The sequence below is a fragment of the Puma concolor genome, chromosome F2, assembly GCF_028749965.1.
Source record: "Puma concolor isolate L17-30 chromosome F2, mPumCon1.1.hap2, whole genome shotgun sequence".
Lineage (NCBI taxonomy): Eukaryota > Metazoa > Chordata > Mammalia > Carnivora > Felidae > Puma > Puma concolor.
In genome coordinates, this window is record NC_141684.1 from 78,639,514 (window position 1) to 78,783,692 (window position 144,179).

The window sequence follows — 144,179 nt, forward strand, 5'->3', positions numbered from 1 at the left end:
TGTTCTTGGCATTTTGTCCCAGTCCATTGATAGATGTTCCCAAGTTCAATGGGAAATGGGGGTTCAAAACTCTGCACCACTGTGAAGACATATATAAAAACGGGAGCACTGCGTCAATGGAGAAATGAAACCAAACTGTCAACCAGTTGTCTTTTATCTTTTATAGAAAATTTGCCTTTTAGCCAATTATGCAGCAAAAATGTTCTTGGCAAAAACGAAAAAAAAATGTTTGTGGGAAAGATGTCTGTGGCAAAGAGGCTTACAGAGAAAGTACATGGAACATAAAGTACGTAAAGGTATTGAAAGAAATTCAATAAAATCTGCCTAGTGATGTATGTGTGTATGCATGCATATACATACTTCGAAAAACATCTGTAAGGAGATGGATATATATGTGACCTCTACCATCCCCCAGGTGATGTCTGACCACCCTGACCTGCCTTCAGCAAGAATTCTGCTAGATCACTGTCAGTGTGTGCGTTTGTGTGTGTTTATAGATCTATAAAATGGGAAAGGAGACAAGTTCCCAGATAACTTCAGAAAGGCAGAGTAAAAAGCACCCTAGAAGGTTTGTAGTTCCATGAAGTTTCGGAGGACCAAGAAATGACATTCAGTTGGGCAGACCCAGAAAAAAGAATTTTGAAAACCTGGTAGCCTATTGACAGGTGGCCAGAGAAAGTTCCAGGAAAAGTGGTGGCCTGAGCAAAGGCACAAACTAAAACAGGAAAGATTATATCTAGGGTGAATAACAGACAGAATTAATTGAGCACTTACCACAGGGTAGGTATCATCTCCAACTCTTTATAAGTGTTATTTACACTATCCTGACAAAGAAGTGCTATGGTTTTCATTTTACACAATCTTTTTTTTTTTTAACTTTTTTTTAACGTTTATTCATTTTTGAGAGACAGAGAGAGACAGAGCATGAGCGGGGAAGGGGCAGAGAGAGAGGGAGACACAGAATCTGAAGCAGGCTCCAGGCTGAGCTGTCAGCACAGAGCCACTCACGGACCACAAGATCAAGACCTGAGCCAAAGTTGGATGCTCAACCGACTGAGCCAACCAGGTGTCCCCCTTTTTTTTTTTTTTTTTTTTTTTTAAGAGAGAGAGTGCATGAGTCTGGGAGGCCAGGGAGAGGGGCACAGGGAGAGAGAGAGAGAGAGAGAGAGAGAGAGAGAGAGAGAATCTTAAGCAGACGCCATGCTCAGCACAGAGCCTATCACGGGGCTGCGTCCCACGACCCTGGGATCATGATATGGTTTTCATTTTAGATTTGAAGAAACAGAGTCACAGAGACATAAGGTACTTGCTTAAGATCATCCAGCCAGTAGGAAGCATTTGTAGGCTCCAAAGCCAGCTTGAGTCCTTAGTCCGCCCACAATTCTCCCTCATGTAGGTCAGGATCTTCATTGGAAGGACCTAAAAGGCCACCTAAGGACACTTTAAAATAGAGTAGGCAGTAAGGCATTACTTGGGCCAGATGAGAAATCATGAGATTAAAAAGGAAAGGCCAGTTTCCTCATCTGCTGTCCAGTGCTGCGAGGTAAAGTTCATATAAAGTTCGGCACTGTAGGAAATTACAACTCTTCATGCCTCTCCCCACCACAGACAAGGCGAGCTAAACTCCAGGTGAGGGGAGGTGAGGGGAGGGGGGGTGGTGAGGTGACGTACCCTGCTCTCCTATCCACTGGGTAGCCTGTTGAATAATATTCTTATGCCTCTTAATCAGGATTAAATCTCTAAAAGGGAGGAACCGTTTCTTCCTTATTTTTATGATCCCTGGTAATGCCAACAAATAAACATTCAATATGAATATATGTGAACACATATTCATATGTCCTGGAGACCTGATCACAACTTTCCCTTTAAAAACAGGAACTATCTCAAGCAAACACAGAAGTATAGATACCAAGGTAATGAATACCCAAGCTATCCATTACCCACCTTTAACACATCTTAACTTATGACTGTACGTCTTTCAGATTTTTTTTTATGTTTATTTATTTTGAGAGAGAGAAAGCATGCACAGCGTGTGTGCAAGCAGGGGAGGGGCAGAGAGAGGGGGAGAGAGAGAATTCCAAGCAGGCTCCATACTGTCAGCGCAGAGCCCCACTCGGGGCTGGATCTCATGACTGTGAGATCATGACCTGAGACAGTATCAAGACTCTCACCCTTAACTGACTGAGCCACCTGGGAATCTTGCATTTCAGAATTTTTAAAAAATAAATAATACATATATAACTAAAGCTCCCCGGGTCACCCTATCTTATTTCAATTCTCTCCTTGCCCTCCTGATTGTGGTATATTTCATTCCAGTGTGTGTGTCTGGATTTTGATTACCTGCATATTATTTTTTGTTTTACCTTTTGCCCCCACTCAACATTACCTTTAAAAACTTTCTTTTTTATCTGTTATTTTTTTGAAAAAAATTTAAATGTTTATTTTTGAGAGAGAGCATGAGGAGGGGAGGGGCAGCAAGAGAGAGAGGGAGACCCAGAATCCGAAGCAGGCTCCAGGCTCTGAGCCATCAGCACAGAGCCCGATGCAGGGCTGGAACTCACGAACCTCGAGATCATGACCTGAGCCGAAGTCAGACGCTCAACCGACAGAGCCAGCCAGGTGTCCCTATCTTTAAAAACTTTCAATCTTCCTTTCCTTTTAGGAATAGATATCGTTCAAAAGGAGTATACAGTGAAAAGTTTCTTTCCCACAAAGTGCTGGAACATCCAGTTCCATTTCCTAGAAGCAACCAGCATTTCCTGTTTCCTCTGTATTCTCTCAGAGATGTTCTATGCATATTAAGCAAATATATATATATATATATGTGTCCCCCCCTTTTTTTTTTTAATTTTTTTTTCAACATTTATTTATTTTTGGGACAGAGAGAGACAGAGCATGAACGGGGGAGGGGCAGAGAGAGAGGGAGACACAGAATCGGAAACAGGCTCCAGGCTCTGAGCCATCAGCCCAGAGCCCTACGCGGGGCTCGAACTCCCGGAACGCAAGATCGTGACCTGGCTGAAGTCGGACGCTTAACCGACTGCGCCACCCAGGCGCCCCTGTGCCCCCCTTTTTTTACTTAAGTGCTAGCACACCGTTAAGCTCCTGTTTTTTTTTCATGCAGCATTGCATGTTACAAATAATTACATAAAATGTATAAAGAGATTCCTCACTCTTTTGTCCCAGAGGCACTGGATGTATAAACCATCATTTACTTACCCTGTCCTCTATTAATGAACAATCCATTTTTTACTACAGCAACTAATATTGTAGTGACTATTCTTGTTCACATGTCAGTTCCCACACACGAAGTAGGTCTATGGAATAGAGCTGACACTTTCATGGTGATACTAATCATAATGGGTTGTCATTATTCTTCCTTAAAGAAGAAATAAGTGTCCATTTTCTCACACCCTTTCCAATACTGCATATTATCAAATGTCTTTATTTTTTACTTAAATATTACGTTTTTGAGGTATCACAGTGGAACACATGGCCATGGTTCATGCCATTGTATCTACTGAGTAGTATGCAGTTGTATACATTGAATATACTGCAAGTTACATGTCCACACACCCACTGATGGACAATTACATTTTTCCCATGCAATTCCCATTTTTCATCCTTGTTAGAGTGCCTGGTTCACGATATTGCTTGAGTGAATGAATGAACTAATAAATCCATGAATAATAAGAAACTGATTGCAAAGCATACTAAACAAGTTGGTATGAACTGAGGGACTATAGCTTATATTCCCCACTATGAATCACAATGTTGAAGGGAAGACGTAGACAAAGTTGAATACCCAGGAAAATCCAGACCTGGTCCTCTTGTCATTTTAAGACCTTGGAGGTAAATGAGAGGGGTTGGGGAAGAATAGCCTTCTATTGCTTTTAAACTCTGGACTTTTTCAGTTTTCATAATTGGCATTAATAGCCTCAATCCCTGGTTAGTCAAGGAAACAACACATAGCGAGGATAATTTTTCTAGTTTTAAATGTAAACAGTACCTCATTAGTCATCTTTTGAATTGCAGAGATACACCCAGCTGGTTAAGGGCCACCACACCCTGTCTATATTTACTGAGTCAAGAATAAATCTGGCTAGGTTGCTTTGTTAAAAGGACAAACCAATTATTTAAAGCTCAAGTCCATACATTCTGATTCCCCAGCTGATTTTCATATCACAACAAGGGCAGCTTCTGTGTGAGAACTTTATAACACTGATTAACCACAGGTGGCAAGTTTCGGCATAGGACATTATTTAATATTTGGATATGTTGCATTTTGTGGCTGGGGCAAAGGAGTACTTACTGTGCTTAATTTTACTGAGGCCACGCTAGGAAATTTGTGAGCCCAAGGCAAAAATGCCACACATACTTCCTCCTCATATTTAGCTTTCTGCCCTAGGGACAGAATTCACTTAAAAGAGGCCAGTCTAGGGGCGCCTGCGGGGCTTAGTCGTTGAGCGTCTGACTTGGGCTCAGGTCATGATCTCACGATTTGTGAGTTCGAGCCCCATGTCGGGCCCTGTGCTGACAGCTCAGACCCTGGAACCTGCTTCGGACTCTGTGTCTCCCTCTCACTCTGCCCTCCCCTGCTCGTGCTCTGTCTCTCAAAAATAAATAAACATTTTTGGGGCGCCTGGGTGGCTCAGTCGGTTAAGCGGCCGACTTCGGCTCAGGTCATGATCTCACGGTCCGTGGGTTTGAGCCCCGCGTCGGGCTCTGGGCTGACAGCTCAGAGCCTGGAGCCTGTTTCAGATTCTGTGTCTCCCTCTCTCTGACCCTCCCCTGTTCATGCTCTGTCTCTCTCTGTCTCAAAAATAAATAAATGTAAAAAAAAAAAAATTTAAAAAAAAATGTTAAAAAAAAATAAACATTTTTAAAAAGTTACTAATTATATTATACAAGTGGTACGCCATTATATCGTTTGGTTTTGGGAGAGCAATAACCAGACCAAGACTGAGACTGTAGAAAAATCTGCCAATACACGTTTAAATAGAATTTGAGAAAAAGTTAAGCCTGAGCTTCAATTTCCTGCTATGTAAATGGCAGTTTTGTTGTGTTAGACTAAATAAGGTATATAGAAAGCACCTAGCCATGACACCTCACACATACTCTCTCAATTTCCTTCGCTACTTTCTCTTTCTCCTAAATCAACGGTGTATTTAGCACATTTAACACCTGGTATACATCATTCTTAGCACCTTCTTCCTCTGAATGAGAAAATTACTTGTATTAATTGCAAAATGAAAGATAATATGGGCCAGGTAAAAATGTAGACATTGAAAAATACGCCATTAAAATTTTTTAAATGAGGGGCTGGTTGGTTCAGTCGGTTGAGCGTCCGACTCTTGATTTTGGCTCAGGTCATAATCTCATGATTCGTGAGAACGAGCTCCACACTGGGCTCTGTGCTGAGAGTGTGGAGCTGGCTTGGGATTCTCTCTGCCTCTCTCTGCCCCTCCCCAACTTGTGCATGCTCTTTCTCTCTCTCTCTCAAATAAACTTAAAAAAATTTTAAATGAAATGTTAAAATAATTAGGATACAGAAAAGGAAAAAATGTAATAAATACTTTTCCTTATAAATTTTTTAAAAAGGAAAAAGATATAGAAATGCTTCAAAAAAAGGTTTTCAAGGTTTTAAGAATGATCTGCACACAGAATGACAGAATTTAAGTTACTCAACTTGTGTTTAGGCATCTTTACAGTCATGGTGCTATCATTGTATATTTTGAGTCTACTGTTTATAGATAGGGTTTATATAGTACCATAGGAGTTGGAGACATGAATTAACTTCCCCACAGAATATCATGTTTATTAAAAGATAAGTAATAGGGGTACCTCGGTGGCTCAGTTAGTTAAGCAACCAACTCTTGATTTCGGCTCAGGTCACGATCTCGCGGTTCATGAGTTCGAGCCCCGTGTTGGGCTCTGTGCTGACCGCTCAGAACCTGAGCCTGCTTCATATTCTGTGTATCCTTCTCTCTCTGCCCCTCCCCAGCTCTCACTCTGACTTTCTCTGCCTCAAAATAAATAAACATCAAAAAAAAAAAAAAAAAGATAAGTAATAAAATGTACTTACTTTTGAGGCTTACATATGTGGGTTATTAAACGTTAATAGAAACCACAGCATTTATTTAGAATTTACATTAGTGGTTCTCTGTCTTGGTGATTTTGTCTCTTGGGACATTTGGCAATGACCGGAGGCACTCTGGGTTATTACAACTGTGGGTAGGAGACTACTAACTGAAATCAGGTGGGTAGACACCAGGGATGCAGCTAAACATGGTAAGATGAACAGGACAGCCGTTCGGCCCCAAATGACAACAGACCGGGAAACCCTGACTTGGAGTAACAGTAGTTTTTAGAGAGCATTTTTTCACTGGCACCGTTTAAGATTAATGGTACCTGGTGATGATAAAAGCAGACTGAATTGTTTGACGATTGTAGACAATGCACCACCTTATCACTGCCTGCACCCAGGGCTATCGATTACATTTCCATTAGATTTTCCTTCTAAAGGACTGCCACCTCAAGTGAGGGTTAAATCAGACTTCCAATTTTAAAGTAATTTTAGGGCACCTGGGTGGCTCAGTGGGTTAAGCATCTGACTTCTGCTCAGGTCATGATCTCAAGGTTCGGGAGTTCAAGCCATGCTTCGGGTGAACCCCATTTCTCTCTACCCTCGCTCACTTGTGCCCTCTATAAATACATACGTACATACATACATAAAGTACTTTTAAATCACTTCAATGATGGTTAAATGAACCAAGCTTAGCAACAGGTGATTTATGGGGCTATTCTCTCTCTGCTATTTATCTCATTATATTTTTTTAAATATCATTTTAAAATGCTAAGAAACAGTTACACTGAAATAGAATTCACATACCAAAGACTGACCATTTTAAAGTGTGCAATGTGGGGGCTTTTAGTATATTCATGTGATTGTATAACCACCACTATGTGATTTCAGAATATTTTCAACATTCCCAAAAGAAGCCTCATGCCCACCGGCAGCCATACCCTCTTCATCCCTTTCCAGGGCCCCTGACAACCACTCACGTACTTTCTGTCTAGGAACTGCCTATTCTGAACATTTTGTACAAGCAGAATCAGAGTACGTGGCTTTTTCTGACTAGATCCTTTGCTTAGTGTATTTCCAGGGCTCACCCATGTTGTACCACGATTCAGTGCTTCTTTCCTTTTGTTGCCAGATAATACTCCACTGCATGCACGGGCCATTTGGTGTATCCATTCATCAGTGGATATTTGGGATGCTTACATTCTTTTTTGGCCGTCAAGACTGCTGCTGTGAACATTTGTGACATTTTACTGGGAAAACAGGTTTTCAGCCGTCTTGGGTATACACCGAGGAGCAGAAATACTGGGTCGTATGGTGATTCTATTTACTCTAAGGAATTGAAACTCTTGCATCATATATATTCTATCGTATGAACACGCCTTTTGGTTATCCATCTCTCAGTTGATAGACATTAGAGTGGTTTCCAACTGTTGTTATGAGTAATGTTTGAACATTTATGTGCAAGTTTCTGTGGAGACACATTTTTATTCCCCTAAGAGTGGAATTGGTGGGCTATGTGGTGTTCTGTTAACTCTTTTGAGGGACCATTAATCTGTGTTCAAAAGTGACTGCACTATTTTAGAATCCCACCAGTAATATATTAGTTCCAATTTCTCCACATCCTTGTTATTATGTCTTTGATTTCAGCCATCCTGAGGATGTGAAGTGGTATCTCATTGCAATTTTAATTTGCATTTCCATAATGACCAAGATTGAGCATCTTGCCATGTGCTTATTGGCTATTTGTGTATCTTTAGAGATGCCTGTTCAGATCTTAAGCCCATTTGAAAAAAATGGGTCTTCTTCTTATTGAGTTGTGAGAGTTCATTATATATTCCGGATACTTGTTCTTTATGTGAGAGGTAATTCACAAACACTTTCTCGCATTCTGTATCGTCTTTTCAATTTTTGGATGGTGTCCTTTGAAGCACAAGTTTTTAAAACTTTGAGAAGTCCAATTTATCTAACATGCATGTGCATGTATAGACTGTGTTTTTGGTGTCATATCTAAGAAACTATTACCAAATCCAAGTTCACAAACATTTACTCCTATTGCTTTCTACTAAGAGTTTTATAGTTTTAGCTATTACATAGGTTTTCCGTCCAGTTTAATTTTTGTACATGGTATGAAATGGGGGCCCCACTTTATTTTTTTTACATGTGGGTATCCAGTTGCCCCGATGCCATTTGTTGAGAAAGCTATTCTTCCTCCATTGAAATGTCTTGGTACTCTCTTTGGAAACCAATTAACTTTAAATTTATAGCAGTTGATTTCTCGTGTTGAATCTGTGTTATCAGTTGGAAAAGTATCACCATCTCCGTAAGTCTTGTGATTCACAAACATGGGATGTTTAATTTCTTTCAACATTTCAAAAAATGTTTTACAATTTTCGGTGTACACATCTTGAACTTCTTTGGCTAAATTCATTCCTACTATATTTTTAAATGGATGCTATTTAAATGAAATTTTCTCAGGGCACCTGGGTGGCTCAGTCAGTTAAGCATTCGACTTTGGCTCGGGTCACGATCTCACAGCTTGTGAGTTCGAGCCCCGCGTCAGGCTCTGTGCTCACAGCTCAGAGCCTGGAGCCTGTTTCAGATTCTGTGTCTCCCTCTCTCTCTCTGCCCCTCCCCCGCTCAGTGCTTGGTCTCTGTCTCTGTCTCTCTCAAAAATAAGCATTAACAAATTAAAAAAAAAATAAATGAAAATTTCTCAGTTTCATGTTTTCAAATGTTTATTGCCAGTACACAGAAATATAATAAAAATGTTTTCATGTAAAGAGTTAATCTACTGAGTTTCATGAAATAGGAAAACAACGTATGTCTTTAATCACTTAATACAGATTTTTTGCTTCTTTTGAATCTGTACTATCCACTGTGTTGAAGACATCCATACCGTAACTTCTTTTCAAAGGCTGGATGCTCAGCTTATTGTTTGGCGGTGTTGGATATTTTCAACCTTCTTGAAACAGGAACGTCAAGTAGTTCCCTGGAGCCTTAAATACGGACAGGAAAAGACAGGCATTTAACATAACCCACTCTCTTTCATCAGTTTCCAGTACCTCGGGGGTACAAAGGCACGAAAGGGAGAAGGAAAGGAGACAAAAACCCTACAATATGAACGTAAATAACAAGCAAGGTATAAAATTAAGAAATATTTTGAAGTCATTCTTTTATTGTTAAATATAACTAGATGTTTGTGCGAAAATGCACGAAAACACTTCATTAGTTTTAAGAACTGATGGGGTTGTAGTTTTCAAAAGGTGTGAGCAGCCACTGTTAGCATTATTCTGCGACTGTACAAAATGTCCAAAGTGCAGTAAATTTTATATGCAGTTTTCATTCTAACCTGTAGAGTAGTGTGGGGAAGCTAAAACAGGTATTGTGAACACGGGGGAAATCGAAATCATAAGTATTAAGTGATCTTCTAAATCCAAATAAGATCTCAGGCTTTCCAATTTCTAAATGCAAACAAGCTTATGCTTCAGTTGTATAGAAACAATGTGCGCAATTCAAAAAAAAATTAAGGAACATTTAAGAATGACAAGTTCAAATCAATCCCTTGATAAGGGTACAAAGATTCAGAAAGTGTTGTGAATAGATTAGGATGTTTCTGATGAATTCATTGTCAGAGAGGGTGGTACCAATGGATTTAAAGCAGGAGGGAGATTTAGTAGGATCAAAGGGATCTTTACAGATTTACTCTTCTGTTTCCCAAGGCTAAGTTTGCGTTAGAATTCCCTCTAGAGCTTAGTGAAAAAAGTAAGTCCTGGGCCTTGTCACTGTATAATGTATTTGACACTTAGAGTAGATAATTTATTTTTAACACTCTACTCTTCTATGCAATAAAATTAGTTTCAGTAACAATAATAATGGCCAGAAGAGACAGTGACAGTTTTTATTGAAATTTCATATGAATTCTATACCTGAAACTAATATTACACTGTATGTTAACTAGTTGGGATTTAAATATAAACTTGGGTAGAAAAAGAGATTTCATATGATCAAGGCAGTCAAACATTAAAAGTTAAAAAAATAGAGGACGCCTGGTTGGCTCAGTCGGTTGAGAGTCCGACTCTTGATTTCAGCACAAATCATGATCCCGGGATGGAGACCCGTGTTGGGCTCTGCACTGATAGTGCGGAGCCCGCTTGGGATTCTCTCTCTCTCCCACAATAAATAAAAAGGGAAATGTAAGTAAAATAAATTTATTTTTTCCATAGAATTCATCTTTTCACCAGTGAAAGCACTGGCAACAGGTGTTTCCTGAAAATCCATCATGGAGTCAAGTCATGGTGCTAAGTCTCCTATGCTGGCTTTGTAATTCTTAGAGCAGGCTTTGGATTGCTTTTTGGTATGCTGTCCACCACGTCTGATTCATTATGTCTCCCATCCCCTCTCCACAAACTTTTGACACCTTGTGTTCAAAAGAATGTTCCATCATTGTTTTTAGGATTTTTTTTTCTAAGCTAGTGTTTTTGATATCTTGCATAAACAGGTAATGAAGGGCAGTTGGGTAACAATGTGGTTTTGGAGCGGTGGTATGGGTCCAGAGCTGACAGCCAAGAATGAATTCTTGATACGTCTTTGGTGCAAAAATGTGATTTTATTAAAGCACAGGGACAGGACCTATGGGCAAAAAGAGCTACACTGGGGTTGTCACAGGTGACTGGTTATAGACCTTCAGGTTGGGAAAGGGTTAGGGATAGCATAAGTCTCTAAGGAACTTTGGAAGAAAGGTTTCCAGGACCTTGAGGGGGGTATTGTTTAGGAAAAGGTCACTTATTACTGTCCAGTAAAACCTCAGTCATGGGACCCTTCAGATGTCTATTATCAGTGGGCCATAAGCTTGGAGTATGATTGCCAACATAGAGCTCGTGGGGGTAGAGATAAAAGAAGTTTCCAAAGGAATTTTTATATGTTCAAGTAGACTTACAGGATCCTGGGGGATGGGAAAATGTTAAGCTAAGATTGCCTTTTGCCCTTAGCAAAGTGTCATGACTGAGGCAGCTGAGTCCCCAGAGAAAGGTCACTCTGCCTGTTTCGAGGGCTTGTCAATGGGCTGTAGGCAGTAAGGAAACTTTTCATTTGCCTTGGTTTCCGGTATCAAGAAGCTTGCAGGACCCTATTCATTGTTAAATGCATCCAGATTTCAGAGATGTGAACATACCAAAAGGAGTGCACCTTGAAAAACAGTACAGTAGTTCTGTATTTTAACTTATTTTCCTTTGTCATTAAATATTTCCCTAAAATATAAAGCCTACAATGCATTTCATTGTATGGATGTACCATGCTTTAGTCTGTGGTTCTGGGAAGAAAGTGATTTGGTCACTCTGGGAACATTACAAACATCCAGAGACATTTTTGGTTGGCATAACTGAGGGGGCCACTGGCATCTAGTGGGTAGAAGTTAAGAATGTTGTTAAATATCCTAAAATGTAGAAGACAGCCCTCTTATAACAAAAAATTACCTGGCCCAAAATGTGACTAGTGCTGAGATTCTGTGGCCTACTGCTAGACTTAAAATTTTAATTTTTCCCCCCTCTAGGAATGCAGGAAATTAAGGGACAGCATAATGTGGTGCTTAAGGCTACAGCCTGTCAAATTGGCTGGGCTCCTATACTGGCCGTAACAGTTTCGAGCTGAAGGACATTACCTAGAAGGAATTAGTAACTTAACCCCTCATTTCCTCATCTGTAAAAATGGAGAAAATGAATAGAAACTGGATAAGGCTATTAAGACAAATAGGTCTGCAACTAAAGCCCACATTTGTCATCTAAGATACACTCACTAGTGTTGCACCAGCTTCAGTTAGGTTATTTATTTTTTTTGTAATAAACATAATCACAAACTTTACTATCCAGGGGTATAGTCTACATAGGAAGCGCTGATGGAAAAATCAGGGGCAAAATATCTCAAGGTTTGAGGCCTGTTGCCAACTCTAAGATCTTCCAAGCCATTGAAGGGTGGTAAAATCAATTTAGTGGGTCAAGATTAGCATTGGAACAAAAATAGAATAGAAAATATTGGAGTGAGTCGCAAGTATTATTTTCATAAAACATGGTTTCAGTGACAGAGGCCTGCATGTATGCACCAAGTCACAATGTTAAAATGTATTTCTTTAAGTTTATTTTGAGAAAGAAAGAGAGAGAGAGAGAGGGAGGAAGAGAGAGGGAGAATCCCAAGCAGGTCCTGCACTGTCAGCACAGAGCCTACCACAGGGTTGAACTCAAGAACCCGTGAGATCATGACCTGAGCAGAAATCAAGAGTTGGATGCCCAACCAACTGAGCCATCCAGGCACCCGTATAATGTTTTAATTTTTTAAATTTGATTTTATTTCTTATTTTTTAAAATTTACATCCAAATTAGCAGATAGTGCCACAATGATTTCAGGAGTAGATTCCTTAATGCCCCTTACCCATTTAGCCCATCCCCCCTGCCACAACCCCTCTAGTAACCCTCAGTTTATTCTCCACATTTATGAGTCTCTTCTGTTTTGTCCCCCTCCGTTTCTGTATTATTTTTTCCCCTTCCCTTGTGTTCATCTGTTCTGTCTCTTAAAGTCCTCGTATGAATGAAGTCATATTTTTGTCTTTCTCTAATTTCACTTAGCATGATACCCTCTGGTTCCACCCACGTAGTTGGAAATGGCAAGATTTCATTCTTTTTGATTGCCGAGTAATACTCCATTGTGTATATATACCACATCTTCTTTATCCGTTCATCCATTGATGGACATTTGGGCTCTTTCCATACTTTGGCTATTGTTGATAGTGCAGCTATAAATGTGGGGGGTGCATGTGTCCCTTCGAAACAGCACACCTGTATCCCGTGGATAAATGCCTAGCAGTGCAATTGCTGGGTCGTAGGGTAGTTCTGTTTTTAGTTTTTTGAGGAACCTTCATACTGTTTTCCAGAGTGGCTGCACCAGCTTGCATTCCCATCTTTAAACATTTTTTTAATGTTTATTTATTTTTGAGAGAGACACAGAGTGTGAGCAGAGGTGGGGTAAAGAGAGAGGGAGACACAGAATCTGAAGCAGGCTCCAGGCTCTGAGCTGTCAGCCCAGAGCCCGACATGGGGCTCGAACTCACGAACTGCGAGATCATGACCTAGCCAAAGTCGGAGGTTGAATGGACGGGGCCACCGAGCCGCCCCTAAAAACGTAATTTTTAATGTGAGTCACAATAAAGAAGTTTGAAAGGCACCACCTGAAGTCCAACTACCACTTGATGTTTGTCTCTCTCTGTCTCTGTATCTGTAGGACTGATGAGCTTCTGCTTTAGGACATTTCAGCTGTGTATTTGGACACTTGGTTGAAAAACTCTTCAAAATAATGAAAGACAAGAACTTAATGTGAAAAATGACTACAAATAGTTTGTGCCAATCTATTGGTTTAAATCTGTTGGGGGGCGCCTGGGTGGTTCAGTCGGTTAAGCGGCCCACTTCGGCTCAGGTCATGATCTCGCGGTCCGTGAGTTCGAGCCCCGCATCGGGCTCTGTGCTGACGGCTCAGAGCCTGGAGCCTGTATCGGATTCTGTGTCTCCCTCTCTCTGACCCTCCCCCGTTCATGCTCTGTCTCTCTCTGTCTCAAAAAAATAAATAAATAAACGTTAAAAAAAAAAAATTTAAATCTGTTGGGCAATGAAGCAGGCTGGAAGTGTTGTATGTGTTGCAGTGTTAGACACAGTGTTGTTCACTGGCCCATTACACTCATCACTAGCTTTGAAGACACACACTCATAAGTTAACTAGCATCATTATCATTAATAATACGTGAGTACCAACAAACCAGCTGAGTAGGGCAGCTTCAACATCTGTAAACACTACTAAGAATATTAACTTGACAATCATAGTGCCAGAGCCTCTAAGTAGTGCATGACCGCGTTTTATACATCATTAGCTATGATCTTAAAAACGAAAGCCAAAACTTTTTTAAATTTTTTTTTTCAACGTTTATTTATTTTTGGGACAGAGAGAGACAGAGCATGAACGGGGGAGGGGCAGAGAGAGAGAGAGACACAGAATCGGAAACAGGCTCCAGGCTCTGAGCCATCAGCCCAGAGCCTGACGCGGGGCTCGAACTCACGGACCGCGAGATCGTGACCTGGCTGAAGTCGGACGCTTAACCGACTGCGCCACCCAGGCGCCCCTCCAAAACTTTTTTAAAAGGAGCTAAACTTTAAAAATGGTTAGCTCTAACCCATTCTTTGAAAAAAGCCAAATTATGTTAATTGCAGTTGCTGGCTATTTGAACATAACCTAAGAGAAAATGAGGGCAATTATGCTAGGTTGAGAATTCGTAATTCCTGCAGAATAAAATCCCCAATCAGGCAGAGTTAACAAAATTCAGCAGTAAACTGCAATCTCCCCAATATCCTGATGTATTCTGGGTAAGGAAATAGTGTCATTTAAACTTGTGACCACAGTGATGTTTGAATGGTCCCCTGCACAGGCTTTTGAGATATTTGAGGGCAGCAATTTTCCACAGTAACTTCTTAGTCAACCTTCAATACAAGTATTTTATTAATTGCTAATTACGTGCCAATCTTTCTAGAAAGTTCTAGCAACTTAAAAATTAATAATTCATAGTTCCTAAACCTCAGGGTTTCATAGACTTAGAGGGGAGACAAGAATTTATAGTTGTGTGGTATGGAGCAGAGGCAGTAGACCGAGTGGATCACTATATTGCCCAGAAGTTAGAAGCGGGCTGGTGTCCAAGCTGTCTGAAAAAATGAGTGAGAAATGAACAAGGAGGGAGGAACATTTCCTGGATGAGGAAACTCACATGTGTAAAGGGGAAAAGGGCCAGGAGGTAAGCTGGAGAGATGGGTTGCTACAAAATGAAGAGGCTCTGTTGCGGTTAAAGAGTTTAAATTGTATCCAATTTACAAAACAAAACCGGTGAGGCCGGCTAGGAAAGACAACTGACCAACTTGGTCCTGGGGAGTAAATAACAAGAGACTAGTTGAGGGGTGAGTCTAAGTATAAACTGAAGGCCCGAAAAAAAAGCGTAGGGCACCATCAACAAATGTTTGTGTGTATACCACATATTGGGGAAATAGTTCCCTCTATTAAAAAAGGACTTACATTTCAGCATGTTAGACAGATAGTGAAAGAATAATCCAGAAGAACTGCAGACATGTTAGGGAAGGATTCCCTGAGAAAGTGACCCTGAAATGGAGACCTGAAGGAAAAACAGGATTTTAAAGATTTGAACTGATTTGAAGTACTTAACGGTGTTTCTCTATAGACTCTGTGTAACCCCTACATACTCCTAAAGACAACCACTCTCTTTTGCCCTCACTATAAATCTATTAAAAGCCCCAGATGTTTATTAAATTAACAGATAATCATGTAATGAGGACAAGATTAAGCCTCTCACCTCTTTTCCCACTGGGAATATTTGCATCATTTACATCGTTTTATAATTACTTGATAATCTGGAAGAGGACCAAATGAAAGGACAGAGATTTAAGAGCGAAGAGGGAGACACTGCAAAAGGGAAGCAAATTAGAGTGAATAATTAAAAAGAAGCGAGCGCTTGAGAAAGCTCAAAGAAAAGTATCAGCACTGTCCATTTAATGCAATAATTTGGAGGCCCCTATTAATCTGTTTGCATTTCGGCGAGAAAAGAGCAGCAGGTGGAAATGAGGCTACAGAGTGTGGACTTATCAGTCAAGCAGCTTGGTAGAGAAGTGATGCTGCATGAGGGAGTTTTGTTGTTTTAATTTACTAAGGAATGGAAAATACAGAGGGTTTTCAATGCCCTCCTCCGGAGGAAAGAAGATGTAACCCGTTGAAACTTACTACTATGGACATAAGCATCGGTAATTTGTAAGAGTATTTACTCCAGATGCCTGCGTATACATAACGAGGCTAATGTTAGCACACTTATTATCACTAAGAAACACCACTAACGCATATAAACTTTTAACCTTTATATTCTGGAGCGGATGTAAAACCTTTAAGGTATAAACCAATCACTTCTGGTCCTTTCTTCCAAACTAGGACTAGGAGAAGGTGAGGACTGAATTGTTTGCTTTCCAAAGAAAGAAGTCAGACAAATAACATTTAAAAACACTTTATTATTTAAGAGATTATCACTGGCATAGTTCAGTGATGTTTTCACATTCCAGGCTGTAGTGTGCGGTATTTGGAGTGACGAGTGTCAGTGACAGCTAAGAGAAGTTCAAGCACCGGTATATTCTTTAGGGGCCTAATGTGTTTTGCTTAACCAATTTTTGGCCAAATCTTCCTCACCACCTAGTTTCTGTGTGCCCGTTACTATGCGGTGACTAATAAAATCAGCGTCTTTCTTGGGTCCTGCCAGTTCGTACCTCCTCCCGAGGCATAAGAACAATTTAACCTCTTAATTTTCACTTCTCAGCTCTATCTTGCTGGGTGTATAAAAATAAATCCAGCTTAAAAAAAAAAAAAATAAAAACGAAACAAAATAATTTGCCAGACAAGATTCTCTCGGGAATGTACAGCAATGTAAAATAAAACACAAAGTGGTAAAAAAAAAAAAAAAAAAAAAGTAAGAAAACAAGAAAAGCTCTTCTCAAATAAAACTTTCAGAGACCGGGTAAGTGTGATGGAAACTAAAAATCCCTCATGCTTGCCAGTCGTCCAGTCCAATGTTTTGTTTTGTTTCAAATCAGTTTCCACCGTGAAAAACGAAGGGTTGCAAACTTTGCTTCCTAACAGTATTTGCTCCGTTTCGGTGCTCCTGAAAACGGCGGTAATGCTCATTTTTACGTAAACCCAACTCAAGGGCGCTCCGATAGCGACAGCACCTCTCAGCTTTCACTTGTACCAGACATGCCTCGATAGAACAGGAATTTAAAGAGTGTTACATAATCATTCCACGAGTAACTTCTGCTCACCACATTTTAATACCCAAAGCCTTGTAGTTTCGAGCCCTTGCTTGTGGCCGATCTTCCGCACACACTCAGGATCCCCCGGAAACCGTGTCCCCTCGGGAACTCACGCTAACCCACCTGAGAACCAACTCCGTTTACAAAGCTGAAAACTGGGGGTCGTGCCGCTTACACCTTCACCCCAATCGACCAAGCCTTAACTCCTTCTGGTCTCTTGGACATTTTCTTTGGCTTACCTGGTCCGAGAAAAATCGTGCCGCCCCACACTCGAAGTTACCCGAGCCACTTATCAGCTGTTTCAAGTCCCGGCGGTGGGGGTGCGGTGGTGGCAATCTAGCCTGGCCGGGCCACAGCCAGGTACGTCATCCTCTTACAGATCTTGCCCGGTATGCGGACGGGCGACGAGGGCACACAACCTCCGTGGGCCCCGCTCCTCCGCGACAGGTGGAAAGAGATAAGCTGTTTGACCTGGGGCTAATCCAAAATTCGGCGGGGTCCGCCTCAGGCCAACTCGCGGTGGCGAGAAAGGTCAAAATCACCTTGGGGCAGTCCGCGGCCGGACCGCGGCTCGCACCGCCAAAGGGCGCCCCAGCTGTGTCCCCGGGTCAGAAGAGGACAGCAAAGTCGCAGGCCGGCCGACCGCGACTGAGGGCGGAGCCGCCCCCCTTTTCCCGGCGGCCTGCCGACTTCCGGACCTGCGCGCGCCTCTCTGCGCCGCCCCGGCCGCCCGGCGCGCCCCACCCCCCGCCCACCGTTTCCCGGCGTGCTCCGCGGAGGAAGGGACGGAGTCGACAATAACAAACCCAACCGCGGCTGTGTCCGCGGCCCTGCAGAGCCCTCGGCGCTGCCTTGGGGGGTCTCCGTATCGCCCCGGCCCCTCGGCTCTGACCGGCCGCGGCCCCCTGCCCCCCGGCCCCTGACCCAGAGCCGAGGGGCCTGACAGCGTCCCCTCTCCGCCCCGACCCCTCCCTCCCGCCCGGAGCTCGGGGCCGCGACCGGCACCTGGGACGCCGGCGGTTGTGACGGTTGGCGGTGCCCGATGGGCGGTTGGTAGCCGCCGCCGCGGACGAGGCGGCGGCGGAAGATGGTGCCAGGGGCTGCCGGCTCTGCTGCTGCCGCCGGTGGAGGAGGAGGTGCTGCCAGGTAAGTGCTGTCGCCGCCCGGGTCCCCTTCCCCCATCTGGCGCCGCGGCCGCGCGGCGAGCCCGGACACAGTGGGCCGGGGACGCCGGGGTCCCCGCCGGGTCGAGCGCCGCCCGCGCGCAGGTGTGTGCGCCCGCGGGCCCGGCGCATCCGGCCGCGGCAGGTGTTGCCCTGCGGCTGCCTCCCCGGCGCGACAGCCCCGGTGGAGACACGCGGTCTGAGTCGAAGCCCCGCTGGGCTGCGGGAGGTGTGGGGCCGACTCGCCCGGTGCGGGCCTGCGTGCGGCTTCCTCGGCCGGGGCCGCCCGGGTCCCTCCCTGTGAACGCGTCCCCGGCCGGCCGCGGGCCGAGTTTTCGGGAGTGGCGGAGGGCGAGGGACGCCGACCCCACCGGGAAGCATCCTCGCTTGTGGTCACGGCTGGACTTAGCCCTAAGGCTGTCTGTGACTTGAGAACCCGGGGAGAGGAATTGGGCCGAGGCCGAACGCAGCACACAGCGGGAGGAACGCAGAGATACCTTTGTCCCGACCCCGGAGTGCGAGATCGGTATAAAGTTACTCTTAGGAATGACTCAGCCTCCGCCCGCCCCACTGATAGATTTGGGATGGGGTGTGTTTGCGGATTTCACAACTTCCTTAGTCGAAGCTGGAGAACAACAGGAGAAATGGCAGCTTCTGGGGGGGAATGAATAGTTTCTTCCACCGCCTGGTGGATGTACTATGTTTATTGTTTATGGTTTCGTAATCTAGTCTTTTCCATCAGGAACTCTTTAAAGTGCGGTCATACCACGAAGTGCTGTGTGCCTGGATGTCAAGGAAGACTAATGTGCTCACTGTTGATAGAGTCTTGTTACTACAAGTCATTAAGCTAGATAACAATGTTTGCCTCGAGTTCACTGTACGTAGAGCGATGATTTGGGCCCTATGAAAATATGCCTATTATTTTATTGTATAGTTTCTAGGTTTTTGGGTGCTGATGCTGCTTGTTGATGTGTCCGATGGGTCAGAAGGTAAGCGACTTAGGAGGAGACGATTCTTAATTTACATCAACAAATCCGCTTAGTGAAGAGTCACAGAATTATATTTCGATATTTGATACGAATTGGGTCTTTACCATTCCGAGATGATACTACTATGGGAAGCAAAAGTACCTTGAGGATTTTATTTGGGGGGTTTTTTGCTTTGTAAACAGACAATTGTTAGGGGTGGGAAGATGTTTTTACTTTTTCTGTATTTAGTGTTTTGTAGCAGAGTGTGGCCTTAATGAACACATTTTCTCAGTGACATTCCTGTCTTTTTTTTTTTTTTTAATTTTAGTGTTTACATTGTGTTTAAAATCTAGAGTTTTACGAAAGAGATGCTTTATGTTGGTGTTTATGTTGATAAATGTCTGTTGATGGACATTAGATATGGACTCAGACTACTTTTGGCGCATAATTTTCTTTAGTCCATTTTGAATGTTTCATGATAGTCAAATTTAGGATTAATAATTGGCCTAGTTCTGATGGTGTTGGATGACAGGGAAGGCAGTGGAGCAGTACTCTTGTCTCAGAAAATTTTTCTGGCCCTTGCTAACATACAAATTCAGAATGCATGACACATTGACTTTTAGCAAGTCAGATTCATAAGGTCGTAAAGGGCAGAGGACACAAGACCTTTGTTTTTGAAAAGCCACACTTCTGAACCTAAGTTTTTATCATGTAAGATTAAGAGGAGCTTTTCTTTGGCTTCTGATTTTGAGACTGTCTTTAAATTTTCATGCCTTCAGCAAATGTTTGAGCACCTGCTATATGCTGTCCTTTGCAGATGTGTGTAACTTACGTTTTTTTAAAAGGGGTATCTAGTAAAATGTTCTTATTTGGATAATACTATTCTCTAACCCCAATTAAGCCTTTTCTTTTGTAGTACAGATAATAGTGACTCAAGAAACTGAAGTGAAAATCTAGCAGTGCCTTTCTACACACATTCATTCATGCAGTTATTTACTTACTACAGGTAGACCATTGGACCAGTAATTACAAGGAATATAGGAATGTGTAAGAAATTGTTCTTGCCTTATAATAGAAAATCGGAGTCATGTATAAAACTGATTGCAATATTGTAGCATTATTGGAAATTTGAAAGAAAAGTACTGAAGGAGATTTGGGTTTTTATGGGGTGTAGCGATATTTTTAGAATCATGATCTGACATGGATAAGTCACTTCCCTTTTCTTTAAAAAGATGTCCTATCCACCTCAACAAATTTTGGCTTGGGACTGATCATGTACCTACTGTGTGCCAGGCACACTGGTGTAAAAGTACTGGGGATTTGGCAGTGAACAAACCAAACCAAATTCTTGTACTCATTCAAGAAAAATATGGAGTAAGAGACGCATGCTGGGAAGGAAAACAAACAGGAGGAGAGGAGTGTCAGGATTGAGGGGTTGAAACTTTGGATAAAGTGGCCAAGGAGGTCCTCACTGATTGTTAACTTTGAAATAAAGACCCAGGAGAAGCAAGGAAGCTAGCTGTGTGACTATCTGATCTGAGGCAAGAGCATTCTTGGCAGAAGGAATAGTAAATGCAAAGGCTGTGAGTGAGATATTTGGCATACAAAGAAAAAGTGAAAAGGTTACTGAGGGTGGACTGATAGGAATGAGGGGAGGGTGACTCATGACTAGGAGAATGATGGTAGAGAGGGCTCTGTAGATACTCAGGTTTTTTTGGGTAACAGTAAGGAAGCTGTAAAGTGCCGTAATCTTGCATGTGCAAAGGCACGGAGGTTTGTTCCAGTAAACTCAGCAAGGCTAGAAGGCAACTTGTACCTAAATGCACGTATGTTTTCAGGAAATGTTAAACCCCTGCAACACAGTTTTAGGTACTGTAACATGAACAATGAATTAGAAGAACTTTATATGTAAGCTTTGTGTATAAGATTATAGGAAATGGTGAACTTTGAGAAATGTTAAAGAAGATAAATTGCAAATGCAGCCTGCTTTAAGATGCTGGAATAGATATAATGCTAGAGAAACAGATTGTAGGGTGCTGCATTAAAGACGTACTTAACTGTTGTTGATAAAAGTATGTGAATTTTAATTATCACGTTTCTGGTTTGCTTATTATTGTGGCCCTAATAAACCTAATTTGCCTGTAAGTGGACCTCTGTTGTCTGTCTCCTGAGAGGATGGCATTTCTTTCCATCCCTCAATAAAGATGAGGTCCTTTTAAATTACCTTTTCCAAGTAGAGTACTTGAGTACTTTCATGCACCCTTTCTTTCATTGGTCAGTTTCGTCTTCCACAGCTGTTTAGTGAGTACCCTGAGGATTATGGAGGACACCCCACCCTCCCAATCACCCCCCATGACTTTGCCCTCTTTTGAATTCTCGTATTTTATTAGCTTGTAATCGTGTTAAAGGATGAAAATAATTATGACTCATTTCCATTTTCTTTTTGTTGTTGTTACTGGTTCGGGACTAAACACATCATTTTTTCCTTCATACTCTACACGTAATAATTGATCAGTAACTATCCAGACTATCTGTTGAAATGTTACTCGAATCAGTACCGTACTGCTAATATATCTATTGTTTTTTTAGGTGCTATTTTGCAAATTCCAGATGTGCACATCCTTTTCTTGAGATTGCTGTGTTTTTACATAGGCTTCCTAGAACAAAGCTAATTCAGTATTTACTGTATATAATTTTGGTTGCATTTTCAAACTAAGTATTCTAAAACGAAGCATAGAATTATAACACTTTTGCTATAGACACAATTCTGCGCATATTAAGAGTTTAGAAAACCTGAATTCACATGTACAGGGAGGGTCCCCACTTGGTACTGCCAGCCCTCAGAAATTAGACCAGGCGCAGCCCTGGATGTCATAGCTCAGCTGGTGACACTAATGCAGAAGCAACGGATGTGGCTTCCGTTCTTGGTATGATTTGGAGGCAAGACGGCTATTTTCTAGTAAACTTGACTTAAATTCATTTTAACAGTTTTTTTGAATTCCTGTTAAGCAGAAGCTGTCAAATGACATAGTATGTATAAGAAAACATGTTCGAACACAATAATACAAAATGAATTTACTTTTTGTGAGTAAGACTAATTCAAAATGACAAAACTAATGATATTTTCTATAGGGACTTTTTTAAGACTAATAAGGTTTTCAAATTCAGATTATCAGTAAATCATGCATTTTACATAATTTTTTATGAGTGGCAGGAGAGCGACGTGTTGAATACATTTATGCGTATTGAGGGAAAGATTCCCACATATGTTATTCAGTTCAAATAAGTTGTATAGCATTATGAAACACATACATTTTTTTCTCAACACAGAAAAATCTGAAGGAATATGCCAGACTATTAAAAGTAGTCCTGTTGTCTTCATTCTGTTGGAGCTGTCTGAATTTGAAGTTGCGTATTTACTTGTAGATAAGGCATTCATTTAGGAGGCCTTGAACTTTTATGGAAAAGGTTCTTTTGGGGGGAACGTGAGGAAAATGGCTGACCTACTCTTCTTTTTCTCTTTTTCTTTTCGTCTTGGCAGAGAAAGGGTAGGATCAGATGGAAATAATCTGATTTGGAGGGTTTGAAGTCCAGCTTTCAGTCCCTGGGTAACCCAGACATTCCGTTTGTGGTGAACGTTATTTTCACTGATGCAGCGCCTAGTGGTCCCTCCTTCAGGTCAAATTGCAACCTGCAGAATTACAAGTCCGACAAAATTATTTCCGATTCTTGTTCTTTCTCTATGAAACTTTTGGGCCAGTGTGTATAGTTCATCCAAATTTTGTGAATTCTACCAGACCTGAAAGCAGTTTGTGGGTACTTGTAATCCCAGCACCTGGCACAGTCTTGGCTTATGTTGAGTGTTCAACAAATGCAGTGTGAATAATGATTGAATGTGTTCAGTTTGGGATGTCAGAAATTGAGGTTTTTTTCCCCCCTTTGTTTTCCCCATAAGGAAGCTAATCCTAAATTTTGAAAAGTTGACAATAAACTGTAATGACTGACCTAATCATTATCGGTACTCTCTCAAAAGAGGAAATTGTAAATTAATCTCCAATCGATAAATTGGATAGGTGGTGGTTTTCACGGGTATTGGAGATGCTTTTTTTTTTTTTTTTCTTTCTTCTGGACTTGAAAGTCTAGTTGTAACTCCTATGTATCTGGGAGTGAATTGAATGGAAGCATTTTTTAAGAAAAAGAACTATATCTCAAAGCAAAAAAAAAAGAAAAATATATCACCCCTTTAAGTCCTCTCATTTATAGCTGACTGTATCCCAGAAGGATCCAGGAAGAACAAATGTCCTTTTGTGATATGAGATTTTTTTTTTTTTCCAGTATAATTCTACTACCTTACGTAGGTCTGTAAATTCAGAGAGAAAAGAGTTCTTGTGGACCACCTGTGATTAGGGAATACGTCCCAGAAGTGCTAATAGAACCGTGTTTTGGGACCATACTTGGATGAGTAAAATTCAGATGAGCAGAAATTGGGGGAGTTTTATCTGGCAGGGTTATATAAAGTGAGAGAATAGAAGTTTCTTGTCGAGGAGTAGTTAGAGATATTTCTAGAAAGGTAAACTAAGGGCTTAATTATGACGTCTGTGAATACTGGAGTTATAATCGCCACCGTTTTTGCACTGTAATGGAGTCTGAGGTACACTCTGTAGAAGGTATCATTTCAGCCCACGGATGGTAAACTGATCATATGGATTATCTGAGCCTCATTGAGAGAGATGGGATTCACATAGAGGTAAATCTGGCATCAAAGTCTGACAGTTTAATATTAATTTAGCTTTAAGCCAGAGGTGGCAAATTCACACCCTTAAAGGGGCAGACAGATAATGAAATTCAGTGAAACCATACTGGGGGTACTGTACTGTGGTCACAGGAGAGAGAGCTGCAAAGAAACAAGCTACAGAGCGAGGTATGCCATTGATCTGTGACCTGTGACCTGTGACCTGTGACCTGTAGGCAGCTGTGAGGTTCTAGGGAAGGTACTTGAAGGTACAGGAGGCATGCAGCCTGATGGCAGTGGTTGTGACTGGTGGGAGTGCTCAGGGAGGCTTGGGGTGGGAAGGCAGTGGGAAGAGTTTCTAGGCTCTAAAATAAGGGGTGTGTCCTTGGAAAATGAAGGGTTGGATTCTGAAGGAAAAACGGATAGGATTTAGATAGAAATCCCCTGTTCTGAGCAGCAGGGGAAAGATAAGGGTTTTTTTTGACAAAAGAAGTTAGGGAGTAAATAGTTGTAAAGGAAAAGCACTGAATTGAAATGTGGGTATGTCGGGTTTGCAGCAAACAATATGATTGCTAACGGCTGATATTTAGCATCAGCTGAGGGTTAGTCCTGTGCCCCGAGGCAGAGATCTGGGTTAAACAGTAACTGATGATGTTTGTATTGCACTCCAGTTTGCATAACTCTTCCGTTTATGTGTAGATTCTTTACATTTTCACAACAACCCTGTGAGATAGGGAGTTTTTTTGTAATCAAACTAATTTAAGTTTGGGGGTGCCTGGCTGGCCCAGTTGGTGGAGCATGTAACTCTTGATCTTCGCGTTATGAGTTCGAGCCTCATATTGGGGGTAGAGCTTACTTAACACTAGAAACTCTAAAAAAACCAGTTTGTTTGATGAGGTTAGTCAGGGTCACACACAGTCGATCGAGGGAATAAGACTTAAAAATAGGCTTCTGAGGGCCACCTGGGTGGCTCAGTTGGTTAAGTGTCCGACTTCGGCTCAGGTTCGTGATCTCGCGGTTTGTGGGTTCAAGCCCCGCATCGGGCTCTGTGCTGTCAGCTCAGAGCCTGGAGCCTGCTTTGGATTCTCTGTCTCCCTCTGTCTCTCTGCTCCTGTCCCACTTGTACTCTGTCTCTCTATCTCTCTCAAAAATAAATAATAAAAACATTTAAAAACTTTTAAAAATAGCTTTTCTGGTTCCAGATCTCATGTTCTTTTCACAGTTCTGTTCTCCCTCTTACATGGACGTAAAGATAGCAGTTGGAGAACTAAATATGAATGACCACGTAGGGAAGATTGTGGAGTGGAGAGGCATATCTACACTGGGATGGCAAATTGGGGGCTAGAATGGGGACAGCAGATGGGGGTCATTGACTTGCTCTTTCAGTTGGACCAGCTCTTCTAGTGCAGCATACTCAAGTTTTTTATTTTTTTGTGGTGCATAAAATGTTGTCTTTTTTTCTTTTTCAAAATGGAAGTATTTTTACGCCTGGTTATAAATGTGATTTTTAAGGACACCAAAGAAAGTGAAAGGCCCGCATCCAGAAATAGCCATTGTAAAAAGATCGATGTTAGGTTGTTCCAGAGTTGTTTTTTTTTTTTTTAAGTTTTTATTTTAATTTCAGTTAGCATACAGTGTTACTAGTTTTAGGGGTCCACTGTAGTGATTCAACACTTCATGTATCATCCAGTGTTCATTACCGCAAGTGCACCCCTTAATCCCCATTTGGCCCCCCCCCCCAACTCTCTCCCCTCTGGTAACCATCAGTTTATTCTCTAAAGTTGAGTCAGTTTCTTGGTTTGCTTCTTTTTTCCCCTTTGCTCATTTGTTTTGTTTCTTAAATTCCACATATGAGTGAAATCATACAGTATTTGTCTTTCTCTGACTTATTTTCTCAGCATTGTACTCTCTAGCTCCATCCATGTCATTGCAAATGGCAGGATTTCATTCTTTTTCATGGCTGAATAATATTCTTGTGTGTGTGTGTGTGTGTGTGTGTGTGTGTACCACATCGTCTTTATCCATTCATCATTGGACATTTACTTATGCTGTTTCCATAATTTGCCTATTGTAAATAATGCTGCTGTAAACATAGGGATGCTTGTGTCCCTTGTGTTTTTATATTTTGGGGATAAATACCCAGTAGCGCAATTGCTGAATCATAGGATAGTTTTATTTTTAACTTTTTGAGGAACCGCTATGCTGTTTTCCATTGTGGCCACACCAGTTTGCATCCCTACCGACAGTGCAAGAGTGCTCCTTTTTCCCCACGTGCTTGTCCACATTTGTTGTTCCTGAGTTTAGCCATTCTGACAGGTGCGAGGTAGTATCTCATTGTAGTCTTGATTTGCGTTTCCCTGATGGTAAGTGGTGATGAGTATCATTTCACGAGTCTCTTGGCCATCTATATGTCTTTGGAGAAATGTCTCTTCATGTCTTCTGCCCACTTTTTAATTGGTGTTGAATTTTATAGTTCTTTATGTATTATAGTTCTTTATGAATTTATAGTTATGTATATTGGATTTATCAGATATGTCATTTGCAAATATCTTCTATTCCGCAGGTTGCCTTTTAGTTCTGTTGGTTGTTACCTTCACCGTGCAGAAGCTTTTTATTTTGATATAGCCCCAATAGTTTATTTTTGGTTTGGTTTTCTTTGCTTCAGGAGACATATCTAGAAAAAAAGTTGCTGTAGGCCACACTTTTTCAATGTTTGTGTATACACGTACTCCGTCAGCAGTAGATAATACAATAAAAATAAAATCTGCCTACTGACTCACGATATGTACTGTAACTAACTTTTCTTACTGGATAATAAATATATCAGTAATCAGTATGTATAGAGCTAACGTTTTTAAATATCTAAATGATGTCACATAATATAGCTGCACCGTAATTTATTTGATCAATCATGATTGATAGTTTTCTGAATTTTCATTGTTAAAAATAAAGATTTCATTGGATATATACCTTTGTACACTTGTCTTTTTGCTTTCAATATATTTCCAGCGGTAGAATTACTGGTTTGTACATCTTAATACATAATTTATATTTTCGTATTGCCAGATTAAATCTTATAAGTTGTACCCATTTTCATTCTTGTCAAAACTGCCAGTGTGCTCGTTATAACAAGAGTCCACACTCTTCATTTTAGTCATTAGAAGTAACCTGAAAGGTAAAAACTGGTGGCATTTCAGATAGACTTTATTTTTCGGTATGTGTGGATAGCCGTTTGTCATAGTACTGTTGCTTACACAATGCTTCCTTTCCCCCAATTTGAAATTATAAATTTTTTTTTTTAATTTTTTTAACGTTTATTTATTTTTGAGACAGAGAGAGACAGAGCATGAATGGGGGAGGGACAGAGAGAGAGGGAGACACAGAATCGGAAACAGGCTCCAGGCTCTGAGCCATCAGCACAGAGCCCGACGCGGGGCTGGAACTCACGGACCATGAGATCATGACCTGAGCCGAAGTCGGATGCTCAACCGACTGAGCCACCCAGGCGCCCCTGAAATTATAATGTTTATCTCTGTGTGTGTATATGAAGATGCATTTGAATCTGTTCTGTTCCATATGTTATCTATTAATGGGCCAGGCTCCTCGTTTTAATTACTGTTAGAGTATGTTTGACATGTTTTGATAAATGCTCTTTCCTTCAGGGTCTCTCTCTCCCCTCACCCCCCCAATATATATATGTGTATGTATGTAAGTATATATAATAGGCACTTAGTAGTTATTTTCTCAATGGACAGAAACTAAAGACGTTGTTTAGGGAAAAGACCACATAATAACTTTAAGAAAATCTTGTGTCAATTACTGAGTTACTAGCCTGTTGCTTTTAGTTTAAAATTGCTTTGGGTTAGCTTTTGTCATACAAAGTATGACTTCATTTTATAAAAATTAAGTTTATACAGAAAACGAGCATTGTGCCAAATTTTAGAAAATCTTGACTATTTGGTGAAAAGTAGTACTGTGTTATGTACTGGGCTTAAATTTTATGTCATATAAAGTTAATTTCCTTTTTTTTAAAGTTTATTTTGAGAGAGAGAGCACGACGTGCACGTGAGCGCACACAGGGGAGGGGCAAAGAGAGGGAGAGAGAGAATCCCAAGCAGGCTCCTCACTGTCAGTGCAGAGCCTGACATGGGGCTCGAACCCACAAATTGTGACATCGTGACCGGAACCTAAGTCAGGAGTCAGATGCTTAACCAACTGAGCCCCTCAGGTGCCCGCTCCTAAAGTAAAATTCTAACTGTTTCAGCGACAGTTGACTTATATACTAGCACTTTACCATTGCTTGTAAGAGTTTAGTTCTGGATCGTTTAGATGTAATCCACTTAGAAATTTGGTAGATTTTATATGAGTTAAGGGAAAATGTGCTTATGAGCAATCCCAACTTTGTAAGTTGATAAAAGGGTTAGCTCTTTTTTATTTTAAATGTTTGTTTTTTATTTAGAGAATGAGCAAGGGAGGGGCAGAGAGAGAGAGGGAGAGAGAGAATCCCAAGCAGGCTCCTCTCTGTCAGCACAGAGCCTGATGCAGGGCTTGAGCTCATGAACCCATGAGATCATGACCTGAGCCGAAATGAAGAGTCAGTTACGACTGAGCTGTCCAGGCCGCCCCAGCGTTAGCTGTTCTTAATGATTGATTTCTTCAAGGAAGTTAGTGAGTTGCTAAGCTTATCCTCTTTAACATTTTAGTAGATGTGGTCAAGGAGGCTAAATCATTGGTCAATTTCACATACCCTTTTTTGGGTATTTTTTGGAATGGCATCACCTTTATGTGGACTCTCGCCTATCTCATTCTTTTCTAGAACTTTTGCCTGCCTCTCTGTAGTGTTAACATATTGCATTGCTCTGTCACGTTCACTTTATGTAACTCAGCTCCTTGAAAGGAGAGTTGATGCTTCTTTTTTTTAATCTTTAGAGACTGGCTCACTAAGTTAGAAACGAGTTTAATGTACATTTGACTATCTGGCATTTTATAAAAACATGGAGGAATTAGCCAGTATACCCTTTTCAGTTTTTAGGTGAGGAAACAGATCTGGTGAAGGTTCTTAAGGTCACAGAAGGAAAAATGTGAATCTAGTATAAAACCCAGATCTTTTTAACTTCTGTACCAGTATTGTTTTGGGATGAATTCTGTTCATTTTCAAGATGACCAAAGATGTGCTTGATTACTAATGCCCCTTTTTGCTGAATGTGTTAACAATTACATACCAAGGAGCAAATTCAGCTTTGGATATCTTATTTTGATTGCAAGAAAATAAGAATATGTACATTAGACACTCTTATAAATAAAATACTCCAGTGGATTCTCTTTGAGCCATTTTGTATTTCTGATTTCACGGTTTTGGTTCTTGCTCTAGTCCTTCTCCAGAGCCTTGGCCTCATTTATTGACTGTCCAGTGTCTAGTAGTTTAGGTAGTGAGTGTGTGGTTTTTTTAAAATTTTTTATTTTTAAACATTTATTTATTTTCGAGAGCCACGGAGCACGAGCGGGGGAGGGGCAGAGAGAGAGGGAGACACAGAATCCGAAGCAGCTCCGGGCTCTGAGCTGTCAGCACAGAGCCCGACGCGGGGCTCGAACTCACAGACCGCGAGATCATGACCTGAGCCGAAGTCGGCCGCTTCACCGACTGAGCCACCCAGGCGCCCCTGAGTGTGTTATCTTGAAGAGCGATTTAAGGCATGGCCAACTTTTCTCCAGCCATTTACAATACGGTTTTGGGAATGTAAGACATTTGGCACGTGGGGAAGAATGTAGAGCAAGATGTTTATTTATGTTCTGGATACCAACACTATTATTTGATTAGTTAAAATTTTTTTTTTTTTTCCCAACTTTTATTTATTTTTTGGGACAGAGAGAGACAGAGCATGAACGGGGGAGGGGCAGAGAGAGAGGGAGACACGGAATAGGAAACAGGCTCCAGGCTCTGAGCCATCAGCCCAGAGCCCGACGCGGGGCTCGAACTCACGGACCGCGAGATCGCGACCTGGCTGAAGTCGGACGCTTAACCGACTGCGCCACCCAGGCGCCCCTGATTAGTTAAAATTTCAAGTGTGGGTCTGGGGCGCCTGGGTGGCTCAGTCGGTCGAGTGTGCGACTTCGGCTCAGGTCATGATCTCGTGGTTTGTGAGTTCGAGCCCCGTGTCGGGCTCTGTGCTGACAGCTCAGAGCCTGGAGCCTGCTTCGGACTCTGTGTCCCACCCCCCACCCCACCCCCGCCGCCCCTCCCCTCCTCGCACTCTCTCTCTCTCTCCCTGCCTCTCAAAAATGAATAAACGTTAAAAAAATTTCAAGTGTGGGTTTTAAGTGCCTAAGGAAGATTGTTGGCAGCCAGTAGATTGGTGGAGAATTTGTGACACAGGATGCTTGTGACTTCATGGTTACAAAATGGATGCAGTGAGATGACATGAAGGACCAAGGCTTATTCATCTCTCATCAGGAGATGGGTTTCCGTGGTGTGGAGCTTCATGTCACGAGGCACAGAAAGGCAGTCTTGGGTTGTTTACTCCAAGGAGTGTGGAGAGTTGAGTAGATGTTAGGAAGCATTTTTAGTTGGGGAGAAGTAAAGTGACATTAAACTAAGACCTAAGATTATTTAGTTGGTTGTGTCCTCCAGGATGGATTTGAGATGAAATCTACCGGTAGAAGGAGCTCGGTTAGGTTATTGTCGAAGCTCGGGCACGTAGGAGGAAGCGCTGGATGGCAATACGGGGAAGAAGGAAGTACACAGACCCAGCAGTCTGGTCACACAGATGGCATCTTAATTATCTTGTGAACCCAAAGAGGTCAGTAGGAGCGACACTTCAGTAGAGGAAGTTCTGTTTAAGGTAGGGTTGATTATTATTATATTGTGTTTGGTTTTTAATTAAAGAGCCTTGGGATACCTTGGCTCTAAGGAAACGACCAAAAGCTAGTTGGTTGAGGTCTTTCTCAGTTAACTGTTTGATCTCTGTTTTGTTGGGTACTTGCTGCAAGGGGTACGCTAAGGGTACTTTTCCTCACGAGAGCTTATTCACTCAGTAGATGCCCTTGAGTACTCTCTGTTGTGTTTCAAGAGTGACTTCCTGTTCCTAGGTAACACTTTGGAGTATGTAATGTGCACTTGGCATTGTGCTAAATATTAAGCTCATTGCGTAGATAATTTTACTTGTTTTCCACAAAGCTTTACGAGACAGGTATTGTTAGCATTCCCATTTTACGCATTAGCAGATGGAAATCCAGCTGTGTGGTGACAGGGGGCCCCTGGGTGGCTCAGTCGGTTAAGCGTCTGACTCTTGGTTTCAGCTCAGGTCACGGTCTGTGGTTTGTGGGATCGAGTTCTGTGTCAGGCTCTGTGCTGACAGTGCAGAGCCTGCTTGGGATTCTCTCTCCTCCCACTCCCCCCCCCCCCCCCCCCCGCCGCGCCCCCCTTTGCTCTTCCCCTGCACTCGCATGGACACGTGCTCTCTCTCAAAATAAAGATAAAAAAAAGAGAGAGAGATTCAATTTTGTCTGTTTCTCTAAATAGATAGTTTCAACCCTGTACATAAACTGTATCTTACAGACTCTTGCATAGGTGGGCACCTTGGGTATCATCAAGGTCAGATTTTTTCTCATTGCAATGTTAGGTCCAGGGAAACTGTTAACTCAAAAGTAAATTTTATTTTTCATGTCTGTGGTGATTTTTGCTGAAGAATTAAGGCTGAGAGTAAGAAAGCTCTGCATATCCTTTATATTGTATATTGATTAGATGTTGGTATAAAACAGAAGTTTGATTTTTATATTTTTGTATATACACGCTTATTTATAGGAAGTTGTGATTTTCATTGACTGAAATTATTGTTCACAAAATCCATACATGTATACACGATTCGCATATCCTCGTGTTCACGCACTAGCTGCAGATATGATCTGCTGAGATTTGATATGCTGGGTCCAGACTTATTTAACAAGTTGACAAGTCTCTTTGAGAAATTATGGGAAAGAAAATTTCTCAGCTCTGTTTTACCACAGTGAAAAGCTGCTTTTAGAAAGTGTTTCAACAACTCACTATCAACATGAGAAAATATGACCAATAGATGTGGGGGGGAGTTAAATTTTTGTCCAGCATGGATGGTGGGAAGTGTAGGACACAGAGTTTCTCACATGCATGTAGCCCTTTGTTAGGCACTGTTAGGGGTTAGGTTTCAGAGCAGACAAGGTTCTTTACAGCAGCCTTTTATAGGGTGTGCTTGCTTTAGTGAATAAGTCCTAGCATTGCTCAAAAAAGCAAAAATGAAGCCATCCAACCAAAATACAGAAAAAACAGATTATTGAGCCACACTTTTAGCTGTATCATTTTTCTTCTTTTGTAGGGATGAGGAACATCTGAACTGCTCTGTAAATTTTATTCTTGTATATTTATATTTACTTATTACCGAAATTAACACAAAAAGGCAGAGTATTGAGCCACACGTAAACATCATTTTGCGTCCATCATTTTGTGTCTGTAGTTATCTCATGGCCAGTCTTGTTTCAGTTACGGGCCATACAGGCCCTCCCCTCTCCCCGCCATTTCCCCTTCTCTTACAATTTTAGTCTTATTAATTTTGAAGAACAGATACGCCCACAATAGCCCAGCAAGGAAAATGTTTTCTGTCCTTTTGAGATGAGAAAACTGAATCTTAGGGCGTGTACGTTACTTAACTCGCTCAGCTTGTAAATGGCAGAATAAGAATTTAAATCAGGTGCGTTAAACTCTTCCTACATAAAAGTCCATTATTTTTCCCTCACTTTAGGTCACATGATAACCGGGAAGGTGAGGTATTCTGGCAGCAGCTAATTGTTTAACTAGATTTTTACTAATTCCAATACAGAGGTACTTATTTTTACTGTCTTGGTGTATTTTCTCTGTCATCATTTTTCCTTTATTCTTTTTGCGCCTTGTAATTCTGTTGCGTGTACTGTATTCGTTCAACATCGTAACCTTGTTAAATATTATTGTATATCCTATTTTACGGTGTGAATAGTTGAGTAGGCAAGTATTTTTAAAAGTATTCACAAGTAATGAAGGTTTTGTATATACTTCACCTATACTTCAGATTATTTCTGTAAGATGATTTTTACGATACAGTTACTAGGTGAAGAGAAATGTGTGTTTATAAAACTTACCTACCTACTCCATGAACACGAATTGCTTTTCCAGCAAGGTCGTAATTATAGTAGATTCCCAACTATAATGAGAACGTTGAATATGATTGTCAAAATGCTTGTGGTATTTTTTGTAGTGTCTTATGGAAATCTGCAAACATACACAAAAGTAGCGAGAATATATGTTTGTTAAGTTTTTATTTTAATTCCAGTTGGCTACCGTACAGTCTTAGTGTGCAATATAGTGATCCAACACGTCCATCCATCACCGGGCGCTCGTCATCACAGGTGCACTCCTTCATCCCCATCACCTATTTCACCCATCCCCCCACCTCTTCCCCCCCTGGTAACCATCTGTTTGTTCTACATAGAGAGAATATTACAGGGAATTTCTGAGCTGTCCCGTCCCATTTGCTTTAATAGTTACCGGCATTTTGCTGATCTTATCTGTCCTTCTGCCCAACTGACTTTTCCCTCTCTCTCCCGCTTCCTGACTTTGTTTTTGCTAGACTGTTTTAAAGCATCTCAAATACTGTTTTACGTATTAAGTTTTCAGAATTCGTTATTTCATAACTGAAATGCCATTATCATCCTGCAAAGGAATGGGAATTCTCCATCTTTAGATTTCTACACTTCAAAAATGTTTTTTTATAATAGTTTGATTCAGAATCCAAACACATCCACACGTTACATTTGATTATTATGCCTTTTACGTCTCTTTTAATAAGTAGAATTCCTCCTCTCTTTTTGAAGCCATTTGTTAATCTAGCTCATTGTTCTGTGGAATGTTTATTTCTCCGAATTTAGCTGATTGTTTTTCTTACAGTATTTTTCTTTTCTCTCTGTACCCCATGTTACCTGTAAATTGGTAACCGTAGGTAGAGGTAGAGTCTAATAAATTTGGGTTTGTGTTTTTCGGGGGAGGTGGGTGAGAATATTTTCTAGGTATACTTCCGGTTGAAACACCTAGAGACACGAGTCTAGCGGTGTGACAAGTGATGGGTGTGTTCGTGTTTGTCGCCTTAGTTTATCTGCCAGATTTCTTCTCCTTATTTTAATTTTTTTTTTTTCAACGTTTATTTATTTTTGGGACAGAGAGAGACAGAGCATGAACGGGGGAGGGGCAGAGAGAGAGGGAGACACAGAATCGGAAACAGGCTCCAGGCTCTGAGCCATCAGCCCAGAGCCTGATGCGGGGCTCGAACTCACGGACTGCGAGATCGTGACCTGGCTGAAGTCGGACGCTTAACCGACTGCGCCACCCAGGCGCCCCTCTTCTCCTTATTTTAGCGTCTCTTGATGTCTAGATCCATCATTTCATTGTCAAATTGTTATTTTCCACACTCCGTCTGTAGTAATAGCTTTTCTATAAAAAGGTGTTTCTTTATCATTGGTTACCCTGAAGTATAATTTATGTAGGAAAGAGAGGATAAATGCTTAAATCCTTTCCGTTTTTAGTTTCAGAATGAGTTGCTACTGTAAGTCACTGAGGATTTGTCCTTCCTTTTCTGTATCATTGTGAACGTGAACATTTATGGGCTTTATGCTAAGTGTTTATTCTTTTGAGGCGCAAACTGCCCCATCTTAGTCATGGAAGCCCCTTCAGGCTGATTTCTTTGCCCTTTTGACATGGTCTTTCTTGTTAGTGTTTGATAGCTTCTTTGCTGTATGGCACACGTCCGTGTTCTAGGCTTAGGAGTTAGTACATTTTCTGCTTTAGACCTTTGGAATCAGTCACTTCGCCAGAGGTTCCTTTTAGAAACCACAACGTGGGCGTACGATGATTCTAGTCGACTCTCGAGTTAGAAGGTCCACCTCCGCAAGACTGCTCTCACTTTGGATGCCGGCCACCGGTTGGGTGGTGTCCAGGCCCGCCCTCACGTCAGGTCAGCTGACTACAAATCCGGGGTCCCCACAACCACCTTCTGGCTCGAGAATTCCCTAGAGTGCATCACAGACTTTGGGGAAAATGCTATACTACTTATGGTTTCGGGTAGTGAAAGGGTACAAATTAAAATGAAAGGCAGGCAAGGGAAGGTGTCCATAGAGCAGCGTGTGGAAGAGAGCGGAGCTCTGGTTGCCCTGCCCCATGGTCGGGGACAGCATTCCTTTCTCTTAGCCAGAGGGGGTGACACTACCTAGAGTCATGCCCACCCCGAAAGCTTACCTGGGCCTTTGGTGTCCAGAGTTTTTATTGGGGCCCTATCACCTTTACAAGGCGGCTGACTTCACTCTCTGGCTCCTCCTGGAGGTCCAGCTAATGTCCTTTGGTCTCCATTTTGTTCTGGAGACGGGAGCCGAAACCGGGTGTCCTCCCACCCCTGTCATAAATCCCGTCGTTAGACTGTTCTCAAACCCGCGGACAAAGACACTCCTATCAAGCAGGACATTCCAGAGACCTGCAGTTCCCCTCCTTGTAGCCAAGGTTCAAGGCCAGACCTCTCTTTGGACAAGATTGATTCTTTACTACACAAGACAGTGTGGGCACTTAGTGCTCTAGGGTTGTCACTGCCTCTGTTTCAGGGGGCTGTGCAGTGTGTGTTTTGTGCAAAGAGACATTTTTGGGCCGAACGTTTCTAAAGTCCTTTCTTTTTGTGTTGTATTTCTTCCCTTAGATTAAAAATCTAGGGATCTTAGGCTGGAACTCTTGTTTGTTTGGTGGGTGAAGATCTCTTTTTGAGATTTGTATTTCTTTGATTACTGAAGAGGTTTCATGTATTTTCCTCACCGGTTAACTGTTTCAATAACTTCCTCTTGCACTATTTATTGTGGATTTTTGCGATTTTCTTACTAATTAATAGGAACTCCTTTAAAAAAAAAAAACAAACAAAGCCATTAACCCTTAAGCACTCGTTGTAACACTGTCCCACGCGCCAGTTTTGAGGAGAAAGATCACGTCCTTTGATACTCAAATGGTGAAGCAGGTGACGGAAAGATTCATCCTTTTTTTTGGACTTCACGCTTCCCCAAAGTCAGAAAATGAATGATTACTGTGACCTGCCCAGAGTCCTGTCATCTGGTAGAAAGAAAGCCAGGAAATTGGGCCTGTCTCCTGGAGGGCTTCCTGTTTGCTCTTGGTGCTGTCATTTCCAGGCGGTGCTACCGTTGCACCCAGCGTGTCTCCCGCGAGGCTTCAGCTCTTGGCTGTTTGGTGCCTGGTGATAAGCCGGGGTGTGCGGGCTCTCGCTGAGCTGGCCGCAGTTGCTCAAGGCTTAGAGCAGAAGCCGCCAAACTTTTTCTATAAAGGATCAGATAAGGATTTAGGCCTTGCTGGTTAAGAGGCAAGATCAAGGCTATTAAGTAGGTGTTTACATCACGAGAGAAAAAACTCCTGCCTTGCCCTGTCCCGTGTGTCCAGAATGGGCCATCCAGGGTGCTGGGCACGCTTTGTGTGCAGTTGCCATCGGTTGAAGCTTTTTTTTCTGGACACACGGGGGCCACCTGAGGGATAGGGGCCTGGCAGGCTGGGGGTAGAGGCCAGTCAGTAAGTTTTACTCTCTGTCCAGAGGCTCCCAGACCCTGAGGTGCCCTTCTTCCTGAAGGTGCGGCAGGAGGCCAGGTGACCTGGGGCTCCCATTCCAGGACTGGTTTCGCTCCTTGCCGCCAGCGGAAGCTGCAGAGTCCCTGACATGGCGGTGGCCCCAGTGTGTACCCTGAGTAGCGAACACAGCACTGGGAGTGGAGGTGGGTCTTTGCAACTCCACCTGTCCCTTGGAACGGTGCCCCCACCGCCTGTGTGGGCTGCAGAGCAAAGGAGGCCACTGGCAGCATTTTCACTCGCCCGTGTTCTTCTTGGCTACCACGGGCAAGTTCTTCTGTGTACATCCCTTTATCTGTGAAGTTTTCGGAGAAGCCCACCGTGCAAAGATGACCCACAGTATGGAAGAATTTCCAGTCTTTGCGGCGTGCAGGGAACCGTGTCATCTGTGTACCCAAGGGAATCTTGTTCTCCCATAACCTGGGTGCACACCAGTTCTTGGATGGTGACTTTTCATTTGAAAACGTTACCGTGTTAAATTTTGAAGTGTTCTGCCATCCCACCCCCCTTACTTAATTTTAGAATTTTTTTCTATTATATTTAGGAAAATGAAGACTTTTTTTAACGTTTATTTATTTATTTTTTTTTATTTTAAAAAAAAATTTTTTTTTTCAACGTTTATTTATTTTTGGGACAGAGAGAGACAGAGCATGAACGGGGGAGGGGCAGAGAGAGAGGGAGACACAGCATCGGAAGCAGGCTCCAGGTCTGAGCCATCAGCCCAGAGCCTGATGCAGGGCTCAAACTCACGGACCGCGAGATCGTGACCTGGCTGAAGTCGGACGCTTAACCGACTGCGCCACCCAGGCGCCCCGACGTTTATTTATTTTTGAGAGAGAGAGAATGTGAGCAGGGGTAGAGGCAGAGAGAGAGGGAGACACAGAATCCGAAGCAGGCTCCTGGCTCTGAGCTGTCCGCACAGAGCCCAACGTGGGCCTCAGACCCACTGACTGAGATCATGACCTGAGCCGAAGTCGGACACATAACCTCCTGAGCCACCCAGGCACCCTTAGGAAAATGAAGACAAAACTGGTTGTAGAAAGTGATAGAATTGTTGAGTGTGTGTGTGGGGGGGTGAGTATTGGGATTTGTAAAGAAACAATAAAATAGCAAGTCATGGGATGTGCTTCCTAGATGTTTTAGCAGCACGTTCATGTTCTCCTTTCCTTCTTGATCCGGCCATCGATTTGAACTCTGGTTGTTTTTGTTATGTGACTTTGAGAGATAAGTGAACTTTTTTTAGAATCCACAGTTTTGTTATTGAGTTGATGGGGATAACACCAACCCTTCTCACAGTAGAAATTGTGAGGATATGTAGCTGGTATAGGTCTTCAGTTCATGTTCCCAATCAGTGGTAGTTATTGCTAAGTCAACAATATCCGTATCATTAAAGAATAAAACATAGAAGAGTGCAAGGATATGTTTTGGAATTGTTTTTAAATATAAATAATTGCATTTTTGTAGCTATTCTTTTTGAAAGTAGATGGAGTTTGTGTAGATATAAAATTTTCATGTTGCCCAGTAGGACGTAGGCTTCATGAGAGTAGGCAATTTTATCGTATTGTTTGCTCTTTAACATCTGAAGCGAAGAAAATGCCTAGGGTATACTATATTCTCAGGTGAAATTTTTATTGAATTAATGTTGTAAACTGAGGTGGGTTCAGACTCTTGGATCTCATATTTATTAAGTTTCTACCTTTAGGCAAGTCGAGTAATCTCTGAATCTGTTTCCTCACCTTCAAAAGAAAACAGTAATAATATGGATATCTTCTGTTACGAAAAATAAGGGAAACGTTGCATATAAAACTACTGAGCATAATGGCTGGCATATAACGAACCACTCAGTAAGTGTTAGTGATGATTATTTTATGTGCCGTGTACTTAGGACGTATGAAGTGAATAAAGAAGATTTTGTGGTCATGGAAGCTATTAGCCTGGGTTGTTTTGTTTTGCTGTTCCCTTTTTTATTTTATGTTTCTGGTTTTGTTTTCTTTTTAATTTCAATTTTAGTTTACTTGACACAGAGTGTTTTTATTAGTTTCAGGTGTATCATGTAGTAATTCAACAATTCTACACATTACTCAGTGCTCATCATAAGGGAACTCTTAATCCTTTACCTGTTTATTTCACCCATCCCTCCGCCCTCTTCCCCTCTGGTAACCATCAGTTTCTTCTCATAAAAAGTCTGTTTTTTTGTTTGTTTATTTTTTTCCTTGTTCACTTGTTTCTTACATTCTATATATGAGCGAGATCATATGGTATTTGTCTTTCTCTGAATGACTTATTTCACTTATAAAGATACCCTCTAGAGCTATCTGTGTTGTTGCCTAGATCTATCTGTGTTGTTGCAAATGGCAGGATTTCACTCTTTTTTGTGACTCTGTGTGTGTGTGTGTGTGTGTGTGTGTGTATGTGTGTACATCATCTTTATCCATTCATCTATGAGTGGGCACTCAGGCTGCTTTCATAACTTGGCTATTGTAAATAATGCTGCAGTAAACATAGGGGTGCACATATCTTTTCAAATTAGTGTTTTTGTATTCTTTGGGTAAATACCCAGTAGTGCAGTTACTGGATCATATGGTAGTTCTATTTTTACTTTTTTGAGGAGCCTCCATGCTGTTTTCCACAGTGTCTGTGCTAGTTTGCATTCCCACCAACTGCAGGAGGATTCCTTTTACTCCACATCCTCACCAGCACTTGTTGTTTCTTGTGTTGTTGATTTTAGCCATTCTGACAGGTATGAGGTAATATCTCATTGCGGTTTTGATTTGTGTTTCCCTGATGATGAGTGATGTGGAGCATCTTTTCATGTATCTGTTGGCCATCTTGTAGGTCTGGAGAAATACCTGTTCATGTCTTTTTTTTTTTTTTTTTTTTTTTTAATTGGATCATTTGGGTTTTTTTGGTGTTGAGTTATAGAAGTTCTTTATGTATTTTGGATATTTACCACTTGTCACACATGTCATTCACAAATATCTTCCCCTGTTCAGTAGCTTGTCTTAGTTTTCTTGACTATTTCTGTTGCCGTGCAGACACTGTTTATTTTGATGTAGTCCCAATAGTTTATTTTTGCTTTTGTTTCCCTTGCCTCAGGAGACATACCTAGAAATAAGTTGCTATAGTTGATGTCAGACAAATGGGTGCCTGTGCTCTCTTCTAGGATTTTTAAGGTTTCAGGTCTCACATTTAGGTCTTAATCCAGTTTGAGTTTATGTTTGTGTATGGTGTGAAGAAAGTGGTCCAAGTCATTGTTTTGCATGTAGCTGTCCAGTTTCCCCAACACCGTTTGTTGAGGAGACTGTCTTTCCCACTGCATATTCTTGCCTCCTTTGTTGAAGATTAATTGACCATATAATTGTGGGTTTATTTCTGAGCTCTCTGTTCGGTTCTGTTGATCTGTGTGTCTCTTTTTGTGCCAGGACCATACTGTTTAGGTTACTATAGCTTTGTAGCATATCTTGAAATCTGGGATTGTGGTACCTCCAGTTTTGTTCTTTTTTTCAGGATTGCTTTGGCTATTTGGGGTCTTTTGTGGTTCCATACAAATTGTAGAATTACCAGTAGGCTGACATCGATTCAAAGAACACTGGGGTGGTAAGACCATGGAGCAGTTATGATTCATTTTACTACTTAGATTTTTCTCTTATGCTTTCTAGCCGACATCCTGGGTGGTAGTTGGCAATAAATGAGGATTTAGAGAGTGACGCCTTAGAAGGAGGCCTCTCGTCAAAGTCGCCAGTTCAAGGGCTTTAAATAATAGGTAATGGAGGAAGACATTGGGTGTTCTATCAGGTAGGTCAGGAGGTGCTTCTCAAATGATTGTCATTGCCATCACTTAGGACTGTTAGAAATGAGCTAAATGACAAGAGACAAGTAGTGCTATCCAGTCTGCCTGTACAGTGGAGCAAAAGCATAGCCTAGGTCTGGGGCCACAGCAATCAAAACTCTCCTTGAAATCCTTGAAATCGTCTTACGTTATTCATGAATTATGCATATAGACTGATTCTCACATCCGCTTTGTGTAGCTGTTTTTGTAAGCATTGTTAACGATTGTGCTTTTTAGGTTGAGCTGTTACTCAGGGTGAGCACCAGGTGAAGAGATTGGTGTTCCTTCAAAGGCACATAGTAGCTGCTGCATTTATCAGAGTTTCCCTTATTTACTGCAAGGATGATGGAATAGGAGAATGGCACTAGGACATCTTTACAGTAATTTCTAAAGCCTCTGATGAACTATGGGCAGTATTATACCTAGATCATGAAAAGAAAAAGATCGATGAAGTATTCCAGATTGAAGGAGATTAAATAGATTTAACGATTAAATACAGTATATTATCCCGAATTGGATCCTAGATTGAGGGGGAAGACTGGTATCATTGGGGCAATAATTTGAGTATGGACTGTGGATTAGATAAGAATATGGCATCTATGTTAAATTTCATGATTTGATGAATGAACTCTGGTCATGTATGAGAAAATTCTTGCTGTTAGGATGTATGCATCCTGAAATATCTATGAAGAATGAGCCACTCTGTCTGCAGGTTACTCTTAGATAGTTCAGAAAAATACGTCTTGTGCGTATGTATTTATGTGTATATGTTTATTTGTATAAATATACGTGTATATATAGAGAGAGGTGGGGGAGGGAGGGAGGGGGGCAGGCATGGAGCATTAAGTGGCCCAAATGATAAAGCAAATGGAGCACAATGTACCGAGTTGGTAACACTGGGTAAAGGGTGCAAGGGAGTTTCTTGTACTATTTCTGTAACTTTTCACTGAGTGTGAAGTTATACCAAAACAAAAACGGTAAACAATATTTAAAAGGAAACAAAAGTAAAAACTTCGAATACTGTAGTGATTATGACAAAGATTTTATATTTAGGCTCACAAATGTTGTGTCTTCTTGTACTGTTTCACTCCACCTTCGCAGGACAGTCTTAATCTCATCCCCATGACCCCGTTTAAATGTAACCTACATAGAGCTCTACTTTGATTATCCACATCCAAAGTAGGTCCTTCTTGGTACCCACACTCCTCTTTCGTTGCATTTATTGCAACTTATGTTTGCTTTCTTTGCGTTTAATTTCTTTTTCTCCTTCAAGATTGTGATCACCACCAGGGGAAAGATCTTGTCTGTTTTGTTCACAGAATACATAAACTCAATAAGTGTTTGTTCTGTGTAGATGAATTAATGAATTAATGAATCATCTCTGGTACCGATATTCCTTCCATTTTAGTCACCGTACTTTTAGCTACCAAATCCTTCAGAAAACAAGAGAACTTCGTTTAACCTGTAAGATAAAGTGTACTCTTGGATTTGGGCGGTGGGGGGGGGGGGGAGAGGGGGGAGGTCCCACCCAAACCCTGGAGAGTTGGCAGAGGAGAAGGAGCCCAAGCAGGGGTACTAGGGTTGTTTATTGAATTCATACTCCCTGCCGAGTGCTGTGCTAATATGTACTTTTTCTCCCTTAATTCTCATAATATCCCTGTGATGTGGGGTGCTGTGTTTACTATCTTTTGCTGAGTATAAGAAACGTTTCAGTCCACACTTTCCGGGCATAAGTCAGCCGGGTCCTGTGTATGGAGGTCTGTCAGAAGATCGCAGTGAACGCGTCTGCCGGGGCCGGGGTCTCGTCTGAGGCTCAGCCAGCGAGGGTCCCGCTTCCAGGCTCAGTGGTGGTTGTCAGGGTCAGCTCCTCGCAGCCCGTCAGACCCAGAGCCTCAGCCTCTTCCCGAGGCTGACTTCAGTTTCTTGCCACACGGGCCCCTCCGTGGCAGCTCATTGCTTATCGGAGCTGGCAAGGGAGGGAGTCAGCTGGCACCGGGCGAGTTACAATCTCGAACAGCAGTCGTGTGACATCTCGTTAACCTTGCCGTATTTCATCGGCTGGACACAGACCATGGGCCCTGCCCACGCCTCGTAGAAGTGGGGTGTCACCGGGGTGTGGATTCCCGGGGGTGTCACCGGGGTGTGGATACCTGGGGGCGGAGGGGCGATTTTAGAGGCTGCCTGCCACAGGTCCCACTTCTATTCATTTTATAAAACAATAAATCCAGACCGCTAAGAAAGTTGCCCAAGATCCTATACGAGTAACGGGGCCAAAATCACACCAAAATCACACCCCGAGGCGGTCAGACTCCACAGCTGGGCTCTTTTTTACCATTATATTTTAAGAACTAAGAAATGGCTGTAGAATTTGACAGTTTGGGAGAGTTCTTTAGAGACTTGTGTTTTAGGTCTTTTAATGGAGGGCTATGGGTCAAAATTACACTCTTGTGGTTTCAGTGAATGTGCAGGTAGGAAGACAGACAGACTGAGTTTCAGGAGGGAATTTTTAAAGGAAGAGAACAATAACCATATGTTGTCATATACTGAATTATTTCTCTGTGATAATCCAGAAATTCTTCTTTTCCAGTTCACTGAGTTTAACCAGTAATGCCATTCAGTTGCCAATATCAAGCAAAGCAAACATAAGCCAGTTTTAATCTGCTTTTTAAGAAAAGTGGTAGTCCTTTTCATAGTGCCTGACGGTAAGTCGCCGTTCCTAAATTCATAACTTTTTTTTATCTAGCGCATGTAAAATAATGATTTTGCAAACATTATTTTAAGGCTGTCTTCGTTTTTTCCTTCTTCCCTGATGATTTTCCTCCAAAAGAGCATAAAGAAAGATATAGTCTAGCATCTAGGACTTGATTATCTTTCATCACTTTCATTGATTAGGTGGAATTTTACTCTAATTGTTAAAATCAAATGCTAGATCTTGAAATCTGTCCCTTCTTATAAATGAGGAAGTTTATTTTTTCTGTGAGGTTTTGACTTGGACAACTAGTTAATGGCAGAGTTGTTTTGAATATTCTCTTCTCCAGACCTGTGCACTTTCCACTGTCTCAGGAGATGATATAACTGTTAGGGTCACAGTTTCTCGTGGAGCATTTCTAACTCCGTGTGGAGGTGGAATTTAGATTAAGAGACAGCTGGTGGAAGGACTTGGAACTAACTCATTTCCCCTAACTTGCAAGTAGTGGCCACTCTTATTTGCTCTTAGTAAGTTTAACCTTAAGACAGTTTTTTTATTGTTATAAGGAGCCAGCTGGGGAGGAACTTTTTGAATTAGGAAGATCTTTGATCAAATGTTTAATTTTAATTCTTAATATAGAAAGGTACACGAGAACAGTGTGAAATGTACGCATAATTTTTGTTCTAATTGCTGACCTCTTCCTTAAAGCGAATTTTTAAAATGTTGAACAATTATGCATTTTATTAGTCTCACTACTGTTGATTTTTTTAAGCAATGGGTTTGCCGAATTGTCTGGTTAACCATCTTAGACCTCAAAAACTTTGTCGTCGTCGTCGTTGTTTTTGTGTGGTACAACTATACCATGTCTTATGGGAGGATATTTGTATTTGTTGTTGTGTTTGTAAAACTGACCGTTCTTCTTATCTGTTTCTGTTAGTAACCAGATCAGAGTGTGAGGTATAAGCTCACAGAATCCAGAGAAATCATCATGAAGTTATATGTATTTCTGGTTAACACTGGAACTACCCTGACATTTGACACTGAACTTACAGTGCAAACGTAAGCTGTATTTCATTCAATGTCATCAGTTTCGCATTTTGTATATGCAAAAAGTTAAAGTATTGATCTGGAGAAAACTTTTTTTGTTAAATAAGGGTAGCGATATCTGAATCGGTCTCCGCATATTACGTGTGTAATTGCCCTCCCTCCTAAAATGCTGAAGTTAAATTCATAAAATTATGCTTTGTTCCGTTTGTGTGAATATATTATTCATGATAAACAGACTTACCCTCAAACGAACCGATTTCTATCAAATAGAAGAAGTTTTCATAGTTGATTGCTCGCCTTAAGTTTCCCAGGACACCACTAAGGAAATTACTGCTAGCTACATAAAGCAATATTGTCGGTCCCATGTATTTTGGTGGTTGATTTTTATTCCTTTGTATGAGTAAAGTCAGTGGTATTTGTTTTGTTTGTTGTTGCGAGAATAAAATCAGTTTAATATTTTTAACCAATTTAGGAAGACTCATACATCTTAATAACTCTCCGACTTTATGGGGAATTCAAATATTTGACTAATGAATGCCCTCCTATATTTGTGAAAGGTGGGGAGAGGTGTCAGGGGCAGCGAGGCTACGTTTTGGGGCCAAACAGCAAGAGAGGAAATAGTAACAACTATTCCTGCTTATATTTTGGCCCTAACAGCAAAGACTGGATAGCAGTACAGAATAAATAAATCTGACACGGAAGATATTATGAATAATTTGTGGAATTAATATTCTTAGTTTCAAAAGTGGAATTTGAACTTATTTTCTTTCTTAAAGTTCTAGTTTTTATAAAATACAATTTTACCTGTAAAGCAATGATTTTCTGAAAGATAGGGAAAGGAAGCAGTTTCTTGATTTATACTTCATGTAGTTTGTGTAATGTGATGTGGGGATTTTAACAGACATCTGTGTTCTGAGAATTTTAACAGACCTGATGCTAATTTGAGCATATTCCTTTGCTATGTTATATAAAGAGCACAGAAATAAATATGTCTACTGCCTGTATTTTATAGACTTACTTTTAGATGTACCACATGGTTGATTTATTCACCTAAGAGATCAGCCAGCTTATGGAGTCTAATTCCAGAAACAAGAAGGTTATATTTTCTACTACTGTTTTGGGGAAGGTTTTGAGAGTGAAATTAATTCGTATCTATCAGGTATTTTCACACAGTGCCACTTCGATAGTGAGGACTTTGTCCCTGGGTAATGTAAATAACTAGTATTTTTTGTGCCTCCCCCCGAAAGTGTGGCAGACCTCAAGCATGCCATTCACAGCAAATACAAGATTGCTATTCAGCATCAGGTGCTGGTGGTCAACGGAGGAGAATGCATGGCTGCGGACCGAAGAGTGTGCACCTACAGTGCTGGGACGGTACGTGTCGCGAGCCCTTGCACACAGACGCACGCGCTCCGGCTCCCCGCCCGGGGAGTTGGGAACTCGGCGTCCGGGAGTAAGGGGTGTCTGCCTCCTATGTTGAGGGCAGTGCGCGCGGTCGGTATTTCACAGCATTTCACCAGAGTTTCTTTGGCTGTCTTATTGCCACAGGACACAAATCCGATTTTTCTTTTTAACAAAGAGATGATCTTATGTGATCGTCCACCCGCTATTCCGAAAACGACCTTTTCGACAGAAAATGACATGGAAATAAAAGTTGAAGAATCTCTTATGATGCCTGCAGTTTTTCACACCGTTGCGTCAAGGACACAACTTGCAGTGGTAAGATAAAAATCATCATAGTTATTTTTTGTGATTATTGTCCTTCTTTACATCTAGTGTGGTTTAAAATTAAAGGTGGGTTACTTAACAAAACGATGTCTTATTCGAATACTTGGTAATGTTTTCACGAGGTTTCAGCTTATTTTAGGCATCGATGAATGTTCTAACAAATGGATAGTTCCTAAAAGCATTCCAATCTAAACAACACAGAGAACAAATGGGTGGTTGCCAGAGGGGACGGGTGTTGGGGGATGGGTGAGGAAGCCGGGGAGATGCAGCTTCCAGTTATGGAATGAATTAGTGGGAATATAAGGTACAGCATAAGGAACATGGTGATATTACAGTAGAAGTGGATGGTGACAGATGGTGGCTGTGCTTGCAGGGAGCACAGCCCAACGCAGAGAGTTGTACACCTGAAACGAATGGAACCTCGTGTGTCAGCTATCTCGCGTAGCTAGCAAAAACACATTGTTAGGCAAAACACAAAAATAACAACGTGAGGAGATGTTTTGCTGGTCGATATGTCTGGTTTTCAGATTCCTACATTGGTAGTCATTCGACATTTGCAAACAGTTACAAGATTTTAGAGTGGAAGAGCTGTTTTAACCATGATTTCTTCACTTCTTTCCTAAATGATGGTATGCAGGTGATGGTTTCTGAACACTGCTGTGATGAGTAAAGTTACCCGTGTTAGAGTAGACAGAAGCAAAGGGAGAGCTTACACATTTCTTAAAAATGTGGTTCTTTCTTCCATATCCGCATTTAGGTCCTGGAGGAGAACAAAGTCTCTTTACAATACATGCCTCTTACGTTGCTTCTGTAATTTCCGTGGGCCGTTGCACAGGCCTCTTTCGTTTTTCTTTTTGAATTGCCAGTACTTCACTGTGATCCTGGCCCTAAACTGTCATCAGCAAGACACGTTTACTTTACTTTCCGACACGGAAAGAGGATTTATCATTTATAAAAATAAACAGATTAACAAAATATCAAGTCTTTAGTGTTAACGTTTGCTTTTGTAAGTAAATCTCAGCCGTTTGTTTTAGTGTAGCATATACATTTGTGAAAAACTACCCCATTTTTCACATAGGATACAACATAAAAAGAGAATAACTTCCGATTTCTGGGACATACTTGATAAGCATCAGTCTAGAAATGTTTTTGAGAAGGCAGAGTTGCTTTAAAAAAACAAATTGTGTAAACTGAATTTCTATGAGTCCTTTAGATTTGTTTTATGATTAACTCAAAAGAGCAAGAATATTGGTGTACAAATAAACTAATACAACTTTAGCCTACATATTTAAAAAGTAATATTTTTTGATTTGGATGAAAAATATAATACTAAGAAACAAAGGATCATCAAATAGGACATGTAACTTTTAAGTGAGAGACAAGTCAAAAAGAATAAGTAAAACTAGATTTGAACGGAGGCATGATATTAAAATGCATTATATTAAAAAGAATAAATAGAAGATGAAGTGAGGATTAATCTAGAAATAAACAGTCCTAGCAGTATCTAGTGATGCAAGTTGACATGTTAAAAACTACTGAAGGTTCTTCCAGGCGAGGATCAACACAGAAATAGGAAGGGGGGGGGGGCATAAAGAGTAGCAGCGATTGAATAATAACTTCATTAATCTAGCAAAAATCTAGAAACGATATAATACAAGCAATACTAAATATAAAGTAATGAGAGTAATACAGTCCAGTATACCGCTTGTTAATTAATTTAGCCAACTTTCTTTTTATAGAAAGATAAATGTACAAGAAAATTTTAATGGCAGTATTTATATATGACAAAGTGGATATCAAAACATTAAACAGAAAAAAGTGAAATTTATAATAAATTATGAGAGGGGTGCCTGGGTGGCTCAGTCAGCTAAACCTCTGACTTCGCTCAGGTCATGATCTCGTGGTTTGTGAGTTTGAGCCCCGTGTTGGGCTCTGTGCTGACAGCTCGGAGCCTGGAGCCTGCTTCTGATTCTGTGTCTTCTTCTCTCTGTCTGCCCCACCCCCGCTCATGCTCGCGTGCGCGCGCGCGCTCGCGCCCTCTCTCTCTCGCTCTCAAAAATAAAGCAACATTAAAAAAAAAAATTTTTTTAATTTATGAGACAGATAAGTCAGATCTGTCTTGGCCTGTCAACACGGCTAAATGCTAATAATTTCAGGAAAACTTAATAAAATATAATGATGTATAAAATGTAATGACATGTTCATACTAGAATTATTTCCTATAGCCAAATGGTAGAAACAACCCAACTGTCCACCAGTGGATGAAGAAACAGAATGTGGTATATCCATACAATGGGATATTATTTAGCTTTGTCTGGAAGGAAATTCTGATATTAACCTTAATACGGAGGAACCTCGAGGGATAGATATGCTAAGTGAAATAAGCCAGACACAAAGGACAGGTATTTATACCATCCCAATTACACAAGGTACCTAGAAGCGTCAGATTCATAGATACATAAAATAGAATAGTTACCCAAGGCTGGGGGGTGAGGGAGGGTTGAGTTAATTGTTTATTGGCTGCAGTTTCATTCTGGGATGATGAAAAAACTTCTGGAGATGGATAGTGGTCATGGTTGCGTGGCAGTGTGAATGACTTAATGCTACTGAATCATTCACTTAAAAATGTGTTAAAACAGTAAGCTTCATGTGTGTTTATAATAATTAAACAGTAAATTAAATATTTTTATGTTGCTCTCAAAATCAGAAAGCTCTTACGGGCTACATTTAGTTTTTATATCCCAAAAATCCGGAATGTATTTATTTTTTCTTACAGATAAAACCAGAAGAGTATCAAAAGAATAATACATTTTAGCAGCAAAGAGGATATATTATTGCAATGCACGGGTGGTTCAGTATTTGGAAATTTATTAATATAATTAATTGCCTCAGTCATTAATACAGGAGAAAGCAGAGAGTCGTGTTAAATTGTCCAGATGAGACATGTTAAAATTCAGCAGCTATTCCTTTTTTTTTTTTTTTTTTTTAATTAAGTAGGCTCCACACCCAATGTAGGGCTTGAACTTATGATCCTGAGATCAAGTTACACGCTCTGCTGACTGAGCCAGCCAGGCACCCCCAGCAGCTATTCCTAACAAGTAAACTAGCTCTAGAAGGAAACAAAATAAATAAAATACAGAATTGGCCAAATATAGAAAATAAGCCGCTTTCAAATCAGCAAAACATTAGAGCCATTTTTGCATAAATCGCCATCCGTCTATTCAGTATTCTTTTGGAACTGAGAAATGTACTGAAATAAGAAAATGAAAATGAAAATGAAGTGGTAAAATTAATGGAAGAAAGTGAAAAACATCCATTGTAGTTGATGATAATGGTTGTCTATTTGGAATGTTCAAGAGGATTTAACAAAACTCTATCAAGAATTTTGATAAGGTGGCTTGGATATGTGATAAATATATAAACATTCACATTTCTCGGTACTGGGCCCTGCTTTGGAATAGAAATGGAAAATACATTGCAGTCTCAGTAGCAAGAAAAAATACATAACATGCTATTTAAGAACATAAATTATAAATCAATGAAAAGACATACTGTTCCTAATATTTCCAATCATAACGTTAATATATTCATGCACTTAATGAATTGCACTCAAAGTTGCCACGATGAAGCATTTTTGCTTTGGAGAGTGAGGAGGAGCTCTTGAGTTTTTTTGTTCAGTTTGTTTTAAATAAAGTGGACTTTAAGTTTATGGGGAACGTTCAGTGTCCAGGAATATCTAGGAAAGTTAAGAGAAATAAGAATGGCAGGTAGAGGAAATAACGTGTCTTTCTCAGATTTTAAAACACACTTCAGAGCTACTGTAACCCAAACCATGAATATGTCCGTGCATTTTAAAAGGAAGTAGAGGTGCTACAACCATGACAGGAGTGTGATCTACTAGATTCACCTTGCCAGAGTTGAAATTTGGTCACCCCAATTGTGGTGTGACCTTGGACTCCCATACCTTCATTAGTAAAATTAATAATAGATTTTTGTTTACTGAGTTATGTACATATTAGAAAATGCACAAATTATGGGGCGGCTGGCTGGCCTAGTCGGCTAAGTGTCCAACTTCAGCTCAGGTCATGATCTCGCGGTCTGTGGGTTTGAGCCCCGCGTCAGGTTCTGTGCTGACAGCTCAGAGCCTGGAGCCTGCTTCCGATTCTGTGTCTCCTTCGCTCTCTCTCTGCCCCTCCCCTGCTCATGCTCTGTCTCACTCTCAAAAATAAACATTAAAAATTAAAAAAAAAATGTACAAATTATCGCACATTCATTTTTAGCACATTTTCACAAAGTGAAATTTTAAAATATGGTGTCACCCCAAGAAGTCCTCCTTCATGCTTTCTCCCAGTCATTATCGCTTTTCCATAAAATCAACCAATATCCTGACTTTAAAACCATAGATTGCTTTGCTTCTTTTAGAACCTTAAATAAATGGAATTATAGTTTGTTTTCTATTGTGTCTGGCCTCCTTCATTCATCTTATGTTCCTGATGAGATTCGTTCACGTAATTGCATGCGTTAATGGTTTATATTCATTGCTGAGCAGTTTTCCATTGTTCAGATATGCCACGGCTTATTTATCTATAGATACTGTTTCAGGTTTTAGACTGTTGGGGCTCAGGCTGCTGTGAATATCTTTGCACATTGTTTGCTAACGTGCTGCTAGCGTTTGAAGTGATTGTACCCACCATCGAATGTTCTACTTGCTCAACAAACTCACTAATACTTGGTTTTCTTGGTGCTTTTAATTTTAGTCATTCTGATGGGTGGGAGGCCATTGTAATTTAATTTGTATTTGTTTGATAATTAATAAGGATGAGCAGGTTTCCATATGTTTATGAGACTCTTCATATCCGTTTTGTGAAGTTATTCTTCTAATTTCTTAATTATTCGTTATTGGGTTGCTAATTTTCATGTAATTAATTTAAATTTTTTTTTTTCAACGTTTATTTATTTTTTTGGGACAGAGAAAGACAGAGCATGAACGGGGGAGGGGCAGAGAGAGAGGGAGACACAGAATCGGAAACAGGCTCCAGGCTCTGAGCCATCAGCCCAGAGCCCGACACGGGGCTCGAACTCGCGGACCGCGAGATCGTGACCTGGCTGAAGTCGGCTGCTTAACCGACTGCGCCACCCAGGCGCCCCTCATGTAATTAATTTAGAGTGGACTTTATATCATCTTTATATAAGCTGTGTATTTAAATGCTGAAAATATCTTCTGCCACTCTGTTGCTTGCCTTTTGCTTTTTCATTCAACTAATGGCGTGTTGTGATGAATTAAAATTCTTCGTTTAATGTCCACTTTATCAATACTTTTGCTCTTGGGTCTTATTTAAGGAACATGTGCTTATCTCAGAGATACGAAGGCAGCAGCCAGGGTAGAGGTGCTGGTGTGCGTCTGCTATGCTGTCTTCCACGAGTGCTCCTTTTTAGAAAAACGTCTGTTAACATTTGGATCTGTAGTCACCCATAATTGATTTTCATATTGTAAAAATGGAAAATTCACTTTATGAATCAAGCACTGTACCTTTTAAATTTTAATAATGTGTATTGACCTCCTCATACCTTTATGAGATGTGAAGATACTACTATTCACACCTATATGAGTATATAAAGATACTTCATCTTATTGAATGCTAAATGGATTGCGTTGTATAGACGCACATAGTTTCTTGGTAGACAGTGAGGTGGGTTTTATTTCATTTGATAGTTGAAATAAAGAACCTTTTAGTGTTTTTTTGTTCATTTCTTTAAGGTTTTATAGGGTAAGTTTCTATAAGATGAATCACTGCCAGACGATAGATGCCATTTTACTTTTAATAGTTCTCGTTGAATTGTCCTCTGCAGATGCTCCACCAACATATAGTCCCAGCGGCGGTGAGTTAGGAGTTTCTTCCTCCTTACTGTCGCAACAACAAACCGTAGTAATAAGATAAACTAAAACATTGCCTTGTCATGCTTTGTTTAAAATATATTTACACTGCATTCATGCATACAGGTAAATATACATATGCAAACATTACCTTCTTTTACTGTGTTTCTTCCTTTTCGATACAGGAAATGTATGAAGTTGCCAAGAAACTTTGCTCTTTCTGTGAGGGTCTGGTCCATGATGAACACCTTCAACACCAAGGCTGGGCTGCAATCATGGCCAATCTGGAGGACTGTTCAAATTCTTACCAAAAGCTACTTTTCAAGTTTGAAAGTATTTATTCAAATTATCTGCAATCCATAGAAGACATCAAGTTAAAACTTACTCAGTATGTTTGCCATTAAAATGGATAAAACGTTTGGTTAAAGTACCTTCTCAGTTGTTTTAGTAACTGATTTCATTTCTAATAATTGCTTGTATAATAATTGTTCATTTTTTGAGACTTTTATGATGACTTTTACGGATTCTGAAATTTTAAAATTATGGTCAGTTTTATTCACCACCTGTTTTATGGATCTCCCACATTTCTTTTTCTTACCTTGTTTTCTTTATGTAAAGGGCTTAACATACTTTGGAAATCATTTACAAACCCAAGAATCTTTGCCTCCATCTTGCCCTGCTACCAACTTTACACTAAAGGCAAAATATAAACATAACACATCTAATGGAAATGGAAAAGTTTTCAAACATTTGGCAATCAAGGAAAATTTTGTTTCCCTCTTTAAATACTGCCATATGATGTAGGCTTGCTGAGATGGAAAGAAGCCATTGTGTTCTAGCTGGCGTTTAGGTGGTTTTCTGGTTCTTTGCATATAAGCACGTCTGATAGCCAGTGGTTGTTTTGGAAAAGGGCTATAATGAATATAAAAACATAGCAATAATTCAGCATGAATGTAGCCTCTATTTTGTGTGTGTTTGCTTTCAATTTTCTACATTCATTTTTTCATTTGTTTTTACATTTTTTGTTAACTTTGAATTGAATTGGAGAGAAGTAACATCTTTCTAATTCAAATGAACCTTATTAATTCAGATTTTTTATTTTGAGGTATGAATTAGATTTTGGCTTTGCCAATAGGACAGATCTCGGGAAGGAAGGGAGTGATTACTTAAGACTAGAAAGTCTTTAAGAGTTTGTTTATGTGACAGCCTTTTCAACCGACTGTTGTTTGGAAAGTTCTCTTAGATACATTAGTTTCATGTAAGAGCTTGAAGCATTTCACAGATGTTTTTACAGCAATCAAATCATCATCACTTCATCTTTCCCATAGCTTTCGACAGCATACATCTACCTGTCTATAGGGTGTAATGAACGTGAGAGTTACCTTCATCTTTATTAGGACTATTAATTTTATCCTGTGGTTTCAGCTTATCAAAAAATACTTGATTGCCTGAAGGGACTGTTGTGGTAAATCATTTTTGTAAATTTGAATTTTTATTTTATGTCTTAAGGTTTGATGAAAACCAACTGTTCACTTGTTAAGTATAAGCTGGCCACCTTTACTCGAGAGTGGTATTTTAATGTGTTCATGTGTTAGTTAACCTCTAACTAGGTTTCTTTTAAAGAACATAGACTATGTATTTATAATGTAAAAAATAGATGGTAATATTTATGTGTGTAACAATTAAATGCTGTTTCTTTGAAAATGCTAGTCTCTAACTGGAGCAGTCCCATTATTTTACTGACAGATCTTTTGTATTTTAAGTTTAGGAACTGCGGTTTCAGTCATGGCCAAGATTCCTCTGTTGGAGTGCCTAACCAGACATAGTTACAGGGAATGTTTGGGAAGACTGGATTCTTTGCCTGAACATGAAGGCTCAGAAAAGGCTGAAATGAAAACCTCCACTGAACTGGTGCTCTCTCCTGATATGCCTAGAACAACTAACCAGTCTTTGTTAACCTCATTTCACAAGTCAGTGGAACACGTAGCCCCAGATACCGCAGATGCTGAAAGTGGAAAAGAAATGAGGGAATCTTGTCAAAGTACTGTCCCGCAGGATGAAACTTCAGTAGATGCTAAAGACGGTGATCTGCCTTTTTTTAATGTTTCTTTGTTAGACTGGATAAATGTTCAAGATAGACCTAATGATGTGGAATCATTGGTCAGGAAATGCTTTGATTCCATGAGCAGAGTAAGTCATGTTAATTTGATATTTCTTGTGTCATTTCAACTATTTGAAGTTACATTGTTTATACTGAATATTTTATATGATGGGCCAATGGTATTATAAGTAGAAATAATGAGCCTTGGCGTGAGACTTCAAGGATTCACCCTTGGATAAATCAAGGATAAATCAAGTCTTTTCACTTGTAACCTTATTTATGAATGTACAGTAGATTTGTGATGACTATTCGAGGTCAGAGATGTAAAATTTGTCCTGAAGTTCAGAGCCTTGAAGTGTCTACTCAAATGGTGAAGGTTTCGGTGGTAACAAGTTTGCAATATTTTTTTTCTGACCTTGTAATATTACTTAGATGTTTTAATATCTCCTATTCTTTCATTTGTTCCTACAGATAGGCTCTTACTTTTGCTAGGTAAAACTTGAACAGTCTTAATGTCTTCATTCTTATGCCTTAAGTACTGAGCTCTTTGTAAATATAAGTACATAGGTAAATGGTCATATTTGGCCACCTCTAGCCTACCATATTTCTTAATTTAATAATGGATCAGATATTCACATTTATAAATGCTATAGGACTTTCAAGGTTTTTTTGGAAAATATGAAAGATACAATATTTGATTTTTATAATTAAAATTTTTTTAGGAGGGAGAATGATTTACATTCAGTGAAATATACAAATTCTTGAGTGGTTAGGCCACAGAGTAATACCCCCCCAAAGAAGACACTGAACATTTTCGTCTCCCTGAAAACCTTGTGTATGTCTTTCCAGTCACCATCCCCCCTTGAGGGAGGTCTTTCTGACTTCTAAAAGAAAATTTAAATACTATATCTGCCTGAAATATTTTGAAATTCAAAATTTAGACATTGTGTTCTTGGTTGTATTTCATAATTATAATGAGCTTGTATTTTGGATTAAGTCCTCCCCCAAATATACTTACAAAGACTTTTCAGCATGGGGAATAAATATCTTTTAAAATGTGATCCATAAGCTGATGGAAAATCTTTGAAGTCAGAAAGGAAGTTGATGGGGCACGTGTTTCAGTAATACAGAAATAATGAAATAATATTTTGAAGTCAGCTATTGTCTAAAGATAATGAGCACATGTTTAAAAGGGAGCTCAGTTGGAAACAGATTTGATCTTTGAACATTGAGAAAGGCAGTGCCTTGTCTGGGTTGCCTGGAAAATAGCACATTTCCTTTCAAAATGGAAAACCTGAAAAAAATAAAGTCTAGGTTTCTTCTTAATTCTTTAACTGTCTACTTCCTTCATGACATCCTTTAAAGGAGGCATTTCTCTTTGGCCATTTATTATTTGTTAACAAAGAAAGCTTCAGTTAAGACATTTGCCAGGGCATGGGAATATATAATATATGATGTAAAGATTACTGACTAAAAGGAGTGAAAACTAGGGTTCCTGTTTAAAATGTTGACATTTTAGTAGTCTGAAAATTCCAATCTATGAGTGTGGAAAGGCAAGCACATGATTGTAATTAGATGATTGAGATATCTGTATATTCAAAAGGATATCTATATATTCAAATTGGCTTTGTGTTTGCATGGTTAAATGAAGCCCAGCACAGCCATGTAAGTTTTACTCATGTTACAAAACAAGGGGAAATAAACAACGATCCTTTCCTGGCTTAATGAAAATTCACAAGAGTTTATAGCTACCGAAAACACAAGTTAGCTAGAGTAATATCACTGGGGTGTCACGTTACTGACCTGAATTAATGTTTACTTTCATAGTACATACCAACAATATCTGAAGTCTTTGTGGTACTTAACATGGCCATTATATTGTAAAAACAGAATATAAATTTTTATCTGTTTATAGTTACTTGTTATGAAACGAGTTAACATAGCTTAAAATACTGCCTGTAATACAGCACTCTTTTAGTTGAGCATGCCCATTAGATTTAAAAAAATTTCTTCAAAAGCAGTGAAAACCTATTTTGAAGAATTTGTTTATATATATCTGCCTGTATTTTACACAGTGTGGGATGTTGTATTGGGATATACTGCATAATAAATTGCACTTGCCATGGTGTTTTTTTATAAGGTTAATATTTTTCATGGTAGTTTTGTGTATTTATTCTTAATACTACTAGTGGGATTCTAAAGACACATTGAACGGAGTGTAGGACTTCTCTCGCGTCACAGGGTGCCTTCCTTCGATCTCACATTTCTCGCGTCACAGGGTGCCTTCCTTTGATCTCACATTTGTTACGTAGTTGCCCAAAACAGCTAACTAACCTGTTTGATTCTGATAGTAGTACTTTTTGCCAGTGAACTTTAAAATGTGCCAAGATTTGATGTTGCTCTTCTCAAAGCAAGTTCTGTTCGAAGCCTTCCTTTCTACATCCCGATCCCAGTTTCAGCAACATTTGTAACATGTATTTCCAACTGGCAAAATCAAGTGTCTTCTTTCAGGAAACAAGTCAAGATGTAGGCGTTACGGAACTAGCCTAAGATTGGACATCAGAAGGGCTTAAATCCTGGCACTGCCTTTATGGATTGCCCCTGTCCATCTATATGGCATTGGAATCCTGTTGTATAATACTTGGGGGATTCTCACAACCTACCTTTTCCCCTCACGTACCAAGAAAAATTTCGAGTTGTTTCTGCGTTTTTGTGTGCTTGCATATTTTCTTAGGTCGTAGTGTGTTCATATTAGAACGAATCTTGGATATTCTAGTTCAGGTTATAACACAAAAGGCAAACGTTCATATACCTGATGATGAATAATTGGAAACATGCACATTTAGCTCATTTCTAAGCTGTTCAGAATAATACCAGTGTAATTTATTGACTTTTGGTTTAGTATTTCATTCATGATTCTTGTGATCTTATTGGAATATTGTTTATGCAATGGACATGCATTTAGAGGTGGGATGGAAAGAATGGTGAGGATGAGAAAATTTTATTTTCTTCTCTTCTAAGACAACAATAATGTTAGTCTTTGTAGATGTCGGTGGAAGAGTCCAAGAGGGACAAATAGTGTAAGACTGTGTTCGGTTGCTGAAAATTTGCTAAATAATTATTAGTGGGATTCTGTGGTTTAAAATACTATTTTAAAAAATTGCTCCAGAGACTCTATTTGGAATTTTTATTTTTTATTACTTGTGGACAAATGGAATAAACCATTAAGTAGAGTAAGATTTTAGGAAGTCAAGTTACATAGCCTGTGCTCAAGTGATTCACAAAATGCTCTTCCATATTAATATTGTCAGTGTAGTTGCATCGTACTTTCAATGAATTAGGAAATACAGAACTATCAGAATTAGGAGCTCTGGTTTGGGGGTTGTTTTTTCTTCTTTAAATCATCGCTGTCTGAAGTCTTTGTGTAGTTGCAATTTTGTACAGGCTAAAAATTTGAATCTATTTTAATCCTTTCTTTAGCTTTTTATCATCTTAATGATTTATAGCTAATGTTTGGTTTGTACAATATCTTGGGTCAGAAACGAATACAGATTAGACTCAGTTACCATGAAATTAAGAAAAGCGAGAAAATGTTAATGTACGCACAAGTTTTCATTAATAAGCAGATGGCTGCCTGTATTTAAGTAGTGACTCTGTTAACTTTTTTGTAGTGTTACAAATGCAGCCTCTTATAAATTACACTGGATTATTGATAATAACCATAAAATAGCTGAGTTTTAACTGCTTTTGTATGTCCTCTCTGTACCAAACACTGTACGTTAAATAATTTATGGTCCCTTTGATTGTAGGGATTAGGGAAGGCATCATGAAGGAGGCAATATTTGACTAGGACAGAGATGGGCTTTTCAACAGCTAGGCAGGATAATCAGTATGAACGGAGATCAGAGCTAGAGAAACACAGGGCTTGTCTGGATGTAATGAGCAATTCAGTTTGAAAAGAGGATAGGCCTGGAAGGATTTACTCATATCCGGCCAATCACTGAAGCCTTCGTTGTGTGCTATGTTTTTTGGATGTCATCGTGGGCAGAGGGAAGCCATTTGGGTATTTCAACAGGAGACAACTATAATTAGAAATAGAAGATACTGTGGTTGATACTCACACGGAGATATTATTAGGAAGGTGTCAGAAACAGGCTGAAAATGTATGAGAACGATCAGGCATTACAAAAGGGTTGGGAGATTCATAGAAATTATGCTTCATTCTGAAATCACACAAGACATAGTAAAAATGGGCTAAGTACTAAGTCCTGGATCATCTGTGTTTATGGAATGAGAAAACAGCAGCCAGAGAAGGGAACCGTGGAAGAACCAGTGAGGTGATGCCCGAAAGCTTCCGGAGTTCCGGAGACGACATGTGAAAACCACTGCCAGTGTATTCTTTCAAGGGAAGGGGAAGGGTGTAGAGAGAAATTTGTTAGGTTTCATGAATTCCAGAAAATTTGTGGAAGAGTAAGAAAGTTGGGTTGATCAAGCAGATTTCTTTAGGAGATAGAGGCTGAAAATAAAGATACCTGTAGGAGGGAATTAAGTTTGAAGATGTTGATACATTTTGAGGGAAATTGTGTTTTTAACTCTGCTTTATCTTACAAGACCATGAAAATAACATTTACGGTGTGACTCTGAGGACTGATGAAATTGAGGCATTGATTGGAAGGTAGAATTCCAGGAATTCTGCCTTCCAATTCCAATTTCCAGTATACTTCCTGGAATTCCTAATTATGTATTCCAGTATAATCAGTAATTTATTAACATAATTATCTTGCTCTCAGTTTTGTGAAAGTATAACTTAGATTCCCATGCATTTACTTTTCTGTATTTTTCAATTTTTTTTTCCTCTGAAGCTGTGTATCAGAATAGTGAGAAATGTATTTTAAAGTATTTGCTGGAAACTTCATTCATGTCTTTTGTTGTTGTTCAGCTTGATCCAAGGATTATTCGACCATTTATAGCAGAATGCCGTCAAACTATTGCCAAACTTGATAATCAGAATATGAAAGCCATTAAAGGACTTGAAGACCGGCTCTATGCCCTGGACCAGATGATCGCTAGCTGCAGCCGACTGGTGAATGAACAGAAGGAACTCGCTCAGGTGCCCATTCCAAACTTCGCTTGGGAAAAGCTCTTTGTAGTTTCTCTACCAGTATTTTATGTGCAATATCAGTTTGCTGTGCACCATCATTTCACCTCATCCTTCACTGTTAAGGAAGATGGCGTGTTCTTAATGTTCAGGTTTGATAAAATAAAGCAAGCCGAGACCACTTCAGGTAGTAACTGAAAGATAAACCGTGAAAATGTTGTGTGCAGCTGGGGAAAAAGCATATGTGGAAGGAACATGATAAAACAGCCCTTGTACTAAACATCTGAGTACTTCCTGCTCCCCCCTCAAAAGACTACAAAAGAATAAATGAGATTTATTTCCTTATTCTTTTTTCTTTTTTTAACGTTTGTTTATTTTTGAGAGAGAGCAAAAGACAGAGTGCGAGCAGGGGAGGGGCAGAGAGAGGGAGACACAGAATCCAAAGAAGGCTCCAGGCTCTGAGCTGTCAGCGCAGAGCCCTCTGTGGGGCTTGAACCCACCAGCTGTGAGATCACGACCTGAGTTGAAGTCGGACACTTAACTGACTGAGCCACCCAGATGCCCCAGAATAAATGAGATTTGTAAAGGTACAGGAGGAAAATATGAAATCTTGCAGGTTACGAATACTTAGGTTTTTAGGTCAAATTTAATGCAGTGTTCTAAGAATTCTGTTGTCAAGTTAGGTTAAAGTGATGGAATTGAAAGAGTGGTTAGCCTAGACATATCCTGCCACTCTAGTGACCCACCCTCGAAAGTACTCTGACAAAAGAGCTGACTTGTATAATCTTGATTCTAACACACACTTTTCTAGTTTAACTTTCCTCTGCCAATATTTTCCCTCCAAATGTGTTCTTACATTAGAACATACAAATCATTTAAGTGGGTACTGATGTTTTGCTTCACCTGCATGGCATTATACGCAGTATGTTGTAGGTAGATAAAACATGTATATCCTTGCTTTATTCTTTTTAAATAAAGTTTAAAATACTTACTTGCATTTTTATAGTTTCTTAATTGAATTCATCTGTAATTCACAGACTCTCCTTTTTTTGTTTGATTGTGTATCCAGCCACCGTGTGAACTGGATCCCTTTATGTTGTGCATTTACACTGACTTTGAATCCTAGTACGCTGCTGAGTAGAATGTGATAATGGTGTCCTTGTTTAATTTCTGATCTACAGGAAGGGTTATTTCACAATTATAATGTTTCTAGTAGTTTATTTTTTCTCTTTGTCCTAATAGAAACCTTTTATCAAGTTAAGAAAGTTAATAGCTTCTAATCTTGAACCATCCTTGGATTCTTGGAATAAACTCAATATGGTCATAATATGTTGTCTTTTTTAACATTTTGGTAAACTGAATTATATTCGTGTGTGTGTGTGTGTGTGTGTGTGTGTGTGTGTGTATTTATTTATTTATAGACAGAGCGAGAATGTGCACAAAGGAGGGGCAGAGAGAGGAGTGGGGAGAGAATCCCAAGTAGGCTCCGTGCTATCTTTGCTGACTTGGGGCACGATCTCAGGAACCTTGAGATCATGACCTGAGCCAAAATCAAGTCAGACACTTAACTGATTGAGTCACCCAGGCTCCCCTGTATGTATTTTTCATTTGGTATGTATTTGTCAAGTTTGGGCATCAAGGTTTTGATGGCCTCCAAATAAGTTGAGAAATTTCTTAATTGTAACATTTAGTCCATTTATTTATTTTTAATTTTTTTTTAACAATTTTTAAATTTTTTTTCATGTTTATTTTGAGAAAGAGAACACAGTCAGGGGAAGGGCAGACATGGAGGGAGAGAGAAAACCCCAGGGAGGCTCCACACTGTCAGCACAGAGCCCAAGGCAGGGCTTGAACCCATGAACTGTGAGATCGTGACCTGCGCCAAAATCAAGAGTTGGACGCTTAACTGAGCCACCCAGGCGCTCCTAGTTCATTTATTTAATGAAATTACTGAATATTTGTTTTTAAATCTACCATTTCCAATTTTTCTTCTTTTTTTTCCTTCAATTATGTCTTTGTGCTTTTGCCCTTTGGATTATTTTTATCATTTAAAAGTTTTTGTTTTTAAGTATTTAGTATTCTGTCATCCAGATTAGCTTTTTTCCTTTTAAGTAACACATGCATCCTTGTAAGTTTCATATGCGTTAGAATATCCTGTAGTATCCTTTAGTAGCATATTTAGTTTTTGTCATTTGAAAATCTCGTTAAATCACCTTTATTTCTGAAAGGTGTTTTCTCCTGATACAGAGTCTAGGCTGTCGACAATTTGTTTTTCGCACATTGCCTTTGGTTTGGTTGTTAACAGTTTTACAATAATATGGCAGGATGTGGTTTTCTTTGTATTTCTGCTGCTTTGGGTTGGGCATATAGTACTACGGGAAGCTGTGGCTTACTGACATGTCTTTTGGTAAAATTCCCAATCAGTTTCTCTTCAAATTTTGCCTTTGCCTCACTCTTTCCCTTTTCCTTCATTGGTTCCAGTTACACACGAATTAGACCTTTCATCTCATTCTTTGCATTTATTCTTATTTCCTGTATTTCCCATTTGTTATATCTATCTGTGCTTTATTCCGGATGTTTCCTTTTGACCTAACAATTGGGATTAATTTTTTTTCCCACTGAATAGCTGTTATTACGTCCATTTATTGATTTTTAGTTTTTGTTTGTTTTTTAGCTCTGCAATTTCAGTTTGGTTCTTTTGTTTATATAGTTTCAAATTATCTACCAAGATACTCTGTCTCATCCATCATCTCTTTGATCAAATTAACCATATAGTAATTTAAAAGTCTGTATCTGAGCTCCATGCTTGTGCCTATGTTTCTGTGGATGTTTTTGTTGTTTCTTATAATTAATGTGGTCTTGCCTTTTCATGTGCCATTAGGCATTATTTTTGATAAGAAAAGCCAAGGAAGCATGAAGCTTCTTCTAGAGAGAATTTGTGCGCGTGTTGAAAGGGCAGTTACAATCTTAGATCATCTTAATCCAGTTTCAGGGATTTAGGCGATAGAAGTTGGTCTTCCAGTCCTTGTGTTAGCCAGTCTGCTTTTGTAGACTCGCATGCCATAGGATATAGCTTTGGGGGTACTAGGACAAAGTGTGTTCCGTCATCCTTTTTGTTGGCTGGCACTGATTCTCCAGTTTTTTATTTCATAGCTCCGTGAGAATGTCAGAAGGATTGCTTGTCTTTAAAAACAATTTTTTTTAACGTTTATTCATTTTTGAGACACAGAGACAGAGCACAAGCAGGGAAGGGGCAGAGAGAGGGAGACACAGAATCTTAAGCAGGCTCCAGGCCTTGAGCTGTCAGCATAGAGCCCGACGTGGGGCTTGAATTCATGACCTGAACCGAAGTTGGAAGCTCAACCGACTGAGCCACCCAGGCGCCCCGGGATTGCTTGTCTTTTTATTCTTAGTTTTGGACTCTCTTCAGGAATCAACACTTGTCTCTAGGCAAAGCATTCCTTAGTTGCCTAACTGGCCTCTCTCGGTTTCCTCCTCCTCCTTAGATCCTGGCCCTTCTCCTTCACTGCTCTCTTAGGTCTCTAGTAACTAATGCCACAGGAAGCTTGGTCTGCATTACCATTAAATTACAGTTTATCATTACTTGAGGCAGCTCTGAATTCCTGAAATTTTGCTGTTTCTCCGATGTCATTCTTTTTCACTTTAACCCTTGATAGAATGAATCAAACAATTTAGTTAACCAACCAGACTTCTCTTGATGATTCTTCAGGTTCTTTCCAGTTTTTCAGGTTACAAACACTGTTTTAATATCCTAGCACTTCTCTGTCTTAACATGCATGTTCTAGTATTTCTTTAGAGACAGCCTCCAGTAATGGAATTGTTGGACTAGGGTGTTTGTGCATTTTAAATATTAATTAGTAATGTTATACCCTCCATAAAGGAAAAATCAATCAACACTCCCAGTAATTAATGAGAAGAGCTGTTTCCCTTATATCAGTGTTTCCCATCTATTTCCTCTATTTGGTTGGTTGCCAGTTTTTTATCCTAATGTTTTTCTGTAAGAATTTATTATATATGTAGTCTGGGTAATCCTTTGTCTATTGTAAATAATACAGATAACTGTCTTTCTCTTTGTTGATAGTGTTATAAAAATTGTTACACAGAAATTTTAAATTCTGCTGTAGTCAGATGTATTAGTCATTTTTCATATTTAATTTTATGAACTCATCATTCCTTTAATGAGCCACCTTTGGGGGTGCCTGGGTGGCCCAGTTGGTTAAGTATCTGACTTTGGCTCAGGTCATGGTCTCACAGTTCATGAGTTCTGTCAGCACAGTGCCCACTTTGCATCCTCTGTCCTTCTCCCTGTCTCCCTGTCTCAAAAATAAATATTTAAAAAAAAGTTTGAATCTCCACATTTCTTTATAGCTATTTCCCTAATTGAATAAACCAGGGCTTCCAGTTTTCTTAGATTATCTATTTCCTCTCTTTGGTTCCTTCAAATCTCTTGGTGTGTGTAGGGGTGTGTGTGTGTGTGTGTGTGTGTGTGTGTGTGTGTGTGTGTGTGTGTGTGTGTGTGTAATACTGTTTGTACAATCAGGCAGCTACAAGGAATGGTTTTACATATGGTTGTTTTTTTTTTTTTTTAAATCTTGCTGATGTTATTCTCAGATCTGCATTGGATTCAGCAAATGGACTTGTGTCATACAAGGATATGTCATTTTTCTGGAAGTGTAGTTGCCGTGATGAAAGGCTAATGGTACTTTTTTATTTTCTTTAAAAAATGGAAGAAGGAGGGGAGCCTAGGTGGCTCAGTTGGTTGGGCATTGTTGGACTTCTGTGCAGGTCGTGATCTCGCAGCTCGTGAGTTCGAGCCAGTTCAGAGCCTGGAGCCTGCTTCGGATTCTGTGTCTCCCTCTCTCTCTGTCCCTCCCCCACTCACACTCTGTCTCCCTCTGTCTCCCTCTGTCTCTCAAAAATAAACATTAAAAAAAAATTTTTTTTAATGGAAGAAGGATTTCCTTTAGATTTGATCCTTTTTTGTTTGCTTTCCAGACCTGACCCTTAAACTTTCTTGAACCCAGACTGAAATAAAATTTAGTAGACATGTCCTATACTGTTCCTGTGAAAATTTGAAAATTAATTTTTGATGTCCTGTGGTGATAGAAGTACCCTGTCCAACCATCTTCTTTCCCCCTCATGTATCTGCAGCTTTTGCTAATATTTTAAGCTGTAGTAGCTTATAGAATTTAGCTTTTAGAACATTTTATCCTAACTAGCGATAATATTCCTACTTTAAAAAAATGTTTTTCTTTGATTTTGATACCTGAAACATTATAGTCCTTTTTTGACGTTGAGGGGCAATTAAATTCTCATTTAATTATTCCTCAGTGAAATTTTTTGATGTTCCTACATACTTTTTAACATTAAGTGTGTTACATATTCAGAACAAAACTGTAAAATAGATGCAAATCAAGTCCCTAAGATTGATGGATGTCAGCTGGGCTTGCCTGAGTGAAGCCCTGAGAGAAATTGACTTTAATAAGATAATTCTCAGTGCACTCATGAGAGACGGGAGATAACCTGTTGAGGTTAGGTGATATGTGCGCATTGGAGCAACTTTTCACTCCTCTATTTTTATGTATTTGACTGTCACGGGATTCAGAGTCAAGGGTTTTAACTGAGACATCACTTCCACAGACCAGCTTTCTCTGATTTTGCAGTCTTGATCCGATTTATTTTCTCTTCGCATGTTGTTCTTAGCCTATGTCATAATCATATTTAAGTGATGGTGTGTGTTTTTTAAAAAGTACTTTCTTCTTGAAGAATATAAGCTCCACGCCAGCAGGACTGTAGTCTGTCTTTCTCATTGCCCTGTTCACAGTGCCTTGTCACTGTTCCTGACCCATAGTAGGTGGGCGATCAATACTTCTAGAATCAGAATTTGGGTTAGCATAGTCTTAAGTTTGTGAAATGTTAGAATTCTCTTTAATCTGGTCTGGAATCTTTCACATTTTATTTATAGATGTCTCATCTGTCAGTTTCGTTACAGCTAATATTTTTTTTTCCCATTGCACATATTTTCTTTGCTTATCAGTATTTTGTTGAGAATGTGGTTGGTGAAAGTAGATAAATTCAGATTAATTGATTTGAGGAATTGATTTTAAATCTTGTGGAAACACAATTTTGTGTAGTTCATTTTATCTACATAGCAGTTCAATCTTCTAAGCACTCTTGAAGAGAAAAGAAATGATAGAAGGAGATTTATTGTCTACATATCTTATACGATAAAGATCAGTTCAGGAAGCTTTAAGCAAGTAATTTTTTTAAAACCACAACACTTCCGGTGATGTTTATGGACCCTTCTATCTGGTCTGACAGAGAAACTTCACCAGGTCTGTGAACACTGGAGCCCTGAAAATTTATTCAGTATGTATTATTTCTTTAGCCATCTTCTTATCCTTAAGGATTATCAGCAAACTAAGAAAATAACAGGGGCGGCACCCGGGCAGCTCGGTGGGTTAAGCACCTGACTCTTGATTTCGGTCAGGTCATGATCCCATTATTTTGTGAGTTCAAGCCCTGCATCAGGCTCTACACGCTGACAGCAGGGAGCCTGCTTGGGACTCTCTGTCTCCCTGTCTCTCTGCCCCTTCCCTGCTCACACTCTGTCTCTCTCTCTCTCTCTTTCTCTCAAAAATAAATAAATAACAAGGAATCTTCTTCCTAAATGAAAAGTTCACAATACATCTTGAGGGCAGTCGTAAATACTGTAGTAAACTAGCAAGTAGTTATATTTCTTTAGAACGTTGTCATGATTATTTAATTCTTATTAGATAATTTAGTGAAATTCAGAATTATGATATAGTTTAAGTTCTGCTGTCTATCTTCGCTCAGTCACCTATGTAATTTTCTTTTAAACATATATGCATCATGTAGCTATCAATCCTTATTTACACACAAAAAATTAATACTACATGACATCAGAGATTATTCTGGTTTTTTTATTTACTTTTTTTAAATTTAATCATAGTTGACATGCAATACTCTATTAGTTTTAGGTCTACAATGTAGTGACTGAACACTTCTGTACATTACTTAGTGCTTACCGTAATTAAGTGTAATCACCATCTGTCACCATACGACATTACGACAGTATTGTTGACTCTTCCCTATGCTGTACTTTTCGTTCCTGTGACTTATTTTAAGAAGCTTGTACCTCGTAAGGATTTTTCTACGTAGTCTATTATACTAAGGATGGTGTAACAAATTTATTTTATTGAAAATGGATTTACATTTTTTCTTGCAACATTTGCATATATGTGCTCCCGCTGTCAGGAAGTTCTTTATTAATAGTCTAGAATTTAGTTTGGGGGATGGATGATGTAATTTACTTGGGTTCAGTAAGGAGTAGTTGAAAACTTACTAAGATTTTAACACAGTTGATGAAAGCGCAGTAAGTTATTTTTAAATTCGGAAAAATATAGTCACAGTTGAGCATATAGCATATTGCAATGGAAGTAAGATACACAATTACTGTTGAAATTGTCTTATTTTCAGATATTAAACCATTTTGACTTTATTTTAATGCACATCATTTAAATTCAAATGTGTTCTTGAAATTTAGAAAGACATGAAACAGAAAGGAGAGTGAGAACTACCAAAAGTTGGAAGACATACTGTCGCCAGCCATATTGTTCCTAGAAGGATAATTTTTTTTTTTAATTTTTTTTTTTTTTTTAACATTTATTTATTTTTGGGACAGAGGGAGACAGAGCATGAACGGGGGAGGGGCAGAGAGAGAGGGAGACACAGAATCGGAAACAGGCTCCAGGCTCCGAGCCATCAGCCCAGAGCCCGACGCGGGGCTCGAACTCACGGACCGCGAGATCGTGACCTGAGCTGAAGTCGGACGCTCAACCGACTGAGCCACCCAGGCGCCCCTAGAAGGATAATTATTTACAGCAGCAAGTATGGGAATAGGATGGATGTGCAAATCCCGAAACTTGTATAGCACCTTAATTATTTAGAGAAGGAAAAAGAACCTACAAATACAATAAAAATACTTAGTAATAACATCATCAAGATGTCTTTGGACCTTTTTTAAGGGTTTGCTGTTAGGTTTTGGTTAAAGTTTTGTACACACAACTACCTTTTTTTTTTTTTTAACAGTTTTTTTTTGTTGTTTTTTGAGAGAGAGTGAGAGGGATAGAGAGAGGGAGACAGAGGATCCAAAGAAGGCTCGGCACTCGAGCCCACGAACCATGAGATTATGACCTGACCTGAGCTGAAATCAAGAGTCAGACTCTTAACCTACTGAGCTACCCAGGCACCCCACAACTACCTTGTTTTAAATATGGCATATCTGTCTGAATTAATTTGTAGCCTAAACACAACCCCTACTTAACAAAATGATGCATATACCTATGAAAACAACTGAGTAAGGATAGCCAAGAAAAAGTACGAGAGTTATTTTTCTTACCAAATAATAAATCGCATTGTAAAATTACACACTTCAGGGGCTCCTGGGTGGCTCAGTTGGTTAAGCGTCCAACTTCAGCTCAGGTCATGATGTCGTGGTTTGTGAGTTCAAGCTCCGTGTTGGGCTCTGTGCTGACAGCTTGGAGCCTGGAGCCTGCTCTGGATTCTGTCTCTCCCTCTCTCTCTGCCCCTCCCCTGCTCGGGCTCTGTCTCTCTGTCTATCAAAAATAAATAAACATTAAAAAATTTTGTTTAATAACACATTTAAGTTATTGTTCTAACAATATTTGCACTCATCTATCTACCTGTCTATGTATCTATATATCTATCTGTATAGTAGAACAAAATATAGTCCAGAAATACTGGAGAGAGGAATGACTTTTCAACAAAAAGTGCAGTCAATTGATTGTTACTCATTTGGGGAAATGTACAAAATACTATTGAGTATCATAGAGGTTAGATTAAGTCAGTTATTTCATGGCTTAAAGTCAGTGCCCATGTTTTATGTAATGTCATGCTCTGACTGACCCATGATGTCGTAGGAGTCTAGACACATAAGTTCCAGTTGTAATTTGACTAAGTGTGTCCTTGGACAAATCACTCTTCCCAGTGGGTTTTTGTTGTTGTTTTTTTTAATCCCCTAGCGTGAAAATGGAGTAGAATTAGATGAGCAGAGAGTTCTTAAAAACAATCTCTTTTTATGAACACACCTACATTCAGTAAAGTAGATTTTTAAAATCTTGGTTGGCTGAGCTCCAACTCTTGATTTCGGGTCAGGTCATGATCTCATGTTTGTAAGTCCGTGCTGTCAGCACAGAGCCTGCTTGGGATTTCCTCGCTCGCTCTCTGCCCCTCCCATGTGGGTGCGTGCTCGCTCTCACTGTCTCTCTCCCTCCCTCAGAATAAATGAACTTTAAAAAAAAAAATCATGTTTGAAAGTAGAACAGTTCATGTTCAACAGAGATTTTCCTCTTAAATGAATGTTGATGTCTTTCATGAAAGAAAGTTAATATGCTTTTCAATATTTTCTCTCAAAGGGATTTTTAGCTAATCAGATGAGAGCTGAAAACTTGAAGGATGCATCTGTATTACCTGATTTGTGCCTGAGTCACGCAAATCAGTTGATGATTATGTTGCAAAATCATAGAAAACTGTTGGATATTAAACAGAAGTGTACCACTGCCAAACAGGAGCTGGCAAATAACCTACATGTCAGACTGAAGTAAGTGACTCTGTTCCATCGAATCTAGGGTGGCTAGCGTTGATTTTTAAAATTTCTACCACGTAATGGAGTCATTGTCTCTTACCATTACATTGAAATATTTGCTTGGTTGATAAACTTGGGATTAGATCATTTTTATAGAGTTTGTGTGTCTCAATTTCATTCTATAGGTGGTGTTGCTTTGTGATGCTTCATGCTGATCAAGACGGAGAGAAATTGCAAGCTTTGCTCCGCCTCGTAATAGAACTGTTAGAAAGAGTCAAAATTGTTGAAGCTCTTAGTACAGTTCCTCAGATGTACTGCTTAGCTGTTGTTGAGGTTGTAAGGAGAAAAATGTTCATTAAACACTACAGGGAGGTACGCAAGTTGAATTCTGTTCTCGTTGTGTATGAGCCTTAACGAATTGGTGCGTGATACTAACATCAGCTTTCCTCCTCTTAGTGGGCTGGTGCTTTGGTCAAAGATGGAAAGCGATTATACGAAGCTGAAAAGTCAAAAAGGGAATCCTTTGGGAAATTGTTTAGTAAGTGTTCTTCACTAATAAATTTATTTGTGATGAAAAATGCTGTTTCTGTTTTGTAGATATGAATGTATTATTATGTAGGATGTATGTGATATTAATTACAGTCAGATCTGGAGGAACATTGCTTTTAAGGTCTGTAGAGTTGAATCCATTGTTAAAATTTAAATATGAAGAATTGTCCATTTGTTTTTTTAAAAACCAGAGGGTTTTTTTTCCCCCCGAAATAGAAAGTTATAAAATAACCATGTTGTTCATTTCTTTACACAGGGAAGTCCTTTTTAAGAAATCGTCTGTTTAAGGGATTGGACTCCTGGCCCCCGTCCTTTTGTGTATGTATTTTCTTTTTTCTTTTTCTTTTTAATTTATTTTTTAAATATTTGTTTATTTTTGAGAGAGAGAGAGTGAGCTCGAGTGTGAGCGGGGATGAGGCAGAGAGACAGGGAGACACAGAATCCCAAGCAGGCTCCAAGCTCTGAGCTGTCAGCACAGAGCCCAACGCGGGGCTCAAACTCACAAACCATGAGGTCATGACCTGAGCTGAAGTCGGACGCTTAACTGACAGAGCCACCCAGGCACCCCTTGTGTGTATATTTTCTAACCGTGACTATATTTTGTATGTGTTCAAACCTTTATTTCAGAAGGAGGGAGATTTTCAGAAACATGCAGAATTTTTTTTTATCAACGTAAAAACAGTTTTGGTTTTAAAAGCCAGTTGTCATTTAACTCTAAGATACATTCATAGTTTTCAGTCAAGGGTTTTCATAACACAGGAGGATAAGCCATACTACACTGTTAAGCTGTTGATTGGTAGGAACAGACTTGCTTGTTATTTTGCCCGTGTCCTTCCCCCTCCTCTTTCTCTCTCCCCTCCTTTTTCTCCCCTTCCCGGCCCCTTCTCATCCTTCTGTCCTCTCCCCTTTTCATTCTCTTCACCACCACTGCTAACCACCACCACCTCCATCCTATTTTATTCATTTGTTTACAGATCAGAAGAGGGTAGCTAGCTCTTGAGGTGGTCTTCATTGAACCCATGAGAAATACATTTGTGTTGTGAAACCAGGATTACCGGGGATCGATAATTTTATTTCATGAAAAAAATGATTCCGCAGGTCAAAGAAGTTCGGGAAATGCTGTAGATTTTTTTGTTGGTCTTCAGATACACTGCTTAGCTGTTAACCATGTTTGCATACTGCAGGATTTCTTAGGGCTTTAACTATGTAATCTTGAATATCTAAGAATAAGCGATGTAATGGGGTTCCCCACACTCTTTAATGAAGAACATCTTGACATTTCTAAATCTGGTTAGGTAATGAATCCAACAATTGGAGTTACTTTAACAGTTGTATTTCTCGGGGGAGCCTGGGGGGCCCGGTCGGCTAAGCATCGGACTCTCGGTTCCATTCAGGTTGTGATCTCACCAATCTGTGAGTTCCAGCCCCACACCTGGCTCCACACTGACAGTATGGAGCCTCTTGGGATTCTCTGTCTCCTTCTCTCTCTCTGCCCCTCCCCCACACACACTGCCTGCCCCTCTCTCTCTCTCTCTCTGTCTCTCTCTCTCTCAAAGTATTTCTTGCCAATATCATAAAGAAATGATGTTATAAATCTAATTTGTTTTTGGGGCGCCTGGGTGGCGCAGTCGGTTAAGCGTCCGACTTCAGCCAGGTCACGATCTCGCAGTCCGTGAGTTCGAGCCCCGCGTCGGGCTCTGGGCTGATGGCTCAGAGCCTGGAGCCTGTTTCCGATTCTGTGTCTCCCTCTCTCTCTGCCCCTCCCCTGTTCATGCTCTGTCTCTCTCTGTCCCAAAAATAAATAAACGTTGAAAAAAAAAAAAAATTAAAAAAAAAAAAAAGTAAATAAATCTAATTTGTTTTTAAAGAAGCTGAAATCGGCTAAGAGTTTATATTTGAAAATGTAATGGAAAAAAGATCCAGTGAAAGGCAAGCAAGGCAGTGTTACGTAGGAGAAAACTTTTCACAGCACAGCAACAACGCGTGCTAGTAAGTGATAGGCATAGAAATGGGGCCAGGGCTAGAGAGATCTTCATGGTGAGGCTGTAAGTCAAAGAAAATTTCGGGAACAGCCTATGTGCTAGTGACGCAGATGTGTTCCTTTAATGTTGACAGGCTGCTACCCCATTTTTAAAAAGCTGACGAGAGAAAGGAACTGTCCCGACAGTTAATCACCAACAGCTTATGGTTCCCAGTTATTTGAGACTCAGAAAATAGTATACCATGTTGTCATTGAATAGTCCCTTGTTTTTATTTTGTTTTATTCTATTCCTTAAATGTTAGTGGGGGCTTTGTAGCACGTTCGCTTCTTCGTTATATTGGAATTAATGACAGTAAAAAAGCATTTGTGAATTTGTCCTCTTATGTCTTTTGGTCATTTTTGAGTTGATTTGTTTTGTTTTGTGTAGACACAGAAGCCTCGAAAGTTTGACTGTGAACTTCCAGATATTTCATTAAAAGATCTACAGTTTCTGCAATCATTTTGTCCTTCAGAAGTTCAGCCATTCCTCAGGTAAATGTCATTAGTGTTTTTGACTTGGGTTATCCCCTTACAACGTTTTCCTTATTTTGGAGCTGTGGAAAGTAGCACCAGTAGTCTTAGGAGATGCCCGAATATAGAAATGCGTTATGATAGACTGGCTTTCCTGTGCTGCTTTAGGAAATTTCTAGGGAATATGCAAATGATCAGAAAATGAAGATAAAGTAGAAGGAAATTAATGCCTTACATGCAATTAATTTTTTTTCTAGTAATTACTCTGACTTTTTGTATACTGTGGGGGATTTCTAATTCATCACTGTAATGATTATGCCTCAGGCCCCTGCAGCTGTTGCTGGGATTGATTTGAAGAGGATGTTGATATTGTAGTTATTTTGGACATAGTTTGACATATTTGCGTGTAGGTATCCATCTTGTCATTGCTGAATCAGAACTCTAATTTAATTGCATTCTGTTTCAGGGTTCCCTTACTTTGTGATTTTGAACCTCTACACCAGCATGTACTTGCTCTACACAATTTGGTAAAAGCAGCACAAAGTTTGGATGAAATGTCACAGACCATTACAGATCTACTGAGTGAACAAAAGGCAAATTAAGTTCTTACAAGTGGTTTGCTTCACTGGTATTACGTGTTTTTGTTGCTGTAGCTCTGTAAAGCCTGTTCCTCTCTCTTCCAGGCATCCATGAGTCAGGTATCCCCACAGTCGGCTTCCTCACCAAGGATAGAAAGTACAGCAGGAATTGCAACTACTACCTCACCGAGAACTCCTCCTCCGCTCGCCGTTCAGGATCCCTTGTGTCCCGCGGTGTGTCCCTTAGAAGAATTGTCTCCAGATAGCATCGATGCACATACCTTTGATTTTGAAACTATCCCTCATCCAAACATAGAACAGACTATTCATCAAGTTTCATTGGACTTAGATTCATTAGCAGAAAGTCCTGAATCGGATTTTATGTCTGCTGTGAATGAGTTTGTAATAGAAGAAAATTTGTCATCTCCTAATCCTATAAGTGATCCACAGAGTCCAGAAATGATGGTGGAATCGCTTTATTCATCAGTCATCAATGCCATAGACAGTAGACGGATGCAGGATACAAACTTATGTGGGAAAGAGGATTTAGGAGATCGTGCTTCTCTAAATGTCCAATTGGAAAAGTGCCGACTTGTTGCCCAAGACTCACATTTCAGTATACAGACCATCAAGAAAGACCTTTGCCACTTCAGAACATTTGTCCAGAAAGGACAGTGTGACTTCTCAAATTCTTTAAAATGTACAGCATTAGAAATAAGAAACGTTATTGAAAAGGTAAGATATTCTCTGGAAATGACACTAAATGAAAAACACCAAAAAGAACTGCAGTCTTTAAAAAGTGAGTATGAAGACAGACTTGCTGCACTCAGAAAGGAGAGTGAGGAAAATGAAAACAAAATTAAAAAGCTGAAAGGAGACTTGGCGTGCCTCGAGGAGGTTTTACAAAACAAAGATAACGAATTTGCTCTGGTTAAACATGAAAAAGAAGCCGTCATCTGCCTGCAAAATGAGAAGGATCAGAAGTTGCTGGAGATGGAAAGTCTCATGCGCACTCAGAGCTGCGAAATCGACGAGCTGAAACACTCGCGGGAGACCGTTCTGGAAGACCTGCAGAAGCTCCACGTGGAAAATGATGAGAAGATTCAGTTGTTGCGGACGGAGCTCCAGGGCTTAGAGCAGCGTCACCTCAAGGAGCTCGAGGACGCTCTGCATGCCAGGCACATGCAGGAGGTCGAGAAGGCTAAGACCGACCACGGGGCGTCTTTGGAGAAATTGAAGAAGGAGAATCAGCACAGAATCGACCAGATCCAGGAGTCTCATGCCGCCGCTATCCAGGAGAAAGAACAACAGCTCCAGGAATTAAAACTCAAAGTTTCCGATCTGTCGGACGTGAGATGTAAGTTAGAGGTTGAACTTGCATTGAAGGAAGCAGAAACCGATGAAATAAAAATTTTACTGGAAGAAAGCAGAGCCCAGCAGAAGGAGACCTTAAAATCTCTCCTTGAACAAGAGACGGAAAATTTGAGAACAGAGATAAGTAAACTCCACCAAAAGATTCAGGATAATAACGAAAGCTACCAGGTGGGCTTGGCAGAACTAAGAACTTTAATGACCATTGAAAAAGATCAGTGCATTTCAGAGTTAATTAGTAGACACGAAGAAGAATCTGACCTGCTGAAAGCTGAATTAAACCAAGTAACATCCTTGCACCACCAAGCATTTGAAGTGGAAAAAAACCTGAAAGAAGAAATAGCTGAACTGCAGAGTAAACTGGATGCGGAATTGAGTGCTCTTGAAAAGCAAAAAGAGGAAAAACTCACCCAGCAGGAAGAGAAGTATGAAGCTATTATCCAGAAACTTGAGAAGGACAAAGAGAAATTTGTCATGAGCCAGGAACAAGACAGAGAACGGTTAATTCAGAAGCTTAATTGTGAAAAAGAAGAAGCTATTCAGACTGCCCTAAAGGAGTTTAAATTGGAGAGAGAAGCTGTTGAGAAAGAGTTACTAGAAAAAGTTAAACATCTTGAGAATCAAATAGTAAAAAGGTAAGAATTACTTTAGGCTGTAATTATAGATGAAAATATTGGCGAGTCAAATTTTAATTGTGTGTGTAATAACAGTACCTTGATTTACTTACGTATCTTAGGTAAATAAAGTAACAGGTATTTTTATAAAATAAAAACTTTTGTAGTCAGTGTTTCTTAGAAACATTTAAAAAATAACACTACCTAAGTCCATTAGTGGCTTTTTAAAATGGATTAGTATCTCGATGAGGCCCCTGGGTGGATCAGTCGGTTAAGCATCTGACTCTTGATTTCGGCTCAAGTCCTGATTTTAGGATTTGTAGGGCTCCTTGCTTACAGTGTGGAGCCTGCTTGGGATTCTCGCTCGCTCACTCGCTCACTCTCTCACTCTCTGTGCCCCTCCCCCGTGAGCACATGTGTGTGTGTGCACTCTCTCAAATTAAATAAACTTAAAAAAAATAGAAAAAAATAATAAAAATAAAATGGATTAGCACTTGGACTTCCAGAGGATGATTTATTTTTTTTCAAATTTCAAGTGTTTTCAAGGACGACTTCCTTTTTAATTCATTAAATTCCCTTTGGTTTATGTGAAGTCTTTTTTTCTAATTTCTTCCAGTTGAAAATTACTGTTTTCTCTTCTTTTTAAATTGTGAATGTGTGGGGCACCTGGGTGGCTCAGTCGGTTAAGCATCCCAACTCTTGATTTCGGCTCAGGTTGTGATCTCATGGTTTGTGGGATCGAGCCCTGCATCAGGCTCTGCACTGGCAGTGCAGAACCTGCCTGGGATTCTCTCACCTCTCTCTTTGCCCCTTCCCCTGCTCGCTCGTGCTCTCTCGCTCTCTCTCAAAATAAATAAATAAATAAACCATTTTAAGAAGTTGCGTATGTATGAAAGATAACGCCTTCCTCTGAGCAGCGCTTAGTAAAGGCTAAATTCTAAATTGGGGCTAGTTTCATTGTTATTTTCTTGATATTAAAGTTCATACTAAAGTTCAGTTCTTCCCTCTGCAGTTCAAAAGATAATGTTTTTAAATTCCAGGTTTTATACAGTGGGGGTTGTTTTTTGGGGGCTTTGGGTTTTTTGCATTTTTAATATTGTTCCTGTCTGATGTTACCGCCTTTTGACCAGAGAAAGTAGTCTTCAGTTATTTCTGCTCTTTAAATTCCACTGAGGGGTTTTATGGCCTAATAAAGAATTTCTGGAGCATTATCCACGAGCTCTATCACTCACTCTTCCAAGTGAATATATTTATAGGTTTGTATGCCTGATATGTTTTAACCTGTTTCTTGCCTAATCACTTTTACAGTCTCTTGTGATTGACTTTCTGCTGTGTAATATGCATATATTGACCTACAGTTCAACTTCCCCTTCTGTTTGGAAAACAGAAACTCTTTACGTATTCTGGGGGGATTGGAGGGTTTAATCCAGGAATCAGGGCCTGCACGAACATTTACGGGGCTAGAGGAGCTAAGGTCAAGGGAATGGCTTCTAAAAACAAGGAAAGCTCTGGTGAAAGAAAACAGATGCTGAAATGCCCACCAAAGCTGATAGCTCTTCACGGCTCACTGGAAAGCTGCCATGGCGACCCGGAATCTCTTCCAAGCTCCAGTGATGCAGCTCAGTCTGTAGCACAAAATGGGCCGCTCTCACTCACTTGCCAGGAAGCTCCTGGAATTTTATCTTGGGTACACCCACCTCTGGAGAGTAAGCCTGGACTGCCTTTCTCCTTTGCAGATCTTGTGCGTGTGCACTCTCTCTCAAAATAAATAAACTTCTTTAAAAAATAGGAAAAAAAAATAATAAAATGGATTAGCATCTTGGATTTCCAGAGAAGGATTGTTTTGCAAATTTCAAGTGTTTTCAAGGACTTCTTCCTTTTTTAATTCATTGATTTCCTTCTTTTGGTTTATTTGAAGTTTTTTTCCTAACTTCTTTTCATTGGCAAACTTGCAGTTAGAAGGGGATTCTCGGAAATATAGCCTCTCTGCAGTACAGTGCGGATGAGATTCTAGAAGAGGAGGAAGAGCAGTGGCAGAATGATGACAGTCCAGCACTGTATACGCCTCATTTCCAACTCAGGGGAGCCTTCCTGTCTCTACCCATATTGATTCCAAATAAAGACACTTAAAATGTCAGGTTTCTGTTGGACATGATTCAGCTTTTGTCCCTCACATCACCTCCGATAGCCTCACCCTCTTCAACACGTGAGACTCATTCTGTCATTTTAGCCGTCCTGGAGCTCTTCATGTTTCTCTCTGCACAGACCTAATCTCTCTTTGATATTCTGTAGGTTAAATACTGAAATACAGGGTTAACTACAATTGTCACAACATTTATTACATAGTAAAATAATGAGAGAAGGGGAATAAAGATAAAAAAATTGATCCAATATGTAGAGGTTTAATTATGGTAGTCTTTATTTCTCTAATTAGTCTTGCAACTCTAGTAGGTATTTGCAGCTTCCTTCTGTTCCGCACTCCATTTTCTACCTTAGACGTTACCTCCGCTGATTTCACTTCTTGGCCCGAAGAGACTGCCGTTGATGGTTTCTCCTGTAATGCGGTTCATGTAGGTGCTCATTTGTTTCTCAATGGACACAGCAGTGCCAAGAGACACCCTAGGAAAGCTTCTGACTTTCAGGCATCTTCCTCTGCCCTTACAGTGTAGGAGCAGCTGTTTCCCGTTGACAAGTTCAGTCGTATCGATACATAATGCAGCTTCTTTCTTTGTGTGTTGATTCCGTGCTGCGATGAGCCCTAGGTGTCCGTGTGGTGGTTTAAGCTTCCAGTTCACTGGGGCCCCGGTTCTGTCTCTTGGCAAAGGAATTCTTTTGCAGGGAACTAAACTGGCATGGTCCAGAGTTGTAGGGAAGGGAAGCAAAATTTTTGCTCTTGGCTCATTGAAATACTAGTTATTCTAGTTTTCATCCCTGGTTGTCCAGCCTGTGTGTTCTAACTGTGGGAGGATTCGTTTCACAAAGTAGTCTGTGGTTCAGGGCACGCACTGCATCCTTCAGCCTGGCCATTCAGAATGCCGCCCATCTGGTATCCTAACTGAGCTTTCAGTGCAGTGATCCACAGTTGTATCAACCCAGCTGTCTTAGGGTTGGCCTATGTGGTAAGATAAGTGACTTCCATGGGCTACAGGCCATGGCTACATATGTTTCGCTGTAAAATGAAATTCCTTGTTCAGAAGCAATTCTAGTAGAATATCATGGCAGTGAATAAGTCCTTTTGTCTGTTCCGGAATGGTGGGTATGTTCAGAAATACTGCGGGCATGGAAGGTAATTCCATTTGGAGAGTAATAAACTGTCCTTGTGAAGACAGATTACTATCCTTTTTCTGACGGAAACAGTCCCGTGTGATCAGCCCGCCACCAGGTAGCTGGCTGGTCTCCCAAATGAGCACTGCCATATCGGGGGCTCGCGGCTGCTTACTAGACGCACAGAAATCCATGTTACTGAGCCCATATGTAACCTCACTTCCTGCCTCTGTGGATAGTTGTCCGTGAACCTTTTGAATAGGACTGATTGATAACTCACAGAATGCTCACCTTGCCCATCTGAGAATTAAGAGGTTCCTCACAGCGGGACATAATATACTCAGAACCTAATCTCCTCATACTTAACATATCCTGCACATTTAAGAGTGTGATCCGTATTTCTTTTCCAGAAATCTTCCACCAGCTTTCAGTCTAGTTTCTCCCGAGTCCCTCACTATCCAGCCGAGCCTTTGACCAGTCTCCATGAAGCAGCGTAAATCTGTACCCCTGACCATTTCTCCTCCCAACTAACTTGGGGTACACTGTTTGACATGTTGCCGCTGGGAACTTTCCCTTCTCTACTCTTCTTCGGAGCCACTCCTCAGTGGGGCTCTGTACCTCAACTGGACCTTTGAATCGTGGCAGCGCATTTTGCAGAATCCTGATGAAACCAGGCCTGCCAGTTTTTTTCGCTCCTGGTGAATGTCAGAGCGGTGAGGGGGAGAGAGGCAGTGTAGCGGGAGAAGGCACCTTGGGAACCTGAGCCTCTTGTGCCGTATTTCGTTGGCTCTCATGCACACCACACCTGTCTTCTGAAAGAAGACTGCTGTGTATACCCAGCCTGTGGTTTCAAGTATTCGCTTTACGACGGTCAGCTCAGGTCACCCAGTAGCTTGGGGGACCGTGGCCAGTCTGTCAATCTGTACAGCCCCAGTAGCAAGCCGCAGTCACTTTACAACAGGGAGCCGGTTGTGCGCTTCACAATTCTAAGGGTCTCAGCCGTGATTTCTCCTATCGGCCTCGCCAAAAGCTCTATGCGGTGTTCATCTCTGCTGCCGACACTTCAGGCATTTTCTGGCAAATGCGGCCCGAGGGGCCGAGCGACTTGCTCGTCGCTCACAGGTTCTCCCGTAAATGAGTCGGAGCGGCATACCCAGGTGCACCGTAGCGTCTTGCCTGCCGGATTCCGAGATGCTCACCTGGCAGCAGCTTGGCCCTTCACCTTAGAGGGGGTGGCTCACGTGATCAGACCACCGGGCGCTTAGAAATTTCACCGTGCCAACAAGCAGCTGAATTTTCACCTGTTGCTCTATCGCTCATCTTCTGGCACACGTGTGCCTTGCCCTGGTCGCTCAGGTGGTTGCCACTTTTGCCTACTTGGCCCAAGGAGCATAAATGCCATAACTATCGGATTGGTGTGATCTGTTTTTTTTCTTCTTTTTCCCCACCTCTCAGATTAGTGTGATATCTTGAGGAATCGCCAGAAGACCAGTATCCCTGCCAGCGTGGTTTTAACAGAGGACTAGAGAATTGGTATAATCCAGAGACGATAAGACATTGGAAGCGTTATTGCTGTTGCTGTAGGTGAAATCTGACGGACTCTTGTGGTCTATACTAGGGATTGACAGACTGGCCTGTGGGAATCCAGCTTACCACTTGTTTTTGTAAACGCAGCTGTATCGGAATACACAGATACCCGTTCCTTGACCTGTTTGTTGCCTGTGGTTGCTTTTGGCGTAGTTGAGTAGGTCTGACGGGTCATCCGGCGAAAATGTTCACCCGTCCCTTTAAAGGAGTTTGTCAGCCCCGGTGTCTACTTAGAGCTACGAAGAGGGAAGAAATCACTAAGTCAGTAGCTCTGTGTCAGGTAGTGGTAGCCTTGCTGATTTGCCACAGCAGAGAGGGCACGTGTGGAATAACTGTTTTCTTGGAGCCGCTGCCTGATCAAATTGATGAGAATCCATTGTTTTTGTGTGTTTTCTACAGGACACATACTTAAGTTGAATAAGAATGTGGTAGAAATCTCCCTTATATCATGGGAAGTGAGAGGCAGTTTTAGGGATTTGACTTGGCTTTTCACCATGATACGTCTCCATTCCGTAAATAAGGGAACCAACAGGGTATCTCCAACAGTTGCTTTTGTGTCTGTTCCACTATAAATTGTGGATGTAAGGGACCCACTGGGTCCAAGCTCCATGTATCACCTGGCTGTCCGTAATCTCCTGGTGGACTGCAGTGACATTCGAGCCCCTTCAGAGCCAGCATTCATTAGTCCCTCCAGAGTTGGTTAATTACTTACCCAGAGTACACAGTCAGCCTGACAAGTGGGCACAGGTCCCTATGCTAAAGACTATAAGAGACCATATTATCAAACTTTGGCATTGTAGTTGGTGACTGACTCAGGTCTTGGGATTGGGTGAGAGGTCATGATTCTCTGTATTTTAATTAGCTCTCTGAGCAGCAGATACTGAGTTGTAAAAAAACAAAACAAAACAAAACAGGCTTTTGAAGTTTTAATCCTTGATCATCCCATTCTGTCTTAGCCCTGTGGACAGCCAGCACCAGAGTGTTTCTGGGTCAGACCTTCTAATTGCCGCTCCAGCACTGCTGTCTATAACAGCCCCACATCGTGTGTCTGGTTAAGTGCCGCTGATCGGCCTCCACCCCTCCAGAGTCTTGTCACTCCCGTTAAGGTCATTGATTTTCAGCGGTTTCGCCTCACTCTGCTCTCCCTGTCCTGCGGAGTACCACTACAGAGCCTTTTGAAGTCGAATTTCCCAAAGCTTTGGCGAAGGGTGTATTCTCTGGACCCTCCAGGGTACAAATAATAAATCTTTTCCATGGTGCCTGTCACCATCATTCTTTGGGTGTCCTCCTCAAGACGAAATTTGTTCTTTAAAAACCATTTTCTAAGACGAAAATTAGTGAGAAGAGTGCCATTGTGTTTATACATTTGTAGATCTCCTTAATGTTTGGCTTAGTGGAGTCTCCTGTTTCTGCGTCCAATCTGTTGTGGTGTCTTTTGATTAATGGGTGATAAAAATTCAGCCTTTCACTTACATGTAACTGGAAAAGAGGTATATTTCAAGAGCTTGTTCAGATGCTTGTGAATATTTCTTTGATACTAAATAAAAATCCAACAAATGATGATTTCTTAAACATTGGTTTTAGTATGGAATATTAAACTGTCAAGTGGATTTTTTTCCTACTGTTACTTGCTAATATCTGTTGAACGATCTGTCTTGCACTTGGAGTGGATGTTTTACTCATGCATGATTTTGTAGCACAACGAATTGGTCATTTGAAAACCACTGGTTCCCGGAGTTAAACGGATCTTGTAAATACTGACATATTTTATTGACATAAAAATCAGATGTTAATATACCTACCAATTTTATGAAAAAGATCTTAGGTGCTAGGAAGCTCTCAAACTTACAGTGGCAGATACAAGTTTTCTAAGGTTTGGGGCACGGCGGGGGGGGGGGGGTGTTGTTAGTTTTACATTTTCTCTATGCCCAACATGGGGCTTGAACTCATGACCCCAAGATTAAGAGTTAACATCTGACGGAGCCAGCCAAGTGCCCCAAATCTTCTAAAATTTTAATTTATTCTTAAAGAGTGACATTTTACCACTGGTAAATTCTGTCAGGTGTTCATTGAAGTAACACACTCATGTGGGTCATTTTTGAAAAAAAAAAATGTCTGTTGGAAAACTCAAATTTAAATAACAAAGATTGTCATTTTTCAAATAGAAATCGTGGAGGATGAAAAAAGCAGCCAAATTCACACAGCCAGAACAGTCATACAAGAACTGTTCCGTGAGACAGACACGCTTCTGGAAGCGGCAGAAGGGCTTTATATGTTCTCCTTTTGTCACACCTGACACTAAAAAGTGCATACTCAGTGGTCAGATTTCGATAGTGACAATTTTTACCACATTATGGATGTTCCAAAATCAGCCTGCCTTTTTCTTTATCACTTCGACTGCCTTGATGGAAAGGAAACAGTGACTAAAAGTACAGTTTGGCACTGTTGCCTTTAATTTATGCTAAGGGGTCAGCGATCTTATCATCTACAGATGACAGCAAAGTATAAGAGACATGTCATTTTAGTATTGTGAAAATAGCTGTGCTCTTACTGATCCCTTGAAAGTGTTCTGGTCACCTCAGGGTTCCGGGGATCACACTTTGAGAATCGTTGATAAAGGGACTGGTTGGCACCATTGTAACCCTTCGATGAGGTTTCTGTCCATGCTACTCACCTGGCAAGAGGCAAGTGAGACCATGTAAATGACTGGGTGTGGCTGCGTTGCAGTAAAACTTGAGTTACGCCAACAGGCAAAAGCCGCACCTGGCCTACCCGCCTTTGTGTGCCTGCCTGTAGTCTAGAATATCTCCTCTCCGCATCGCGTTCTCTTGTAGTGTTGGCCATTAGGTCCAGGTGTCAGGCAGGCAGTGAAGTAAACTGTTAACATTGAATGTAGAGTCTCTGATTATTGTAGCCGTACGGATAATTGTGGCCTCAGTTATCCCTATGTTTGCCTTTCCCCTTCAGACTCCTATCGGATGTATTCCCATACATGTTCCCTATGTTGCCACCAAAATAAATGGAAACTTTGCAGTTGGACTTCCTCCTTGGTTAGATTTTCAACTCGCCTGGGATCTGGAGATTTGAAAGTAGAGATGGGTCTGGAAGTAATTAAATAGTAGGGGAGCCGGTTGAGAGGGGTCAGCCTGTTGAGATGGGACCCTGGGGCAACGGGACACTAATCTTTAGATGAGGGAACAGAGGCTGCTGCTGCTGCTGGCCAAAACGCCTGGGTGGGATTCGGTGGGGACAGCTATGGCATCTCTAAAACCTTTAGCCACCTGAGCCAGACAGCTATAGGTGTCAGCTGTTAGGCCCTGGAATGCCCTATTCTCCCAGAGTTCGTGTCCCGCTGGCAGTGAGGTCACGACTGCCTGCAGATCAGAGCATCAATTCCAGATTCCTGTCTTTATGCTCTTTTCCCCCCAAGGATCATATTTGTGTCTGTTAGGATTGAGTCTAGAAAACAGAATCTCTTAAATACTCCAGGATTAAAGGGTTATATATTAAAATGAGAACTTCTGTGAATTTGGGGAGACCTAAGGGAGGGACGGGGTAAGGGAGGTGCTGCTGAAGACCTGGAAATCTGGATTCAAAGCCATCAGAAGCACCAAAAGTGGGTGGCTCGTCAGGAAATGGCTACAGGGTCACCTGGGTGGCTCAGCCGACTAAGCATCTGACTGTTGATCTCAGCTCCGGGATCGAGCCCCACATCGGGCTCTGCACTGACAGCACAGAGACTGTTAGGTCCTCTCTTCCCGCCCCACCCCCACCCCTTCCCTTGCTTGCTCTTTCTCTCAAAAATAAATAAACATTAAAAAAAAAAAAAAAAAAAAGGAAATGGCTACAGTTCCTTGGAGACTTCCACACCAGTTGCCTAGTGGGGCACCAGTGCAGGCATTTCACTTGGAAAACCCTTTGGAATCTTACGTAGCACCCATATCTAGCCATAGCCACCTCTGGAGAGTGACAGACTCTTTCTCGTCTATCATTGGCAAACTTGAACTCAGAACTTAACTGGGAAGGAGTTTCTGGACGGTGCAGTTCTAGGCTTCTCTGTCACGCAGAAGAAACATTTGAAAAAAAATAAGTAGGGGCACCTGGGTGACTCAGTCGGTTAAAGCCCCCGACCCTCAGTGTGGGCTCAGGTCATGATCTCATAGTTTGTGAGATTGATCCCGGCGTTGGGCTCCGTGCTGACAGCGCAGTGCCTGCTCAGGATTCTCCCTCTGCCTCTCCCTTACTCACACACTCTCTCGCTCGCTCTCTCTCCCCCCACCGCCCCTCTCTCTAACCCCCCCCCCGAAAATGAATAAACTTTTAAAACAAAAGAAAGGAAATCGGTGAGAAGAAATGATGCTGAGGCGATGACACAGCCCAGCACACCTCCTTGCTTTCCACCACTTGGTTGGTTGCACATGTGCCAGAGGCATCGTGGAGGGACCGTGGGAAGCAGCAGCAAGACACAAGGATATTGGTTGTATCCGTAATGTAACTCCCACAAGTCAGTAAGGAAAAGGCAAGCCGTTAGGCAAATGGGCAGAGGATAAAAACAGCCAGATCAGTGAAGAAATACAAATGGCTAACACGCAAATAGCTTTTAAGTCTACATGGGATTAAGGAAATGCAAAATTAAAATAAGATGCATTCCTTCCTATGTAACTGGGGAAAATTAATAGTGTACCTTATTTGTAAGGGGAAAGGGCTTTCTCATACACCTGTGTACACAGGAAGAGCAAAGAGTGTGTGTGTGTGTGTGTGTGTGTGTGTGTGTGTGTGTGGCGTTTGCATATGTTGGCATATGCATGTGTTGACATATGTTTGCATATGTTTTTGTGCCAGGACCATAGTGTCTTGATGACTACAGCTTTGTGATATAGCTTGAAATCCAGAATTGTGATGCCTCCAGTTTTATTTTTCTTTTTCAGTATTGCTTTGGCTATTTAGGGTCTTTTGTGGTTTCATACAAACTTTAGGATTGTTTGATCTAGCTCTGTGAAGAATGCTGGTGGTATTTTGATGGGGATTGCGTGAAATGTATAGATTGCTTTGGGTAACACATTTTAACAATATTAATAAGTGTTCTGTAGTTTTCAGACTACACATCTTTAACCTCTTTAGTTTATTCCTAGGTATCTTACTGTTTTTGGTGCAGTTGTAAATGGGATTGATTCCTTGATTTCTTTTTCTACTGGTCTTTCTTTTTCTACTATTATTGGTGCATAGAAATGCAACAGATTTCTGCACATTGATTTTTGTATCCTGCAACTTCGCTGAGTTCATGTATTCTAGCAATTGTTTGGTGGAGCCTTTCAGGTTTTCTACGTAGAATAGCACGCAGCTTCAAATAGTGGAAGTTTGACTTCCTCCTTGCTGATTTGCCTTCCCTTTATTTCTTCTTGAGGTCTGATTGCTGTGGCTAAGAATCCCATCCTGTGTTAGATAGTAATGGTGAGAGTGGGCATCCTTGTCTTGTTCCTTACCGTAGGGGAAAAGCTCTTAGTTTTTCCCCACTGAGGATGGTATTAGCTGTGGGTCTTTGATATATGGCCTTTATGATGTTGAGGTGTATTCCTTCTGTTCCTGCTTTGTTGAGGTTTCTATCAAGAATGGATACTGTATTTTGTCCAATGCTCTTCATCTGTTGGCGGGATCATATGGTGCTTACTCTTTCTTCTATTAATGTGGTATATCACATTGAGTTGCGAATATTGAACCAGACCTGTGGCCCAGAAATGAATCCCACTTGATCATGGTGAATAATTCTTTTAATTTGCTGTTGAATTCAATTTCTGCTATCTTGTTGAGAATTTTTGCATCCAGGTTCATCACGAATATTGGCCTGTGATTCTGCTTGTCAGTGGGGTTTTTGTCTGGTTTTGAAATCAAGGCAATGCTGGCTTCATAGAATGAGTTTGGAAGCTTTTTTGGAAGAGTTTGAGAGTAAGTATTAACTCTTCTTTAAATGTCTGGTAGAATTCCTCTGGGAAGCCATCTGGCCTAGGACTCTTGTTTGTTGGGAGATTTTTGGTGACTGATTCAATTTCTTCGCTGGTTATGGGTCTGTTCAAATTTTCTGTTTCTTCCTGTTTGAGTTTTGGAAATGTGTGAGTGCTTAGGAATGTGTCCATTTCTTCCAGGTTGTCCAGTTTGTTGGCATATAATTTTCCATAGTATTCTCTTATAATTGTTGGTATTTGTGTGGTGTTTGTGATCTCTCCTCTTCACTTGTGATTTTATCTGTTTGGGTCATTCTCTTTTTTGGTAGGTCTTACTAGGATTTCATCAGAGAACCAGGTCTTCGTTTTGTTGATCTGTTCTACTGGGTTTTTTTGTTTGTTCCTGTAGCCTTTATTTCTGCTCTAATCTTTATTTCCCTTCTGCTGGCTTTAGGCTTTGTTTGCTATTCCTTTTCTAGCTCCTTTGGTTAATTTGTATATTTGGGACCTTTCCTGCTTCATGAGCTAGGCCTGAATTGCAATACACTTTCACCTTATGACTGCTTTAGCTGTATCCCAAAGGGTTTGGACTGTTGTGTTTTCATATTCGTTTGCTTCTATGTCATTTTTATTTCTTCTTTAATTTCCTGGTTAACCCATTCATTCTTTAGTAGGATGTTCTTTAACCTCCATGTATTTGAGGGCTTTCCAAACTTTTTCTTGTGGTTGACCTCAAGTTTCATCATGTTATGGTCTGAAAATATGTATGGTATGATCTCAATTTTTTGTACCTGTCAGGGGCTGATTTGTGACCCAGTATGTGATCTGTTCTGGAGAATGTTCCATGTGCACTCAAGAAGAATGTGTATTTTGCTGCTTTAGGATGAAATGTTCTGAGGGGCACCTGGGTGGCTCTGTCAGTTAAGGGTCTAACTTCAGCTCAGGTCATGATCTCGTGGTTCGTGAGTTCAAGCCCCGCCTCAGGCCCCATGCTGGCAGTGCGGAGCCTGCTTGGGATTCTCTCTCCTTCTGTCTCTCTTCCCCTCTCCCACTTGCATGTGTTCTCTCTCTCTCTCTAAATAAATAAATAAACTTTTAAAAAAAAGGATGAGATGTTCTGAATATATCTGTTAAGTCCATCCAGCCCAGTGTGTCATTCAAAGCCACTGTTTCTTTCTTGACATTCTACCTAAATGATCTGTCAGTTGCTGTAAGTGGATTGTTAACGTCCCCTATTATTGTTGTATTATTACCATTGACTTTATGTTTGTTATTAATTGATTTATATATTTGGGTGCTTTCAAGTTGGGAACATAAATATTTACAGTTGTTAGATCTTCCTGACGGACAGACCCCTTAATTATGATATAATGCCCTTCTTCATCGCTTGTTGCTGGCTCTGTTTTAAAATATAGTGTGTTTGGGGCTCCTGGGTGGCTCAGTCGGTTGAGCATCCGACTTCGGCTCAGGTCATGATCTCACAGTCTGTGAGTTCGAGCTCCGCATCGAGCTCTGTGCTGACAGCTCAGAACCTGGAGCCTGCTTCGGATTCTGTGTCTCCCTCTCTCTCTGCCCCTCCCCGGCTCATGCTCTGTCTCTCTCACTGTCAAAAATAAATAAGCATTAAAATATAGTGTGTTTGATAGGAGTATAGCTACTCAGACTTTCTTTTGACATCTGTTAGCATGATAGATGGTTCTCCACCCCCTCACTTTGAATCTGCAGATATCTTTAGGTCTAAAATGAGTCTCTTGTCGGCAGCATGTAGTTGGATCTTGGGGTTTTTTTTAATCCATTCTGACACCCTGTGTCTTTTGATTGGAGCATTTAGTTCATTTGCATTCCGAGTGATTATTGAAAGCTGTGAATTTAGTGCCATTGTGTTACCTGTAGAGTTGCTATTGCTGGTGATGTTCTCCGGTCCTGTCTAGTCCTTGTTACTTTTGGTCTTTTTGTTTTGTTCTATTTTTTTCTCCTCTCAAGGAGTCCCCCTTAAAATTTCTTGCAGGGCTGGTTTAGTGGTCATGTACTCCTTCAGTTTTTGTCTGGGAAGTTCTTGAACTCTCCCTCTATTCTGAATGGCAGCCTTGCTGGCTAAAGAATTCTTGGCTGCGTGTTTTCTGCATTCAGCACGTTGACAATTTCCTGACGCTCCCTTCTGACCTGCCAAGTTTCACTGGACGGGTCTGCCGCTCACCTCATGTATCTACCCTTGTAAGTGAAGGGCCTTTCGTTCAGAACTCTTTCTTTATTTTTGTATCGTGCACATTTCACTACAATATGTCATGGTGTTGGCCTGTGTTTGTTGATTTTGAGGGGAGTTCTCTGTGCCTCTTCGACGTGAATGCCTATTTCCTTCCCCATGTTAGCGAATTTTCAGCTAAAACTTTGTTCAAATAAACCTTCTGCCCCTTTTTCCCACTCTTCTTCTGGGACTCCTGTGATACAGATAATCTTTGTTTTATGGAGTCACTCGGTTCTCTAAACCTCCCCTCATGATCTAGTAGGTTTTTTTCTTCATTATTTCCCATGATTTTATCTTCCATGTTACCTAGTCTTTCCTCTGCTTCTTCAGTCCTCATTGTGGCTGTCCAGTCAGTTTTGTATCTCAGTGATAGCATTTTTTTTATTTCAGCCTGACTAGTTAGGTCTTTTGATCTCTGCAGCAAGGTTTTCTCGGGTGTCTTCTATACTTTTTTCAAGCCCAGCTGGTAGTCTTATGACTGCTATTTTAAATTCTCGTTCAGATATATCGCTTATGTCTGTTATGAGCACGTCTCTGGTTTTGATTTCTTCTTGACCTTTCTTTTAGGGAGAATTCCTCCATCTTGTCATTTGGGCTGCGTGTCTGTCTTTTGTGTGTTTCAAAAGCTTGTCATGTTTTCTGCGCCTGAGAGTAATGCCGTATTAAAAAGGGGGAATGCACTGTCCCCAGCCTGGCACTTCAGGAAGTTTCTGGCGTATGCCGTGTGCACTCTGCTGTTGAGTTTTGGCTGCTCATTCCCACTGGTCAGTCCTGTGCAGAGCTCCTCCTTGCTTGGCCTGGGGCGGGTTTGGACTTTTAAATAGGTATGCTTTGATTTGTTTGTTAAAAGAAGCCTGGAAAAAAAATGAAAAAAAAGTAACCCAACAAACAAAAAACTATGAGCCTGATTCCAAAAGAACAAAAGAAGAAACAAAACAAAACACAACCCAGTAAGCCTGGTCCTGTTTCCCCCAGAACTGCAGGTGTTGTTTCGAAGCACTGGATTTTCGGAACACTTTGTGCCCGCGGAGTGCGCTCTGTGCTGGTCTTCTGCAGGAGAGGCCCTGTGCCCTGGCTCCGAGTCGGTCCTGCCCAAGTAAACACGCGGCTGCCAGGCACAGGGGGGCAGGGTTTGGTGTAAGTGGCCCGTCCTCCACTATGGGCCACCGGGCTGCTCTCTGAAGTCCTGCGGTGTTGTCGTGGGGGGAGGGGGGTGGAAACGGCACCGCCACAGTCTCTCGTCCCAGACGGGGCGATCTCCCACCCCTTGCTGTTGAGGCAGCCCTACGGAATAGCAGGGCAGGAAGCTGGGATTCAAGACTCAAATCTTCAAGGACCTGACACCACACTGCCCCGCCTCCATCCTCCAGAGTAGAGCCTCTACACGCTGTGTCTGATGGCCTTCATCGCAGAAGAACAGTCCCACTGCCTGCGCAGTGTACAGAATCTGTGGTGTAGCACCTCTAAAGGCAGCAGTAAGGTTATATGCCCTCTGGGTGCACCTCTGTCCCCCGCCAATGGAAAGCCTTTCACTGGCACCTGTAGGGGTCTCTGGTCCTTGGGGAGGCAATACACCGTCTTCCGGAAGTACTTCGGGAAGGGGACCGTTCTCTCCCGGCGCGCCCTGGGGATCCCTGCACCGCGGCTGTGCGCTCCGGGGCCGGCTCCCTCCTCCCTCCTCCCTCCTCCCCCCTCCCCAGGAGCCTGTGCGAGCCTCTGGAGAGAGTCACACGCTTCCAGAATCCTTTCTCACGCTGAAACCTTCCCTCCTTTATACTTTGTTACTGTGTTCCAGTGTTCTGAACAATATCCTCACAGCAGTCTTTTACAAACCTAAATCTGTATTTTATCATTCTCTCTCTAGATAAAATTCTTTAATGACTTTACATTGTACTTCTAATAAAATCCACAGTGTTTGGGGCCGTTGGGTGTCCAACTTCAGCTCAGGTCGTGATCTCGAATTTCATGAGTTCAAGACCCCCGTGGGGCTCTGTGCTGACGGCTCAGAGCCTGGAGCTGCTTCAGATTCTGTGTCTGCCTCTCTCTCTGCCCCTCCCCAGCTCGTGCTCTTTTTCTCTCTCTCAAAAAAAAAAAAAAAAAAAATTAAAAAAATAAAACATTTTATTAGACAAGCACTGTTGAAGACAAGCTAATATGTAAACTCTGCGTATACCTAATTTTAATCCTTAACACTTGGTATGTTGAGTCCACATTTATATTCTGTTTTCTCCGTGATCCTTTGTTTTACATAGCCTGTCAGGTTTCTTTCTGTGCTACAGTTTTTACCTTCCGTACCCCTTTGTCGTCTAGCCCTAAAGGAAAACTTTGAAAACAAATCTTTTACCTTATCCCTTTTTACTATATTACGGATTAAGTGTTTCCCCAGTTGAAGCCTTTCTGTAAACTAAGAAGTGTCAGACTTTAATGTTAGAAATATTCTGTCTCTAACTTCATACTTCATGTTTGCTCATTTAAAACCATCTCTTAGGAGAAAATGGGGACCAAGTTCATATGAATTACTAGATTTTATCAGTAAATTTGGAAGTATGACTAAAAGAATCACAGTGAACAGTTTTTGTCTGATTAGCAATTGCTGTAGTATTAATTGTATAATAATTTTATAGATTATGAAATTACATCAGGAATAAGTAAGAGCAAACAATTTCAATATCCACATTGGTTGTAAAATGCCTTCTCATTCCAGAAACATTAAAGTGTCATTTGAAATTGTGTAAATGTACATTTAAAGCAATGAGTTGATTTGGTCACTAAAATAGTGTGGGAATATTTGCTAAGATGGCACCCTTTTTCCTGTGGTTTAACATATTTGTAACTCCTTTGGTGGGATTAATTACCTACTTCATGGGCAAAGTTTTTCGGTGTACAAGATTATTAGGTTGAAGACAGACAAAATTCACTTCTGTATCAGAAGTTACAGTGCTTACTAACTTGTGTCTGTGCTTTTTCTCTTTGCCTTTCCTCTTCTCTTCTCTCGGGTGCTTTGTCAGCAACCCTTCAGGGGTTAGCTAATTTCGAGGCAAATGAGTATGAATTATGAATTCGTGGATTTACTGTGAACGTTTAAGCTCGCCTTTAGTTTTGTGTTATTTATTCATTAGCTAACAAAATGAACCAAAACCTGTTTTAAAAATTTAAGGTCTGGTGGCGCAGTCGGTTAAGCGTCCGACTTCAGCCAGGTCACGATCTCGCGGTCCGTGAGTTTGAGCCCCGCGTCAGGCTCTGGGCTGATGGCTCGGAGCCTGGAGCCTGTTTCCGATTCTGTGTCTCCCTCTCTCTCTGCCCCTCCCCCGTTCATGCTCTGTCTCTCTCTGTCCCAAAAATAAATTAAAAAAAGTTGAAAAAAAAAAAAAAAATTAAAAAAAAAAAAAAAAATTTAAGGTCTTTTCAGCGTACGTGATCTTCACGTATGGGTTTCTTTTTTCTTTCTCTTTTTTTTCTTTTTTTATCTCTGTGTCATGTGCATTACAGTTGTAGGAATAGCAGAACTGAAATTTGAAACCGAGTTGAGAGGCATATTGATTTTTATATTGAGAACATTCCCACTTACTGGTAGAAGCAGGTTATCCTGAATTTATCACATATGATTATCATAGTCGTTCAGCCATGTTGGTGTCAGTATCTGGCACTTTCCCCTCTTACTTGCTTCCAGTTGGTAGATAAAAAGGGTGGAGGGTTACCCAGAAATATCTCCTAATTATTGTTAGGTTTAAGGAAGATACGTAGCCTTTCTGATGTCAGCGAATTGTGGCATTTGATATATTCATGATTATGTGTTATTTTGGGGAAAAAGTTTAATACTTTATTTAATTTTCAAGTCTTGCCACTGAATCTACCAGAGAAGATTCTTCAAGCCTAGTCGCTGAACTTCAAGAAAAGCTTCAGGAAGAAAAAGCAAAGTTTCTAGAACAACTTGAAGAGCAAGAGAAAAGAAAGAATGAAGAAATGCAGAATGTTCGAACATCTCTGATTGCTGAACAACAGGTGTGTTCCCCAGCCCTCATTACATTTACTTTAGGTCTAAAGAAGCTAAATATAAATTAACGAATATAATTTTTTTGTGCAGCCGAGGGTGCCTCATATCTTAGATGTGATTTTTCCAGCTTTGACCTTGAGAATATTTATTAAATATCCTCATGATAAAAGCATTTTCAATTCCGATTACTTTTAAGTGCTTATACGACTTCATATATAATGATTGAATTTTCCCCCTGAGCTCTAAAATTTTATTATTCTAAATTACATGCTAATCGGTACAGACTTCTTACACTTCCCTCATTCTTATCCACATGACAGGCCGGTGGTAGATAATGGCGGGCTGTTGAACTTTGACGATTCACTTGTTAGTATTGATGACTACTGAGCATGTAAAGCTCGTGAAGGACGCAGGGGCCAGACCGCTAAGAAGTAGGGGGCCTGGTGAAGGAGCTTGTACTTCACCGCAGGCCTGGATGACGATGAGCAATTGGAGAGGAAATCAAGGGACCACAGTTGATTTGTACTTAATAGGGACCGCCCGCTGGGGCAGGGAGAAAGAGGGGAGAACTGCCAGACACGGGCACGGCGGGGGGGGGGGAGGGCAGTGGGCATCTGCAGTGACAGCTCGGGCCGGCGAGAAGAGTGACCTGGTTTTCTTACCCCGAGGGATGCGTTTCTGAAACGGTGACACATTGTATATAGTTGGTACCCACATTCGTTCGATATATGTGGGTCTTTTCCCTTTTCTGAGATGGTATGATTACCTTCGTGTCTTTTTAGAATTCAAGAAGGTCCAGTAGTTCAGAACCTGTAGTCACTTTACATTTTAAGTTTTAAGGCCTGGGGAAAGAAAGGAGAGCCTGAAAAGAAGGAAGGAGAGTAACTAGAAAAAGAAAGAGTGCGGCTTTATGGAAGCCAATGGATTTTAAGTGTTCGCGAGGTAGCGACCAGTTTTAAGTAAGAATTACCAAGGAAGAGATCATTAATGATGTCTCTGTTTTTAAAAATCTGAGGTTGTACATTTCCTTGTATGATTCATTCGACATGAACTCTCACTCTCTTGCTGTCTTTCTCTGTGTGCTCCTTTATGAGCGACACATAATTTTAGATTGCCCGAATTAGGTAGGGGATGAATTAACTGACAGAAATGTGTGTGCTATTATAAATATTTGTTGATTCTTTTTACATAAATAATACATAGAGAGATGGCTTAACAAAAGACATCATAAGTGTCCCTTTTGAGGCATCTTCATGTATGCTTTCTGGCTTAACTCAGTGTTTAATGAATTCACTAATTTTGATCTAAAAATGCCATATCCTTACTCTGTCTCCCAGTTTTTAGCGTTATTGGCAGTATGCATTAATTGAAGGGTCCTGACTCTTAATTTTGGAATTGGAAATGCTGGGCAGATGGGAAGAGGCCTTTGCTGTCCATCTATGGCTCTTAAGTTTTTAATGTTTATTTGTTTTTGAGAGACAGAGACAGAGTGTGAGTGGGGGAGGCAGAGAGAGAGAGGAAGACACAGAATCTGAAGCAGGCTCCAGGCTCCGAGCTGTCAGCACAGAGCCCGATGCGGGGCTCAAACTCACAAGCCGTGAGATCATGACCTGAGCCGAAGTCGGACGCTCAACCGACTGAGCCACCAGGGCGCCCCTGTGGCTCTTAAGTTTAAAGAAGATCTTAATGGAGATTTTGCAAATGAAATTGCCGACCATTTGGTCATCTTTATAAAAGAAACTACAGTGAGAATTGCCACAGGGACTTTCGCGATCTGTGCAGGCACTTCAGTACATGGGCTTCATAGTAGGAAGGGGTTTTGGTTTTTTTCTAATTGTTTTTTTTTGAAAGAGAGCAGGTGTGTGTGCCTGGGAGAGGGGCACAGGGAGAAAGAGTCTTAAGCAGGCTTCTTGTCCAGCTTGGAGCCTGATGCGGGGCTCGATCTCATGACTGTGAGATCATGACCTGAGCTGAAATCAAGAGTCAGACACTTAACCGACTGAATCACTCAGGCGCCCCGGAAAGTTTTTATAAAAGTCGAGGAAGAACAAGTCTAGTTATTATAAGCCAGATGTCCAGATAAAGAGATGGGATGATGTCATCTCTGTGAAACATTACTGTGGTAGTCAAGATTTAGCTAAAAACAAAAGGAAGATTCCAGAAGCAGGAAGATTATTAAAGAAGAAAAAGGGAGTGTATAACAACACTCGTTACCTCGTTTTCTTTCTTTCCCCCCAAACTTAAAATCATCTCTTCATGCTAAATTTCCTCTGACGATAAGTAGGTAGACAGTCTGTAATGAGAAAATAGAATTCATTTTAAAGGTATTAAATTGGAACGTATCTTAATGTGGAACCAGGACAGTGCAGTGACACTGTATTTACGACAGTATAGCATTCTTATTTAAAAATAAACATCATTTGTGGGGCGCCTGGGTGGCTCAGTTCGGTTAAGCGTCTGATTCTTGGTTTCCGCTCACGTCACGATCTCACGGATTTGTGGTTCGAGCCCCACATCAGCTGACAGTGCAGAGCCCGCTTGGGATTCTCTGTCTCCGTCCCTTTCTGCCCCTCAAACAAACAAACCAAACATACAGCATTTGTGAGCTGCACTGTATCTTCTCCACATACAGATGCACCACGTAAAAATATTGGCTAGTTTATTCAGCCCTGGCTGCTGTGTACGTGCAGATAATTGAAACAGTTGTCATTCTCTTGTTCCAGACCAACTTTAACACTGTTTTAACAAGAGAGAAAATGAGAAAAGAAAACATAATCAACGATCTTAATGATAAGCTGAAAAGTACAATGCAACAGCAAGAGCGAGATAAAGGTAAGTGACGTTTTGTCATGTATTTTCAACGCCTTTTAAGATTAAAACAGTCACATGAAATGTTTATAATGTGTGATTTCACCTTGGGGGGGGGCCTCCAGATCTGATAGAGTCGCTGTCTGAAGATCGAGCTCGATTGCTTGAGGAAAAGAAAAAACTGGAGGAAGAAGTCAGCAAGCTGCGCGGCGGCAGTTTTGTTCCCTCGCCCTACGTAGCCGCGGCCCCGGAACTTTACGGAGCATGCGCACCGGAACTGCCCGGCGAGCCAGAGAGGTCAGGCCCGGAAACGCAAGACGAAGGCAAAGCCGACTCGGCGATGGAGACCAGCACGATGTCTGTACAGTAAGTCCGTCCGGCCTCAGCTGCCCCAAGTAGGACAGGCTCTCCAAGCACCGGTGCACTTCCGTGAGCCAAGCGCCGAGGACAGGAAATACGTGTGGCGCTGCTGTGCCTGAAAGTTGTGCCTTTTAGATCTTTGAGCCGCAAAGCCGAGCAATACTTTAGTGTCGCTGACTGTGTGTGTATGTGAGTCGCTTTGGCCTCTTTTCATAGTTTACGTGTGCCCCAGACTTGTCGTGGGCTGCCCGCTGAAGGCTCCCTGCAGGAGTGTGAAGCAGTTCTTGTTCGCAGGAAGTGTTTAAACTCTGAGGTCCACTACCTAGGAGGAAGGGGCGTTACCGTAGTAACGGATGTATTGATTTTGGTGAGTGTGTGTTGGGCGGGGGAAGGCGGAGGAGTTCCTAAAGGGACTATCGTAATTAGAAGGCGTAAGCGACAGAAGGAAGTCCAGACATGGGAACAGTTAACCGGCCGATCGCAGCAAAACCTCTCAAGAAAAAAAAGTATCCAACTGAATTCTACATATGAGAAGCACCTGAAGAAAAATAGTAAGGGGAAAAGTGTGTAAATCATTCAAAGCAAAAGGGTTTTATAAGTTACAGAAGAAGTTTCAGATTTAGACAGGGCGCGGTTTTACCTTAAGCAGTTGGTTGGTAACTTGTAGTTGCTTAAAAATGTAACTTCGATCAATTGTGTATGAATAGAAAGTGGATTAAATCTAGAACGAGAACTTTGTAGAGCCACAGTTATGGGAGGCCTTTTTCCTCTCGTGACACAATGAAGTAAAAATAATAAATAAATAAATAAATAAATAAATAAATAAATAAATAAATAAATAAATAAATAAATAGAGCAAGCAATAGAGAAACCGTTAAGGAAATTCACTACATACCAGATCACAAAACAAGTCTCAGAGTTCTAAATACTGAAGTAATTACAGCCACTAAGCATAAGCAGTTGAAGATTAGTAACGAAAGTAGTTTATCCATTTGCTAATTTGAATACCTATATATACAACATAGGTATTGATAAGAAAATGAAAATTGAGTTATTTAAGTCTAAACAAAAGTATCAAAAACGAGAGCTATAATCAAGGTGGTAACACTGGGACAATTATGTAATCTCAAGTACATGTATGAGAAAATGAAATTAATAAAAGTATGTAAACTATGATAAAATATCAAGTAAAAAGAAGGTACAAATACGTGGAATGAATAGAACCATAACCACACGTATGGATTTAAAAATTACAGAGAATAAGATACAGGTGTAAAAAATCCCAAGGACAGTTTTAACATTTCAGATGGAATGGAGTCAAAGATGATCGTCATGACTCATTGGAGTATTTCAGGAATGCAATAAGTAAATCAAACATCAGGGTGCCTGGGGGGCTCAGTCAGGTAAGCATCTTCTGACTCTTGGTTTCGGCTCAGGTCATGATATCACGGTTTGTGAGTTTGAGCCCCATATTGGGCTCTGTACTGACAGTGTGGCACCGGCTTGGGATTCAGTCATTCATATTCATATTCATTCTCTCTTTCTCTCTCTCTCTTTCTCTCTCCCCCCCCCCCACTCACATGCACATGTGCATGCACTCTCTCAAAAATAAAAGTTTTTAAACTATTAAAAAAAAAAAAAGAAAACCCACGAGAAGATCATATTCAGTGGTGAAACACTGAATGCTTTCCCCTAAAAAATCAAGAGCAAGAAGATGGTCCACTTTGGCTACTTGTATTCAGCATTGCACCTGAGGTTCTATAAAGGGCACTTAGGCAAGAAAAAGAAATTAAAGGCATCCAGATTAGAAAGGAAGAAATAAAACTATCTCTATTTGTATATATAATATCTTGTATATTGACAGTCCCCAGAATTTCACTACAAATTTAAATACTTAAGAATCAATTTAACAGAAGTTGTTTGAGACATGTACACTGAAGGTTACAAAATATTATTGAATGAACTTGAAGACCTAAAAAGACATCCCATGTTCATTGGTTGGAAGACTTAATCTTGGGATGCCTGGCTGGCTCACTCAGTAGAGCATGCAACTCTTGATCTTGGGGTTGTGAGTTCAAGCCCCACATTGAATGTAGAGATTACTTAAAAACAAAATCTTAAAAAAAAAAAAAAGACTTAATTTTGTTGAGGTAGCAATACTCTGTGATCTGCAGATTCAACACGGTTGTTGTTGAAATACACCGTTTTTGCAGAGGTGGACAGTGGGTCCTGAATTCATATGGAAATGCAACGAACTCAAAATAACCAAAACAGTCTTCAAAAAAAATGAAGTTGGAAACACACATGTCCTTATTTCAGAAATTAATACAAAGCTGCAGTAATAAGGATGATGCTAGCTGATATATATGTGTGTAGTTATATGTATGTAGACATATATATAAACCATTGAAACAGAGTCTGGAAATAAGCCCTTATATTTATAGTCTGTTGAACCCGAATCCTTGTATTATGGTGCCAGGATGATTCAATGGAGAAATGGTAGCTTTTTCAATAGATGATGCTAGGACAGGACAGGTGAATATCCACAAACAAAGAATGAAATTGGATCTCCTATTTACAAGACAGGGGAATCACAGAGTTAAATGTAAAAGCTAAAATGAAATTAAATCTTCATGACCTTGTGTTAGGCATAGCCTCTTCCTACAAGAATTAACAGTAGGGGTGCCTTGGTGGCTTAGTCGGTTAAGTGTCCCAACTCTTGGTTTGGGCTCTGGTGGTAATCCCAGTGTCATGGGATCGAACCCCATGTGGGGCTCCATGCTGAGGATGGAGCCTGCTTAAGAATTCTACACCCTCTTTCTTGCTCTCCCTTTACCCCTGCCTCCCCCCCAGCTCATGTGTGCTCTCTCTCTCTCTCTCAAATAAAAAAATTTAAACAAAAAAAAAGAATTAACATTTAGAAGACACAATCCCTGCTTTAGTTAGTTGCTTAAAATGTAAATGGGGAATTACACAGAATAATTTAGAAGTCTACATTACTGCTAATACCAGACATAAAGAATTGTAAGAAACTACTATGTACAATCATTTACAACAAATTGGGCAATCTAGAAGACATGGATACACTCCTAGAAACATACAACCGTCCAAGACTGAGTCATGAAGAAGTAGAAAATCTTAACAGGCCAGTTAAGTAAGGAGATTGAATCTGTAAGCAAAAACCTCCCAGCAAAGAAAAGTCTGGGACCAGATGGCTTCACTGGTGAATTCTATCAAACATTTTTTTTAAAGAAGAACTAATACCAACCTTCCTGAAACTCTTCTAAAACATAGAAGAGGAAAGAGCTCTACGGAACTCAATATATGAAGCCAGCATTACCCTGTTACCTGCATGACAGGGGAGCTACAAGAAAAATACGGCAGTATCCATAATGAACATAGATGCAGAAATGCTCAGCAATATATTAATAAACCAAGTTCAGCAATGTACGAAAGGGAATGTACACCAGGATCAAGTGGGATTTATTCCAGGGATACAAGGGTGGTTCAACCTCAGCAAACTGGTGTGATCTACCCCATCAACAAAACAAAGAATGGCCATCGTTTAATCATTTCAGTAGATGAGGAAAAAGCACTTGACAGAATTTTCAACATCAATCCTTTCATGATAAAAACTCTTCACAAAGTGGGTGTAGAGTGAATGTACCCCAACATAATAAAGGCTGTATATGCAAAACACACAGTTAACATCATACTCGACAGCAGAAAGCTGAAAGTTTCTCTGTAAGATCTGGACAAAGCAAAGATACCTACTCTCGCCACTGCTTTTCACCATAGTGTGCTGGAAGTCCTAGCCAGAGCAATTAGGCAAGAAAAGGAAATAAAAAATACCCAAACAGGTAAGGAAGAAGTGAAATTATCTCTTTGTAGATGACATGATAATATGGAGAAACCCCTAAAAGACTACCAAAAACTGTTAGAACTAATCATAAGTTCAGGAAAGTTGCAGGACATGAGATCAGTAATGTTTTTATATGCTAACAATGAACTAACAGAGATATGAGAAACTGTCCCATTTACAATTGCATCAAAAAGAGTAAAATACTTAGTAATAAATTTAACCAAGGAGGTGAAAGATTTGTACACTGAAAACTACAAGATGTTGGTGAAAGAAATTGAAGAAGACACAAATAAGTGGACAGAGATTTTGTGTTCATGGATTGGAAGAATTAAAATTATGAAAATGTCTTTACTAACCAAAGCAATCTGAAGATTCTTTGCAATCCCTGTCAAAACTCCAGTAACACTTCTCGCAGAAATGGAAAGGAGCAATCCCAAAATTCATACGTGTCAGAAACAAATTCCTGCATATTAGGCAACTAAAATTTGACAAGGGAGTTTAGGAATGCCCAGTAGGGAAAGGATCGTGTCTTCAATAAATGGTGCTGGGAAAACTGGACAGCCACATGCAAAAGAATGAAACCGGATCCCTATGTTAACACCATACACAAAAATCACCTCAAAATGGATTAAAGACTTAAATATAAGACCCAAAACTGTAAAACTCAGAGAAGAAAGTATAGGAGAGAAGCTCCTTGACATTGGCTTGGCAGTGGTGTGGGGGTTTTCACTGGAAGCAAAGACAGCAAAAATAAACAAGTAGGACTACATCAAACTAAAAAGGTTCCGTACATCAACAAAATCAAAAGACAACTTACGGAGTGGAAGACAATATTTGCAAATTATATATCTAATACGTTGTTAATGCCTGAAATATATAAAGAACCCACACAACAGCAAAGAAACAACCCCAGTTAAAAAGTGGGCAAAAAATAGACCTTTTTCCAAAGAGGACGTACGGATGACCTACATGAAAAGGTACTCAGTGTCACCAATCATCAGGGAAATAGAAATCAAAGCCACAAGATATCAGTCTCCTCGTATCTCTTAGGATGTCTGTTATTTAAGAGGCAGTGGGTAACAAGTGCTGGTGAGAATGTGGAGAAAAGAGAACTCTCATGAACTGTTCGTGGGAATGTAAACTGGTACAGCCAGGATAGAAAACAATATGGTGGTTCCTCAAGGAATTAAAAGTAGAGCTGCCATATGATCCAGCTGTCTCTCAGCTCTGGGCACATCTGTGCGAAAGAAATGAAGCCATTATCTCAAAAGAGATCTCTGTCCTCCCATGTTCACTGCAGCAGTATTCACAGTAGCCAATACATGGGAACATCCTAAGTATCCCTTGATGGATGAATGGATTAAGAAAATGGTGAAGAAAAATATTTCACGAATTATTCTTCAGTCATGAGAAAGAAGGAGATTCTGCCCTTTGCAGTAGCGTGGATGATCCTGGAGGCCAACATGCCAAATGAAATAAGCCAGCCAGAGAGAGACAAATAACGCATAGTATCCCTTATATGTAGAATCTTTAAATAAAAAGTCAAATTCATAGAGTAGGAAAGTGGTTGCCAGGAGCTGGGGCTGGGAGGGGCAAGGTTGGATAAAGGTTGCAATCTTTCAGTTACAAGTTATAAGATGAACAAGACCTAAGGATGTAACATGGTCACGGTAAATGATAACACTGTGTTGTATAGTTGAAATTTGATAAGAGAGTAGAATTTCAGCATTCTCCCTGCCTTGCCAGAAAGGTAAGTGATGGAGGTGTTAGTTGACTCATTGAACTTACGTTTTCACAATGTGTATGTATATCACATCATCATATTTTACACTTTGAATGTCTCATAATTTATTTCCCAATTGTGCCTCCATAAAGAATTGTAATAAAAATACAAGGTTCAAGCCTGTACCCTATTAGACATTTTTTTCTTTTCTAACTTTTGAGTGTTTTAGTGCGATGGGCAGTTTTACACACGGCAGAGAGACGAGCACATTTCTAGCCACTTAGTAGTACCGCTGAAATCTTTATTGAGATCTGGTTTATTTTTTTGTGGAATAAAACTTTAAGTTCTGTCTGTAGCTTACTCATAGATGTATTGTGTTTTGTTTCTAGTTTTAATGGTGAAGCCACCCAGGAAATAACCACTTTATTGTTACCACGCATTAACCCACACGTAGGAAGGGGAGCGCTTCTTCCTCTCTGGGGGAAAACTTCAGATTCAAAAGACATGGCCCCTAGAAAAATGCATGCACAAAGTTTTGCTTATAATTTCAAAAGGTTTGTCGATCTGGGTTCAAGACCTCCAGTACAAAGAACATGTACCATTGAAATGTGTCCTAATTTAAACATTAAGGCTGCTTTTGAAAACGTAGTCCAGAGGCGCCTGGGTGGCTCAGTCAGTTGAGCATCCGACTTCAACTCAGGTCATGATCTCACGGTTCATGAGTTCGAGCCCTGCATCAGGCTCTATTCTGTCAGCTCAGAGCCTGGAGCCTGCTTCGGATTCTTTGTCTCCCTCTCTCTCTGCCCTTCCCCGCTCGCACTCTGTCTCTCTCAAAAATAAATAAACATAAAAAATAAAAATAAAAAAAAAAAAAAGAAAGAAAATGTAGTCCAAATCTTTAATTTTTAAAGTGCTCTGTAGTAATAGTTAAATTTCCAAATCTTATTGAAGAATGTAAAGTCCAGAATTTTAAAAGACTTAAACTAAAATAAATCATTCTCTTTTAGAGAAAATATCCATATGCTCTCTGAAGAAAAACAGAGAATAATGCTGTTAGAACGAGTAAGTAAATTTCTTTCTTGAAATGCAGTGTTGACTGTGTTCGCGTTCATTTTGGACGCTGTTACAAAATGTGTATATTGAAAACATACCAAGTTGTGTTTATAAAGTTAGATCTTTTAAAAAGTGGTTACTTCTGTGATTAATGTTTTGAGAAATCCTGTCATTTTTTTATTCTAGTGGCTAAATATTTGGTAATAGTATTCCAGGTCTGTTATTTGTCATTTCTTCCCAGTAAATGAAGTCTATATCCGAGAAGAAGATTGGTGGTCTTTATAAAATGAATATAGGGAATAATGGTTTTATTTAATAACAGTTCAGAATGCAACAAAAGATTATAAATAGGAACCCTCATGTATTTATTTCAAAAACAAGGTAAGTATTTTCTAGAAGTGGGCAAAAATAGAGTATGAATAATGAAAAGTTAGGGGTTTTGTTCTTTGGGTTTTTTTGAGATTAATTGAAATTTAAAAAAAAATGGCAATGAGGGGTTTCCTCTCAATTGTACTATCAGGTTATATATAATTTTGATTCAGAGTTAACATATCCTTATTCATAGATCACTTTCATTCCTTGGTCTTTTAAGATTTTCAACATTTTCTCTTGCTCTTTTCAGGCTTAATCGTCCAGTAAGAATCCAAAGTCAGAATTCTATAACTTTGTGTTCTATCGTGCATTCTTTTCTTATTAAAGGGTTGTGTGATCACCTTTGTGAAATTCAGCTGGGGTGTGTGTTACAACTACAGAATCCTCCTCTTAGGCCAGACCTGTTCCTATCCCCCGTCTCCTGTCTATCCCCGAAGAGTCTTCGGGAATAGCTCCCAGCTATTTACTGCACATTTACAAGTTCCACAAGTAATTCTAATGCATATTAAACTTTGAGAACCCTCAGCTTAGGTAAAGGTACCTAAAATTGTTCTAATTCTCTCTCAAGCCTGTAAATAATTAAAACAGTTGGAAAGGATCCATAAAAAAGAATATCCTCACCAACTTTTCATACTAGATCAGAACATTAATGTGAAGATGAAGGAAATTTGACAGTTACGAAGTTTCAAGTAGAGAAGGTACAAGGGATAAACCACAGGTCCCTTTTTTTTCCTCCTGCAGACATTACAATTGAAAGAAGAAGAAAACAAGCGGTTAAATCAAAGACTGGTAAGTTATTTTTCTTGGCCAATAGATGTTAACATTTCAAAATGTTTTGCATTACATTTCATTATAAATACCGTCAGCAACATGTTTGGTTCGATGAATTTATTTCTAGTAGTTTCATTGGGCCATGTGGGTCATTAATGACTTGAGTCTCAGAGAGGTGACCGTAGGTCAAAGCTGACTACCTTACTAATGTCACGTTAATATCAGTCGGCAAATTCAAGACCGTGTTTCCGGTGATTGATAAGCTATGATCACTTAGGATTCCGTAATTACATGTATTTGTAACATCAAGTTGGGATTCTTAAGTCAGTAGCTCTTTATAGTTAGAAGTACTTTGTATAGGCCTTTTGGAAATTAACATATTCACTCTTAAGGGTGTGTAATTAATACATTATGTCCGTTCACTTTTTTTTTAAACCGAACATGTTTGATCCTGACACTTTGCATGATACCCTGTATAATCTTCTGAATTAATCTTGACTTTACTCTAACCTGCAAACATATTGACCAATTACTTGAACAGTTGTACAGTTGATCTTGCTTGTTTTAATAAGGCAGTTACTTCATTTTGCAAGTTCTAATAATTGTAAGTTATGAGGAAATAGGAATAACCTTAAGGCGTGTGTTCAGTACGTTTGAAAAGTTTTGATACTGATTAGAATTGAGCTTTTTAAAAACAGTATCTTGTAGGGAAACGTCTGCTTTTCTTTCCTATACCTTATTGAACAGCAAAAATTACATCTAAATTCTGTAGTCATCAGTCATATGGTCGATTAGTCTACAGTCATTATAGTCAATCATTAACTTATCACCAAGACCATCTTGAGTCTATTTGCGGTTTTTGTAAGTACAGCGAACCGTTGTTCAAAAAGACTGAGGAGAGTTGCCTGTCTCAGACATCATTCAACATGCTGTTTTATGCAGTATTTCCAATAGACCATAAGCTCTGTTTGGCAAGGGTTTTGTAGTCAGTTTTGTCTGTGTTCCTAGCACCTTCAGTAGTAACTGGTACACAGTTGATGCTTGGGAAGTGTTTATGAAAGAAGGAATTTTGCCCTTCAGATCCAGAGGACCCCACTCCCACCCAGAGAGGTGTCTCAATGTTAAGTATACTTTCATGTCAATTTACAACTGTTTCCACAGTGTTTTCTTAAATCTAAGACCTCGTTTATAATAAATACATGAAAAACTTAAGCTTTTTAAAAAATCTGAATAAAATATGGTCCAGAAAATGGATGGTCAAACTTGCCTTCACTGGCAGTATGTAGACCATTTGGATGATTTTGATAATAAATTGCTGTACTTTTAGGCCCTTCTGTTCATTATTTGTTATTGTTCTTTTTATTTTGTTTCAAGCACTAATGAGACCCTTCGTTATTCCAGATAATGTTCAGAGAGCAATGGAAGAAATTCTGAGAATCAGAATTAGACTTAATAAGAGACATCCACTTGTCTGTCCTTGATTTGTGCTACCCACTCTGCTTGGGAAGTGAAGGCATCTTTACCATCCTTTCTGGCCCTGAGACTGGGGGACACGTGCCCCGTGTGTCATGTGATGGTGTCAGAAATGGATTAAAGCCCGTTTGAAGAGCAAACCGTCCCAGCTGGGCAAAGGCAACAGCGCGTCAGCTCGCGTGTCTCGTCCCATTTTGTTCGTCATCAGGAGAGGAAATGGGTGACAGTCACACCTTTCCTCATTTAGCACTTGCTCAGAATTGTGGGTTTTTAAACTGAAGCTTCTCAGAAGTTGGCTTGGACGTCAGAGAGGGACTTTACCGACTCTCAGAACTTTGTTCTCTGACCCACATTTCAGCCAGAGTAGCATTGTGTTTATTTGTTTTTCCAAGTTACTGAGTCTTTGAGTAAGATTTTCCTGTAGAGTTTTTTGGTTTATTCTTTTACCAGTAGATTTGAAACTGATGTGTTAGAATTGGCAAACTCTTCTCCAAAAATTGTTAATCTCTTTCCCTGTGATATTTTTAATATTAGCTATGGAATTACAAATAAAATATTCTATACGTAGTCTTTAATGCAGCCAAATTTGATTAAGAAAATAACATAAGTAAAAGTGTAGGTGAATTTGTCCACTGAAAATTATTGTTGAAGGAAAAGAATTACATTAATGAACCTTATGCTTGGACTCTTAAAAGCTGAGGCACAGATCTGAATGTGTGTGACATCGAGAGAAATTTTTGCAGCAAGGACCTAATAAATACATGTGGTGCTTTAACTGTGTAAATAGCTTTATGAACTGTCCATTTTTTTAGATGTCTCAGAGCATGTCTTCGGTATCCTCAAGGCATTCGGAAAAGATAGCTATTAGAGAGTAAGTATTTTATTTATATTTTCTCAAAGTTTTTCCTGTGAAAGAGAGTCACTGATTTAGATAGTATTGGATTGTTAACGGAAATATATTTCAGTGGCTGTGATCCTTCAGATTTCAGGTGCATTGAGCTGAGTGTTTTGTACTCATTGGTAGTAAAACATTTTCTGTTAAAAGCAAAGGTTTTCTAAATTATTCTTGGAAACATGAGGATTACATTCAATTACAGCTTTAATTATCATTTGTACACAAATACTTCTGAAATCTTTTTGACTCCACTTTTCAGCTGATGCCACCTCTTAAAAAAATTTTTTTTTGCATTTATTTATTTTTGAGAGACAAAGACACAGTACAAGTTGGGGAGGGGCAGGGAGAGAAGGAGACAGAATGTGAACCGTGAACCAGGCTCCAGGCCCCGAGCTGTCGGCACAGAGCCCGACGCGGGGCTCGAACTCACAAACCGCGAGATCGCGACCTGAGCCGAAGTTGGCCGCTCAACCGACTGAGCCACCCAGGCACCCCCAATGCCACCGCTTCTAAATCCTGTTGATCACCTTAGTGTTTTTCATTTTCGATCGGAGAGTCATTTCAGATAGGAGATTTTTTAAGTTGCAGTGTTTCTGGTTTCTGTTTTTCAGACTTCATTCTAATTGATACACTACAGATTCATAATACACTATTAAATTTATCAGTTGAATAATTTCACAGACAGCCGTCCTGTTCCACATTACCTCACAGTAATATATTGGGTTTTGACACGGGCTGTTGGAAAGGAGGGTCTCCGTAATAAGGTTTTTGAAAAGCATTGTTAACAGCTCACAAACACTGGTTAGTCTTCTGTATTTTGTCTGTAATAGGTCTGTCAGTGACATTTTTGGTTGTCAGACGTCTGTGGTTACTGACCCTCATTAGAATCTTCTCTTTTCTCAGTGATTTGAAAGGGCTAAATGGTATCTGCTTTTATGTATCAGCTGTATGTCAAGTCAGATCCAGGGTTGGGCCTTTCAAAGATTAGAATGGGATGAGCTTTATGAAAAAGAAAAAACTGCCAGGGAGAGGCCCTATCTGCCTTTTTAAAGGTGTTCTGGTGTTTAGCCAAAACAGTGCCTGCCACGTCCTGTGAGGCAGGCATCGAGGGTTTTTAGGATAAGCAATTAATGAATAAAAAGCTGTTCTCTTTTAAAAGCTTTCCCAGTGATTCTGATGATTTATCAGGTGCAAGACCTACAGAATTAAATGATCGTGGCAAGTGTGAAACCCAAGATTAACTTTCCTTGTTTCTTTTTTTTATTAAGTTTTTTAATTCGAATTCCTGTATAGGTAACGTACAGTGTTACCTTAGTTTCGGGTGTGCAACATAGTATTTCAGCAACTGTGTACGTTATTCAGTTACTCAGTGCTCAACATGATAAGTGTACTTACTCTTAATCCATCCCCCACCCCCCTCCCCTCGGGTAACCACTGCTTCTGTTCAGCATAGTACTGGAAGTCCCGGCCACAGCAGTCAGACAGCAAAACGAAATAAAAGGCGTCCAGCTCTGCAAGGAAGACGTATTACTTCCGCTATTTGCAGATGAGATGATACTACATCAAGAAAGCCCTAAACCCTCCACTAAAACACTGCTAGACTGAGAGAGAAATTCAGTGAGGCTGCAAGATTAGCCTTCAAGGCCTGTTCATATTTTGAACATTTTGAAAACTGATTCTGAAGAGAGCATCACTTAGAGCCTATGGGCAGCTACACCCACTTCCTTCTTTCCTCGCTCCGTGTTTCAGGCCTCACCCTAAAGCAGTCATTTCCACCGACTTGTTTAAGCCTGATTAAGTACATGAACTGAACACTGCTGGGTTTTCTTTCAAACAGAAGAGCACTATACCCAGAGACAGAAATAGCAGGTAACACGTAGTGTGAGTGGAAGATAAAGGATGAACATCTTCTTCCTGTGACTAGATGACTGGGGGGGGGGGGGTCTCCCCCGGGGGTGGGGGGTCTCCCCCCTCATCCAAGCATTTGTTTTGTTTTGTTTTTCTAAACAATAGGTAGTGTTTGATACTTGAATATAGGCTGAACACTGCAGAATATATGCTTGAAGTTTCCAGAAGAGTGCGGCAGTGACTCTTCAGGGCAATAAGTTACATTCCTTTCTTCAGTTTTCAGGTGGGAGATTTGGTGCTCATCATCCTGGACGAGCGCCATGACAATTACGTGTTATTTACCGTTAGTCCAACCTTGTATTTCCTGCATTCGGAGTCTCTGCCTGCCCTGGATCTGAAACCAGGTGAGGGTGGTAAGTGTCACATCCGGAACCACACTAGCGAAGCTGGAGCACACGCAGTATGTCAGAGGTTTTCCCCTCCTGTCTAACCATAACAGAATTACATCACTCAGATGGAACTCTGCTTAATACGTTTTTGTTTTTGTTTTGTTTCGTTTTTTCGTTTTGTTTTTGTTGTTGTTGCTGTTGTATAAAATCTGCATTATCCGGATTATTTTCCAGGATTCTACTGACAGTTCGAAAATAGAGTGGATTTAATGAGATTGGATCAGATATACCCTAGCAGAGGCAGAGTTATATTGTCAAAATTCTCATACACATGCAGCCTATTTTAGCTTAGTACACATTCATTTGTCTATAAAGGCAGTAAAGACCAGGTTTAGAAAAAAAGTTCTCCAGTTGTAAAATGCCTTTTCTAGCCTACTTATCATCTTACGTTCTTCCTTTTTTTTTCTTTCATTAAACTTTTCAATACTTACTGGTTTTTTTTAGCTTTTTTAAAAAAACTTTGTTAAAATATACTAAATTACAGTGTCTATTGTCTATTGCTTTGATCTTTAAAAGAGAATAGATACCTTGGGATACTTAGCTTAAATAGGATTATTAAAGTACAGGAATATATGCCCATTACAATTGATGTGTCCGTGTGGAATGACTTACCGACATGGGCAAATACCAATTCTTGAATTAGGCCAGTGTCACGTGATCACTCCATCATGGCTGTTGGTGATGGGTTATACAGAAATGTGCATGGACTTGTACAGTTTTCGTAGAACCTTGAAAAATGAGAAGATAAGCTTACAACGTACTGATTTTGTGCCTTGAAAACAATGAACGTTGTATTTTTTTCGATTTTCTGGGTTTTTTTTTCATTTCTTTAAATTTTTTTATTTGAAAATGATTTTGAAATTTACCAAAAAATTGCACAAGTACCAGCGTTTAAAAAAAACAAGAAAAGACCTATAGACCTTTACAGATTCACCTGTTGTTAACATTTTGCCCCATTTGTTTTATTCTACATGTGTATGTCTAAATGTATAAATGCATAAATATACACAAACGTGTTTATTTTTGTTTCCAGAACTATAAGGGGCTAAGTTATATCATGGATCTTTAAAAATTTCAGTGTGCCTTTCCCAAGAATAGGAGAGTTAGTGTTTAAATCTAGGAAACACTTCCTGTGTACCCTTAGAGGTCACAGTGCACGTGACCACGTGAAGGGCTATCACAAGTCTTGGAGAAAAGAATTTAACAGTCTTACTTTACCAAGGAACTCTACCCTCCTGACCCTCACCCCACCCCCACTTTTTTAAAGAAATACAAAATACTAGAGTGTTTTTATGCCCTTGACAGTGGGACCCATTTCTCCTCAGACATAAAACATAAGCATTCAGTTTTAGGTCATTCTTTTCAGAAATCACGCATTATCTGTGAAGTGCTAAACTACTCTGTAGAGCATTTTCCATTTCTGATAGTTCGTTCATGATATCCTTCATTTATATCCTGCCAAACTATGTTTAGGGAATAAAAATCAGATTTGTCTTCTCTTGGGAATCTCAGGCTTTAGCCTAAGCAGATCATTCATTGACCCAGTACTTTGCAAATCAACTCTTTTATTAGCTTCTCTTTTAATGAATTTAAAAATGAAATGAGTACTCTCCCTTTCTTAGCTTGTCACACTTTGGCTCTTTGAGGATTAGCTTTTCATCCTGTCTCCTCCCGCATTTTCCGTCTCCCCTTCACACAAGCACCGCCCTTCCGGGCTTTGCTTCTTAACCCGTTAGCCCTTAATCGGTATTTATTGTGCACCAACCATGTTACCGCTGCCGTGCCAGGCGCTGTGCGGGACAGATATGACACAGGCTCCTACCCTTGAGCACTGACGTTAAAAGCACCCCCCACCCCCCCACAAAGGCAGTGCTTTGCTCTGAACCTAGAGGATAAATTTTGTCTGAATAACTGTCTGCTTTCAGAAATAGAAATGGTCATCTTCATTAGCATTTCGGTAGATGGCACTGTTGAGCTAATTTAGAATTCCTAGATTTATTTGTTCATGATTTGTACTTAGATTATTTGTAGTTCTTGAACTTTTATTAGTTCTGTGATTTGCTTTACCATCTATATTTAGTGAGGAAAGTTAAAATCAATGGCTGAAAAGTAAAATGATTCCATTTCTGTTTCAGAAAACATTTTGTTTTTTAGGGATTTCAGTTTTAAGAGTCTTACACCTTTTTTCACTTCTGAGAACTTTATTCGTCTGTTTTGATTCTGACAGTTAATGTTTTCATGACTAATTATAACTACTTTTAAAAAGAAACTCACACTTTCATTCACTAGCTTCAGGTGCATCTCGAAGACCCTGGGTACTTGGAAAAGTAATGGAAAAGGAATACTGTCAAGCCAAAAAGGTAAAAACTACATCAGATAATATAAACCTAGGAATCATAAGGAAGATTCAGATTCACATACTCCTTTACACAGAAATTGTTAATAGGGCAGTGGTTGGGTTTTAGCTCACTTGATCGAGTTAGGCCTAGTTAGGCCTTGAGTTTAAGGAGTGTGAGTACGAACCAGGAGTTTTACAAGGATTTGTTATTTCTCTTTAGAGAGTAGACATGGATAGATGATTACCAACAACTCATCAGCCTGTACATGAAAACTACTACGCTCTTCTGTTCTGTGACTATCCAGTTATTAGTGTTTTGGTGTGCGAAGAAAGAACACGTAGCATAACTGATGATTGAGTGCATCTGTTTGTAGGCAGAGTTGTTTTCTTGTTTTCGTATGCTATCCCCCGGGAAGGAAGATAACGTGAACTATCTGATGGCTGAACACGTACCTGACTGTAGTGTCAGCAATGTCGACACCGTAGAGTCGGTGGAATCTACCGAACGGTTTGGGGCCTCTCTGCTCCAAAGCACTGATGGAACTTAAACTGTGTACGGACAGTTCTTCGGTACGAAATCGTGACCTGTGGCTCCGTTTGTACCGTATTATTGAGCAACAATTACCAGCTCTTTCTTCCATCAATGTTAGTGGTTCCGTGTACTCTCAGCCTGGGGAGGGGCGGGTCTCGGGCACTTTGGTAAAGACTTCTGCTCGCCCGTGCTCCCCAGGCCCTAGTACTCTCGCACTGAGTAGTACGATCGGACAGTACTGTGTAGTTTGGTTTTAACCATTGAAGTCATTCCTCTTCTTTTCTTCTTAGGCACAAAACCGATTCAAGGTTCCTCTGGGGACAAAGTTTTACAGAGTGAAAGCTGTGTCATGGAATAAGAAAGTATAACTTAAGGAAGAAATCAAACGTCCTGTGACACCTTCCTGATCTGTCCTACAGTGCTTACTCATCACTCCAAAAACAGCAGGCCGTCTTTTTATACGGAGGTCGCCGTGACAATACACTTCACTGGTGTATATCACTTCCTTTTTAACTGGCTACGTTTTAGGAACAATAAATTCATCAAAAGCCTTGGCCGACTTAAAATGGTTTTGTTTTTGGTTTTTTTACCCAAATAACTAGAAATGCGGACCAAAGTAGTTCATTTTCTCAAAGGGCATACCCTGCATTGTGGCTTACGGTGAGCCATATTAATTGCCTGTTACATATACATTAGCTTGGACTTAGATAGTAAATGTTAGCTCTTATTACCAGCATTTGTCCTTTTGTGAAATCAATATCAGAAAACTTGCACTCTGAAACACATTCTTTATAAAATGTATAAATTCTTCAGAACTATTTAAAGAGGAGTGTTACTGCATGCAGATAATCATAACTTTGAGTTTGCGTCTGTAGATTACTAAAGCAAATTGTTTCATTTGTTTTTTTAAATGCCCTTTGACGTTTCAAAATAAAAACTTGTCATTTGATCGACTGATGTTAAGGCCAGCCGTAATCAGCAGTCTTCAAAAGCACTTTGAACAGCGGCCACCTGGGTTCTACGGGGAAGCGTGTGTGCTCTTGACCGTTTCAAACGCGGCACTCAAAACCTTCCCAACCTCTTTTGATTTGGGTTGAAAATAATCCTGTTGATGAAATCGTAATCCATGGTTTGAGTTCAGAAAAAGCATATTCATTGTACATTAACCATTTAGAGGTCATTTAAATAACAAAATATTGTATTGTAAAAGACATGTAGAATTTTAAAACAATAAAGATTTGAACCTGTAAATGTGTGTGCCTTTTAAAGAAGGATGCATTTTTAATATATTCGAGTGATTGCTGGGAAGTGTGAAAAACTTGTTCTGTATCATATCGGAAGAGAAACATGTTTATTACAAAAATGTTCTTTAACTATATACTATGTAACAGGGTAAAACAGTGTTCTGTAGAATAGAATTGTGTAAACTCGATATTTAGACAAATTGCTACGGAGCAAAGGTATTTAAATGAGTTAGTTGAGTTGGAGGAGGCTTGTTTCAGGTTTGTTGCTAGAGAACGATAATAAAATGATTCTTTTTCAGAAAATATTTAATTTCTTCTTAAAAATAAGTTAAATATTTTTTTAAATATGTATATCTAATAGTACAGAAAATGGAATAAACACCATAGTGTATAGAAAACTGAATTTGACAACATATTCATGAATAAATGAACAAATGATTTCACATGTTTCTATTCAGTCCTTCCATGACCTCTCAGGGCAAAGAATACCAAAGCGATCAACTGCCGTATCTCCAGAGCGGTTTTGTTAAGCAGATTTGGTTGGGTCTGGATGAATCTGCCAGGTGGACCATTTTGACTGACTGGGTGCCTCTCACACATAGAAATATGTGGTCGTTGTGCTGTGGAGCCGCCGTGGCCTGACACACGACGCGGAAGCCATCTCATCGACACTGCTCTTTCATGGATTTTGTCACTTAGCGTTTTTCTTCCATCCTGTTTTATAGCCATCCCATCGGTGTCCACATATCCCTTTATAAGGCACATGGAGAGAACATGCAGTTTTCTTTGTTAAAAAGAGAAATGGATCCTGGCAACACTCTTGGAGTTCTTCCCTTTGTATGCTTACGGTCAGTGTACTGAGCGTTTGGGCATCAGAACCCCTGAGTTCCATCTCGATCTAACCTTCACTTTGGGCGACGGGCATTAGCTTTGAACCTCAGTTTTCTCCCTAGATGGTATGGTAGGACCTACCTCGTAAGGTTATTTTGAAGGTTAAGTGATGAAGTTAATACACCTATAAAGTGCTATGAACAATTTTAAAAACATTAAGTATTCAATAAACATTAGGTATTATAAAGATTTTTTGCATAATCAAAGCCTGTTACGTTCATTACCCAATCTCTCATAGAAACGTAGCTTGCTTTATTACAAGAATCATGCTTAAATCATTTTATTGCAAGTAAAACTTAAGCACACATGGATTATGTGGATAATTTTACTGATTTTCGCCAAGATACCTCTGCATATGCTAAGAACGGAAGGAGCAAAAATTATGTAAACTTTCATTTTTATTTTTTAAATTATCGTGGTGTCAAACATGCCTATGCTTTCAAAACCGTGAACCCTCTCCCAAGCCCCTGTTCTGTTTCCCAGTTGTGTCACCTAGAGGTATACTTTTTAGCTTGTAAGTGCCAAATAATACTATACTGCAATTATCTTGATAAATAATTTATCGATTTACTTTCTTATATGACATTTTAGCTATTTCGTAAGAACTTTCTCTGCTGTTTTTCCAGTAATTTACTATGTTACTTTCCAGCTGGTTCACGAGCATTTACGTTATCATGACTCTCTACTGTTTGCTGAGCAAAGTCGTGAACTACGATTACGTTTCTTTTCGTGTACAGCCCACAGCCTTTACTAAGAGCTTTTCGACTGGGTTTTGTTTTTGTTTTTGTTTTTGTTTTTTTCCTTCTTGTGCTATTGTGGTGTGATTGCCACAACTGATGTTGTCAAGTGCTTCTTCGTATTTTATTTCGTCAAGTCGCGTTTCCCAGAGACGTGCGTTCTGGAACCATCTCCCCATGCCTCGTTATACACGGCCAGAATGAACCAATTCTCACTTGGAGTGTTTCTTCGAAACTTTCAGCCAGAGGCACACATTTGTTTTGCCGCCGCAAAACTGGTCATCTTTCCAGCTCAGGAGCAGTTTCCCTACCTTCCCAGCCTTGGTGGTCGGGCCGCACCAACCGTTAGGCTTTTGTTGTGGCAGCACCGCGCCCTTGGTCCCGATCTTTGGGTCAAGTGCCCATTGTTGCGTCACTGTTCATTCCAGACCGGTACTAGCTCACGTGGCTGCGGGCATCTGTTGACTCCGCTCAGGCCGGACGCTCCGTGACGCCTTCATGCGAGTGTCTGAAGGCTAGTTAGGGCTGTCCTCGGGGATGCTTCGGCTCCCCTTGTGGCCTGTCCTAATGCCCTGGGGTTCTAAGCTGTGGCAACAGCATTCCTAAAAGAGAGACAGCAAAAGTCAGACGCTTGGGAGTCCAATTAGGCCACTTGTCTTTTGGTCAAACTAACAGAACCCACTCAGATTGCAAGTGTAGGAGTGGTGGGGGGGAAATTGTCTTTTTTAAACCACCACAGTTCTTTCTGAAGTTGGGTGCAAAGCAGCCGTTGCCCTTTAATATTTAGAAAGAGTTATGGATCGCCTCGGGTTTTTTTTTTTTTTTTTTTTTTTTAGAATGTGATTTAGTGATGTCTAAAGCCACAAAACTTTAGGTAATCCTTTAAAATAATTTCCATAAATATGCCTTTTACTTAGTGAAACGTGGAAGCAGTTAAAACTTACTGTCCACCAATCGATAGCTTTTATTATTAGTCATACTCTCAGAATATAAACAAGCCGTCTTTGGCCAATTTTTGAACATACTTTTAGATGATTTATCATCTTTGTAAGGTGGAAATTCTTTCAAACAATTCTTAACATAGTGGTAATGAGACTCTGCAGTCAGCTGAAAGCTATTTGGTTTACATACTTCTTAGGTGTCTCACACTTGGAGGCCATTAGACTGAGCGCCACCTGTTCCTTTCCTGCCTTAAAATAAATAAGTCTTAACTGGCAACACCAGTCCTCGTGTTAGTGGAAACAAGTGGCCAGCGTCAGTGTGACAAAATGCAAGATGGGTTCCCTGTGTGCTCTCATCAAAGCAGTAACTGCCCCACGCGAAGATACCCGGCGATGCCTCTCGATTCGGTGTCCGTGCCCCCCGTGAAAACGCTGTGCTCCTAAACCATTTTCATAGATGTCACCCTTTCCTTCTGCCTCAGAGCAGGTGCTAGGCCTGCAAGACGGAAGAATTCCTCCGTGCTCACTCTCACTATAATCTGGGCAATTCGGGAGTTTCCGACACTCGCAGGGTGAGAAAAATCTTTACCGCTTTTACGGGTGGCTTCCGAAAGGTCTCCAGCTTTGTGGACGCTCATAGCAAAGATGCGTCTGACGGTCTAATTCCCAATTGGTGGTGTAATACTCCTCTCTCGGACTGATTTGGAAATGCCACCCTCGAAGTCCTCCACCCGTCCGTGAATAGCTAATGCAGGTGTCACTTGTAATGTCTTTGGAATTCCACTGTACCGGTGACTGTCTGCCTAACCAGTCCAAGCCTCTAAGGCGAACTGCTCAGTGTCTTGAAGAGTTCTTAACTCCCACGAGTGTCAAGCCGAATCTCACGAGCGTGTAAGATGCCTGAGTTCTCAGCAATTCCAGTTATAACCAGATACTACAAGTTTACCTCTTTATCCAACCTGTTTAGAATTATGAATTCTGGGGGCCCCCCGGGGGGCTCAGTTGGTTAAGCAGCCAACTCTTAATGTTGACTCAGGTTGTGATCTCACAGTTGGTGAGATCGAGCCCCACGTCAGGCTCTGGGCTGACAGCGTGGAGCCTGCTTGGGATTATCTCTCTGCCCCCCCGCGCCCCCCCCCCCGTGCATTGTCTCTCTCTCTCTCTCTCTTTTCTTTCTCTTTTTTGTCTCTCTCAATAAACATTTTTTAAGAGGTGTCCCCATACATGTAGGTTATCAACTTTGAAAACAGGTTAGACATGGGCTAGTAGAAATGTATGCTTTGGCCCTCCGTTTCATGCCACCATAGACATAACTAAATCCTTGCAAATACCACATTTTCATGAATATTCCTCAAGGTTAGCCTGAGGCACTGAATACAAGAAACCATGAGTGAGCAACTTTTTCAACTGTGGCCATTTTGTACCCTGGAAATCTTGCCAGAAGACTTTTTTTTTTTAAAGTAGGCTCCATGCACAGGGTGGAGGCCAGTGCAGGGCTTGAACTCACAATCCTGAGGTCAAGACCTGAGCTGAGATCAAGAGTCAGCTCAGGCACTGAGCTACCCAGGCACCCCCAGAGGACTCTTTTTTTTTTTTTTAATCTTTATTTTTTGAGAGAGAGAGAGAGAGAGACAGCACGTGAGCAGGAGAGGAACAGAGAGAAGGAGACACAGAACCCGAAGCAGGCTCCAGGCTCCGAGCTGTCAGCACAGAGCCCAGTGCGGGGCTCGAACCCACGAACTGCGAGATCATGACCTGAGCGGAAGTCGGACGCTCAACCGACTGAGCCACCCAGGCGCCCCATTTCCCAGAGGACTCTTAACAGCACTACAAGCAACTGTGCATAATTTAAAGTATTTTTAATCGCCTGGCGAATAACATCATCATTATATAATAGCTTTCAAAAATTCTGCGAGAATTTTGTCGTCGCTCGTCCTGACATGCGTGGGGATCGGGAGCGCCAGACAAGTCACAGTCCAACTTTGGTACCTGCTGTTTCCCAAGGCACCTTCACGTTGGTGAGGACTGTGAACAATTGTGTACTCCTTAAAACATCAGAGAGAGAGGCTTTTCAAACAAGTTCCAATGTATTGAATAACTGGCTATTTACCATTATCTATAGAGTATTTCCGGTTAAGACAGTTGAAATCTCACACCACGAACTAAGTGATAATTACTAGTCACAACAGCATGAGACGGGTTCGGGTTGTGTAACTAGAACGTCAAGAAGAAATCTCTCTGCTTTCACAGCACATCAAAGTTGTCCTCTTACTCCTTAAATTACTCATCGCCTCACAGGCAGGCCTATGTGGCTCCGTCTTCTAAATATCTTTCCCCAAACTGTTTCCCAATAAATAAATGAGTGCATCGATAGCACTAGCTTTTCCATGTCTTTGGATGAAGGCAGGCCATGGTCGTGGAGGTGTGATTCTGGTTTACAACAAACCCATTGGCCTTTGTGGTAGTAATATAGTTAGTTGCCAAGGGAACGGAGTGCACTAACATGAATTCCTCGTCTCGTAGGGACGCAGAATTACCAAAATGGAGCCTGGTGAGCCAGAAATTGGAGCACGTTTTGACCGTCGGGTACCCATGGCGGTTCAGCTGTCAGCGTGTAACGTTCTCGATGCTCCTCACCCCTCGCGCAGTCGTCCCCAGCTGCGTTTCCCAGCTTCCTCTTTCCATCCCCCTGCAGTAGTCGTGCTGCCTTTTTCAGTTGTTCAGGTGTTAGCTTTTTAAAAAGTGTAACCACGTTCTGGTCACGTTTCTGTGAGACTACAACCAAATCCACGTTGCCTTGACGGGACTTAATGTTTTAAAATCCCAGGGGCGCATGGGTGGCTCAGTCGGTTGAGCCTCCAACTCTGGATTTTGGCTCAGGTCATGATCTCACGGTCATGGGGCTCTGTGCTGAGTGTGGAGTCTGCTTGGGATTCTCTTTATCCCTCTGCGCATCTAGATTTCCTCCCCATATATGTTCTTTGTAGTGTTTATTAGAATAAGCTAACCTGGATGGAAATACCCAGGATTTTACACAAATCTTGAATATCCCAACAATTTAGGCATACTAAAATATCTCCCCAGTGCTCACTACCCTATTATTTCCAATTGTTTTAATTACACAGCTTGTCATTAAAAGGTTATGATTAGAATGATGTTCAGAACGTCTCCATTAAAGTTGACATCAAGATGATTCTGTGTATTCATGTAACAGTAAACTCCAGAAGTTTTATTTTGGTTAGAAGGACCAAAGCAAAATACCTCCTAATGCACTTGTGGCATTCTTTAAAGGGCTGCAATTGTGAATTGGGGGACGGCTAATATCAGTGAATTTAGTAAAGTCACTTTGCACAGCATTCGCTCACAAGTTCTTTGCAAAGTTCTTGGGGAGCCCATCTACTCAAGGTTACTATAATAACAAAATTGGATGTTGGCTGAAAGTGGTGAGTGGTCACTGTGGCCCTCTCCTGGCGGAAGTTCTAGAAATTACTGTAACAGCACAAGCGTAGCTTAAAAGGATATAGTTCGTTAGCGACAAGAAGCGTGTTGACCGTTGTGCAATAAGCCTCCTATATTAGTATGAACTGGTCTACACGAAGTAGTCCACGTTTTCAAAGACCACGCTTAAGAAACCAAGAGTCTGCAGGGTTGACTTTTGTCACTCCATCTGAATTTAGCCTTTGTCCTTGAAACAACTTTGCCTTTGCTCTAAGGAAAAATCCTGAACTTTATCCAATCGGGTCAACCAGTCACACTTAACCCATAGGCCACAAGGATGCGAGGCCGAATCAGATAACATACCAGTGACGCACGCTGAGGGCAACAGAAGCTGTCTGCAGTGCTTGTGGTCTAGTACCTTCTGTTCGTGGTGGAATTTCAGGGCTGCACTTTGCCCAAGTTTATCTTTAGTCCCACATCATCAATATCCACAGTTGAGCCTCAAAAATGCATGACTTGAACATAGCTCTCCTTATTCATGGGGTAAGTCTTTTCAATGTAAACATCTAGAGAGCTTGTTTCCTCTGAAAAATTCCAGTGTTTTATGCAGATCCTGCTGCTTACTTAGACTTGTAGGTAGGACACCATGTGATATTCTGACAAGGGGCAGAAGGCTTCTAGTGTTTAAAACTGGGTTCAAATACGACCTCCGAAGTAAATTGCTGGCTAACCTATGTAACTTCTCTTTTTAGCCTCAGATGTCCTGTAGGAATTTCTTTTATCTAAGAAATAAACCTTACAGTGTGTTGTGAATCGTCACAATGGGAGAAAGTGAGTGAAAGTATTCTGCTTATTGAAGAGTGATGAACAAATATTTATACATGCCTAGAAAGACTTTTCAAAGATTCCATATACTTTTAGTTACTTTTTTTTTTTAACACTTCTTATTTATTTTTGAGAGACAGAGAGAGAGCATGAGCAGGGGAGGGGCAGAGAGAGAAGGAGACACAGAATCCGAAGCAGGCTCCGGGCTCCGAGCTGTCAGCACAGAGCCCAACGCGGGGATCGATGACCTGAGCTGAAATCGGATGCTTAACCGACTGAGCCCCCAGGCGTCCCGTCTGTGTACTTTTTAAACACTAATTAGAAGTGGCAGAGTGGTCTTCCTAGGCTTCTACGTCAATGCTATTGTTATTCACTGTACAAACAAGGGGCATATAAGCCCATCCTCACCCCCGCCCACCACCAACACCACACAAAAGTTAAACCACGGCACCTCAGAGAGCAGACGACAGCCATGATGTATTTAGGGATACAAAGAGGAACCCAAAACTCTGTGCTTTCCCTCTCTTTTTTCCCTGGGGTAAAGATTTCAACACAAGACCTTACAAGTGAAAATTGTGATTCCCATTCCAAAGTTAAGGTGTAGCCGTACTTGGGGTGCCTGCCTGGCTCAGTTGGAAGAGCATACGACTCTTGATCTCAGGGTTGTGAGTTTGAGCCCCATACCAGGTGTAGAGACTACTTAAAATCTTTTTTTAAAAAAAGGTATAGCAGCACTGAAAGATTACTTAACATCCATATTTTGTATCGTAACATAATTTTAGGGGCACCCAGGTGGCTCAGTTGGTTAAGCCTCAGACTCCTGATTTCAGCTCAGGTCATGATCCCATGGTTTGTGAAATCGAGCCCCACATGGGGCTCTGGGCTGACAGCGCGGGGGGCGGGGTGGGGAGGGTGAGGGGGGTGGAGGCTGCTTTGGATTCTCTGTCCCTTTCTCTGCCCCTCCCCCACTCAGGCATGCGCACTCTGTCGAACGTGAAAACATAAAAAAATAATTTTAGAATACATATTTTAGGGTATTTTTGAAAACATTAAACATTTTGATCCCTATTTTAGTTTGAATCATTCATTAGAGGGACCCCTGGGTGACTCAGTTTGTAAAGCCTCTGACTTAACTTCAGCCCAGGTCATGATCTCACAGTTCATGAGTTCAAGCCCTGAGTCGGGCTCTATGTGGACAGTGTGGAGCCTGCTTGGGATTCTCTCTCCCTCTCTCTGTTCCTCCCCAACTTGTGCTCTCTCTCTCTCTCTCAAAATAAATAAATGCACTTAAAAAAAGAATCATTAGATACAGCCATTTTTATTTTGACAATTCTGTTTTTCTCTAAATGAAGTATAATTTTCATGGAAACCATGACATATGGAAACTTGTTTTTGACAGGGAATTAAAGATGTTAGAGAACTAATCATGTTACACAGTAAACGGATGAGAGTACAGATCTAGACATTTTTTTTTCATGTTTACTTATTTTGAGAGAGAGAGAGTCCGTAAGCAGGGGGAGGGGCAGAGAGAGCAGAGAGAGAATTCCGAGCAGGCTGTATGCTGTCAGTATGGAGCCTGACACGAGACTCGAACCCACAAACCGTGAGATCACGACCTGAGCCAGAATCCAGAGTCCTACATTTAACCGATCGACTGAGCCACCCAGGTGCCCTGATATTTATTTTTTTTCATTTCCAAACAAGAGAGGTTCATTCACCATCTCGAAATTTAAATGAGCCCTCTTGCGGCTGATAGAAAAATGCCTTTTTAAATGTTTCTTACATCAGTTTACCCGCTTCAAAAATAACTGAACTGGTAAAGTGATCAGCTATATCACTTCTTTCACACATGGATCCGCTAGCTCAATTTGACTTCTCTTCACAGACTAAGGTCATCATAGAAGATCTCAGGTAACAACGTGCTCCCTTTGTGGTCCTTACTTTGTGTATATTGTGAATGCAAACACACTACACAGTTTTCATGGTGCACATGAGCCAAAGTTGGATTCTGTGGGGCAGTGACGACTCATTCTAACTTTATTCACTTGGCAGAAACTTCCTTGCCTGAACGATTCAGGTAGCGGTCATTTATCAACAAGCTTTGGTGTTAGATGGGACTCCAGAAAGCTCCCCTAACATTTTTCAGGAAGCACGGGTGAATCTAGAGGGAGGAGAAAAGAGGAATTCTATAACTTCATAATTAAAGCTTTCACATATTGCCCAAACTATTTTTCTGGGAGCCTGGTGCTTTGAGAGATGAACTTAAGAGATTTTCACGTTAAGTGTTCAGTGACCAAGTAGTTGTGAAGAATTGAATCTGGTATACTAATTCCACTGGATGCATCGGAGAAACTGGGACCAACACTTATATCAGGAGATTTTTGTTTTCAGCTGTCAGTTTATAAAGAATATATGGAATTTCATTGCACAAAAAATAGGACAGCCAAAGTATATAAAAATATTTCTTCTTGTACTTAATGTTTCCATTCACAAACAAGAACTAACAATTTACCTATTTAAAAGGTAATTTAAAATATACATTGCAAATATGAAGATTGCATGAATATCTACACTGCCAAGATTAAAGATAAACCGGTGTAACATTCTCTTAACACCCAAAAAATAAGAGAAGTTAAAGTCTCAGATTATAGCACTGTTATTCTCCGAGATCTCAAAACATTTGTAGAATATTTTCAGTAGGTGTTCATATATCATCAGGAATCTAGAAAACGAACTCTGAATAATGCAAAATAAAGGCTCATGTAATTTTACTTTTTTCCTGAATATTGGGTTAAGGAACATGCTAATTTTTGTAGTAATTTTTTTCTATTAGAAAAAGTAAGCAGAGTAAAATGTATAGTAAAAACTGTCTGGGGTCACCATTCCCAGTGCGCGTCTTTGAGCACCCTGCCACCTTTGTCCTTCTAAAGGGTTGGAAAGCACGTCAGGGAAAAGAATCAAAAGAACTATATCAAGGCAAAAGCATTCATGTCTCAACCTGAAAATAGCGCGCTGGGAAATTACTATCTTTAGCCTCACCAGTCCAGTCCTGGTTTCTACTCACAGCATAAAATGGAAAAGAAAACAGTCCAGAAATACACGCACATATATACAGTCACTGGATTTACCGCAAGGGTACCACTGCAGCTCGGTAGGGAAAGGATGGTCTTCTTAATAAAAGGTACCAGATGGAAAATAAAATGAACCTTGACCTTCCCTGCATACTAGGCACAAAACGTATTTGAAACACAGAAAGCATATTTGAAATGGATCACGAAACTAAATGGGAAGGTATAATAAAACTTTCCAAAGACAACAGAAAAATGCCCTTTTTTTTTTTCCCTAAGACAAAAAAATTCTTAAACAGGACCCCAAAATAGCCAATTAAAAGATTGAAACATTGCATTTCACTGAAACTAACAACTATTGTTCATCAAAAGACTCTACTAATGGGGTAAAAAGGCAAGTCACAGACCAAGAGAAGATATTTTCAATGCATACAGCTACCAAAGTGTCACCGGCCAGACCCCGAGACCTGACTTTTACTGCCTGTACTCGCTTTAGTGCTCGTACTCACAACCTTTGTCTTACATTTTTTCTTAATCTCTTTAGGGTTTACCTCTTAACCCAGGCATATGAAACCCAAAACCACCCTTCAGGTGATAGCAACTGCCCTGATAGGGCAGCCAGCCCAGACCACCCAGACCAGTTGAGCTAAACCCCTACCTAGGCCTGCACAGATGGACCCTGGGGTGACCCTTGGAATGACCATGAGATAAAGGGGACAATTCCCTTGATCTCATTATAATACTAAAATCCTGCCCCAGGTGGGACCTCAGCCTCATTCACATACAATGTAAGTATAGGTCTGTTTCCTTAAGATGTAAGCCAAATTTCTACCCGCCTCTAATTATGATGACAAAGCTTCCCTGTCTAAATATTCAGCCGAACCCTAAAAAAAAAGGTACCCATTCACCCTCTCTCGGAGTCATGGCTTTGGAAGTTATTCCCCCATGACTCCTCATTTGCTGCAAATGAAGTCTATTTTGTGCAACAACTCCTACCTGGTGTATCTGTGACTCACCAAGGAATGAGAGCGAACCCATGTTGGTTCAGGTACAAAAGGACTAGTACCTAGAATATATAAAGAGCTACAAATCAGTAAGGAAAAGACAAGGAAAAAAAAATACTTGAATGGATTCTTTATTAAAGAGGAAAACTAAATGGCCAATAAGCTATTAATAAAGTGCTAAATGATTCCATTTATGTGTAGTTCAAGAACAGATAAATGAATCGTGATGGTAGAAGCTAATTTTGTAGAAGGGAGCATTGGGTGCTAGAAATAGTCAATATTTTCGTCAGCGTGGGGTTAAGTGGTTGTATCTATGGATTTTACTACATATTTGTTTTATCTCATTAAGTTTTTAAATAACTACAATGGTTGATTTGTGTATTTCTTCTCACTAGTTCGTCATATGTTGCTGCACGTATTTTTTAGACTATACGGTTAAGGGGATCTATGTTCATGACTGTGACATCTTAACGTATTTTCCTTTTAGCATCCCTACAACATTCCTCTTTATTTTGTATTGTTAATGGAGGAAACTCAAAGATCTAATTGGCTTCATTCAGTGATTCATGAATTGGGCAACATCCCATCTAGTGAGTAGAAAGGAGCTCCAAGGATCTGTGCACATGGAAGGCTTTTACTGGCAGAAACAGAGCAGAACGAAGAAAATTATTAGCAAAAGAAAAGAAAAGATTGTTTCTGGCAAGGTCACCTCCCTTTGGGGGAAGAGTGGGAGTCTCCCATGCAGGCTACCTCACTAGTGCTGATCAGGAAATCTCATATTGACTGGTTGAAGCTCACATGCAAGTAGTTAAATCTCCGTTTGCTGTCCTGGGGGCAGGTGACTCCATTTGGGGCCTCTTTACAATTTATTTATTTATTTATTTATTTATTTATTTATTTTTTAAATTTTTAAAAAAAAAAAATTTTTTTTCAACGTTTATTTATTTTTGGGACAGAGAGAGACAGAGCATGAACAGGGGAGGGGCAGAGAGAGAGGGAGACACAGAATCGGAAACAGGCTCCAGGCTCTGAGCCACCAGCCCAGAGCCCGACGCGGGGCTCGAACTCACGGACCGCGAGATCGTGACCTGGCTGAAGTCGGACGCTTAACCGACTGCGCCACCCAGGCGCCCCTTTACAATTTATTTTTAATAGTATGATGCTTTAAGCTTTAAAAATACATTTTGTCTTATATTGACTTTGCCTCCCTGACATCCTTTCAATCCACATTTGTGTCACGTATCATTTTCCCATCTCTTCAGTTTTACCCTTGTATTTTGTTCCAGGAGTCTCTTGTAAAAACTATATTGATGGATTTATTTAAAAACATTTACTTTACAAAATGTTTATTTTAGGACTTAAAGTCTCTTTTTTGATGTCAGCGGTATTTTACCTTGCTTCCTTTTTATTTTTTTTAACTTTATTTTAGGGAGAGAACACACGTACACATGGGGGACAGGAGCAGAGGAGGGAGAGAGAATCTTAAGCAGGCTCCAAGCCTGATGCAGAGCCTGGTCTCATGACACTGGGATCATGACCTGAGCCAAAATCAAGAGCTAGATGCTCAACCGACTGAGCCACCCAGGCACCCCCACCTGCTTTGCTTCCTTTTTATTCCCACTTGCATTAAATCTATACATCTAAGAAAAAATCTTTCTGGGTGATGATCTCCAATTTATTACATATATGCTTTATTTTCCCATGTATTGATAGCTTTATTTATTTATATTTACTTCTACCCATCTTTTCCATAAATAAAACCTTTTCCCTGAATAAACTCTTAGCAAACTCCTAAGTCCTTTGGTTTCTCTTGACACGACCCATGTTTGTATTGTTCAGATTTACTTCCAAACTATTTGACAACCTATTTCTTTCCTAGAACTTCAAGAAGATTGAGTTGAGTCAAGAGAGCGAGTTTCACCATCTTTTTCCACCTGGAACTAAATCTCTCCGTTTTTACATACAAGTGTTACGGAAGTCAAGGGGTCCAGTCAAAGGGTCTACCCCTAATACACTTAATCAAAACTTCCTGTCCTAACCCACAGGGAGACAGTGCTTTACGAGAGCTATCTCCCTGTCTCCTTTTGGTAACAAGTCATCAAAAGTTCTTCGCTTTCAACGCTTCCTTGGGTTGGGTTCAGTTTAATGTACCCCACGCAACGTGGTCCAATTGCACATGCCGAGCACGTCAACATGCCAGTGCGTACATCATATGCTCAAAAAATGGCTGAAAACTCCACCCACGGGGGGAGATCCTAGTATTACAACGAGCTAAAGTAACTTCAGGACAAATGAGGAGGGCTTCTGCGCAGGTCCTCGGCTCCAATATGGCTCCAACTGGGTCACGTAAGGGATAATCAGGGGAGACCCATCTAGCAAGGGGCTCTCCGGTGAAACGCCTAGCAAGGCAGCTCCCTGGCTGGATCTGTTGCTTCTGCGAAGCAAAACACATTCCTTCCCCGTCGTGTCCCTTGCCCCCTCCTCCCTGCTGGTGGCTTTCAGTCTTCTGATTGATTAACTTCCTGCTGCCCCTGCGTCCTAGCTAACGTAAGGACACTGCTGTTTAGAGAGGTGGATGGACTAGCCCAGGATCAGGACCATGACCTCTATTCATAACCAACCTCACAATCCCGGACACAAGGAAATGCTCTCGTCTCAAACTACCCTCGCTCATTTCTTTGTGCAAGTCACTGTGGGCCAATGGGTAGGTGGTAGAGAGGATGTGCCCCAAGTCTTCCCTCTGTCCCGTCCAATCCGACTGTTCTCACCTTCCCTCTGGTCTCCAAAATTGAAACACGGTAAGCATCGCATTGAACCAATACCATAAGATATTCAGTGCACATGGAAGATGTCTTAGATTATTAAATTTATTGTCTGCCTTTGTATGTCTTTGTCTTGCATTTAAAAATTTTTTTAATGTTTATTTTTGAGACAGAGACAGGGCGTGAGTGGGGGAGGGGCATAGAGAGAGAGGGAAACACAGCATTGGAAGCAGGCTCCAGGCTCCGAGCTGTCAGCACAGAGCCTGATGTGGGACTTGAACTCATGAACTGCAAGATCATGACCTGAGTCGAAGTCGGACGCTTAACTGACTGAGCCACCCAGGTGCCCCTATCTTGCGTGTATTTTCCCATCTTTCTGCCTGTCACTCGAGGCTATGAGTTGCAGAAAGTCAAGAACGGTATCTGGCAGCTAAGCTCAAAACAAGTTTATTCCTTTTTCATTTTGGAGTTCCTTACATCTAGCCCCAATCCACCCTGATGCAAGTTTAGACAACAGAATCCTTCGTTTATGTCTGTTCACAGGATAAATATGGCAGAGAAGGGAAATTCAAAGGAAGAAATGGAGAAAGCCAAGCTTTCAGTATCGTACTTTAAAAGAGTGCATTGCTAAATGCTTAACATCCCTAGAAAAAGATCCACTGCTCAGAACAAATGATCTGCCTTTTTTTTGAAATTCAGGTTAAATCAAATTCCATGATGTAGCTTTAGCCTGGGAGGTGTACACATAAAGAGGGGAAGGGCAATTTCATAATTTTGATGATGGTAAAAGGGTAATAGGAGTGGGGTGATTTATTTTGGGTCTTTAAACCAGCCCCCACAACCTTCTTCACATCGTAGTGGGGGGTGCCTGTGTCACAGTCTGGGTACTGGGTAGTCCCAGATGAACCCCACCAAGCGCGCCTCAACCTGCACCTCGTTCCTGGTGCCTGGACAAGCCCACTGGCCCCTTTCTATGCCCTCAGCCAAACCATCATTAAACCCATCACCTCAGAAATGAAGAACCTGGGTCCACAGAATCCCTCCATAGAGCAGCAGAGGGAAGAGGCAGGTTAGCTAATCCAGCACATCATAAATGAAGGCAGAGAAGACATCTGCCTTGCTTTAAAAAAAAAAAAAAAAAAGAATCCACCTAGCTCCTCACCCAAAATAACATCTAGATGAGTTATAGAAACTATAGACAGGGCGCCTGGGTGGCTCAGTCAGTTAAGTGTGCGACTTTGACTCAGGTCATGATACCGCGATTCGTTGGTTTGAGCCCTGTGCTGACAGCTCGGAGCCTGGAGCTGCTTCAGATTCTGTGCCTCCTTCTCTCTCTGCCCCTCCCCTGCTCGTGCCCTGTCTCTCTCTGTCTCTCAAAAACAAATAAATGTTAAAAAAAATTTTTTTTTTAAAAAAAACTATAGACACAGCTTAGAAACAAGAACAGTGATAGAGTTAAACAGCTGTCACCACCCCGAAAGGGGAAAGATTTTCTGACCTTATGAAGGGAAGAAAAAATAAAAAAAAAATACCTTCAGCGAATGAAATAACCAAAATAAAACGGTCACCAGCTCACCAAGAAGTGTTGTTTCTACAAATATGATAAAAGCTTACCATTTTTTTTACTAAAAAAAATTTTTTTATGTTTATTTTTGAGAGAGAAGGGAGAGAGAGAGAGAGAAGGGGAGGGTCAGAGAGGGAGGGAGACAAAGAATCCAAAGCGGGCTCCAGGCTCTGAGCTGTCAGCACAGACCCTGACACGGGGCTCGAACCCACGAACTGTGAGATCATGACCTGAGCCGAAGCTGGACGATCAACCTACTGAACCACCCAGGTGCCCCAAAGCTTACTATTTTATACAACTAAAAATAAATACAAATTAATAAGAAATGTTCTAAGATCAATCAATGAATCGGTCAAATGACTTCAAAAGATGCCATGAAATTTGCTAAACAAATTGGAACCTGTTTATATTTAACTTTTGAAAAGGATGTATCAAAAGAGAGAGTTAAAGCTATAAATATGAGGGTTCTCCAGGACCTAAATCACAGACTATTTACTCTAACGGCTCCCTTAAGAGTTCAATTCCACTGACTTTTTAGTGGGTTTCCATTTCCCTTCCAGGAGAAATTCAACTTTTCCGTAGCGTCCAGATTGGTACATCAAAATGTTTAGTTTTTATTTGTTTGTGACTTAAAAACAAATTCATGGCCTATTACGTACAAATTCAAGCCTGCCCTTCACCCATCATTCTCTTCTTTTTCTTTCCTTCTAATCTATGCAGTTCCCTTCTCAATCACAGTGTTCTCGAGCTACCTGCTTCCTTAGCACGACAGCCACAAGGTTACGCCACGCACGACCGCTCGTGGGCATTCTCAGAGCTTTGAACCTTAACTGGGTTAGCAAAAAGTGTAATTAGGCGTCTTAACAAAGTCAACGGTCTTTTGGCAATTGCGTCAACTTTGGATTCATCTGTGCTGTACAAATGGTCAGGTCAACTTGAAGGGTTTGGGGCAACTGCCTTTTATCCAAAATCAACACTTAGAGTGCCAGCCCTTAGGGGCCCTCCGACTGAACTCCGTCCATCCACACTCCTGCGCGCCCACCGGGGTGCACCCAGCAGACGGGTGAGCCAGACCCGGACCCCTCGTCGCTTTCTATTTGGGGGAGTTTAGTCCTAGACTTCCCTTCCAGACTAGTTCGTCTCACTGAATTCCCATTTGCAGCTGACTGGCACCTCCCAGAGGAGCAGATCTAGAAAACAAAGGTGGTCTGCTCTAGTTCGCAGAGGCCCTGGGCAGCAACCCAGAAAGGGCTCTCCGAAAGTCCAAGTTAGTCCTCGCATTCATGATCAGAAAAGCCTATGCTTCTTCCGCCGGCATCGCTTAAGAGCGTTGTATGTGAACATTCTAATAATGACAACACTGAAGAAAATACCAATCTGGTTGTCCTACGCCATTTATGAACAATTTTTACTTGTTTTTATTTGTATTTAGTTCTCTCTCTCTCTCTCTCTGAAAAGAAAGAGAGAGAGAGAGAGCATGCACACAAGCAGAGGAGGGGCAGAGATAGAGGGCGAGAGAGAATCCCAAGCAGGTTCTGTACTGTCACTGCAGAGCCACACTTGGGGCTCGATCTCACACGGACTTGTGAGATCATGACCTGAGCCCAAGTCAAGAGTCAGATGCCTAACCCACTAGTCACCCAGGTCCCCCTGAACAATCTTGAAATTTGCATGTACTGAGGACTGACATTTTGAGACAGTGCCTTAAATGAGGAAATCATGCCACAAGTAAATGTCACCTTGTAAGCCTCTTCTGGACAGGAGCAAATGTAACGGAGACGACTCACGTCAACTCTTGCGTCCGGTGTGATTGCCCAGCAGCCCGGCGAGCCGGCTGGCTTTCAGCGGAAGGGGCTCCCTGTGCCCCGGTGGGGCAGGGGCGGTGCACAGTGACCGCCGAGAGCCTGCCTGCGGGATGTGGGGGAGGGCTCTTGCTGGCCAATACTGCTTCTTAGATGAGCATTGGCCATTCAACATTTTGGCCCTTCTGTGTCTGTTGCATTCCAGCAGATAACTCTGCTTATGGAAAAGTAGGAGTTCTTTATTATCTTAGCAGTTATGTAAAAATGCTTGCAGCCAAGCCAAGGAACTAATTGCTAATTTTGCAGAGATGCAAATGTACAGTCTGCAGACAGGAAAGCCAAATTAATACCAATCTCCCAAGTACCACCCCATAACATGTCAGGAAAAGAAGCCTCCTGACGTGCAAAACCGGTGAAATTTGATTTGGTTTAGATGATTACGTTCGGTAAATAAATTAATGCCAAATGAAGAAACTCACATGGTTTCAGCTGAGAGCCGAGAACATGAAGTCTGGAGCAGACTGCCCAGTTCAAGTCCTGCCTCTGCCAAGTATAAGCTCTGACCTTGGACCAGTGACCTTGTCCATGATTCGCTTTCTCCTTCTGTACCATGAAAATGGGGAGAGTTGTTGTGTCAACAATTCACAGCATGCTTATAAAGTTGTATGCATAGTGCTTGGAAGGTGCTGGCATCGTCTGTGTGGTAGGTGGCTAACCACCATCACCGTATGGCTACGTGCGCCTCCTTTATGTAGGCACAGGGTCCATATTTTGGTACGTCTTCATCTTTGTTATAATTAACACACATCATGCCCAAACTCGTATATATTAACAATGGAGGGAGTAAACTGTGATATATTTTAGTAAAATTACTCTGCGTTCATACACTGCATTAGTGGCTCAATCCTCTTAGTGGTGTATTAGTAATTTTTTACTGGTGAGTATCCATTACTTTCCAAATATGATGCAATAGCAGGTGTGACTCAGAATCAATGGAAAATGGCCCTAAAGGTTCAGCTTTGCCTCATCAAACTTAACATTGACAACAGTTTGTGTTAGACGTGATCCGAGCAACAGCCATTTATTCATCAAAATATGTACTTTATGATCCTAAAGATGTTCGAAAATACATATTATAAACCAGTGTTTCCCAAGCTAGTGTTCACAGACATATTCAAAGGTTCTATTAAAGCTTTCTTTTAATTTAAACACGATCCTTGAATAAAATTACTTTGCCAGTCGTCATGACAAAACGCCCTGTTTACAGGGATCAGTCACAACTGCAAGATATTTTCACGCCAAGTTACCTTTTGGGCTAAGACCGTATTCCTTTCATTCCTTATGAAACCCGAGGACCAATTTACCAAAAGGCCTGAAATATACATTCCAAAGTATGTTAGGTACAACAGAAGTCTCAACACCGGTTGCCAGAGATAGTCAGAAAAAAATTGTTCACCTACTAGCCACCGAAACAAAGAGTAAGCGATGCCTTAAATAAAGGTATTTTAGAGAGCTTTCCACAATACCCAAGTAGCCTAAACTCCTCTAAAGTATAATAAGCAAATAAATAAGTAAACGAGCATTTAGATTTTGAGTGATCTACTTAGGAAACACACATTATTACTGCCCATCTGCTCCTCTAAAATATGCCTGGACGTGTTTCCTAGTGGCAGAAGGTGACACTAGGCAAAACCTGACAATCGTCAGAGTATGGTCCCACTGAAAACCACAATAATTATCTTGCTAAAGTAAGTGTGGTGTTTCAATTATTGGTAATCAAGTTTATGATACTCTATTTCCTCTCTTATACTTGACATCTATGAGTACCGGTTATAAAAGTGGCAATTGCTTTAATAATTGGGGCACCAAAAGAGCGTATGAAATTAACCTTGTTTTCTTAAAATTGGCTAATATTCGCATGCAGAGTGCAGCAAGCCTCTTTATCATAGGGCCAGCTCAAATCTCTCTGTAAGCTGAGGAATAATGAGTGAAATATCTAATACAAACATGTAATTTTTGTACATGTGTAATTATCCAGATTTTATTCATACGGTAAATATTTGATGGAGTCTTCCTGCAATTAATGACTTAAAATCTACTCTTTTAATTAGTAGGCAACTTCTCAGGAAAATCACAATTTAATAGACGATTTCTTTGAATGGCGTATGATCTTTTCCTTTGTGATTTAGGTACAAAGCATGAATTCAAACATTTACCTGGGCTTCAGTGTTCTAGAATTCGAACCTATCCTAAATCACCAACAGAGTCATATAAAATCATAAAATATCAGAAACCATAAAGGCCATCATCATCACCCAAACCTAAGCAATGTTTAAATCTTGTCTGCAATACATATGAATTCCCTAGGGATACCAGGTGATGTTTGAATTGCTCCAGAGATGGAAAAAGTTGCTACTGTCCAGGGTAGTTCATTTTATCTTTGTGTGATCTCTGATTCTTAGATATTCTCCTTGTAACACCAACCCTTTGGTCTTCTTGGAGACAGAGCAGTTCTTATCCTGCTTTGTGTGAACCAGACCAACGCCATCTTGGACAAATTGATCATGAAGACAGTTCTGTGACGTGAATCTTCTAGAGCACAGCTCCCACCCCTATTGTCTCCTTTTGTTTAACCACACTCTTAAGTACACCCTTGGGGCAAAACATCCTTATCTGCTCCGCACCTAGGACTCTGGCATGTACCCACCCTTAAGCATTCTCCTCCTGTGTGGTCCCTCAGCACGTACTCCAGCCTCCAACATATTTTCACGTCACCCAAAAGAGGATTGCAGGTGAGAGAGGGAGCATGGAAGGAAACTCTTCTAGGGAGAGATGCTCCGGGAATGACCCTAGGATTGAGTTGTGACAGAGGCCAGGCTGAGTTGAAGACATGGGAGAAAAGATGGGGGCCAGGCTCTGGCCATGGGCTGGGTGTGTAGGAGCAGCCCCGAGGTGGCTCAGAAAGACGTTGAACAACCAAGAGGCAAAAGACCCACCCACCGTAAAACCAAAAGTGACCAGCTCCCTCGTAAAACTGTCAAAAGTCCCCCTTGGACGGTTAGGTTTAAGTCATCCTATTAAACACCATCAGGAGATTTACGAGGAGATTAGCAGATACACAAGGTAAGTTTTTCCCTTAAAGGGTTTGAGTTTGTTTTATGTGTAAGACCGTTGAAGAAGGTAGCTAGAAATGTAAACACACTTTACAGTAAGCTGAACATGCTGAGCAGCAAGGTAGGGAGACTCTCTCCCTCAGTTTTCTCAGTTCAACCATTTCTCTCATGCAGAAAAAATTCATTCATTGAGCTTGCGGCCCCAAGTCCATTGATAAGAAATAACCATCATACGAACGGTTTATTTAAAGCAATAAACAGCATTTCGTTTCTAAAAGCACTAAATCATATTTCTGTCTATATCCCTCAAACTGCTATTTCTCAAAATTTATTATAAATAAGCTTTCTGCTGCTGAAGGGATAAGATAAAACTAGGAACACCAAGTAAATCGATAGCCCATTGAGGTAGAAAAGCCATTTGCCCCGATATTCTAATATAAAACTGCTATTGAGTTGACTTAAACATATTAACTTTTGGGGGGGTCTCTGGAGGGCCCAGTTGGTTAAACATCCGACTCCTGATTTTGGCTCAAGCCATGATCTCACGGTTCACGAGTTTGAGCCCTGTGTCGGGCTCTGCACTGATTGGGCAGAGCCTGCTTGAGATTCTCTCTCTCCCTCTGTCCCTGCCCCTTCCCTGCTTGCACTCTATCTCAAAGTAAATAAAGAAACTTAAAAAACCCATATTAACTTTTTACAACACTTTGAATTATAATAATGTGTTTTATCAGTTTTTCTACGATACTCTTCAGGAAGCTTATAGAACAAGCCTCTGGACAACCAGAGCCTCAAGAGACCAGGATTAAGCAAAACTACCCTTTTTCAATACCGCTAACAAGTCCTGGCGATACAGTCTTGAATGAAAACCAGTGTTTCTTTCATCCTCCACAAATGTTGTCCTCCATTGGGCAGAGACGTTGGTGCTTCCGGGGAAAGTGATGGCCCTAAAGAAAACAATCCTCCCAGTGCCGTGGAGGAGAGAATCTTTTGAAGAAGTGAAAAGACATATTGTAATTAAAACCAAATCAAAGCGCATGGGAAGGCCTCGTGTCTGGCGCGGGAGTTCTCAGGTGGGATTCTTGATCACCTGTACCTCAATCACTGAGGACACATAACAACAAATGCAGAGTTCCAGGCCTCCTCCTGGCTACACTGAGCCAGTCTCTTTGGCATGGGTCTGCCTGCTTCACGAGTTGCCTAAGTAATTCTCAGGCTCATGCTCTCATGCTGAGAGCCCCTGGTGGATACCAGAAGTTCAGTTGTAGACTCAGTCTGACAAAGCAGGCTTGGGGAAGTTAAGTTATATCAGTCAAACTCACCTGGATCTTATTAATACCCTAGAATGTTCTCAAGAGCAAGGACAATGTCCTACTCACTTATGTGTCCCAGAGTTCAGAGTAAAACCTCACTGATCATAGAAACTCACTAAGTGTTGGGTGAACACAAACTAGAATGAGTTTCTCAAATACAAACAAGGAATTGGATAAATATAACTAAGTATGTAAATAAACGAGGCAGAAGGGACCGTTCTTCCTTAAGTATACTTCCAATTAATAAATGTAAAACACTGATAAAAATGGAAAATTACCCTTTAGCAAACACATGTAACAATTGTTGCTAGAAGCATCGTCAATGGATGCTAAAATCAGTGCGTGAAAGTATCATGGGAAGCAAGATACGCGGCCAAGAAGTATCTCTTCGCAAGATACCCATTAATTACAGAGGGAAAACTAATACATTTACTTGGAGCTATCTAGCAGACAAGCGATCGAAGAGAACAGCATTCCTGAGACACAGTGATGTCACGTGCCTCCTGGTAAGACGCCCTGAGAAGGCTACACCGTCACTTATGTGGTGTTCTTGCCACAATGCATGGGCCGAGTTTGGTTCTGTAGAGACATCGGAAAACTAAAGCTGACGTTTATTCCGCAGACTAACTGGTCAGTACTCCTGAAAAGTGTCAAGGTCATGGAAGACAAGACTGAGGAGCTGTCCCGCGTCGGAAGAGACTATGGAGACACAAGTTATAAGTGCAAGGCAGAATCCCACAATCCAATCCCTGGGCTAGGAAAGATGTCTGCGGGACAGTTAATGAACAGCGAGCCCAGTCTGTAGATGAGCTAACAGGATCGTATGGATGTTAATTTTCTGGGTTTGGTTATGTACTCTCTACTGTGGTTATGTTAGATGTTAATAATAGGGAAGCCAGGGAAGCAGTATATGGGAACTCTGTATTATAATTTTTGCAGTTTTTTTTTTGTAAGTCTACAACGGTTTCAACATAAAACATATAAAAATTAAAAACATCTAAAAAGTGTGATTTATAGACTCCCTGTGCAGATTTTTTTTTTTTGAAGGGAGAGGGTTGCTTATTAACAATGCAGGTCATTAGACTCCACACCATTAGACTCCACACCACACAAACCAGAATTTCTTCCAATGAAACCCAAGAAACTGCATTTTTGCAAAATCCCTGAGTGATTCTTAAGAACACTCGAGTTTGAGAAGAGTAGGAACTCCTATGTTAAGCTGCCAAAAAGAACATTTGAGAAAGTCAGAAAGTGTATCTTCTGGATTGCAAGTTATAATGGGTTAGTCTAGCCACATATATCAATCATTGTGAAGTGTCAAGTTAATGAAATTAGGGAGATTTCCGAGTCTCTGTCAGAGGTCAGGATGTCAACCAAGATCATACAAGCTGGTCACAGACTGATACAAACAACACAGTAAGGCTGTAGGACACCTTTCACAAAGCAATGGTGCTTCTGGTGACAGATTAAAAAGAAAATTCAAGCAAAACCATTTGACATTTGTCTTTTACTAGGTAGATTCCCCTCTTGTTTTAAATATCCCAAGGGTGGAGAAATAGCTTCATGGAAATAGTCCTTAAGCGATATTTAACTTTTTTCCTCTAAAGCCCATTTTTATCAGGTGAGGTTTTATCTTCCGTGTGTTTCTACCGGCCAGGGGGGAGTGCTGCAGGCAACATGTTCTATCCCTGTTATCCTGCCAAATATATTGCCGTGGTTTCGATTGCACTTCCAAAAGAGATTTTTCTTGACAATTTTATTTTTAAATTTTTTTTAATGTTTATTTTTGAGAGAGAGAGAGAGAGAGAGAAGTAGAGTGCAAGCAGGGGAGGGCAGAGAGAGAGGGAGGGAGACACAGAATCTGAAGCAGGCTCCAGGCTCCGAGCTGTCAGCACAGAGCCCGACGCGGGGCTCGAACTCACAAACCCGCGAGATCATGACCTGAGACGAAGTGAGACACTTAACCAACGGAGCCCCCCCGGGCACTCCCCAAAAGAGATTTTGAAAGAAAATGTAGTAGATGGTGAACCTTAAGTTAACCACAAAGCTAAATTAATCAGGAATTTCTTTACTGAAATGGTTACAAAAATATAATTTTTTTCATCATGAAGTTAACTGGTTTTACATATGTATGTACATGTGCATGCATGTATGTACCATTGATGCTATTAATTTGGAAAGTAACTTCCAAAGTTTTCCTAAGTAAAACTTAAGGTACACATTTTTAAAAATTGAAAATACACCCCTCAACTTTCACCTCATCTGTGTAGAAGGCGGCGGCTGTAGAATGTAGGGTGAAAGAATTAGTTTGTAAATGAAGATTAACAAGTTAATGACATCTGCCCTTAGAATATAGTTAACTTGAAATCAACGGAAATCTATCTTGTGACAATAAAACTGCACATTCTTTATGATGGGTGGGAGGAAGAACGATGTAATTAATGTAAATGATCAGCCCAAGTGTCTCTTTCACCTGAGAGTTAATGGGGACAGAGAGTCAGTGTGTGAAATGTAGCTCCTCATTTCAGACATTTCTCCAGACTGAGAAACATAGATTCCCCCCGTGTTCATCATGAAAAGACAAGCAGAAGACGGCGACGAGGTGGGCTACTGATTCACATGGGGGTACCACAAAACATCTGTGCTCGCCGAGTTACTGGCTTATCACATCAAGGTGACTGTTCTAGCTACTTCACAGAGCTTTATTGAAGAAAGTGACAATAACATAAGAGAGTCATCTCAGTCATATAAAAAGCTATAACAAATCAAGATGGTGGAAGTAATAGTAAAATTTAGTCCCACTATCGGATAGTTTACGTCCTCAGAAATTGGAAGTAATGCCTAATTCTATCTCAAGGGTTTCTCAGTGAAGTGCCCATTGCTATTGGGGGCAAGGAAATTATCCAGTGTACGGGACTTACCCTTGATTTATAGGGCTTTTGATATCCCTGCTTCCAGTCACAAAATGTCAGTAACAACTCCCAAGCAACATGTCAATTCAATCACGCTGACATATTTCTCAGGGCCCTGTGGAGAGATCGTATGACCCCCATATGAACCGGTGAAAGTCCATCAAAATGCTGTGACAGATAACATTAATATATATCGTAGTATCAGTATGGTCAGTAGTTTTTACTTATTTTTTTTGTTTAAAAAATTGTTTTAAGTTTATTTATTTATTTTGAGAGAGAGCGAGAGCGAGAGAATCCCAAGCAGGCTCTGCACTCTTGGCACAGAGCCCAACATGGGGCTCGAACTCATGAACCGTGACATCATGACCTGAGCTGAAACCAAAAGTTGGACATTCAACCAACTGAGCCACCCAGGTGCCCCGGTCAGTAGTTTTTTTTTAAAAAAGTTATAAAATTAAGGATAACGCTTTAGATCCTTACTTTTTTGTTGTATGGGAAGTTTGTCCCCTATACAAGTGATTAGGATTATACATAACCTAGGGAAACAACCTAAGTGTCCTCAGATGAGTGGATAAAGAAGATGTGGTACACACACACACACACACACACACACACACACACACAATGGAATATTATTCAGACGTGAAAAAGAAGGAAATTCTGTCATTTGCAACAACGTAAATGGACTTGAGGGCAATATGCTAAGTGAAATAAATCAGACAGAGAAAGACAAATACTGTATGATCTGATTTATACGTGAATCTAAAAAGTCCATACTCATCGAAACAGAAGGTAAAATAAATTGTGGCAACCAGTGGGGAGTGGTGGGGTGGGTTAAGGGAAATAGGGAGATATTGGTCAAAGGGCGCAAACTTCCAGTTATAAGATGAGTAAGTTCTGGGCATCTAATGTATTGCATGGTGACTACAGTTAACAGTACGGTGTTGACATACTCGAAAGTTGCTAAGACAGTAAATCTTAGATATTCCCACCATAGGCACATGCACAAGGTAATTATATGAGATGGTAGAGACATTAACTAACAATTTTGGTAATCATTTTGCAATATACATGTATTCAATCATCATGTTGCACATCTTAAACTTCCTCAATGTTATATGCCAATTGTATCTCCATAAAGCCGGGGAAAAAACGAATTATGTGTAACCTAGGCTTTTGCTTAAATTAACTTTTTATTTTCAAACAGTTTTAGGCTTACAAAAAAACTATGAAGATAGTATAGAATTCCATACATCAGCACATACATTCCATACATTCCCATATTATGAGCACTTTACATTAATATGGAACAAACCAATATTAAAAATTGTTTTTCGTCAAAGTCCATACTTTATTCAGATTTCCTTGGTTTTTACCTAAAGCGTCTTTTCTGCTCCAGGATCCCACTCAAGGAACCGCATTTCGATTCACTGTCATGTCTCCTTAATCTCCTCTTGGCTGTGACAGTTTCTCAGACTGTTTTTGGTGACCTTGGCAGTTCTGTTCAGGTGTTTTGTAGAATGTCCCTCAACTGGGGACATTCTGATGTTTTGCTCATGGTTGGATAATGCGTTTATAGGACAAGGTGCCCTTTCATCACATCCTATCAAAGGTATGCACTGTCGATAATGACTTAGGACTATGTTGATCTCAGCCACCCGGCTGTGGTAGGACTGTCAGGTGTCTCCACCCAGAAGTTACTTTTTTTCATCTCCACACTGAACTCTCTGGAAGGAAGACATTATGCTCTGGAAGGAGTTTTCTCTTCCTTGAGGGTGGAGTATCTGCATGAGTTATTTAGAATTCCTTTGTATAGGAGGTTTGTCTCTTCTCTCCTACGTGTGCACGTATGTATGTACATATGTGCATACATGTATATACGCATCTGCACGCATGTATTACATATGTATGCGTGTGTTGTGTGTGTGCATGTATGGACATGTGTGCACATACGTATACGCATGCATGTGTGTATGTATGCACGCGTGTATGTACATATGTATGTGCTTATGTGTGTACATATGTGTGTACACACATGTGTACGTATGTGCATACGTATTATGTATGTATGTGCATTTGCGTGTATGTATGTGTATGAATGTATGCATGCATGCGCGTGTACATATGTATCTGTACATGTGTGTGTGTGTGCATACGTATGTACGTACGTGTACGTATGTGCATATGTATTGTGTGCTTACGTGCATTTGTGTGTATGCATGTGTATGTATGTATGCATGTATGCGTACGTGTGTATCTGTACATATGCATGTACATACGTATGCACGTACGTGTATGTGTGTGTGTATACCATTATGGATTTATGGATTTATGTATTTTACACCTTAGATAATAATCTAACACTACAGTGTTTATTTTGTTGATTAAAGTATGCTAGCTTTGGCAATTGAGAACTCGGAGTTGGCCCCTGTGTGCCTTTGACAGACCCCCATCACTGTGTGTGTGTGGGCGGGTGGGGCGTTTCCTTACTCTGGGCACTACAATGTACTTCAGGCTCATCTCGCCCACTTCCTGCCCCAGTCCTGAAATGGTCCATTTCTCCGATGAGTCCTGGATGCTTCCACCAGCGAATAGTACTGGAAACCAAGACGTCCACTCTAGGTGTGCTTGGTGCTCCTGGATGTCATTGCTTCCGGGCCTTCTAAGCTGACAGAGCGAGGAAGTACGTGTGTATACTGAGCACTATATACACACACACCTACAAATATTTCTGTGTGTAACCGTCTGTATCTGTACTAAGCCAAACGTGAGTTCATACTGAAGTGTTCAACTATAATCCATTATCCCGCGGATCATCCTAGCCTCCTTCCCTTGTTTGTTTATGAACTTCCACTCCAACGGCGAAAAACCTGGCTCCTGCCATCCACCACCGATTTACTGAATTGTTCAATTCTCTTTTTTATTTGTTTGTTTTTATTTTTTTAAGTTTGTTTATTTATTTTGGGAGAGACAGAGACCGTGCAAGTGGAGGAGAGCAGAGAGAGAGGGAGACAGAGAATCCCAAGCAGGCTCCGCACTGTCGGCACAGAGCCCAGCCTGGGGCTCGAACTCACAAAACCGTGAGATCATGACCTGAGCTGAAACCAAGGGTCAGATGCTTAACCGACTGAGCCACCAAGGCAGCCCTGAATCATCCAATTTTAAAGTATATGTAGTAGTGTCAGACTGTGAACCCCTAATCCCACGAGAAGCGACATTATCAAACGGAGTACAGCGCTTATGGACAGGTTCTTTTGCATTTAGTCTTAGAGATTCCACTGATTTACCCAGTTTCAGCACATTTCCCACCCTCTCACCCTTCCTTTACTAAGGCTGTTTCATACTTCTGCAATATAGATTATTTTGTTACATTTGGTGTTCTATCCGGGGACCCCACAACCTTCTGAATGAATATGTAAAATTTTGTATACCCGATCCTAAAAAAATCCCCCATGTGTCACATAGTCAATTCTCCCTCTTCACCGGAACCACTGGTAACCACTGATCTTTCTACTAACATTGTCATTTTCCAAAATGTCTTATGATCGGAATCATGTAGTATGTAGCCTCTTCATACTGGGTTCTTTCGGTTTAAATGGCAATATGCATTTTACATTCATACATGTCTTTTGGGGCCTGATAGCATGTTTGTATTCATTACTGAAGAATGTTCCACTGCACGGACGTACTGCTGTTTGTTTACACATTCACCTGTTGAAGGACATCTTGTTGCTCCCGGGTTTCGACTATTACAAAGCTGCTATAAACATTTGGATGCAATGCGTGCACATAAGTTTTCAAATCGGTTGTGTAAGTACTCAGGAGTGCAGTTGCTGGACTGTATGTTAAGACAATGGTTAGCCTTGTAAGAACCTAGCAAACTGCCTTCCAAAGCGGCTGCACCATTCTGCATTCCCATCAACAATGAATAAGAATTCCTGTTGCTCTAGCCACTGATACCGTCAGGCTTTTCATTTGTTTGTTTGGTTGGTTTTGTTTTAATTTTAGCTATTCTAATAAATGTGGGTTGGTATCTCATCACAGTTTCAGTTTGCAATTCCCTAATTACAAACGGTGTTGAACACCTTTCATATGCTTATTTGACATCTGATCATTTTCTTTGGTGTCGTGGCAGTTTCAGACAGATTTTGTCTTTTTTTAAATTGGGTCAGTTGTTTTCTTATTGTTGCGTTTAAGAGCTCTTTTTGCATTTTGGAAACAAGTTCTCTATCAGAGGTAAGTTTCTTCCAGTATGTGGCTTGTCTTTTCATTCTTCACGGTGTCTTTTGCAGAGCAGAAGTTTTTAATTTGAATACACTCCCACTTCTATTTCTAAAACTTGTTACCAAACCCAAGTACATCTGGATTTTTTTCTATTTATTCTCCTAGGAGTTTTGCATTTTACATGTAAGTCTACGATCCATTTTGAGTTCATATTTGTGAAAGGTGTGAGGTTTGTGTTCTTTTTTTTTTTTCTGTATATGGGTGTCCAATTTCTTCAGCACTATTTTTTTTTTTTAAAGAACAAAAAGATTTTTTACTCTTTGTCAGTTGAGTGGCTTTTGCTCCTTTGTGATGGTTTTGGCAAGAATTTTTGTAATTGAGACACAATGACAATTTGTTAAACTTCTCCACGAATCTTTTACTCTCTCTCTCTCTCTCCCCCACGAATACACACCATATCCCTTCCCTCTGGAAGCCCACAGTATTTTGAAAGAGAGCACATGTCTCTTGTCTGATTTGAAAATGGCCCTAGAGAGGTAGGAAAGTCTTACAGGAACAGAGTGCTTTGGGAATAAAGAATGGAAAGATCAGTCCCAATGGAGCAGGCTGCAGGGACTGAGTGGGAATATAAGAATATATATTGGTCACCCTTGCTTCGAAGAACTATTGAGAAGACTCGCTGAGCCAGATAACAAAGGGAGAGTAAAAATTACCAACGTTGCAAACAATGACGGTTTGAGAATCAGGCTGGTTGTTGGGATTTACTCTAAGCCTTGGGGAGCCTCTTCAGGTCTGAGCAGGGAACTGACATGATCAGATCAGCTTTTGCGCATGTGATTTAGCAGAAATTCCTGGGGTAGCTTGGAAGAGAGGTGAAAACTGTGAAGTCTAGTTAAGGAAGCTGCTACAAGCGTTCAGGCAGCACTTATTTAGGGCAGAGGCAGACGGAGCTGAGAAAGACAGTGAGGACATTGGAGGCTGGTAGAAAATACGATACAGGGATGGAAAATGAAATCAGGCATTCTTGGGAATTCACTGCTTTTCTGTTATAATAATCTGCCCGGAAATTAAACCACCAGCGCCACCTATTGGTGAGTGAGATTCTTACTCTAAGGCTGCCCTGTACACGAAGTCGCGTTTTATAATACGTTGGCAAGAATGATGCTGATTTCTCTTACTGTCCCTAATCAGCCAGTCTCAAAATACATTATTGAGCTCTGTTCAAAGTACTGAGTGGCGCGAACAATAAATACTACGTGTACAGGCTGGAAAAGTTTATAATATAATTTAGGAATAATATATGCAAAACAGTTAGCTGTTCACGTGTCTAGGTACACTCTGAGGCTCCAGAAGAGAGACTTTGGCGGGACTAATTTAGCTTGTCGCCGGCTGAAGGTTGGTGATATGAAGTCCATCCCAAAAGGACACAAACCAAAGTCAAGCTGCAGGTGTGGCCTGAAGGGAAAGTTCGCAGATCCAAGGTACCCAAGAGAACTTTCCATCTGGCTCTGGTGGCGTTTATAACGAACAGGGTTGACGTTTATTTAATTGTCCCAATTTTTAAGCCAGATGCGCTTTTCTGAGATGTATGAGATGCTATGAGAATAAGAACATCTTTCTTTTTTAAAAAAATTTTAATGTTTATTTTTGAGAGAAAGAGACAGAGACAGAGAGTGAGCAGGGAGCTTTTTTACTTGCCGGCAAAAAGCCTTCTGGGGCTACTCCTCGAAAGTAGAAGATCCAGATCTATCCAAAGAAATGAAAATGTTATTTACAGCACTAGCAAAGAACCAAAACCTGCAGGCAGTTAACTAAGCGGGCTAAATGGAGACTCAGCTGGCAGCTGGTCAACGGGATGTCCTGAAATTTTTACCTTTGTATTTTTTTTGTTTTATTATTATTATTATTATTTTAATTTTTTTTTCAACGTTTATTTATTTTTGGGACAGAGAGAGACAGAGCATGAATGGGGGAGGGGCAGAGAGAGAGGGAGACACAGAATCCGAAACAGGCTCCAGGCTCCGAGCCGTCAGCCCAGAGCCCGACGCGGGGCTCGAACTCAGGGACCGCGAGATCGTGACCTGGCTGAAGTCGGACGCTTAACCGACTGCGCCACCCAGGCGCCCCATAGAATGGGCCTCTTCTAGTTTGTATTTTAAAAAAAAATTTTTTTTTAACGTTTATTTATTTTTGGGACAGAGAGAGACAGAGCATGAACGGGGGAGGGGCAGAGAGAGAGGGAGACACAGAATCGGAAACAGGCTCCAGGCTCCGAGCCATCAGCCCAGAGCCCGACGCGGGGCTCGAACTCACGGACCGCGAGATCGTGACCTGGCTGAAGTCGGACGCTTAACCGACTGCGCCACCCAGGCGCCCCAATTATTTTTAAAGTTTATTTATTTACCCTAGACAGAGAGTATGCAAATGCAGGGGAGCAGCAGAGAGGGAGGGAGAGAGAGGGACCCAAGCAGGCTCTGCCCTGCAGCACAGAGCCACATGCGGAGCTCTAACTCACGAACTGAGAGATCATGATCCGAGCCAAAATCAGGAGTCAGATGCTCAACCGACTGAGCCGCCCAGGAGCCCCATCTTTATATTTATTTTAAAGAAGCCCAAAATTAAGTCTGACCTAGACATGGCAGTCACTTAAAGTGGGTTATTTTTCCTGTTTACAGTGTAGAGATGGGTATACTTCCTAAGGTCACACAGCTATGAAGTGGGAGAGCTGGGATCTGGATTGATTTTGGAGCCCACTTTCTGGACTTACAACATTAGACTGTTGCCTATACTCTGCTCTGCTTGAGTTAGCAGGAGCTGGTCACTGTGGCCTCAGTAAGTTGCTGGCACCATGGATTATGACTAATTTGTATTATTTTAAGCACAGTCCAACATCTAGTATTTTGTGTCTCCTTCAAGATCAGAGGGGTGCCTCATAACTCATTTCGCCCCGTACGGCATTTTACGTCTCAAATTACATTAAATACTTTCAAATTCCAGTCTTTTACTTTTTGAATTATTCCCAATCGCTTGGAGTGTTTATGTGCACTCAGCACAGGACATAAACATTATAAAAGTTTGTAATGATCCAAACACTCATCTAAGAATATTACCATTAGTTTCCTTATCTCTGCGTCTGAGAATCTCAACTCAAAAATATGGATAGAATGCACTATGATGCACTTGTTAGATATTTATTAATGACCTCTTCTTCCTCTCACTTCATCTAAGTATGCCACTTAGCTGATTCAGAATCATAAAAGTGATGTAAAGGTAGCTCAGACTAAATATGGAAGAGAGACGTGCGCTAACACTTGTGAATAAGGCTTTTTCTGATCACATTTCTTACTCTGATATTACTCGGTACCATCCCCGGTTAAAGCCCCCCACGTGTTCAGAGTGACCACCCTGTACATCACTATCACTAGCTATGCCACAAAGTCTTTGGTTTGGTACCTCCTCTGGCAGAGATCAGTGTGGAATCAGGGAGCTTATGGCACCAAGGAGAAATGTGTAGTACAAATACACTTTATAATTCTTCTTTCTGATCTCCATTAAAAGTGAGATATGGGGGCGCCTGGGTGGCACAGTCGGTTAAGTGTCCGACTTCAGCCAGGTCACGATCTCGTGGTCTGGGAGTTCGAGCCCCGCATCGGGCTCTGGGCTGATGGCTCAGAGCCTGGAGCCTGTTTCCGATTCTGTGTCTCCCTCTCTCTCTGCCCCTCCCCCGTTCATGCTCTGTCTCTCTCTGTCCCAAAAATAAATAAACGTTGAAAACAAAAAATTAAAAAAAAAAAAAAAGTGAGATATGGACAGGAAGTCTTACACAGAAGGGAAGCAATTTTCCAATCTCATTAGACCTGAGCATCTTTCTTTATTTAACTGCTGAGCTGTAAAATATTTTCCTAAGATGATAAGAAATACAGAATACTTACCACTCAGCGTGCTAAACAAAAAGCCTGTGTTACCTGTCTGCTCAGTCTGAATCAATGATTTTAAATAAGAGTGGCTGTCACATTTATCATAGGTGGCAGATTCTTTGTTTTATTTTCCTGACATTTGTAGAGAGATGAGGATTTTGTTGTTGATTGTTTTACTATAGACTCTATAAGTGTCCATAATGTAGCGCAGTAACTCCAAAGCTTGTCAATTAAAAACATTTCTGAAACGTGTTTGTAGACATTGCATGTTTTCATAAAACAAGTTTGTTAAAGGAAGTGTTAGTTCATAAATATGCCTGTTATTTATTCATTTAAGTTATAAGAGACGTTACTGTTTTCTGTCTTCTCTTTCTGTCTTTCTTTGTTCATTCTTTTTTTTGCTTTTGTATGTAATTTTATGAATCACAAATACATATGAAAACTCTGAAAAGCTGATAGCCAAGAAAGGGAAAATTAAAAACATATTTAAAAAACGATTCAAAAGAAGGACTTTAGTCCTTTAGTTAAAATTGGAAACAACCACATGAACTCATGACCTTTGATACACGATCTTTGATACCCTGCTGACATATCATCCACCTGCCATGTTTTGTCATGTGGAGGAATCTGATCTTCATCTCTGCTGAAACTTCCTGGACAGTAGTCAGTCAAGTGTCTCTCCCTGATAGAAAGGAATCAGGGAAATCAAGATGTGCTCGGATATCTTTGTTGCTGCTAAAAAAGGAAGGATGCTTGATTTGTGGAATGTCAAAGAGAAAGGAAGTGGCTTACAGGGTCCCGACTGAC

At 40.7% G+C, this 144,179-nt stretch overlaps 1 protein-coding gene across 4 annotated transcripts; it reads left to right on the forward strand.

The window, feature by feature from the left end:
* The first annotated feature begins 17,973 nt into the window (after window positions 1–17,973).
* Window positions 17,974–111,307, forward strand: RB1CC1 (RB1 inducible coiled-coil 1). Of its 4 annotated transcripts, none has more exons than XM_025922902.2 (24): window positions 17,974–18,113; window positions 42,905–43,019; window positions 43,944–44,065; window positions 45,301–45,427; window positions 45,602–45,772; window positions 51,842–52,044; window positions 53,420–53,846; window positions 58,697–58,867; window positions 68,335–68,519; window positions 68,690–68,876; window positions 68,961–69,042; window positions 69,310–69,371; window positions 71,462–71,565; window positions 72,011–72,137; window positions 72,228–74,128; window positions 90,979–91,144; window positions 93,860–93,968; window positions 94,070–94,310; window positions 100,897–100,951; window positions 102,056–102,103; window positions 104,371–104,429; window positions 106,578–106,714; window positions 109,040–109,110; window positions 109,911–111,307. In XM_025922902.2, the coding sequence occupies exons 3-24, from the start codon at window positions 43,995–43,997 to the stop codon at window positions 109,986–109,988; spliced, it is 4,782 nt and encodes a 1,593-aa protein (XP_025778687.1). In that variant the 5' UTR covers window positions 17,974–18,113; window positions 42,905–43,019; window positions 43,944–43,994; the 3' UTR covers window positions 109,989–111,307. The 4 variants fall into 4 exon arrangements, with proteins under 4 accessions (XP_025778687.1, XP_086551223.1, XP_086551224.1 ...); XM_086695097.1 differs by having other exon boundaries at window positions 106,578–106,705; XM_086695098.1 differs by lacking the exons at window positions 104,371–104,429; window positions 106,578–106,714; window positions 109,040–109,110; window positions 109,911–111,307 and adding an exon at window positions 103,487–104,333.
* The last annotated feature ends 32,872 nt before the right edge of the window (window positions 111,308–144,179 follow it).

Excerpts from the sequence above, each read along its gene's own strand:
- RB1CC1 (XM_025922902.2), top strand. The coding sequence starts at position 43,995 with ATGAAGTTATATGTATTTCTGGTTAACACTGGAACTACCCTGACATTT. Across the intron at positions 45,428-45,601 it reads GCACCTACAGTGCTGGGACG|GACACAAATCCGATTTTTCT; the intron begins GTACGTGTCGCG and ends TTATTGCCACAG. Across the intron at positions 45,773-51,841 it reads CAAGGACACAACTTGCAGTG|GAAATGTATGAAGTTGCCAA; the intron begins GTAAGATAAAAA and ends TTTTCGATACAG.